Raw genomic sequence first — 119294 nt, 5'->3', positions numbered from 1 at the left:
AAAAAGAGGGCACGACACCAGCCACTGAAGGAGACAACAGTTAGTGGCTGATGTCGGGCCCAATGGCCCCATGTGCTTAGTGACAGATGAGACACCACTTCCCTGGAACGTGCCCTTCATTCATTTCCCACACAGTCATGAGTCCCAGTCTGCTGGAGGGACAAGCCCTGCCTGACCACAAGGCAGAGTCTGGAGAGTCAACACGGTAAAATCCTGGGAGGGGCCGGGAGCTGGAACAGCAGGGCCAGATCCAGTCTGGGGAGGCGCCTCAGGGTAGGGCTTCGTGGAGGAGGGGACACAACACCCACCAGGGTGGGCCATGATTTATGGGGACCCAGGAAGTTCTCCCGGTATAATGACATGTGGGAAAGAGAAAATGTCATAAAATATAAAGTAGAACGTTTTGATGTGGGGAGAGTGGACGGAAGGACGGAGCTGAACCCTCAAAGCAATCAAGGCGTCAGGCAGTCAGGCGCGGTTTGGGAGGTTTCTGCGGGTGATTCACCTGCCCCCACGCTCGCTGCCCGCCTGCCCCTGGTTCCAAGACTTAGGAAAGAAAGAAGAAGAAAAACACTGAGACCCGGCGCGCGGCCCAGCCTGGCGCCCCGCGGGGGTCGCGAGGATGCTGGGGACCCAGATTCCGCCCGGCGTCCAGGGCCAGAGGGCCCCGCTGCCTCCCACAGCCTCGCATCCCGACCCGGGCCGCTCCTACCTGCGCGGCCGCCGGGCGGTGCTGGGGCTTCGGGCTCCGGCCGCATTGTCGCCGCAGCGCCAGCCCCGCCCCGCCTGCCCCGCCCGCCCCGCCGCAGCCCCGGCGGCTCCAGAGCGGAGGTCCGCGCCGAGCGCAGGTGAGCCCGCGGGTCCGGGCCGACTCGTCGGGGATTGGGGGCCTCACCGGGGAGGGGGCAGGCCAGGCAGAGCTCCCTCGCTCTCCTGACGTGCCGCCCGCTCGCCGCCTCGGGGCCCCGCTGTGTGCGGATCCCCTTCCTGGGCTGCCGGTCCGGTGGGGGGACCCGGCCCGAGGGAGCGGGAAGGCAGCTGGAAGGACTTCCCAGGGAGACGGGCTGCACATGCAAAGCAGGAGGTTTGCCTCTAGCCCCGTTGGGGAGGAGGTGCGGGCCACAGCCCCCCACCCCCACCCCGAACTTGAGGGCCGGCTGTGGAGCTCAGATGCTGTCCCAGGAAACTGGAAGCCACTGGGGGCCGAGCTGAGCAGGAGTCCCTCGGGTGGGTGTGGGAAGGGCCCACGGGATCCCTGGCGGAGCGTGGGACCCGGAGGAGTGGGGAGCCTGCACCAGAAGGGGCCCTAGGGCTGGTCCCGGGGGACAGGACGCAGGCTCCTGTAGGTGGTCAGCACTCGGGGACTGTTACAACTTTTTGCATTGGGCAGTTTGTGGACAAGGGACAGCACTCTGCCAAAACTTGGGGTGCCCTCTCGCCATGCCCCTGGTGAGGACCTTTGCCTTGGGTGGGGGCGTCTGGGCCTGCAGGAGGTAGGAGGGCTACACGCCAGCCTGGCACACAGTAGACCTGGAGAAGGTTCCGTGCCCAGCAAATCTCTTTCCACGCCCAAGGCCCTGGAAGGTCTGAACACCTGGGCACCTGGGAAGGGAGGGAACAGCCTCGACAGGCACCTGGTGGCAAGTTGAGGTCCCACCTTTTCTGGGATCTGTGGCCCAGTAGGTGAGGCCTGAGGCCAGGCAGGAAGGAGGTGGGCAGAGCTGAGCCAGAGGGAAAGCCAGGATCTGTGGAGGGGCCTTGTGCCCAGGTAGGGGGCAGGTGGGCAGGTGGTGGCCCAGTTTTACGGACCTGCCTTGGCAATGAGTGGGGGAAAGAGCATGGGTATACCCAAGTGGCCTTCAGGTGCCACTTCCTCCTCACCTGTGACGGCCCTCTAGGGCAGGCGAGACCAGGTGCTGGGCAGTAGACAGTCCCTCCCCAACCTTTTCATCTGGTTCTCAGCCCCCTTGCTCTTAAGCACCCACCCAGGGCCCTTGCTGGGATCTGGGCAAAACCGAGTGGGCCTCATCCACTTAAACTCCAGGAAAAACTTCTGGAGGAAGCCGCAGGGATAACAGTGGGGTGGACTGTGGGGAGGTCAGTGTAAACAAGGCAGCTACACCTTTGTCCTGGGCCTTCCAAAGTCCAGTCTGTAAGCTGCATGTTAAGGAAGGCTCACGCTGTGGCCTTGAGGGCTCCTTGGCTGCAGGGACCTCTTTGTTGATGGGGTGACCCCTCCCCCAGCCCCATGGCTTGCAGGGTGATACAGGGGCTTCTGGGTCCCTGTCTGTCTTGGAAGTAACTAAGGTGGGAGGGAGGTGGGACACCACCTGGTTGCCCCTACCTGCTGCTTGATCTTGGCAATCCCTTGGCCCCTCAGTTTCTCCATCTACTGTTGGGCATGACCTCAACATCAGGGGCTTTGGGGAAGAGCAGGGGAGGGGGAGGGAGCCGGATCTGTGTGCCTGGCCTCCCTTTCCTCCAACCCCACCAGGCCCAGGCTGGCCGCCCACTTCTGTTCACATGGAGCTGGGTTTCCCTGGGGACCAATGGACTGGCCCAGCCCCGCCCCCATCCCCTCCTGGCCACAGCTCACACTGGGGGGAGGGGGGGAGGCTGGGCCGCCTCCTGGACCCCTGCCCCCTTGCCCTGCCTTCCAGGGCCGGGCAGCCTCGGTCCACTGCTGGGCTGGGAGCAAGAAGCAGTGGCTGCCCTTGGAGAGGTGGGTATCCAGGGCTGCCCACCAGGGTGGGAGCAGGGGGGAGAACTAAATGTTGCCCCATTGAGGAGGGAGAAACCCCCGAGTACCAGGAAGGCTCTGGTCTGCCAAGGTGACCTGGGTCTGACCCCAGGCATGGTGGCCTCCCTGGAGAATGGAGGGTCCCAGGGCTCCAGGCTTCAGGATTTTGAGGGGGCAGCAGAAATCGGGGAGGATTTCCTGGGCCTAAAATGTGGCTGAGGTTGGGGCAGAGGGGCCCAGGCAAAGGGGGAGGAGAGTGAGGGTGCTGAGCCTCGGGGCCTGGAAGGGAGGTGCCGTCCATGGTGCCAGGTGCCATTCCTCTGGGCTCCCCTACGCATGAGGGTTCCCAGCTCCAACGCAGCCTCTTTGAGAAGCGCCCCCACTCGTGTCTCTCTGTGTCTCTACCCACAGCCCTCATCAAAGCCCTGGTCCCCATAGATGCTCCTGTCTCCCTGCAGGCAGCTCCAGCTGGGATGGCAGCTCCAGCATCTCTAAGGGTCTTGGGGGGTCCAGCCCCCCAGGGGGCACCCTAGGCCTTCCACAGCCAGCCGCCTGTGTGCCTGCCCCCCACCCATCTTCGGGCCACTCACCATGGGTGGCTGCTTCTCCAAGCCCAAGCCAGGTACCTCCTCTCTTCTCACCCTTTCCCTTCCCCCTCCCTCTGTCGCTGGCTCCCTCCCTCCCTCTTCCTGCCACCTTCCTCCTGCCCCTCCCCCTGCCTCCGAAGTAGGTCAGGCTGGGCTGCAGCCGAATGTTAACGCTGTGGGCAGGAGTGGGGGGGGCTGGAGCCCTCTTTATTTGGGGCTTAGGGTGCTGGTGGTGGGAATAACAGCGGAATCTTTCTCGGAAAGGGGAAGGGAGGGTTCCTCCTGCTGCTGGGTCGGAAAGAGGAGCATCTCCCTCAGCGCTGGGGAAGGGGGCTCCGGGGACATCCTCAGCCACTGCATGACCAAAGGCATGCAAGATACCCCTCTGAGCCTCACCTTCTACCCCTAAAAAATAAGCCTGACCTCTCAAAATTGCTATGAGGTGGAGTGGACATGTCCTAGCCCTTTTCACCTCTTCTGACCCCATGTGACCTTGGGCCGCCTCCTGGGCCTCTCTGGACACACTTCCCCATTTGTAGAGGAAATCCCCACCCTGGCTGGCCCAAGCAGTCCCAGCCCAGGGCTGGGGGGCGGGCAGGGTGCTGGGGGATGCCTAGGTCTGCTCTCCACGGAGACCCTTGTGTGCTGGCTCTCCCTCCAGCCCCCACTTTCCCTCTTCCCTCCTCACGACACCCGGAAGGCAGGGGTGTGCAGGCCTGACCCAGATGAAGAAACCAAGGCTGAGAGAGGCCTCTGTAGTGCACCCAGGGATCGCTGGCCAGCTCGCCCCAGCTCCCCTTACCTGATACCCATCAGCTCCATTACCTTGGAGCCCATGAGCCTTTTCTCCTTTTCCTGGGTCTGAGGGAGAACTTGCGGGCAACAGGAGACCTGCGATGCCCTGCCAGGCAGAGGGACCCACCTGCGCCTGCCCCATGACTCCCATGCTGCGGACACCCAGCCCTAGGGCAAATGATGTCCCTTGTCTTGACCCCAACTCTCTCCCATCAGAAGCAGACAGGAGGATGCTGGCTGCCCCATATCAGGCTCCTGTAGGACTGCAGAGCTGACAGGAGGTCCTGGCAGAAGATGCCACCTGTAGGTTCCTTTAAAGGACCCCAAAGGGCTGGTCTGCCTCAGACCCCAAGCCCCAGGACCCCCGGCCCCAGGACCCCTGGTATAGGGCTGGTCACTCCTACCACACCAGGGACAGTGCTAAGAATTTGGGCTCTTGAGCCCAAATCCAGCCCTGCCTGTTCCTGGCTATTTGGCCTTGGGCAGGTGACTTCACCTCTCTGAGCCTCTGTGTACTCATATGTGAAATGGGACTAACAGTTGTGCCCCTGTGCAGGCTAGTGTGCTTGGCATGGGCCTGGCACGTAGGAGGCACTTACAGGGTGTTATCCCCTCTCTGGGGGGCTGGGCTTCCTGTGGGCTGTGGCAGGAGAGCAGGAGCTTGGGCCCCCGGTGCCCATGGTGGCAGGTCTGGGGTGAGGCTTGGGGAATATCATCGTGTGGGAGTGAGAGCATTCTGGCCATGACAGTTCAGTGAGAGTCAGGAGGGACCACAGGGAGACCAGAACGAGCAGAAGAGGCTTCTGCAAATTCCTCACTTTCCACCTCACTGGCTCCTGTGGCTTAGAGCATGTTAGAACAGTCTTCCTGAGCCCCCTCTGTGTGCCCTGTGCTCCAGGGGCCCCATGTTCCTCAGGAAGTGTTCCAGGCCAGTCCTTTGTAAGCTCAGAACTAGGAGGTAGTGCAGGTCTCTTGGCATCTGGTCACCTGCCTTTTATTAGGCCACTGGTGCTACCTAAAGGCTTTCCCTCTTTGTCATGGCAGCCAGGAGGCTCGGAGCTAACCAATAAAACACAGCTACCCAACTTCACCTATTGAGCATCTACTCTGAGTTACATTTATTATTTCCTTCAGTATCCACTGTCCCAGAAGAGGTAGGCACTGTTCTCTCCATTTTATAATGAAGGTGTCTGCCGAAAGGGTCTAAAGGATCCACCACAGCTCCTGAGGCTCCTGACCTGACGTCTTCCCCCATTAGACTACACCAGCGAGCACCTCAGGGCCTTCTGGAAGGAGGTAGAGGATGAAAACAGCCTGGCTTGGCTGTCCTCTGGGCCCCTGCCAGGCTGCTCCTGTGAGCTGTCTCTCTAATTCTTCTGAAAACATTCTAACACCATTACATAAAGTGTGGAAAATGAAGGAAAAAACCCACCCCACCCATAACCCCCCACCTGACACAACAGCCTCAGCGTGATGTGTTCCTGGGCCCTTCCTGCCCAGCTGGAATCAGGGAGCCACCTTCAGCCCTGTCTCTTGCTGCCTGAGCCTTAGGGGAGGCGGCGGTGGGGGGAGGGGGGCTAGGACAGGAAGGATGAGGGGCCAGACCAGGCTGGGGGAGAGGATGGGCAGGCGTGAGCCCAGCCCCAGCCGGGAAGGGCAGGACAGCAGCCCAGGCCAAGGGAACTGCAGGGGCTAAGGCCCGGAGCTGTGAGCCGGGTTCTTTGTTTCTGGAGGGTCAGGTCTGTGGGGGAGGGGCCTGGAGGCTCAGGGGCCTCGGGAGTTGGGAGGGGGTCTCCTGCCCAGGCCTCGGCCCTGGCCCACGCTGTGCCCCCGGCTCAGCTTCCACGCTCCTTGCAGCAGCAGCCCAGGAGGCCGGATTATCACTGCTAAAAATTCTGTTTATTGTTCCCTTCTAATTAGAAAAATACCCCAGGCACGTGGTAGGGAATTTGGAAAATGCGGAGAAGTATAAAGAAGAAAATGATAATCTCACTAACTCCCCCCAGAGGAGGCCCCACTGGTGAGGGTGGCCCTGTGCCCTCTGCATGCACCACCCAGTTGGGGTTCACCCCCAAGGCCCCTGCCCCCAGCGCCTGGCAAATAATGAAGGATTCTCAAACTGGCGAGAGCAGCTATCTAAAGTTGCAATTATGCTGCATACACTTTTTTTGTTTTAATTTTGAAAAAATTTCAAATCTCTGGAACCCTCGATTCCCCCGTTACCCAGATTCACAGGCCATGCACTGGGCTGCGTCCAGCTTTGGACACACTGTTTCTCAGGCCCCAAACGTGCCCCTGAGTCCTCAGGGATGACGCAGTCCTCTATGGGGGCCACTCCCTCAAGGTCAGCAAGGCTCCAGCACTGAGTTCTCACCTCCACATGGATTCCTGGAGAAAGGGTCGCTTCAGGGTTGAATAAACTTTGTTGTGCCCCCTCACTAATTCTGGTAGGGGAAAAGAGAACACGCAGAAATCAATTTAAGCTCGCCCAGGGCCCCCCTCACCCCCCACCCCCCCGCACCCTGGCTCTGCCTTTTGCTGGTGGTGCAGATAGATGGCTTTCTGGAGGCCCGGGGAGAACCCGCACTCAGAGCTCATGGGGTGGGCCGGGCTAGGGGCTCACCGCCATCCCCCCTGCTCACCCACAGTGGAGCTCAAGATCGAGGTGGTGCTGCCAGAGAAGGACCGGGGCAAGGAGGAGCTGTCCGCCGGCGGGAAGGGCAGCCCCCGGGCCTACCAGGGCAACGGCACAGCCCGCCATTTCCATGCAGAGGAACGCCTTCCCGCCCCCCACCCCTACCCTGGTGCCCAGGACTGCCTGGAGGCTGCTGTCTGCCACATCAAAGACCTGGAGAACGGCCAGTGGGTGCTGGGCCTGGGAGGGGGTGGGAGGCTGAGGTGGGAAGACAGCTGGGAGGCCTGGAAGGGACCCATGACTGGCTCCATCCGGGGCCACCACCTCTGTGGCTCCTGCTGGTCTGGGGCTGCTCTCCGACCTCTGACCTCTGAGGGCAGGCCCTCCCCTCCCAGGATGCGGGAAGTGGAGCTGGGCTGGGGGAAGGTGTTGCTGGTGAAAGACAACGGGGAGTTCCATGCCCTGGGCCACAAGTGTCCGCACTATGGTGCGCCCCTGGTGAAAGGTGAGCTGTCGGTGCCCACGGGGGCAGGGTGGGACCTCCCCGACAGGGGCTTGGCGGCTCCCCCATCACAAGGGAAGCTCAGCCCCCGCTCCACTGGGCCCCAGGCCCCCGTCTATTAGTGGCGTGTCCTGGGCCGTGGGGAAGGGCCAGTGGTGCTGGATACAGGGGTCCTTGGAGAGGAGCTCTTGCTGGTGGCCCAGCCCAGCACTGCCCCCTCCCAGGAGTGCTGTCCCGTGGACGGGTGCGCTGCCCCTGGCATGGCGCCTGCTTCAACATCAGCACCGGAGACCTGGAGGACTTCCCTGGCCTGGACAGTCTGCACAAGTTCCAGGTGGGGCCAGGCATGCAATGGGGTGGGAGCCTGGGGGTGCAGGGTCTGGAGCACCCCAAAGCCCAGCCCTGAACAACACAGCCCTTGCAGGTGAAGATTGAGAAGGAGAAGGTGTACGTCCGGGCCAGCAAGCAGGTGAGGGGGGGGCTTGGGGCTCAGGCAAAAGAGAGAGGTGAGAAGGGCCTCTGGGCCCAGAAAACAGCATGTGCATGGACCCTGTGGTGGGAGGGAGCCTAGCGGGTGTGGCTGGGGAGCAGAGTGAAGGGCTGTGGTGGGGATGAGGTGGCACTGGAGCAGCAGGACCTGGCCTGCTGGGATGGGCACAGGGAACCTGGCAATGACCCCAGCTTCCAGCTGCCCCCAACTCGCTGGCCACCCCCAGGCCCTGCAGCTACAGCGAAGGACCAAGGTGATGGCCACGTGCATCTCTCCAAGCGCCGGCCACAGCAGCAGCACCAACGTGCTCATCGTGGGCGCAGGTTGGTGGTGGGTTGTGAGGTGCAGGGTGGGGTGGGGGATGGGGGGCTCCTGACCCACTGTCCCCTCCACTCAGGCGCAGCTGGTCTGGTGTGTGCAGAGACGCTGCGGCAGGAGGGCTTCTCAGACAGGATCGTCCTGTGCACTCTGGACCGGCACCTTCCCTACGACCGGCCCAAGCTTAGCAAGGTGGGTGAGCGTGAGCGGGGCCAGGCAGGGCCAGAGCCATGTCCCACTGGGCACAGTTAGGTCCACTGGGACCCTTGCTTGCCGCCCCTTGGGGGTCTGGCCAGCTGCCCTCTCTGTTCGTGCCAGGCCCATCTTCAGTGCCCCTGAAAGATCTGGTTTGTCGAGCTCTGTCCTGTAGCTCCTGTGTGACTGAGGCTGCCAGCCCCCAAGACCCCGAGGCCCTGGACCTTGGTTATAATGGGTCAGTGGCCACCTGGTCACTGGCCAGGTGGGGCCGGGCCTGCAGAGGGGTGGGAGCCTGGGGGTGCAGGGTCCTGTCTCAAGCCGGCGTCTCCTGCAGTCTCTGGATGCACAGCTGGAGCAGCTGGCCCTGAGGCCCAAGGAGTTCTTCCGAGCCCATGGCATCGAGGTGCTCACTGAGGCCCAGGTATGGACAATGCTGGGGAACAGGCCTGGGGAAGGCTTCATGGGCACCGTGAAGGGCGTGAGGCCCCTGGAAGTATGGGTATGCTCTGCCCTCCTGGCCCTGCTGCCCAGGCACCAGGGGTGTTCCAGGCCTAGGGGGTCATGGGCCCCAGTGTGTGGGGCCACGGACCGTCTGCTCAGGGCTGGGACTTGGGAGCATTAGGAGGGCTTTGAGGGGGAGGTGGTGCCTGAAACTTAAAGGGTCAGGAGAGGTTGCCAGGAAAGGGAGGAAGGTTCATCCAGGTGGCAGAGCCTCGCAGAGGGCCTCGTGGGAGCTGGGCGTGGGGCGGGACCCGGAGGCCTCGCTCTGCCCGGCGGGGTCACAGGTGGTCACGGTGGACGTGAGGAACAAGAAGGCCGTGTTCAAGGATGGCTTCAAGCTGGAGTACAGCAAGCTGCTGCTGGCACCCGGGAGCAGGTGGGAGGGGTCCCCACGCCCCTGCCGGTATGCGGAGGGCTCGGGGTGCCGGGAGCCCCGCCCCGACTCTTGCCGTGTCTCAGCCCTAAGACCCTGAGCTGCAAAGGCAAAGACGTGGAGAATGTGTTCACCATCCGGACGCCCGAGGACGCCAACCGCGTGGTGAGGTTGGCCCGGGGCCGCAACGCTGTGGTCGTGGGAGCCGGCTTCTTGGGTGAGCAGCTGGGGGTGCGGGCTGGGCCTGGGGCAGCAATGGCCCTGGGAAGTGCAGGGTGCCAGCCCTCCCCGCCTGGCCCCAGGGATGGAGGTGGCCGCCTACCTGACTGAGAAGGCCCACTCAGTGTCCGTGGTGGAGCTGGAGGAGACGCCCTTCAGGAGGTTTCTGGGGGAGCGCGTTGGTCGTGCCCTCATGAAGGTGAGACCCCACTCAGAACCCACTGCCCCGGGCACCCGCCCTGCCCCCCCCCGGCTCTCACCCCTGCCTACCCACCCATCCACCTGGCAGATGTTTGAGAGCAACCGGGTCAAGTTCTACATGCAGACGGAGGTGTCCGAGCTGCGGGCCCAGGATGGAAAGGTGGGCCCTTCTCCAACCCCCGCCGCTTTCTGTCCCTTTCCCTGTGCCCGGGAGCTGCTCACTCCTGCTCTCTGCAGCTGAAGGAGGTCGTGCTGAAGAGCAGCAAGGTCTTGCGGGCTGACGTCTGCGTGGTGGGCATTGGTGAGTGGGGGGCAGGCGGTGGCAGTGAGCATAGTCACCCGCACACGCTCGACAGTGAACTTGGGCCAGTCCCTTCTCCTCCCCCAGCCTGTTTGCACTTCTGTAAAATGGGGACCACAACCGTACCCCCTTGGCAGGGTTGTTGGGGGGTGATGGTACCAGCTTAGCCTGGCCTGGCATGGAGGACACTCCCAATGACCCCTGTCCAGTAACCCTGCGCAGCTGCAGGACACAGAAAAGCCTCTAATTAGTCCCTGCTCCAGCTGAGGTGCCAGTCCTGGGAGGGACAAAGCTGGGAGGTGGCAGCATGGGCTGGGGAGGCTTGGCATGCCAACCCCTACCAGGGGCTTCATGGAGAGCTTCTCAGAGGAGGCTATACCTGAGGCCTGATGAGAAGCCCCGAGGTCTGTGGGGCTCCAGGCAACGAAGACAGGACATGAAGGCACAGGGTGTGCCACCTGCTGGGTGATCGGTCTGGGCTGGACTGTGGGAGTGAAGGGCGTGGTGGTGCAGAGCAGTGAGGCAGGAGGAGGGAGAGGCTGGGGAGTGGACACGGTGGCCCCTGTCCTGCCAGGTGCAGTGCCCGCCACGGGCTTCCTGAGGCAGAGCGGCATAGGTCTGGATTCCCGAGGCTTCATCCCTGTCAACAAGGTGGGGCTGGGTGGGGAGGGCGGGCAGTGTGCTGGGGCTGGAGGTGGTGGGAGGTCCCGCTCAGGGTGCCAGTCCTACCTACGAGTCCCGGTCCCCTCCCCACAGATGATGCAGACCAATGTCCCGGGTGTGTTTGCAGCTGGCGACGCTGTGACCTTCCCCCTGGCCTGGAGGAACAATCGGAAAGTGAACATCCCACACTGGCAGATGGCTCATGCCCAGGGTACCACCAGCCCTGCAGCAGCTTGGGGTGGGAGGCTGTCCCAGAGTCTCAGCCTTCCCCAGGCCAACCCCCTCAGTTGCTGGCCTTGGGTCCTGCTCACTGGGTCAGCCATTCAAGGCTCTGTGGCAGCCTGTCCAGCCAGCCCCATGCAGGTGGTCAAGGCGGCTCACAGAGACCTCCCATCTCAGACCTCTGTCCAGTGCCCTCTCGACATCCCATTTCACCAGCCACAGTGCCCCACCTCGCTGGTCCCTCCACCAGCCAGCCTCTCCTTTCCTTTTGTCCTCAGAGACACATGTTCTGCAGAATTCCTCACCAACCTGTGCAGTCACCCAGGGAGGGAGAGAGGGGTTTAGTAGAACCCGGGCCAGCTCCCTACTCTACCCTTTGGGCCACTTGACTGGCTCTGTGAACCCAGCTGCCTCGTGCAGGCCCCTGGGATGTGGCCGTCTGGGCCTGGAAACCTGGGCTCAGTGGGGACCTGCTGTGGTCTCTGAGGAACAACCTTCCCCCTCCCCTTGGGCGGTCCCTGTGCACACCTGGTCTGGGCCCCTCAGCCGCAGTTACAGCCAGTTAGCTGCCTCGGAGAGAGGACGGCCAGACCCGCTGCACCCTCCTCCCTTCTCTCGGCCTTCACGTTATCTGAGCATCTGTGCCTGAAACCCCACTCCTGGTACCAATTTCTGCTCGGGTCCAAGGTCTAAAGTTGGTGCTAGGTTTGAAGGAACCAAAAGCTACTCATCAGCTGAGTATAATTAAGGTTTAACTGGGAGGGTCCAAGGACTGTCACAGACCTCCAAATACAGGGGTCCAGTGGGGCCTTGTCCAAACTGGGGAGCCACCCACCCTATTCTGTCTTGGGCTCTGAGTGAGGCTGTCAGCTCTGCTTCCCTGGACACTGGTGCCCCATTCGCCCGCCTCCCTCCTCAGACCTGACCTGTCCGGTTAGTTGCCTGTGTCACATCTGAAATGGTCCCGGGAAGCCAAGCCCTTCCAGACCCAGTCCAGGCATTTCATCTTAGTGGCCAGCTTTGGGCCTGGTGTCCCTCTCTGCACCCATTATCTGCGAGCAGCGGTGGACAGTGGGTTGGGCAGTGATTTACCTCTGGGGTGGGGGGGAATAGCCCCACCTGTCAGGCGTCCCCAGAGAGCCGGGGCAGGCAGTGGAGGGGTGGTGAGGGCTCGGGGCGGGGCTCTCACGACCCCGGGACCCTCAGGGCGCGTGGCGGCCCAGAACATGCTGGCGCAGGAGGCGGAGATCAGCACGGTACCCTACCTATGGACCGCCATGTTCAGCAAGAGCCTGCGCTACGCAGGTAACAAGGGGCCCCGGACGCGGGCAGGGCCCAGGTGTGGCAGAGTGAGGAGGCGGGGCTTGGACGTCAGGGCGGGGTTAGAAGCATCCAGGGGGCGGGGCCATGACGGCCGCAGGTGGAAGCAGGGAACTCCCTGCGGGCGGGGCCAGGACCCCCTAAAAGGACGCGGGGGCGGGGCCTGGGGTCCAGGGCAGAGTTGGAAGGGCACTGGGCGCGGACCCCGTGAAGCCCAGTCCCTTCCTCCCGGCCCGCAGGGTACGGAGAAGGCTTCGACGACGTCATTATCCAGGGGGATCTGGACGAGCTGAAGTTCGTGGCTTTTTACACCAAGTGAGAGCAACGGGGTGGGGCGGGGGCGGGAAGCAGCGGGTACGCAGTCGGGAAGGGGGCTCGTCCCGGAGAAGCTCTGCTCCGGAGGAGGGGGCTTCCCTGGATGGTGGACCGAGTGGCACTGGAGGCAGCAAGGCAGGGGCCGGCCAGGAAAGGGGAGGAGGTGGGGACAGCTCTTGGAGGGGGGTGTTGACACCCTACTTTTACACCGAGAAAAGTGACACAGGTAGAGAGTGGGGATCTCAGAACAGGTTCCAGCCCTGAACCCCACTGGGCAGGAAGGCTGGAGCCTCTATGGGGTCCTGCAGGAGCAGAAGCCATGCTGGGCGCTCAGGACATTCCTGAGCGAGAGCCTCCCTGGGCCCCAGCTGGACTCGGGTCTCCAAGGACAGGGGCTGCTGCTGGGCAGTCCTCAGGCTCGGCCACCTCTCCCTGCAGAGGCGACGAGGTGATCTCCGTGGCCAGCATGAACTACGATCCCATCGTGTCTAAGGTGGCGGAGGTGCTGGCCTCCGGCCGCACCATCCGGAAGCGGGAGGTGGAGTGAGTGTGGGCACTGGGTGCCTTGGGGAGGGGGGAGAAGTCCCCCGAGGTGCTGGTTCTAGCTGCCCCCACAGTCCTCCAGTGTTCTCCCCGGCCCCGCCCCCCATCAATCAGCCTGAGGCTCCCAGGGCTATGGTGTGGTGTGGGGCAAGGGTTGTGGTTTGGGAGAGGGGTGGTTATTTATGCTCTTGGTGGGTAGAAGGGAAAGAGGCCGTGTCCAGGGCAGGACCAGTGCTGTGGGGAAGGGTTAAGACCCACTGCTTGGGCAGTCACTGAGCCCGGGACACCCCACTGCACATGGTTGAACACAACCATGGGGAAATGCAGCTAGTGTTGCCCCTGGGGACATCCTGACAGAGTTGTGGGGTGTTGTTCAGGGTCTGAAGAACACCGGACACCAGCCATTACCCTCATCCTGGCATGGTGCTCCTTGGAGTCACCCTGTGGACTCAGTGGCCTACAGAACCCCCACCACCACCACCAAGGGCTGAGGAAAGCCTGGAGGCCACAGGATGGGGGCGGGGGGGCTCAGACTGGAAACGGAGAACCAAGGGGGGACAGGAATGACACACTCTCTCTCCGGCCTTCTCTGTCTCTTCCTCTTGCCTTCGCAAAGGCTGTTTGTGCTGCACAGCAAGTACGTGTGTTCTCTCCTTCTTCCGAGCCTTTCCCATCTCAGCCCAGAGCCTATGCCTGGTGGTCTCCCCCCTCTGCCCAAGTGCACATCCCTGCTGGGCACCAGGGCCTCGCACAGCTCCCTGCTGTCTTCAAGGGCTAGCTGCTCTTGGTGTCCAGAGGGGAACCTGCTCCCTTCTACCCTCACTCCTCCTCCCTCATTCCTGCAGGACTGGCGACATGTCCTGGCTCACAGGGAAAGGATCCTGAGCTTGCACGCAGCGGACTCGGGCAAGCATGTTGGGGCATCAGGGACAGAGGCCAAGCCTGGGGGGCAGGTGCCAACCTCCAGTTCCCCAGGAGCCCCCAGGGCAGAACCTGAGCCCTCTCAGTGCTTGCCTTCGGCTGCCTGGCTCACCTCCCGAGAGGCCTCAGCGGCCTCCAGGAGATGCTCAGCCCCCAAGACGTCCAGTGCCACTGATGGCTTGCAGTGGAGGCGGGACAGACCCTGCCTCTTCTTCCTCTATTGGGACTGGTCCCCTGTAGGACCCTGCAACATATTAGACATTATCTTAAAATTAAAACTCACACATTTGCAGATCTGTGTGACTTCCACTGTAATTGGGCAAACTCTCATGAGGGAGAAAGATGATGAGACAGGCACGACCACAGACCACAGAACGCTCAGTGTCACACCAAGGAAGTTCGGTCTGTGAGCGCCCAGAGGAGGGAGCAACCCCTTTGCTGTCCCCGGGGTTAGGGAAGGCTCCTCAGACCAATGTCTTGGATCTGGATTTTGAAGGAAGGGCACTCCAGTTAGAGGGGACAGCGCACGCAAAGGTTTTGAGGTAGGAAGTGCTTCTTCAGAGGTCAGAGGCAGCTCGGGTTTGGCAGTTTGGCGGCGTTGGCCCAATCAGTACTGAGGAGCAGGTCCCAAGACAGACCCACGCTTCTCATGGCAGCCTGAGCTTCCTGAATGCCCATTTCGCAGGTGAAGTAGCTGAGGCTCTGCTAGAGTAGGACTGAGAATCCAGAGCCTCTGCGCCACGCTGCCTCACAGCCAAAAGGAACGCCGAGGGGAGACGCGGGGACCGGGTCGGGGACACAGCAGGAAGGGGATGGTGGGGCGGCACGCGGGGGCCAATACGAGGCCGGAACCCTCCGTCCGGGATCCCAGGCGCGGCGGACGATCGAGGCCGAGCCACGCGCACAGGGCATGCCGGGAGCCGCGCCGGGGAAGTGCGGGCCGGGAGGGGCTGCGGCCGGGGACCCGCGCGCGCTGGAGCGGGGTACAGCGCGCCCGCACTTCGCGGGGAATGCTTCTCGAAAGACTAGGAGCTCGCTGCACAGTCGGGCCCTCAGAGTCACTAGGACTCCAAAGCTCGCCCAGAAGTGAGGGCGCTCTGGAGTGCGCCACCGTCCGGAAGTGCGGCGCCGTCGGTGTAGGGCTCGCCGGGAAATGTAGTCCCTCGGGGGCGGCCCGGGGCGGTGGCCGCACGTCCCGCGGACCCGGTGGCCCATCGGGCGTGGACCCGGCATGGCGGGGCCGGGTGGCTCGGGCGGCCCGATCGGGACCGGGGCCCTGGCCGGTGGCGCGCGGTCCAAGGTGGCCCCGAGCGTGGACTTTGACCACAGCTGCTCGGACAGTGTCGAGTACCTGACGCTCAACTTCGGGCCCTTTGAGACAGTGCATCGTTGGCGGCGCCTCCCGCCTTGCGACGAGTTCGTGGGGGCCCGGTACGGCGGGGCGTGGGGGTCCTGGGGAGGGGCTGTCTGAGGAGGTCCCAGGCGGGGTGCTGGGGCGAGGCCGGGCCGCCGTGTCCCGGAGCGGGACCCGGTAATGGCGGGGTAGGGGGGTTGTCCACGGCAGGGGAGGGGCTTCCGAGGGAGTCCCGGAGCGGGGTGGCCCCGGGCAGGGTACTAGAGTTAAGTTGTGTTTGTGGGTCTCGAGCTGGGGCCCCAGGTGCTCGGTAGTGGGGTGGGAGTGTAAGGGGTCCCCACATGCAGAGTCCTTTGGGGGTACTGGTGGAATTCAGGAGTCTCCATCGATCTTGGCAGTTGAGAGGTGTTATCCGACTTCTGTGGCAGCCTCAGTGCCAAGTCTCATTCCTTGGGTGCCCCCAGGAGGGTCCTGGCCTGACCGCCACCCACCCCTCTTTTTCCAGGCGCAGCAAGCACACAGTGGTGGCCTATAAAGATGCCATCTATGTATTTGGTGGAGACAACGGGTGAGTCTGGATTGAGGAGGGAGAAGCACAGTGGTGGGGACTGGGTCTCTGCAGCTCCACTGCCATCTCTCCAGATATTAGCTAAGCACTCGGCCTCAGCTTCCAAATCAGTGAGGCTCCCTCAGCACTGCAGCACACTCAGGACACGGAAATGTCCCTCTTGTTCTGAGTGAGTGGACACAGCCTTGAAAGAAACACATTTGCCATGGCTGCCACCCCTGCCAGGCACTTCTTCCCTGCACCTCCCTCTGGGCCTCATCCACATGCTCACATGGCAGTTGAGAAGGTTTGGAGGATACAGATTTATTTCCTTCCCCCATTTTTCACTTTTGTAAGGGTTTTCCCACATTTTGCTGTACATTCCCAGCAAACAGCTTTTCCTGACAGCACATCTCCATCCCACGAACAGTTCCCAGTGGCTGGTTTCCTTTGGTGAAATAATGGCCGAGGTGAACCCTTGGATTGTGCAGCCGCATCCTTCTCCTGGAGTGTTTTTCCCAGGAGCTGGACCACCCCAGAGGGAAAGAGCTGTCTTAGCGAGGGCGGGACCACATCAAGTGCAGGGTGTGGGCACAGCAGGCAGGCTTGTTCTGCACCAGGAGGCAGGGTCTGGTCTGGTCCGGTCTGGTCAGGGAAGCCTTCCTGGGGGGCTGATGACCTGAAAGATGAGTAGGAGTGAGCCAGGCAAAAGAGGAAGAGTGTCCCGAGCAGAGGGGTCAGTGTGGGCAACCACCCAGCAGTAGGAGAGTGTAGAACTGTGCTGCCCGGCATCCACTGGGCTTCTGTCCCTCATCCACCCCTTCATGTGCTCAGGAGAGGCTAGGGATGCCCACCAGGGCTCTGGAAGGTTGGGAGCCTGCTTGATGTGGGGCTGAAGTTGGGCTCCTGGACAGACAGGGCTCAGTTCAGGTTACAGCTTTGTGGTTTGGGGCAGGTGGCTTAAAGCCACCAACTGCACCCTGGTCTCCTCTGTAGAAGGGGGTGGGCCTCTGCCCTGCTTTTGCAGGGTGCTCCTGAGGGTCAGTGAGCATAGGGCTGTGAGAGGCTGAGGACAGAGGTGTCCCTGTGCTGAGGGTGTGGTGTTGGCACACAACTCATCCTGCCCTTGAGTCCTGTCCCTGCCTCTCAACCATAGGCTCTGGCTTGTAGCCCAGGCAGGGCTGGCCTCTGATTGGTGCTGCAGCCATGGTCCTGCAGGATTCCCTGGAGGAGCTGACCTGGGGCTGACAGAGTGGGCAAGCCCCCACGGGGACCTTCAGACTGGGTAGAAGGGTCTCTTGGGCGTGGCCCCTGGCTTCCAGCCTGTCTTCCTCAGTCTCTCTCCCCATGTGCAGCCAGCTAGTGTGTTCCTTCTTGAGTCATAACCCTGGGATGGTTCCCTCTGAGTAAAAATGCAAGCCCTCCTGGCAGTTTGTGAGGCCCTGCCCGCGTCTGCACCCACGGCTCCCCTGCCTCTGTCTGTGCTGCACTGGGTGACACCTCTGCCTTGCGGTGTTCTGATTGCACCAAGCATCCTCCTGGTTAGCCCCTTTCGCTGGCTGTTCCCTGCTTCCCACCCTTCCTGCCCCTCCTCTAAATCTCCTGTGAGTGAGGCATTCCCCCACCCCTTGGACTAACCGGACCAGCCAGCAGCGCCCCCTCCCCTTCGGCACCTCTTACTGGCTCCATTGGCCCCCAGGCACACAGATGTTTCATGTCTGTCTCCTCGGCCAGGGCTGGACCTGTATTCCAGCACCCAGACAATTCAATAAATGTTTGTCACTTGAAGGAATAAAATGAGGAAGAGGCATCTGCCCACAGATGTTTACTGCAGCCTTAATGAGAATCCCCTGAACCAGAAAAGGCCTGGTGTCCAGCGCAGGGCAGCGGGTGGGGACATCCCCCTGGAGTGTTCTGTAGCAGGTGGAGTTTGAGTGACAACTGTGTAGCGAGAAGCAGAAACATTTTCTGTACAATGTGACACTAAGAAACAGGATAGGAATTTGTCTCATTCTAGTTGCAACTTTGTACAGACTGGCTACAAAGGTGCTAATGTAGCTGGGGTGGGGGGTACAAATGAGAAAGGGGAGGGACTACAGTCATGCCTGTGCTTCCCAGCCCCAGCCCCCTGGCTCCGTGGCCTCAGGCAGGCCCTTTGGTCTCCCAGGCTGTTTCCTGGAGGCGGAGGCTAAATGAGGAGGCTGGGGTGCTGGGCTCCTGTTGGTTGGACGCCCTTCTCCCTCTTACTGATAAGGGCTGGGTGGTAATGTGCGGGTCTTTTTTTTTTAAATTAATTTATTTTTGGATGCGTTGGGTCTTCGTTGCTGTGTGTGGATTTTCTCTAATTGTGGCTAGCAGGGGCTACTCTTCGTTGTGGTGCACGGGCTTCTCATTGCAGTGGCTTCTCTTGTTGTGGAGCACGGACTCTAGGCACGCAGGTTCAGTAGTTGTGGTGCACGGGCTTAGTTGCTCCGCGGCATGTGGGATCTTCCTGGCCCAGGGCTCAAACCCGTGCCCCCTGCATTGGCAGGCGGATTCTTAACCACTGCACCACCAGGGACGCCCCAACGTGCGGGTCTTGTTAGGTGGTGGGATGGCCAGTGGATTTGCTTTCTGCTTTATTGTATCTTTTTTTTTAAACTTATTTTTATTTTTGGCTGCGTTGGGTCTTGGTTGCTGTGCGTGGACTTCTCTCTAGTTGCGGCAAGTGGAGGCTACTCTTCGGTGCAGTGCACGGGCTTCTCGTTGGGTGGCTTCTCTTGTTGCAGAGCACGGGCTTTAGGTGCATGGGCTTCAGTAGTTGTGGCAGTTGGGCTCAGTAGTTGTGGCTCGTAGGCTCTAGAGCGCAGGCTCAGTAGTTGTGGCACACGGGCTTAGTTGCTTCACGGCATGTGGGATCTTCCCGGACCAGGGCTTGAACCCGTGTCCCCTGCATTGGCAGGAGGATTCTTACCCACTGTGCCACCAGGGAAGCCCTGCTTTATTGTATCTTTAATGTAGTTATTACATTAGCTTTGCAATAAAGAGGTGGCAGGAAGAGAGAGAAGGCAAGGGACCTCCTCTGACATGTGAGCCAGCGTCTGCATCGTATGGCGCAGCCTCGGAGAAGGGGTGCTGCAGCCCACAAGTGGGCGTGTGGGTGGGGATTCTGGAACAGGGGGTGAGGCGTGAGGAGCCTGGGATCATGCTTGAGTCCTGACCCCAGGCAGGCTGGTTCTGCACCAGCTGGGGAGCTTCCTTTGGGGTCACCTCTCTGGTCCCTCTGGCATCAGCTGGTTGCCTGGCCCTGGCTGAGTCCCCCAAACAGCTGCCCCCACCCCCGGGCACAGTGTCCATCTCCCGGGTCCCTGGCTGTCTTTCAGGAAGACGATGCTCAACGACCTCCTTCGTTTCGACGTGAAGGACTGCTCCTGGTGCAGGTGGGTGTCCCCAGTTCCAGCCCTGTTTTTCTCTAGACACGGAGCACCACTGGGGCCTGACTGCCAGCCAGGTCCTGCTCATGGAGAGCTAGAGAAGCTTCGAGGAGGAGATGACAGCGCCCAGGACTGCTCTTAGTGATCCCCTCTATTTCCTGGCTTTCTTTTCTGGTCTGTAGCTGAGATTGGTTTTTCTGGATCCTGTTATTTAAGGGGATCTATTTGATCCAGCTGTGGGTCCTTCGATTCTGCCTCAGGAGAGCTCTTCAGTCACCAGGCCTGTCTCCTGGAGCCGACAGGGGGACCATGAGCTGATGGGGCGTTCCAGGATGGTCTCTGCTGCTGCAGGGTGCCGCCCAGAGGCTGGCAGCAGTGGCTCCCCTGCCCTCCCTGCCCTGTGGGGCCCATCCTCTGGCAGGAGACCCCACACAGGCAGTGGGCAGCCTGTAGGTCCTGGCTTCCCTTCCCAGCTGTGTGGCCTTGGGCATGACACCTGTCATCTCTGAGCACTGCACATTTGTGCCCATCTGCTCCAGTCCAGCCCCCACTGGGAGCAGCTCACAGCTGAGGAGAGAAAAAGATCCCAGGATTAGGAGGTGCTGGGCTTCCTCCTGAGCTGTGCCAGCTCCTTGTGCAGGAGCCCCTCGGCACCAGGCTCTGCGGCAGCTCTGGGCGCTGCTCTCTGGGTTGGGGTGTCTCACTGCCCCGCTTTGACAGAGGAGGATGTCCATGCCCAGTACTCACAGTTGCTGAATGTGGCCCAACAGGTGGCATCACCCCTTGCCCAGACACCGGGTGGTGCTGGATTGCTTTGGAAGTTTGTGTGTTGTTTCTCTCACACTTGATTGTAAAATGTGTCCAAGAGTTACAGATTAATTTAAAAATCACTCTCAAGACTTTATAATTCTTTGTTAAAAATTGCTTAAGTATAACACTCTGAAAAGGAGCAGCCCCAGGAAAGCAGTATAAACCGGTTTTTAATTCAATAAATAAGATGTGTGGACCACCCATGCTGCCGGATATGGTGCAGTTGTGGGGATGCAGGTGTGGATGGTTCCAGAGTAGCAAGGACATCTACCACATGATCCATTTAAAACAATTACTCAGACGCATAAATATGCCTGGGAAAGGTGGTGGGGAGGCACGCTCAAGGTGTGGATGGTGGTTTCTGGCAAAGGAATTATACATATGTTTCAGTGCTGTTTTTTGGGGTTTTCTTTATTGGCAATATTTTAAGGTTTCTATAACGAGACAGGTATTACCCTCAAAATACAAAAGCAAAAAGAAGTTTGGGGGTGGGGGGGCTGCCCCCTGCCGACACCCACTGCCCCTTCTTTCCCACCAGGGCCTTCACCACTGGGACCCCTCCTGCTCCCCGCTACCACCACTCGGCCGTCGTCTATGGCAGCAGCATGTTCGTCTTTGGTGAGCGGCCCTCCTCCCATCAAGCCTCGACCATGTGCTGTGCTTGGCCAGCCTCTCTGTGTACTGTCCTCTGAGTTCCTGGGCTGGGTTGAGGCCCTCTCATGGGCCCCTTTCCCTGACCGTCCTGATCTCCTGGGGGTGGAACCGTCTGCCTCTGTGGCCAGGCTGGTGTCCCCCAACCAGGGGCAGGACACGGGATTCTGCTCCTCTGTCACCAGAGCCTCGAGCAGGGGCAGGCAGGCAGGAGGTGCCCCCAAGGGTCAGAGGGGTCCCAGAGTACATTTTAACTGAGGCTAGATCCTGCCCCAACCCCCTGGGTTTGATGACTGAGTTGCTGCCTTTGGATGTGATGGCTTCTCACTCCCTTTACAGGGGGCTACACTGGGGACATTTATTCCAATTCCAACTTGAAGAATAAAAATGACCTGTTTGAGTACAAGTTTGCAACTGGCCAGTGGACGGAGTGGAAAATTGAAGGACGGTGAGAGACTTTGCTGAGACCTTTGGGGTTGTGCAGGCTGCCGTGCTGGGTCTCGGGGGGCAGCAGGCCTGGATCAGCTCTGTAGAATTACAGATGATGGGCATTAACTGCCAGTCGCTCCTGTTTGCGCCTCCCCCGGCTCTTAGATACCCTCCTTCCAGAGGGTAGAAGGGATAAGTGTACTGTGGATGGCACTTCTCTGGCCCTGTTTTGCACACACCCCTTTGATATTGGGTGGGAGCTGGGAAGGGGCTCTGTGCCCTTGAACATGTGAATCCTTGTCCAGCTGCCCCAGCCTCATGAGTTCAGCCTCTGCCACGGTCCCTTATTCCCAGTGGCCCAGCTGGAGTCCCCAGAGCTCCGGTCACCAGGTGTGGGCACAGCAGCCCCAGGGCCCAGCAGCGGCGGCACTCGTAGGCTGTGGCCCTGGCCTCATGGGGCCATGAGGCTCAGATCTGCATGGGGTGGCTTCCCTGCTCACCCCCTCCTCCTGCCCCAGGTTGCCAGTCGCTAGGTCAGCCCATGGCGCCACAGTGTACAGTGACAAGCTGTGGATCTTTGCCGGCTATGACGGCAACGCCAGGTAGGTGGCAGCCCGGAAGTGCACCAAGGTACAGAGCAGCCTTCCTGCGCTGGGGAGGGGGGATTCGAGCTGGGGGTTCTCAGGAGGGTGGGTGTGTAGACAGGGCTGGGAGAACAGGAAGATGGGCAGGACAGGGGCCACTGAGTGGAGCCCCTGCCCAACCCTCACAGGGGACAGAAGTTATGGCATCCCTGAAGCCCCCTGGGGCGACTGAGGGGGTGGCGAGCCCACCCATGTCTGTGCAGCTGGTCGAGGATGTGCTGGCTCCACAGCCCCGAGGCCATAGCTGGGTGTCATCAGAGCCAGGGGTCGGGTGGTGGCCCCTCGAATGGCTGGGGTGAGGATACTCGGTCCCACGGTGAGCAGTGACCTGAGTGAGCAGGAGGGTGGCAGCGGCAGGGCTCAGACCCGGCCCGCCGCCCCATGGAGGGCAGCAGAGGTGCCTGCCTGTGTCATGGGCCCTTTCCTCCTTGTTGTAGAACATTGGCTTTGCTGTATTTTTCTGATTACAAAAACAGCACACGATCATTCCCCAGGAATTCAGCATTACCGAAGCCCCAAGTGCTGCAGGGTTAGTGGTGGCTTCTGTGAGGGCCTCTCCTGGCTCCAGGGGGCCCGGCCCAGCAGGGATTCAGTGCAGCCGAAGCCCCTACCCCGAGGCCGCTCCACAGTCCCCTGGTCAGAAGCCCCCTTGGTGCGTTGTCCTCCTGGAGCCTTCCCTCCTGGCTGGGCCCAGGCCCACGCTGACCGCCAGCCCAGCTGTGGGGTCCCGACCCCTCTGTCCTAATGCAGGTTGAACGACATGTGGACCATCGGCCTCCAGGACCGGGATCTAACGTGCTGGGAGGAGGTGAGGGGCTGGGGCCAGGGAGGCCGCTTTGTTCCTGGCCTCGCCAGGCCCTCCTGACATCCGGCCCAGCCCTCTCACAGTCCCCGCGGTGGTTACCCAATGACTACGGGCTCCGAGCCTGTGACTGGTGCAGTTTGGGGCTGATCCACCCTTCTCTGAACACAGTGGGGGCGGCTACTGTCGGGGTCCTGGGCAGTGTGTCTAACCACTGCCCTGTCTCACCTGTAGTGAAGACTTCAGCCCCAACTGTTCAAAACTGGGCCCATTCATATGGGGGCTTTAAGCTGTTCCACAGAAATGGACCCATGACCCCTCACTCACGGAAGGTTCAGGAGTGAATGTAGCCCTAGCTCAGCGGGTCGGCCCCGCACCAGGAGAAGGGCTCATGGCTTCCCCAACCACGCAGGTGGCCCAGAGCGGCGAGATCCCGCCCTCCTGCTGCAACTTCCCAGCGGCCGTCTGCAGGGACAGGATGTTTGTCTTCTCAGGCCAGAGCGGGGCCAAGATAACCAACAATCTCTTCCAGTTCGAGTTCAAGAACAAGACGTGAGTGCCCTGCTGGTGGGGCCCCCGTTAGCACACCACACCAGTGCCCAGGGCTGCCTGTGTGGGCTCCACACACAGCCAGCACCTTGGGAGCGGGGCCGTGAGGGCCCTTACGCAGCCTGGACCTGAGACCCCGCAGGCCCGTTGGGGGGTGGCTGCAGCCCAGCATCCTGGGGCCTAGGTGGCCTCCCTCCTTGTCCCAGTGTGAAGACAGCCAGCTACCCCTTCCAGCAGCTGCCTCGCCGGGCAGGTGCCACCCTCCTGCCCTGCCCCTGCTGCCTGCTCTATGTTGGGGGACGAGGGTGAGACAGGACCCCATGATGGGCTGCGAGGAGCCAGGCAGTGCTGGTGCCAGGATGAAATGGGGTGGGGGGCTCAGAGCCCGGGTGGAGGCTGCAGGGGAGCACGAACCCCCACCCCATCGCTGGTTCACATGCAGCGTGAACACACATCACAGGTGGACACGCATCCCCACCGAGCACCTGCTCCGGGGCTCTCCGCCGCCCCCGCAGCGGCGCTACGGGCACACCATGGTGGCCTTTGACCGCCACCTTTACGTGTTTGGGGGCGCAGCTGACAACACACTCCCCAACGAGCTGCACTGCTACGACGTGGACTTCCAGACCTGGGAGGTCATTCAGCCCAGCTCGGACAGTGAGGTGAGTGCTGCTGGTCCACAGGTGGGCGGGCCCAGGGCCAGGGCTCCAGACAGCCAGCAGGAGCAAGGCTGGGACACCTGGGGCCCTCAGTCCTGGACATTGCCCTGGCCCGACCCCGGCCTGGGCCCCTCTGGCCTGTTCTCCATCTTACCACCTATGGGCTAACACTTCATGGCCCAGCATTGGCGCTGTGCTGGGGATGTTCTCCCGGGATGCATGCCTTGACCGCAGCCAGGCTCCCATCTTGGCTGTGCTGGGAGCACCCTCATCCTGTCACTTTCCCCCCACACTGTCCCCACAGCACCCATCCCCACCCCAGGCGGGGACAGCAGTGGTCTCTGGCCACCTGTCCGGCCCTTGCTGAGGGGCCGTGCACCTGCCTGTCTCTCCCAGGTCAGTGGAGCCGAAATGCCCGAGCGAGCATCTGCTTCCGAGGAGGCACCTGCCCTGGGCTCCGAGGAGCGGGGCAGCTGCAAGAAGTCCCGGGATGTGTTCGGCCTGGACTTTGGCAGTAGCACCACCAGGCAGCCCACCCTGCCAGCCTCAGAGGTGAGGGCCGGCACCCTCATGCCTACCCCTCACGCCCTGAAGCTGGTCCTGTGCTGAAGAGGCCAAGGCTCAGGGCTTACACAGCACGTGAGGCGAGGCCGGGAGCCCATGCCCTGGTGGACGGGCCACATGGGTGCAGCACATGACACCCAGCACCCTCTGCCACCTGGCGGGGCCACAGGGCCTGTCCTGTCTGTGGGCCCACACAGGCCCCGCCTCCCCCCGCCCCCCCGCATGGTTGTGCGGGGTGGGGGGGTTGGGGGTCCTGCCCTGTGGCCCCTCCTTCCAGGCCACCGGTGCCCTCCTTGCTTAGAGCCTGGCCGCGGCCAGGCCTCAGCCAGCCCTGCTGCTGGAGACCCCGCCCTGTCCTTTCCCCTCCAGCTGCCCAGCGGAAGGCTCTTCCACGCGGCTGCCGTGATCTCCGACGCCATGTACATCTTCGGGGGCACCGTGGACAACAATATCCGCAGCGGGGAGATGTACAGGTTCCAGGTGGGGCAGCCCACGCTGCCGGCCTGAGGCGGAAACTGGAAACCTAGCCCCTGGGGGCGGGGCTTTGCGGGGGCGGGGCTTGTCTGGCGCTAGAGCCGAGGCTGCACCTGGTGGGCCGGCAACCCCTCTGAGGGGTCGGGCGGTTGGGCCCGGGTACTCTGGAACCTGAGTGCGGGAGGGGCCGGGGGGGGGGCCGGGTGGCCCCCCGCAGAGCCTGTGGGGGGCTGGCTGGGCGGACCTGTCCAGCAGCGTGGTCTCTGCCTGCAGTTCTCCTGTTACCCCAAGTGCACGCTGCACGAGGACTATGGGCGGCTGTGGGAGAGCCGTCAGTTCTGCGACGTGGAGTTCGTGCTGGGTGAGGTGGGTTGCCCTTCTGTGCCCGCTGGCGGCCCCCGCCCCCAGGGTGAGGGTCCCGCGCCCTCCACCAAGGTGTCCGTCTTCCGGCAGAAGGAAGAATGCGTGCAGGGCCACGTGGCCATCGTCACGGCACGCAGCCGCTGGCTCCGCAGGAAGATCGTGCAGGCGCGGGAGCGGCTGACCCAGGTGAGGGCCGCCCGCCGCCTGGGCAGAGGCTTCCGTGGGGTGTTCTTGAGCGCCCCTTCCTCTGCCCACAGAAGCTGGAGGAGGAGGCGGCCCCGGCACTCAGGGAGGGCCCCGCTGGGGCCGCGGGTGGGGCCCGGCCACCCCTGCTGCGTGTGGCTATCCGCGAGGCCGAGGCACGGCCCTTCGAGGTGCTCATGCAGTTCCTCTACACAGACAAGATCAAGTACCCGCGGAAAGGTCGGCCTGCGCCGTGGGCGGGAGGGAACGGGATGGGGTGTGGCCACCCTGGCAGGGGGTGGCCGGGGTCTCCGAGGCTTCACCCCACCTGTGGCTGAGCCACCTCGTTGCGGAGGGAGCCCGGGCACCCCCCCAAACCCCCCCCAGAGGCTCAGGGGTTCTTGGGCGCAGGCCACGTGGAGGACGTGCTGCTCATCATGGACGTGTACAAGTTGGCACTGGGCTTCCAGCTGTGCCGCCTAGAGCAGTTGTGTCGTCAGTACATCGAGGCCTCCGTGGACCTGCAGAACGTGCTGGTCGTGTGTGAGAGCGCTGCCCGGCTGCAACTGGGCCAGCTCAAGGTGCGGGGTGGGGGCCGTGGCAGCCTGTGCCCCCTCCCCACCTGCTGTGGTAGGCCCGGTGAGGCCTGACCCAGTGGCCTGCGGCCTGTCTGTCCAGGAGCACTGCCTGAACTTCGTGGTGAAGGAGTCCCACTTCAACCAGGTGATCATGATGAAGGAGTTCGAGCGCCTCTCATCTCCTCTGATCGTGGAGATTGTGCGGCGGAAGCAGCAGCCGCCTCCCCGCGCCCCCTCGGACCAGCCCGTGGACATCGGTAGGGACCCACCTGGTCCCCGAGAGTGGTGGACAGGGCACAGCCACCTTGGGCACAGGGTCCTACCGCAGGTGGCTCAGGCTCGGGCAAGGCAGAGACCTGCTCAGCGGGCTGGGTGCCAGGGTGGCATCTCCCAGGACTATTCCTGGGGGAACATGGGCCCTGTCCAGCGAGTGCTGCCCTGACTGGGACGCCAGGCATGAGGGTCTGCAGCGAGCAACGAGCTGAGGGTCCCACAATTAGTTGCCCAGCTTCTCTTCTAGGTGGGCCCACATCTGGGCCTGGTGAGGGGTGGGCACAGCCCTCAGACGCTTGGTGCCTCCCTGTCCCATCCCTACCCAGCCAGGAAGGGACCTCACAGACTCTTTCACCCTCTGGCCCTGGGGCCTGTGCTGCCTCGGCCATGGGCTCCAGGTGACACAGCTGAGGGGGCGCCAGCACTGGGGCAGGAGAGAGCGCAGGGGGCCGAGTCCGGGAGAAGGTCAGACTCTGGGGGGACAGAGCCTCAAGGGCCAGAGTAAGGCCTCTGATCTGGGAGTTTCGTTCAGGGGGGCAACACGGGCAGATGCACAGGAGGCAGTGCCCTGGGGTCCTGCATCCTGAGTCAGAAGCCGCCCTCTGGCTCAGGCCCCCTCTACACCCCCAGGCACGTCTCTGATCCAGGACATGAAGGCATACCTGGAGGGGGCGGGCGCAGAGTTCTGTGACATCACGCTGCTGCTGGATGGGCACCCGCGGCCAGCCCACAAGGCCATTCTGGCAGCCCGCTCCAGGTGGGTGGGCTGTGTCTCGTGGGCGGATGGGTGGGTGGGCAGCTGGGCCACTGGCTGACTTGCTAAGGGCCGGCCCACCGTTTGCAGCTACTTTGAGGCCATGTTCCGGTCCTTCATGCCCGAGGACGGCCAGGTGAACATCTCCATTGGGGAGATGGTGCCCAGCAGGCAGGCCTTCGAGTCCATGCTGCGCTACATCTACTACGGCGAGGTCAACATGCCGCCCGAGGACTCGCTGCATCCTCACCTCTGGGGCTCCCGGGTCATTCCCAGGACAGCTTTGGGCCCTGCTGGCTTGGCCTGGCCAAGCGATTTCCTGAGGACTTCTTAGTGTCCAGTCCCTTCCGGGTTCTCTGGAACAGTCGGTTGGCTGGCTCAGAGAGGTTTGCAGTCAGGAGAGACGGGTGGGTTCAGAGGAAGGGGTCATGGCTCCGTGTGGGGTGATTCCTGGCCAGGTCATGTCTGTGGGGGTCTGAACATGGGAGGCCAGGATGCCCTTCAGGGCTCTGTGAGGCCGTGGATGTTTCAGCAGATGGGCATGTGGGTACTTTCCTGGGGAGAGGAACCTGTGGTTTTCTTTGGATCCTGAATGGAACTTTGGACACCTGAGTGGTTCAAAGCCCATGTAGAGGCTCTGCCTGGATGGGAGCCTGGCTGTTGTGGTGGGTGGGCCCCCCTTGACCTGAGCAAGAGGCAGCAGCCCTGGTTCAGGGCTTCTCCGTCCCTGGTGGCTCCCCAGCGGGAAGAGGGCAGCTGGGTGGGAGGAAGGCTTTCTTGGCCCACAGCTCCTTAACCAGCCCTCAGCTACCTGTTCGCGGCGCCCTACTACTACGGCTTTTACAACAACCGGCTGCAGGCGTACTGCAAGCAGAACCTGGAGATGAATGTGACGGTGCAGAACGTGCTGCAGGTAGCTGCCCTGGCCCTGGGCCTCTGTGCCTGCGCGGTGTACGGGGCAGGGGCAGTGCCTCAGGGAACCTGCCGTTCCAGATTCTGGAGGCAGCAGACAAGACGCAGGCGCTGGACATGAAGCGGCACTGCCTCCACATCATCGTGCACCAGTTCACCAAGGTCAGGGCCCTCCCACCCAGTGCGCTGCCTGCCCCGTCTGCAGGACATACTCCCCTTGGCGGTGGCCTGGGCCAGGTGGGAGGGGCCCTGGCCGCCTTGTGCACCAGTGGGTTCTGGGGATAACCGGGCAGAGCTGTCCACCCACTGGCTGATCCTCATCCCGTACTCGTTGGTCAAGTCCCCAGAAGACTCCTCGGCCACCTGGCCCTGGCAAGAACACGGCTCCATCCTTCTGGCCTTTGGTTGCCTCCGCAGGTCTCCAAGCTGCCCACGCTGCGCTCGCTGAGCCAGCAGCTACTGCTGGACATCATCGACTCCCTGGCCTCCCACATCTCAGACAAGCAGTGCGCAGAGCTGGGTGCCGACATATGAGGGCCCACGTGGTGCTGCCCACCCTGCCTCGCCCACTGCAAAGACTGTGCTGGCCACGTTCGGGCCTGCGGCTGAGGGGTCGTGTACCCAGGGCCTCCGAAGGGAGCTGAGTGGGGGACTCCAAATGCCCCATCTCACTGCTGAGGACACAGGTCCCACAGGAAGCAGACGGTGAAGCGGGATCCTGGCCGGCACCCTCTCCCAGGGTGGAGGTGTGGGTGGGAAGCCAGGGCTTAGTGGTGAGGACACTGCAGGAGGAGGCAGGGGCCTGGCCAGGGCCCAGTGAGGGAGATGAGCCCACCAGGGAGCTGGCTTTGGGCCCCCTACACAGCAGGGACCCAGCATGGCTTGTGCATCCAGCCACTGGGTCATGTTGCCAAGACCCCTCAACGTGGGGGCCACACAGCACCCCCAGACCCTCATCAAGGTTGGTGTAAGGGTTTCCTCCTGCCACCCAGAACTTGGGTAGATGGAGTCCAACTCCAGGTGAATTTTGAGGTGTGAAGGGCCCTAAGGTCAGCTCCCAGCCTGCAGGGTCAGCTACTGCGGACTGGGCCAGACATCCAGAGGGGCTGTGGGATCCCACCCACCTGTGTGTGCGTGGGGGCCCTGGGCTGCTCCAGAGAGAAGTCAGAGATGCCCCAGGCCTGCATCTGTCTCTAAGTATTTATTGTCATAGGCTTGCCTCCATTAAAGCCACAGCAGTCCCACCTGCACCAAACCTCACTGTGCAGTCCCCACTGGTGGCTCCAGCCCTCCGTCCTCCTGGAGCTGAAGCTGGGCCATGTGGCCCGATGGCTCAGGATAAGCCAGTCTTACCTGGTTCTGTTCATGCCAGCAGCTCTCCACCCCCACCCAGGGTGCCCCAGTCACGTAGTGGGAGGGCTGGTGGGAGGAATGCAGGCCAGCCTCTGGCCTCTCCCCACCTGAGGGGAGCCCTGGGGGCCCGGAGCTGGCTCTCCTGGCTCCTGGGCTGCCCTGTAGGCTCCGAGAAACTGAGGACAGGCCACTGAGTCCTTCCCTGTCCCGACAGAAGGTGCCAAGTCCACCCCAGTGGGGAAGGCACCATTCTGCCCCTCTTCTGGGAACAAGAACCCTTCTGCCTTGGTTGCCAGGAAGCCACTTTGGGGGAAACACAGTCTCTCTCTTCTGAGCCTTAGAGCTCGTTTCCTGCCTCTAGTTGTGCCCCACGTAATCGCAGCATCTGCCACTCCTCAGGCCTTGCTGAGAAGCCCCAGGTGGACATTCTTGGGCAAGGGGTGCTCACCTGTAGGCCCAGCAAGCTAGGAAATGGCCTGTGCAAGGTGCACCTCGGCCGGCCCGCAGGCTTGGGAACCACCTGTGACCCTGCTCTCTGCGTCTGCCTCCTGTAATGGCCATTTGACTGTGCGTAACGTGAATAAACGAAGTTTCACTCCAAGGGCCCCACAAAGCAAACCACACAACACAGTGTGGCCTTTTCCAGGACTAGAAAGGATTCAGCGGTGCTCTTGGGGCTGCTGTAGCTGAGGCCCAGCAGGGAGATCAAGTGTGTGGTTAAGTGCCTCACACACGGAGCTGCTGATCACAGATGCAGGGAGGCCTGCCACGTTCCAGCTGAACTGAAGGAAAATGAAGACAGGCGACACCAGGACTGATGCCCAAGTGCCTGGCCCTCTGCTCCCCACATGCCTCATCCCAGACCTCTGGGGATCAGAATGGTCACTGTGGGGCCCTCACTACTTGCCAAGCATAGCAACCCCAGGTCAGTAATCGCCTTTCTTGTCCGTTTTTCAGATGGGACAGGCCTGGTGGTGAGTGGGGGCCTGACCAGCAGCTGGAGCTCATGCCAGGTCTGACTGCTGGGCAGATTGGATCTGGGGACGGAAGCCTGTTGTTTCCCTGAAAAAGAACTGAGCCTGGCCTGGGTTTCATGGGTGTCTTCAGAGACCAGCTGGCTAAGTCAAGGCTGTTTCAGGTACCAAGGAAAGGGTGCCCAGTATTGCCCCCGAACCTCTACTCACACGACCCCTCAGAGAGCCCTGTACAGTACACGGACACAGAGCTGTACAGTGAGGGCTTTCTGCTCTCCACAGCCAAGGGCTTGGACTACAGGGCCTGAGCCCTCTGGGCGCTACAGCCAATCTGGGGAAACGGGCCTGGTACCCAGGGGAAGGGCCCCAGCCCCCAGCTGAGCCAGAGAGCAGCGCTTCTTTCTAGAATCCACTTTATTATGGCACCTGGCAGGGCTGGTGGACGCAGCTAAGATCAGATCCTCTCAAGGTGGATACTGAGGGAGAAAGAGGCTGAAGCCCTGCTGGGCGGCCCTCACTCAGGCCATGCTGCTGCTCAGCTGCATGGCAAAGTCCTGCACGTGCTCCTTCAGAGTCTGGCGGGCATCGGCCTGTGCCCGCTTCTCCCGTGCCCGCTCCTGCTGCAGCTTGGTCAGCCGCAGCCGCAGCCGCTGCTCCCGCCGCTTGCAGGCCTGCAGCTGGCGCTGGGCCTTGTCCAGGGCATCGAGTGCAGCCTCAGCCCGCCGCTTCCAGAGCAGGGCGCTGCCCACCTGGTAGCTGTGCTCATTCTGGATGTAGGCTCCGGCGGGTGGCGGGAGGCGCAGCATGTAGGCTGAGGGTGAGATGGGCCTCGGCTCCAGTGGAGACGGCTGTCGCTCTGGCTCCTGCTCAGGTGAAGGCTGGGTGCTGCAGCCTGCTTCATCTGCCTGGGCACCCAGGGGCCCCAGGAGGTCTGAGAAGGGGCTGCTGAGGCCAGGCTCCAGCCTCCCGGTGGGGGAGGCAGGCAAGGCAGCAGGTGCTGAGGCCTCTTCCACAGGAAAGCAGGTGATGTCAGCAGGTGGAGGTGGGCAAAATGGAGTTGTGGGCCCTTGGCCCTCAGAGCAGCTGGGGGGAAGAGAGAGAGACTGACAGGCCAGGCTCAGGGCTCGCCGACCCCATTTCACCAGGTCATCTAACCCCCATCCCTGAACCCACTCCATGGGCTCAGAACCCTGTCCAGCAAGGCTGCTGTCAGGCACCCTAAAGCCCAGTCCCTCAGACCTGGGGTGCAGTGGGGCACCTCCCCCTCCGCTGCAGCACGTACCGCTTCCTGCATCGCCGGAGTCGGCTGACGTCAGGGGGGCTAGGGGGGTAACTGTGCCCCTTGGTCTTGGTTGTTCGACGCAACTTGGAAAAAGACTCAAATATCGTCGGAACTGCTCCCTCCTTCAGCCTGTGATACCCACTGCGAGGGAGAGCGGTCTGGATGAGGTGGAACAAATCCCTGCCGCCCAAGCCGACCCGCAGGGCATGGAGCCAGCAGGCCCTCCAGCACTCCAGCAAGCTGCTGGGTTAGCTCTGTGGGAGGTGGGAGGCACCCTGCCAACAATGAGTCTGGGGAATGCCAAGTTAAGGCCCCCACCAATCTCTTCCGTGCAAAACTCCTCAGAGTTAAAGAGTGTGGAAAGGCTCCACCAGAACAGGGTAGCCCAGCCAAAAGAACTGATTCCGTTTGTGCACTTGTAGGGAGGGCTGGGGTTGCAGGGAGTGCGCTCTGGCACAGTGATCCCTAGGGGGTGGGTCTCACTGCCCTGGTCTGTCGGGAGAGGAAGCTGAGGTTCCCAGCTGGAGAAACCAGGGCTGCTGCTCCGGGGACCCCCCCACCGGCCGGCTGCCACCCCACTGCCCAGGCCCTGTCCACTGCCAGCTGCCAGGAGGCTCACCTGATTCCCACCAGTTCAAAGCAATTCTCCTCGAAGTGCTTGGAGCAGAAGTAGATGTACTCGGACGCCGGGTCCCACAGGCCCTGGCCGCTGGGGTCCAGCCGCTGGCAGTTGGCCAGCCACAAGCCCCGCCTTGGATTGTCCTTCTTGGGGAGCCTGCGGGGCCACAAGCCCGTGAGCCCGACGGGAAAGGCCGGCCCCGCTCATGCCGCCCCCAGACCTCGCGCTGACACTGCCTGCGCACAGACAAGGAAGCTGAGGCCTCCAGAAGAAAAGAGACTCGCTGAACATCATCACGTAGGTGAGACTCGAAGCACCAGGCCCGGGCTGGCGGACCGCCCCTCCTCCCCCACCCAGCCTCCCACTCAAGCCCCGCCCCGACCACAGAAGCGCGTGCGCAGTGGCTCCGCGAGGCGGCAGGACGGGCGCATGCGTAGGGGACCCTCCGCGCGCCGGCGCGCACGCGCGCTGACCTGTGGAAAGAGATGCCGCGGTTGCGCGTCTCGCGCGTGTCCCGTGTGCAGCAGCCGGCGGCGGAGCAGTGACGCGGCATCTGGGGAAGAGGCGGGAGCTCGGTCGCGGGCGGCTGTCGGGGCCGGGAGGGGCTTCGCGCCCCTGGCTGCCACCCCGCTGCAAGCGGCCCCCGAGTGGCGGGTCTTCCCCGGCTCGATCTCGCCCGAACCCCGTCCCAGCCTGTTCTCCAGACTCCCGCTTGCGGCACTCACGGTCTCGCCATTGCTGCGCCGCCGAAGTATCGCGAGGTTTGGCTCGCGGCGGAAGTCAGTACCATAGAAACGCGGAAGTGCGCGGCGTTCGCCGAGGGGCGGGTCCCGGAAACTGCAGAGTGAGCCCAGGGAGTGGTCGCGGGGATCTCGCACACCGCCCGGGTCGGGAACCGCCTACGACGGGAACGAGCCTGGCGGAGCTGGCGCGCACGCTTCCTGCGGGAGAGGTTCCTCTTCTGGGCCGGGCGGGAGGTTCCAGGTCCCTCCGGGGCTGGGGCGCGGGAGTGTGTTCGTGCGGGGCGGGGCAAACGCGTCTGGCCCGCGACTCCGACGACCAGAACCGGCCCACTTCCGGCCCACGAGGAGCGCCTTGGCCGGCGCGAAGGACTCCAGTTGTTTAGGCGGAGAGCGCTTCCCGGTTCTCCGCCCGTCACTCTGAAGCCTTTTTCCGGGGGTAACGCGGCAATTGACTGCTCTGTGTAGCGAGACAGACGTACGGACCTGCTGCATCTTTTCTGTTCGGGAGTAACATAGTTTCCCTAGAAATTCACTTGGAAAAGGAAAGTATCTGGCGTGGGAATTTGGTCGAAGTGCAGCACAGGGCAGACTGTGCTCAATACAGAAACTTTAATAGGTAAACACATCTGTAATGTGACAGTCGGGCGACAGGGGGCCTATAGCCGCGCCCTCGCATTCAGTACTCTTCCCCTTCCTCGGCCTCTGCTTCCACCGAGTCCACGCCCACCTCTTCGTAATCTTTCTCCAGCGCTGCCAGGTCCTCCCGGGCCTCCGAGAACTCGCCCTCCTCCATGCCCTCCCCCACGTACCAGTGCACAAAGGCGCGCTTGGCGTACATGAGGTCGAACTTGTGGTCCAGGCGGGCCCAGGCCTCGGCGATGGCCGTGGTGTTGCTCAGCATGCACACGGCCCGCTGCACCTTGGCCAGGTCTCCCCCTGGGACCACCGTGGGGGGCTGGTAGTTGATGCCCACCTGCCAGAGAAGGGGAACATGGTGAAGTTTATTTTATTTATTTATTTTTCATGGTGAAGTTTATACTGTGGCCTCAGAAATTGTAGGTAGGTTGTTTTTTGTGGGGTTTTTTTGCGGTACGCGGGCCTCTCACTGCTGTGGCCTCTCCCGTTGCGGAGCATAGACTCCGGACGCGCAGGCTCAGCGGCCATGGCTCACGGGCCCAGCCGCTCCGCGGCATGTGGGATCTTCCCGGACCGGGGCACGAACCCGTGTCCCCTGCATCGGCAGGTGGACTCTCAACCACTGCGCCACCAGGGAAGCCCTGTAGGTTATTTTTAAAAACGGGGGCCGTGGACCCAGTTTAAATTATGCCCTGTAGGAATTGGTACTTTGTTTTGTACCAATATATGCCAACATCTAATATCCGTTGACTTCATATTTTCACTTTGTGAAGCGCCATCTGAAATGGCAAAACTGGAAACAAATGTCCTTTGTGGAAACTAGTTAAATTATCATACACTCCCTACAGTAGAACACTGTATGATCATAGAAAAGAATGAGAAATCTGTCCCGGCATATAAATATGTCCAAGGTATACTGTATACTTGCTAAAAAGAAAAGCAACTTTAATTCGATTTATGCTTAAAAATACCTGTAGAGTATTAAACACCAGCTAGAGTCTTTGACAGCTCAGGGAATATCATGCTGGAGGAGGACAAACAACGGGGAGAGGGCTGACGCTGTGACCCCTCCCTGCCCTAGTGAGCAGCTAGCAGTCAGCAGCAGCTGGACACAGCCAGTCTCCAGAAGAGCTGGGATGAGCAGGGGGAAGGGCACAGGGGGTTCTGACTTGATAGCGGGGTGCTCTCACACAGCACTAAGGTCAGGCCAGCCAGCCCCTCCAAGTGGGAGTGCTGCCAGCTTCCGTTTCTCTTCGGCATGAGTGGAGTCTGTCACCTACCTTTAAAGAATGTTCTTTGCCCATGTCGCTGGCCCCTTTCTGTCAACGTCACCCGTATAACAAGAGGTGTAATGTGAATATGCACAGACTATCTCTTGAGGGACAAAGCTCTGGAAGGGGAAGAGGACTTCAGCTTTTCAGCCTTCTGCGTCATTTTAATATTTTGCCACATACACACATTTATAATGAAAAAACTAAAACATGGGAAAGACTTCTTGACAATAGTGCGCCCCTGAGCAAATCGTTATTAAAGAACATATGGTGAAATCACACTCAGACTGACAAAAAGGAACTTAGAGCAATGAGAATTCAACATGCTCCATCTGAGGGAGAACTATCCTCTGTGGGGACAGAAGCTGTGACTTCCTGTACCTCCCCACAAGACCGGCCTCCCCACTGGCTCACAGAGACTCAGCCAGGAGGGAAAGCCTGGGCAGAGGGCACAGCACCCCCCAAAGTGCTACCCAGCTGCGGCTGCCTTGGATGTCCTTGCCTTCTGAAGATCATGGTGAGGTGACTGAAAGGAGAAGTCAAGAATGGAAGGTTTCAACCCCCACCTATAACCTCTGAGGTCTGCAAACCTCTTACGGAAGGTGTAATTAATATTTCCAGATTGGTGAAACCTGTTATAGACTTTACTCTTTTCTGTGAGTCACTTTGCATCTGTCGGTCTTACACCCTCGGAGATGGTCTGTGCCAGGGTGTCTTGAAGTGGGGCTGACAGAGGCCAGGTGGGTGCAACAACTTGTCTGTAGTCAGAGACAAGCTCTGGCCTTTCCAAATGACAATAGGATGACACACATATTGCTTCTACTTCTCTTCATTTTCAATCTGCAATGACCCTGGAACGTGCAACTCCCCAAACACCTCAGGAACTCATCAGGGCTCACGAGTGCAGGATCTAGCACTTTTTCTAATGTGGAAGATCAATTGTGAACAAGGACTTTTAATGAAGAAGAGGGGGCAGAGTTAAGGATCCCAGGCGTGGCGAGGCACTTAGCCTGGTGATCACAATAGGTCTAACATGTTACTTGGCTTCCAGATACATGTTGCTTTTCTCTGGGTAGACGTTTCATCGTGACACTAAACACGGTTGAAGGAGCCACCTAATTATCAGTGTGATTTTGTGTGCGAGGCAGTGTTCCGAGTCTGGTTTGGAGTAACAGCAGTGAACCACCCTTGGCCCCACAGAAAACACTGCATAATGAATTTAAAATTCTGTCTACAAAAACATAAATGTTACCTAAAATGCAGTGACAACTGGTGACTGAAGTAATGTGAAATCTAAAAACCATGATTTCTAACACAAAATGATACCATAGACCCTGACAGGCTTCTTGAGCAAGAGTGGGAAAATGTGGAGGACAGACATGCTGCAGTCAGACGTCCCTGAAAGCTCCCTCCATTGCTCGCTGCCCCTGAGGCTGTTAGATACTAAAAGCTGTCTCAGCCTCAGTCTCTAAACTGTAAGATAGTAGTAGTAGTAGCCCATGAGTGTTACAGGTTGGTTGTAAGAAATAAGGGTACATAAAGTCCTTGCTAAAGATCAAGGCACCTAGCAAATTAATTACTAAACTTGTTCTCCCTGCTGTGCAGGTGCCCTGGAACAGGGTACCCTTCACAAAGGGGCAGCACCCGTCCCAGGATCTGCAGTGGGCGGGAAGGTGAACACGCGTTACTGCCCAGCCTACCTTGAACCCAGTCGGGCACCAATCCACAAACTGGATGGTGCGCTTGGTCTTGATGGTGGCGATGGCCGCATTGACGTCTTTGGGGACCACGTCCCCCCTATACAGCATGCAGCAGGCCATGTACTTGCCGTGACGAGGGTCACACTTGACCATCTGGTTGGCCGGCTCGAAGCAGGCGTTGGTGATCTCGGCCACGGACAGCTGCTCATGGTAGGCCTTCTCGGCCGAGATGACTGGGGCGTACGTGGCCAGGGGGAAGTGGATGCGGGGGTAGGGCACCAGGTTGGTCTGGAACTCCGTCAGGTCCACGTTGAGGGCACCGTCAAAGCGCAGGGAGGCCGTGATGGAGGACACGATCTGCCCGATCAGACGGTTAAGGTTGGTGTACGTGGGCCGCTCGATGTCCAGGTTGCGCCGGCAGATGTCATAGATGGCCTCGTTGTCCACCATGAAGGCACAGTCCGAGTGCTCCAGGGTCGTGTGCGTGGTCAGGATGGAGTTGTAGGGCTCCACCACAGCTGTAGACACCTGGGGGGCCGGGTAGATGGCGAACTCCAGCTTGGACTTCTTGCCGTAGTCCACCGAGAGCCGCTCCATGAGCAGAGACGCAAAGCCCGAGCCGGTGCCGCCCCCGAAGCTGTGGAAGATGAGGAAGCCCTGCAGGCCCGTGCACAGGTCCGCCTGCGGGAGAGCAGAGGCCGTGAGGCCACGCCCGCATGAGCCGTGCCACCACCCCCACGGGCCCCCACAGGCCCCGGTCACGGCACACTCTTCCTCTGCAGGTTCACTATACGGGTTCAACCCATCCACAGGGAACACGCATCACGCTTAGCAGTTACAGACGTGGACGCACTGCGGCCACACCGGAAAGGAAGACCCTGCACTCATGGTTCTGCTGGGTTTTGCCAAAGTGATGTCCCGGGGAGATCCCGGGCCTCCCCTCCTGTCCCGGAGGCCTTCCCAGGGCCCTTCTCACCAGTTTGCGGATCCGGTCCAGGACCAGATCGACGATCTCCTTGCCGATGGTGTAATGGCCTCTGGCGTAGTTATTGGCCGCGTCCTCCTTCCCGGTGATCAGCTGCTCCGGGTGGAAGAGCTGCCTGTAGGTCCCCGTGCGCACTTCATCTGCAGAGAGGACAGCGTGCCCGAGACTCTAAGGACGGTCGCTGACTCACCGGGATGGCCAGGTCCGGGGAAACCTTCAATTCTACAGGCACGTGCTGCGCCTCGCAGGCCAGCAGCGTCAGCGTCTCACAGAAAAGGTCTCCGTGTGATACACATGCCTCATCTGCTGTTTATGGCTCCGGGAAGGTCCAGTCAACCCGAGGAACAAATGCCAGTGTGGCCAGTTCCCAAAGGCGAGGGAATGCTCACACCGCACAGGCGGTTCTGCGCGTGCATGTTTTGTTCACACCCACAGCTACACCCGGGGTGTTGCTGAAATGGCCCTGACATACTAGACATCAGCGTGACTTTTGCCGGGCGCCCTCTGTGGCCTGGGTCTCACGGGCTCTAAGGTGACATTCTGTTCTCTCCTGGGTGGCCGCCACTGAAAGGTGCTCTCTCCTGGCAGCTCCCCTTGGAAACTACCTCAGGCTTCTGATCTGGAGGAACCCAGCAAAGGTTCTGTGCTTCCCCTTCTAAGGTTACCTACCGACCACGGTGGGCTCCAGGTCCACGAACACGGCTCTGGGCACATGCTTGCCAGCCCCGGTCTCACTGAAGAACGTGTTGAACGAGTCATCCCCACCGCCGATGGTTTTGTCGCTTGGCATCTGGCCGTCGGGCTGAATTCCATGTTCAAGGCAGTAGAGCTCCCAGCAGGCATTGCCGATCTGGACCCCCGCCTGTCCCACGTGGATAGAGATGCACTCACGCTGGGAACCAGAATATACATGTGAGGCCCCTTGTCTTGAAGGCAGCCATTACTGTGTGGCAGGCAAAATATAATTAAATGTTTGTATGTGCTTCAGAGTGTCTGGGGCTTTCTCATACCTTATTTTCTTTTCCAGAGGCTTATGTGACCCTTTTATCCCTGTGAAAACTGGCTTGCCCTGAACCATCTAGCTGATAGTGAATGCCAGAATTAGCCCCAGAACCTAAGTGTTTGCTACTATACAAAAATTCGGTTATTTAAAATTTTGCAAGCTGTATAATGTCAATAATAAACTCCATGTTATGGCTAGTCACGGTAATTCTCTGAAGAATATAGCAGTTTTTATTGTGTTCTGACCAAATGATAAGGTTAAGTGGTAATTGAGTTGGGAAAGGAAAAGTGGACTGGGACAGAGGCCACCGTGGCCCAAGCATGGGTGGTCACTGTGTGTGTTTCATCTGCCCCTCTAGGTCTAGCCTCTGTTCTCTGTCCAGCTCTGTGCTCAAGGAGACTGACCCTGTGGACTGTGCCCCCTGGGTTTTGGTTGCTTTAGCCAATGTCAGGCACCAGCAAGAGCTGGAGGTTAGAGGAAGGAGTGGTCGGGGTGCTTGACCCTGGCTCCCTCCCTGCCGGGCTGCCTTGGGTCGCTTGAGTTCCTTTACAAGGGCACAGAGTGTCAGCAGTCAGCGCTTGTCATAAACCTACCCTCTGAGCTTCTCATAAGCACTCCATCCCCTCACCTCTTCCAGCCTAGGAGTTAATGGCTCCCAGATGGCACAAGTGCTGGGATACTGCACTATCCTTTGGTGGTTTCCTTAAACCCTGCCCGTATCTTTATAAATAGTATCTTCTTAAAGATTGTCCTGTGAGTATCTATTTTGAATGTACCGTTTCTTTCCTGCCGGGAATTTAACTCTAGTCCCTAATCACATGTCTGATTTTAGACACATCATCCTTACAAATACACAGACGTGATCACATGAAATTTGAGGTGTGCCACCCACACTAAATTCTGACTTACATACAGTCCTCAGAACTTGAAGTCCTGTTTTCTATTATACAAGCACCAAATCTCAGAGCAGGAGAGACCAGCTTGATGCAGCAATCCCCGAACATCATCCCAGAGGGAAGCATTCGGTTTGGGAAAGATCTCCAATGACAACGAAATCACTTCCCCAGAGGAGGACTCCATCGGCACCCCGGAAGTCCTTTGAAATCCACCCAACCGCACCATTTTCTGGTTTTTTTTTTTTTCTCCGTACGCAGGCCTCTCATCGCCGTGGCCTCTCCCGTTGCGGAGCACAGGCTCCGGACGCGCAGGCGCAGCGGCCACGGCCCACGGGCCCAGCCGCCCCGCTGCATGCGGGATCCTCCCGGACCGGGGCACGAACCTGCGTCCCCTGCATCGGCAGGCGGACTCTCAACCACTGCGCCAACAGGGAAGCCCAACCGCACCATTTTCAAATGCACACTATTCGCTTTGAATTCAGATCCACTGTATTTCACAGGATGCCTGTTGTGTCCTTCTACTCTCTCAGCCCCAGTGTGATCAGAGCCAGCTCTGTGATCCGAAGAAATACCCCAATGTCTTCATTTACAAAATGCGGCTGGGGAGCTCCGTGGTTTGTAAGGCCACGTCCATCTGAGTGTCTAACAGTGAAAGAAATTGCAGTGCTCGGGGATGTCATTCCTCGCTGTCAACAGAAAGCGAGCGCACTGCCGACCTTGCCTGGATTGCTGAAGTTTGTTTACATTTCTATACTCGGCTCTATTTCCTCTCTGAAAGTTCCTCCAGACCAAGTCCTGTGTCCCCTTCTCAGCAGATGACCTCCTTCCCCAGCACGGCCCCCCGCCACCCCCGGAGGCCGGCCCTGCCCGCTGTGCCCACAGTCCATGCACCGGGCAGCCCGACCACTGCAGCCTGGACTGCCCGCCTCCCCTAAGCCCAGAGACAACGTGCCGAGGCAAGCTGACTGCTGTGGCTCTCGGACTCGGACGTTGTTACTCGTGGGAACTGTGGCTCCACGGCCGAGAACGCCGCCTTCGCAGTTTCTCCTTTTCAGCCTCTGCTCTGGCCGCGCGATCGGGGAGCGGACGCCCACACGAGGCTCTTCTGGCATCCTTTCAGACCCGGCCCCCACCCATCTGCCCGGGACACGGCCTCCAGGCCTCCCGCCCGCCCGGCTGTACCATGGTGAGCGCCACCACCGCACTCCGACCTCAACAGCTGCAGCCGCCCAACTGATGCTGCCGCGCCGCGCGCTCCTAGGACGCGCCGCCGCCAACGCCCATTGGTCTGGAGCACCATGGGGCGGGCCAAGGTCTGGAATCCCGCTCCCTATTGGTCAGCACGCGACCCCCAGAGTGTGGCGCGTTCTGATTGGACGTGGATTTGGCGGGAAGGCTGCGAGGACGCCGAAGGATGAGCGCAGGTGGGTGTTCCCGCGAGATCTTGGCCTTCAGGTGGGAGTGGTGTTCGGTTTTCTGTTCTGTCTACGCCAGCTAGGCGGCTTCGAGGAGGCCTGACCTTGTCTACGCAGCCGAACCTGGCTGTTGTCCGCTGGCGGGGGTGGGTGTGGGGGGCCGCCGCTAGGGGGGCCGCCGCAGGGAGCCCGCAGGGCGGAGCGGGGAGGGGAGGGAGGTGCCGGGCTGGGCAGCGCTCGGTGTCCTATCTTGAGGGCGCGGGCAGTCGCGTAACGACAGGCTGGAGTAAGGCAGAGTCTTCTGGGGAAGCAGGAGAGGGTCCTCCCGCCTCTGGTCCGGTCCCGGCGACCCCGCGCTCAAACCGCGAGATTGTGTCACCGCTCTGGAGGCCTGAGGGTCGCTGTCCGGAGCGGCCCCGCGTGGGGCGGGGAGAGCAGGCTTCAGGGGCGCTTATCCCGCGGGATCGGGGGCCTTTACCTTCAGTCACCTCCCGGCTCCGAACACAGTCTCAGGGCGTTAGGGCCTCGTCCTGGGGATGGGGGTGCCCTCCTTCAGGCCGTAGCGCGCGCAGCTGACTTGTAGCTTGTGCCACCCGCCATTTCTTAAGTACAATTAATTTTTCTGATTGTAAAAGTAACACACATTTATAGAGTAGAAAGTGTGGAACATGCAGAAAAACAGAAAGGAAATAAAATCTATAAAGCCACAACCTAGAGACAAACATTGTTAATATACCAGGGTTGTTTTGTTTGTTTTTCCTGCTAGTATGTTTATACATGTATACATTTGTTATCCATACAATTTGGGCCAAACAACATGATTTTATGTATTTATTTATTTACTAATAGCTTTCCTGAGATATAATCCACATATCAGACATCACCCATTTAAGGTGGTACACAATTCAGTGGTTTTTTTGTATATTCACAGAGTTGTGCAACCACCACCACCATTAGTTTTAGAACATTTTTATCCCCCAAAGAAACCCATACCCTTTAGCTGTCAATCCCCAATTCCTCCCCTCTCCCAGCCCTAGGCAACCTGTCATTTTCTTTCTGTCTCTGTATATTTGTCTATTCTGGACGTTTCATATGAATGAAGTACAGTATGTGGTCTTTTATGATTAACTTCTTTCACTTAGCATAATGTTTCCAAGGTTCATCCATGTTGTCACATGTGTCAGGACTTCATTACTTTTTCTCTCTCTTTTTATTTTTTTCAGGTGGCACCATGCGGCATGTAGGATCTTAGTTCCCCAACCAGGGATCGAACCTGGGCCCCCTACATTGGGAGCTTGGAGTCTTAACTGCTGGACTGCCAGGGAAGTCCCTCATTCCTTTTTCTCTTAAACAACTTTATGAGCCACAGTTCATATACCATACCATTCACGTGTTTAAAGTATACAATTCAAATACTTTTAGTATGTCAATGGAGTTGTGCAACCATTACCTTAATCAATTTTAGAACATTTCCATCACCCCAGATTTCATCCCTTTTTATTGCCAAGTAATACTCCATTGTATAGGTATACCACATTTTGTTTATCCACTCATCAGTTGGTGGGTATTTGCATTTTGTGAATATTATGAACAATGCTGCTATGAACATCTGTGTTCAGATGGTTCAGATGTTTTGTGTGTTTTCATTTCTCTAGAAGTGGAATTGCTGGGTCATATGGTCAACTCTATGTTTAACCTTTTGAGGAGCTGCCAGACAAACCATGTGATTTTTTTATCCTGATTTTCTCACTTAACATCAATCATGTGCATTTTCACAAACTGTTAAATGTTCTTCGAACACTTGACTTTTAATGTTTACAGAATTCCAAATTGTAGTAAACCAATCCCCTGTTATTGGGCATTTAGATTATTTTCAATTTTCATATCATAAACAGCATTTGCATGTGCATCTTTGGGCATCCGGTTTTCCATGCATCTCTGGTGATTTCTGTGGAGCAGATTAGTCAGAACTTTGGATCGCAGGACAGGCAGTTTTAAGGCTCTTGGTGCATGATGATGAATTGCCTTCCAAAAAAGCTGTGTCCATTTGCCTTCTCCCAAGTTGACTTTGAGAATGCCAGTTGCAGACCACCTTATATTTTAATTTTGTCCAAAGGTCTCCAGGGCAGGGTCTTGTTTGGGCATCTTTGACCCCATGCCCAGCTCAGTGTGCAACATATAATACAAGTTCGTGTTACACGAATGAGTGAGAGCAAAGGAAGGCCCCGATTAGTACCAGTGTCTGAGTCACTATGAAGGCCGGCTCCATAGGACTTGCCACCCAGTTGACATGGGGACTCGGTGCAGACTCATGTGTTGAAAGGCATCTCAAAGTTGAAGTGGCCAATGGGAGAGATGAGGAAACCATACAACATAGTCATTGAGATGGTCTGAAGACGGGCAGGAATTCTTTTTTGTACTCCACTTTGTGGGCAGCTTTATGTAAAGCCCTGGAAGAATGACCTTCACTGAGCTGGTGAGGTCATCAAACTCTCTGTTCACATGGATATCCTGAGGAGAAACCCATTACAAGGCTGTGCGTTATCACTTTCTGAGAACTTGACTGTTTTACTTATGTACCCAAGGTATCAAAGAAGCTTATTAGGGCATTAGTTGTCCCAAGCCTGAAGGATTGAAGCTGTAAACACATCTCTGGAAAGGCTTTGACTCAGGCCTGGGTTGAAAAAAATCAGAGGTAGAATAAGCAGTGATTTGTGACTAGACGCTTTTCATAATTTGTATTTGGGGATTCTCTCCTTAATGTTTAACCACCTTAGAAAAGAGTGACATTTTTTCTATATTAAAAAGGCAAAATTGAGTGAAAAGGGGTTCTCATCTCCTGTGCAGTTCCCCAAGTGAATCTTCCAGCACCTGCAGCCAGTACTGGACAGGGAGAGGGGCCACCTTGCAAGAGCTGAACCTGCAAATCCAAACATTGGTGAGCAGTGAGCATTGTGCCCCTAAGCCACCTATTCTCTCTCGGCCAATGAAGAACCCAGGCAGGGGTCTGAGGTGAGACCACCGTGATACCCCACACGGGAGTGGGAGGCGAGTCCGAGTGGCATCATGACCCAGGTTGAACTTGGATGTGGCCACACCATGTATCTGCACTGGGCACTCTTTCTCTAATCTCCACTTTTTTTCCTCTAAAATGGGGGAAATTATACCTCCTAGGGCTGTTGGGAGGATCAGAGATGAGTTTTATGAGAAGTTCTTACAGAAAAATCCAGCAGCTCTAGGGCAGACAGTGGATTAGCCTGGACAGACCTGAGAACACCAAAGCAGCCTTCACTTCGCATGGGATTCCTGGACACCTGAGAAATACACACACAGGTGAGAGACGATGAGCCCAGGGAGGCGGGAGGGGTCCCTCATCTTTGTTGATGTGGCTCTGGGTGGCCCCGCTCCCTCAGCTCAGAAGGCACCTCCCTCAGACATGATGCCCATGGTGAGACTGGAGTCGGGGAAGAAAGGAAGGGAGTGGACACTGACTGAGTCCCCACCCTTCACCCACTCTGTGCTGGGAGCCAAAGACATAGATACACAAGACACACCCTGCCCTTAAAGAGCTCACCGGTACAAGGAGGAGAGGAAAGGAAACATAAAAGTATAATGTGAAGAGTGCCATGAGACCGGGTGCACCAACCCTCCCTGGGAGGTAAAGGGTGGGCGGGGATAAAACCCCTGAGCTGAGCTTTACAGGTGTGGTGGGTGGAGCTGGGCATTTCAGTAAGAAGAGCCTCAGGATCAAAGCAGGGCTGAGAAATTGCACTGTGTGGTAGGAGAATTGCAAGCAGCTTGGGCTGAGAATGATGTGCCTCAAGGCGGGGGGTGGGGGGTCTGCTGGCAGAGCCCAGAGCCCACATGCTGTGAATGACACGCTAAGCTTGGATTTGTCCAGAGGGGAGTGCCCAACAGATTTAAAGCAGGGGCATGTTTCTGGTGTAGAAAGATCACCTGGAAGCAGGTGGGAAGGAAGGGCCAAGACAGTGAACAGGAGGAGGTGAGAAGGAGAAGCAGGCAGCCCCGTTCCCCCCTCCTCCCCACACTGTTCTTCAGGAGGTGAGATGGAGGGAAGATGTGGAAAGGGAGGGTTCAGCACTGGACCCCAGGCAGGTCTGTGCCGAGCCCCCAGCTTCTGACTCAGTGGGAAGGAACCCCCACCTAGAGGCAGCCCTTCAGGGGGACGACACGTTCAGGTTCGACTCCCAGAATCCAACGTGCCTATTCCCATCTGGGGGATGGTCCAGCAGGTGGCTGGAAATGGGGACCCAGAGCTTAGAGAGAGGTCTGGGTTTCAGCCGGAGCTAGGAGAGGAGTGAGCCTCAGGCTGGGGAAGGGGGTGCTGCTGGGGGCTCCTGTGCCAGCAGAGGGCCACGCAGGGCTGGATGCCCCCAGAGCTGCTGGTACAGTGGTCTTTGTGGGCCTACTCCTCCCTCCCTTCTCTGTTCTCTGCTCTCAGTGATCAGCCACACCCTCCCCACTGGAGACAGAATACCTGGATGGCCCCTGGGTTCCAGCAAAGCCAGGGGAAGAGCAGGGTAAGGTGAGGGGAAGCCAGGTGGCCCTGGCCATCTTCAGCAGAGCACAACTCCAGTGGGCTGAGGGGGAGGGGCAGCTGAGAGGGAAGGATGGAGGGGGAGGAGTCTGAAGGAGTTCTTGGGTCAAGCCAGAGATGGGTGAGTGAATGACAAGGGGAAGAAGTGGTCACATGAGGAAGCCAGGGGGCCCCCTACCCCACCTGGGCTCTGGGACCCATGTACCCACTGCCACTGGGCTGAGGAGATGTAGTGGGGGAAGGGTCTGTGTGGACAGGCACAGGCAGGTCTGTGCCGGGGCCTTCCCCATCAGGCTAGCACTCACAGCAGGAATCCTCAGTGTCTGGTTGACGTGCAGGCCCAGGTCAGGGCTCCCACTGCAGAGATGCGGTTGTTGCTGCAACAGAAAGGCGTGTGCATGGTACTGCCTTGCAAACAACTGTGCAGAGCCAGGTTGCCCCCAGGGTCTTGGCTGGAGCTGCTGGTGCAGCCCCCAGGTCCAGCTTCACGCACACGCCAGGGGCCCTGGGCAGGTCAGTGTGTAAAAGCTTCATCAGAGGCTTTGGTGTTCAAGACTGCCCAGCAAACACACCTAGAGTGTTATTCCCCCCACCTCCTGCACCAGCTGCTGCTCCCTGGCCCTCAGCACTCAGCAGGTACTCCCACGCATCCTGCCCCAGCTGGCACCCCGTTTCTATCCCCATGACAGCCACCCAGCTCCCTCCCCACCTCTTCCTACTCCTGATGGGCACAAACTCCAGGCTTCAGCACTGCTCTCGGCCACTCTGTTTCCACAGTCAGCCCCATGTCCCTCTAACTTAGACCCCAGCTTGACCTTGAATTTCAGCATCTCTCCTCTGGCCATGGCTCCTTCCATAAGGAGGAAAAGTGGGCAGGATGGAGCACATGTCCCTGCCAATGGCAGGCAGGCCCAGCTCATTCCAGCAGCCCTGGTGTGAGACTCAGCCGCAGTAGCCCATGACCTGTCTGGCATCTTCCGTTCCCTCTGGGCTGTGGCTCCCGCTCTGGTTTTCCCAAGAGGCCTGGGACCCTGCCAGGGCCTGGAGGAGCAGCCCACCCATGGCAGGCCCCTTCAGCAGCCGTGTGCTGGGCAAAGAAGACCACTCCTCCTGAAATGGAGGAAAACTCGTGTGGAGCACACACGCCACCCACCCCCGCACCAGGCTCTGCTGAAGATGCCTTAGTTTGTACTTCCCAGCCCCTGGCCTCACAGTACACGTTAGGAGTCCCAATTACAAAGGAGGAACTTGAGTGAGAAGGATGGAGCTGGGCTGTGGCTGCAGCCCCACCATGAGTGCGTGTGGCAGGTTTGGGCACGAAGTGGTAAACAGCAGCAAGATAAGCCCCAGTCCCTGGGTGGTAGCGGGCCTGGAGGCAGGGGCGGGGCACCCCGTGCTCTCACCTCATGTAGACCTCCTCCAACATGTTGTTGGTCTTGAGCCCTCCCCCAGCGCGGAGGCTCCCGGATCCCCACAGCCATTATACGAGATGTCCAAGACCTTCGGGAAGATGTTTGACGGACGCAAAGCAGCAACCCCATGGGACCACATGTGAAGGTGGAGGAAGCCAGTCCCCAGCCTCCGAGCCCAGGAGGCCCGAGGAGCAAAGAGCGTGGACAGAGAACAGAAGACCACAGAGGTTCCAGAAGAGAGCCCTGGGGCTTGGACGATGGTGACTGGCAGAGTGGAAAGACCAGAAGCAAGCACAGAGGGTGGGTGTGGATGCGAGTGAGCCTCAGGACTGGGCCATCTTCCTTGGGCAGCAGGCCCCAGAGACACAGTGATCAAGCTCCCCCCGCCCCGAGTGGGGACCTCTCAAGGGCAGGGCCCCCAAGGCACAGCGCAGCCCAGGGCCCAGAGGGCACCCCAGTGAAGGGCTATTGGATGAAACATACCCAGGAAAATGTGATGGGGAGGAGGGTGGGAGCTCGTGGGTGCCCTGGGGACACAAAGCCTGATCTGTCACCTTGTGGGGCAGGACCCCAGGTCAGCCCTGTCAGAGGGCAAGGCAGTGGCTGCTGTTCCCTGAGGAGGATCCCACAGAGGCAGCCGCCACCAGAAGCATCACAGGCGCCTGTGCTGCCCACTCCCAAGGCCTACGAACCACAAGACCCAAGGGAGCAGGCAGGGTGTTTGAGAGTGTGTGCTGGGATCCCAGGGCGCAAGGCTGTCATCTCAGGGAAGCATCTGCATCTGCCCAGCGGTGAGCATGTGTCACTGGACTGCATAGTGTCCCCACCGGCCGCCTGTATGTGATGTCTCAGAAGGTGTGTGACATTCAGCTGTGGACGCCTCACTTAGTGACATGAGAGTGGGCACAGGGAGACCACATGTTGTCGTCCTTAAGTAGAGCCAGGAAAATGAAAATCACCTGAAAAAACATTCTTTGAGAGCTTCCCTGGTGGCGCAGTGGTTGAGAGTCTGCCTGCCGATGCAGGGGACACGGGTTCGTGCCCCGGTCCAGGAGGATCCCACATGCCGCGGAGCGGCTAGGCCCGTGAGCCATGGCCGCTGGGCCTGCGTGTCCGGAGCCTGTGCTCTGCAACGGGAGAGACCTGCGTACCACAAAACACAAAACAAAACAAAACACATTCTTTGAGCTCTGCTGAAAAGATCCAAGACTCATTTCTGAAGAGCTGCAAAAGATGGGGGGCTGGCGTCTGGGAGACCTGCCCCCAAAGGACAGGCCGGAGGGGCTTACTGGGCGAGGCCTCATACCTCTAGTCCCCTGGCGAAGGCTACAGTTCCTGGGCCTCGCAGGTGATTCCAGCTTATGTTAAGCTCAGTGAGTCCTGTTTTCTGCCAGGGCTGGTCCAAGCATCTCCCCTTCAGAAACACCAAGACAGACTTTTTATTCACTCTGTTCATTCCTTCAAAAAGTGATACCGATGCCCGCTGTGGGCTGGGGTCTCTGCTGCGCACCAGCGTCAGGGCGTTGAACCCCACGTGGGCCTGCCCTGCCCTCAAGGAATTCACATTTATTGGAGAAGCTATAAATATAAGTTAATGGGATGTTAGCTATTACAGACCACAACAGGGAGGTGTGGGGACAGAGTGGGGGCCAACCCTGCCTAGGGGGTCAAGAAAGCAGAGAGAACCTTGAAGATTGAGGGACACACTGTGCACGTGGGCAGGCACCGTGGAGAGTGGATCTGGGGAGGAGCGGATGTGCTTGTGGAAATGCACACAGGCCTGGCGCTGGGCTGGCCAGGTAAGCCAGTGGAGGAAGGTGGGAGTGACGGGCACTCGAGAGATGCGTTAAGAAGTGAGAAGGTGGGTGGGAGGGGGCGGAGACAAGAGGCCAGGGGACCAGTTGGATGGCTTGTGCCACTGTCTACACAAGAGGTGACAGGGCCAGCACAGCTGTGGCAGTGAGGAGGCAGTGGTGTAGAAAAGGAAAGAGCAGGGCTGGGTGGGTAAGAAAGCTGAGAGATATTTTACACATAAAATGGGCAGAAGTCCTACCCACCCACCCCGCTTTCCACTCTGTCAACACTTAGCTGGTCTGACCTGGTCCCAGTTCTCAGCCTCCAGCTGCCCCCCCGTGTGGACCTGCTGATCCCTTTCTTCACCTGGATAAGAGCTCCTCATCCTCACCCAGGAAGCCTTGCCTGTTCCGCTGGGCCGGGCCACTGTGGACCCCATGTCCACTGTGCTTCCATCCTTCCAGGCTCTGGCTGTTAGACCTCTCTGCCTGGCCTGTCTCTCCCACACACCTGGGAGCCCCTGGAGGGCTCTGAATCTGACCCCTGTCCATGGTGCCGGCACCCAGCACAGGCTGGTTTGAAGAAATGCCCAGAGCAGAGGGCTCAGCCACCAGTTCCACAGAAGTGTTAGCACCTAGGAGAGCTCCCTGCAGGACAGTGAGGACTCCCTGGGCTGCCTCCCAGGGAACCTCCCAGAGAAGGGGGCTCACACCCTGCACCCAGCCCTGGATATGACACCCGCAGGTTCTCAGACATGTACATTGCTCTTCCTCAGACACTCCAGGGCTGGGAGAGGAGGGCAGTGGTCCACCACATTGCTGAACAGCTGGAGGGTGAGAAAGTTCTATACGCATGAATCGGCCTCCTGTAGTTCCAATGCTTGTTCTTCATGACCCCTGCAGCCAACCCATGAGGTAGGTGCCACCCTTGCCTTGGGTCAGGTGGGGAGACTGAGACCCCTAAGGGAGTCTGTCCCACCCACAGATCCCCATTTGGGGAAACAGCCCATCTCTGCCATGCAGTCTTCGTGGGGCCTTGCCTTCCAGCCCCTCCATCCTCACTGCCTCTCCTGTGCTAACGCTCTGACCGTGCAGGCCCAGAGGGACGCCTACCCTTAGTTTGTTGAAAGTCTTAAATAAGCTTCTCTCTTTTTTTTTTTTTTTGAACTAATGTTTTTATAGTTACCTTTTTTAAAATTTTTTTGTGGCTGTGTTGGGTCTTCGTTGCTGCATGCAGACTTTCTGTAGTTGTGGCAAGTGGGGGCTACTCTTCCTTGCAGTGCGCAGGCTTCTCATTGCGGTGGCTTCTCTTGTTGCAGAGCATGGGCTCTAGGCACATGGGCTTCAGTAGTTGTGGCAAGTGGGCTCAGTAGTTGTGGCTCACAGGCTCCAGAGCACAGGCTCAGTAGTTGTGGCACACGGGCTTAGTTGCTCCGCGGCATGTGGGATCTTCCTGGACCAGGGCTCAAACCCGTGTCCCCTGCATTGGCATGCGGATTCTTAACCACTGAACCACCAAGGAGAGTTTCTCTTTTTTTTTTTTTGCGGTACGCGGGCCTCTCACTGCTATGGCCTCTCCCATTGCAGAGCACAGGCTCCGGACGTGCAGGCTCAGCGGCCATGGCTCACAGGCCCAGCTGCTCCGCGGCATGTGGGATCCTCCCAGACCGGGGCACGAACCCGTGTCTCCTGCATCGGCAGGCGGACTCTCAACCACTGCGCCACCAGGGAAGCCCGAGAGTTTCTCTTTTAATTTCACTGATTTCACAACAGTTTTCTTAGAAGGCAGACTGTCTCTCTGGCGGTTAAAATCTAGGGCTGATTCGCCCAAGCCAAGGCTGGTGCCACCCCCACTCATACTAAGCAGTCAGAACAGTGATCCCCGAACTTTCTGGATCAGACAAATCTCCTGGGTCTCTTTTTAAAATGCAGATGCACCCATATCTCCCCCAAGAGGATACAGAGGTTCAGGAGGCCCAGGCCCACGGAATCTGTATTCCTAACCCAGGGTCCCAGGTGATTCTTAAAATCAATTGGGGTGGTTGAGGACAGGCAGGTAGAACTGCATGTTCCTGGCAAAGCAGCCAGCCCATGCAAAGGCCCTGGGGCATGAACAAAAGTGGTAAGATCAAGGAATTCCACTGATGTCTTCCACAGCACTCAGAATGAAATCCTCATGCCTTTTGCCATGATTTGTAGTTCTGTGGCCCTGCTGTCTCTCCATCCCACAGCTGGACCCTCTCTCCTGGCATAGTAGCCCAGTCACACTGGTGTCTGTGTGCCTGGGAAATAGTTCCTCATCTTGAAATGCTCTCCCTCTGGTCTTGCCATGTCTGATTCCTCCCCCATTGCACATTTCAGCTTAAACATCTCCTCCTTACAGAGTCCTCCGGAGTGGTCACCTCTCTAAAGCGGGGAGGGGCTCCACATTCGTTTCTAGAATCAAGCCCTGTTTGTTTCTTTTGTAACACAATAATTATGGAGAGTTATCTTGTTAATGTGTGTTCCTTGAGGGCAGGGACTTAATATACTTCATGGCTGGATCCCTAGTGGCTGTCAGCACCCAGCATATGCAGTGGTGGGCAGTAAGACATTCGGGGAATGGGCCGAGAGTTCTGTACGGGGATGGGTGGGGAGCAGGATCCACAGCATGGATGCTCAGAGTGGTCCTGCCTACTCCACCCACCCTGCCCCAGGAAGATGGACATGAGTGCCACCATGGTCTCCCTGGCCAGTGGCCGGATGTTACCTGCTTGGTCATTCAGCTGGTTATAGCTCAGGTCCAGGGGTTTCAGGCCTGTGTGGGCCAGCAGGAGTTCAGCAAGGTACTGGGCCACCTGCTCCTCCAGGCCATTCCCTGCCAGCTGTGCCTTCTGCACAGCCGGGTTCACCGCCAGGGAGGCACAGACAACCCAGGCTCCCACCGCTCCCAGCTGGTTCTCCGACAGGTCCACATCTGGGGGCCAGCACCACTCCTTAGTGGTGGGATCCAAAGCCAGGCATCACCCTCCTCACTCCCGCACACCTTCCAGGCCTGACACAGCAGGAGGGGCCTTGCAGTCAGACTGTCCAGGGGTGGATGGTGAGTCTGCCACCCATCAGCTGGGTCCCCTCCGGCCCCAGGCAGCTTCCCAGACCTCAACCCCCACTCCATGTCTCCACGAGTTTTGTCAAGAGGCTAAAACCACCTACTTTGTGGGGCTGTGGAGGACGTCTGCGATGTAGATGCAGCCACCCCGCTGATGATTTGTGCGTGGCATAACACAGCCCACCCACAGAAGCCCCCACTGCTATATTTCCGGGGACTGGCAGTGACAGCCCAGGTGGCTGTGTGTGGAGCTCATATGTGAGCAGACACTCCACTGAGCATATGTTTCCCACATACCCAAGGTCTAAGTGGCATTGTTGGGCCCACTTCACAGATTGGAAACAGGCTCAGCAAGGTTGGCTCCTTGACCAGGGTCACCCTGCCGCAGAGGCGGCATTTGAATCCAGCCCTGACAAACTCCAGCACCCTGCCTCCCACACTGCCCGGCCCCTGACCCTCTGTGCCGCACTCTCCCACCTGCCTTCAGGCACTGGGAGGATGACGTATGCAGGGGTGCTGGCTAGCAGAAGAGGGTAGAGGAGGGGTCCAGCACTGGGTGCACCACAGAGGGTCTAACTCCACCCCACCCTCCCCACCCTGTGATGAGGCTCTGCCCCCAGCAACACCGGCAGGTCGGGGGGTGACAAGGCCCGGTGTGGGGGTAGCCTGCCCCCCTGTCCCAGGCACGGCACCTACCACAGATACTGCTTTTGCTCAGAGCACCTGCCAGGGCCTCCGTGCCGGCCCCACAGAGCCCACTGTCCCGAAGTTCCAGCCGCTGGATGTAGGGATTGGAGGTCAACACAGAAGCCAGAGCCTGGGCAGTCTGGGGCAGAGAAGGGCCTGAGCCCTTCCCAGAGCTGAGGGCCCCAGGCTCTGTTTGCAGGGCTCAGCCCATTCAGTGCCCTCCAGCTGGAAGGACCTCCCCTTCCCACAGGCCCAGGGACACCTGCTTCTCCTTATAGGCTCCACCCAGGAGCTTCGCTGACTCTCCAGCAAGTTATGGGCCGCTTGCAGGCTCCCCAGCCCTTCTACTGAACTTTGTCATAGCCCCGATCCCATCTGTCACCCGTTGTGGGGGATGGGACATGCCTGGTACAGAGCAAGGCCGAGGAGTGTGTGGATGGGCTCAGGAAGGGACCACACCCATGGCTGCTGCTCCCAGGTCCTTGCCCTCCAAGCCTGGCCCCAGGATCCCTCCAGGGGTAGCTGGGGCCCCAGGCCACGGTGCTGCAGGTTGAGCTCTGGGGTGCTCCCTTGGTGCAGAAAGCAGGAAGCAGGCAGGACGCTGTGGGCCCAGCAAGACCTCAGGTAGAGGGTGTCCTTGCCCAGTTCTCCAAGCTTATGGGTGCCTGATAGGAGACAGGGATGGATGTGGACCCCTCCCCTGCCTCCATCACTACGCAGCCTTGTTTTCCTTCTAGAGGCATTTCCTCCTGCTAGTAGGGACTGTTGCCCCCACATACAGACAAGGACATTGAGGCTCAGAGAATGCAAATCCTTTCCCCAAAGTCATGCAGCTTATAGCAGCTGATCCTGGCCCTACCCTGCCTGTCTGACACCAAAGTGCATGCTGTGTCTTCCGCTGGATTGCAGACCACATACGCTTTATGAACATTTTATGGGGAAGGAAGCTGAAGCAATTCTAAGTTCTATACATCCATTACTTTAGTTTCTCCTGAGGGTTGGGAAAACCCAGCCCTGATCCCATGTCAGGGTGGGACAGCCCTTCTTAGACTGTTTGGCAGGATTTTTGCATCTTAACATCATTCTGGAAGCCTGTTCTAATCGTGGAACTCCTGATGCCTCCAGGAACATTACGGAGATGGCACAGGGCTGGAGCGGCCGCCGGCTGCCCCGAAGGTGTCCACGGAGGGATGCGCTCCTGCTGGACAGGGTCCCCTGCCTACTTGGCCCCAGCCTGCCCCCCGACCCGTAGGCACCTTCTTTCTCCTGGTCGGAGTTCGAATCCGCGTCCGAACCCTTCTGGGCCTCCGGGACCCCTGCAGGACGCCCAGCGGCCGCCGCCGCCCCTTCCTCCACCTCTTCCTTCCCCTCATGGTTACTTCCACTCTGCACTCGCGGACACCGAGGCCGGGACTGCGAGGGCTGCATCGGGAGCGCAGCCAGGGGATGTGGGCGGACCCTCCGGTGCATCGACCTATCGGATGCGACGCATGGCGAACAGGCGTCCGCTGCAGCCAATAGAGAGCCTCCCGGGCGGCAGTTGCCCAGGCGACCCCGAGTTGTTGGTTGCTGCGGACAACGCTGCAGCCCCGGGCTGACCTTGACCCGCTCGCAGCCAGGACCGATTGGCGCGTGGCGGGCTTGTCTTCCCGTCGCCCTAGGCGGCTCCAGCATCGCCTCCTTTCCACTCCAGAGACTGGGGGAGGAGCAGCTCCTCGGGGGCGTCGCAGAGGAGGCTGGGGGACCTTGCAGGGCCTGGCCACTCCTCTCTGGAGCCAGGGTCTCGCTCCCATTCTGAGTCCCAGCTCTCACACGCTTTAGCGTCGCATATGTTGCTCCCTCCACCGAGAACATTCCTCCCCAATGCTTCTTGTTGAACTTAAGATCTGCAAGTGTCAGTTCAGAGGTTGCTTCTTCCGCAAGCTTTCCTTGTCCTCCTCTGGGCTCCTGCTGGCCCTCTCACAATACCTATCCCACCTGTCATGACCCCAAGGAGGTGAGGCCAGAGGGCAGTGGACAGAGACTGCTCCTCTCTGTGTGTCTGGGGCCCAGCAGAGGGAGTCTGAAGCGGATGGGAGGCCCAGGGCAACTGGGGGTTGGGCCTGGGAGGTGGAGGCTGAATCCTGTCCTGAGTGTCCCTTTAATAGCTGCTGGCCTGGCCCGGCTTGGTGCCTGCTTCTTGCTTTACCTCCCGTTCAGCTGTGGCTGCAGCTGCTGTGCTGACTCACGCGCCCCAGCCGCCGGCAGGATCTGGGAGCATGGGCTCCCCAGGGGCCGTGGTAGGCTGGGGGCTTCTGGATTACAAAACGGAAAAGTATGTGAGGACCCGGAACTGGCGGGTGGGCGCCTTGCAGAGGTTGCTGCAGCTGGGGGTCATGGTCTACGTGGTGGGGTAAGAGAACGGCTCCTGGGCGTGCTAGCCGGAGGGATCACGACTGGTCCTGCTGGGCTGAGGGGTGAAGGTCTGACTCTTCAGGGGCTGGGCTGGTGGTTGTGGAGCAGGTCAGGAGGTGGGCAGAAGGAAGGCTCTCCATCTGTCTAGAGGCCAGTGGGGTGTAAGAGCAGGTTGTGTGCTTGGGTGCCCACCTGCATTCTTTCCTGTGCCTTGTTCCCAGACCCATATTGGGCTTGGGCACAGAGCAGGATGGGCCCCCATCCCTGCACAGGAGGCCCCCGGCCGGCAGGAGGTAGTCCCTGACACTTGTGAGAGCTGAAGCACTAAGGCCTCCAGTAGAGACCACCAGTTTAAGCTGGGTCAGGGTAGTCTTTAAAGAGGAAGCTGGATCTAGGCCGGGCAGGAGGAGGGGATTGGTTGGTGAAGGAGGTGGTGGTGGGCATCTCCAAGCCCATGGGTGCCTGGTGAGGGTACTGGCTCTCCTATGCATGGCCAGAGCCTCTGGCCTATGCAGGGTGTTTGGTGTGGGAAATGAGGTGGGGAGGAGGTGGGGCCCCTGAATGCTGGCGTGGGAGCCTGGAGGGTATCGGGGGAGAGACTGAGCAGGTGGTCCCAGATCTGCCGTGTGCCAGGGACATACCATACCACCTGTTGCCTCCTCCTCAGGTGGGCCCTCCTCGCCAAAAAAGGCTACCAGGAGCAGGACCTGGACCCCCAGATTTCTGTCATCACCAAACTCAAAGGGGTTTCCGTAACCCAGATCAAGGAGCTGGGGAACCGGCTGTGGGATGTGGCTGACTTCATGAAGCCACCACAGGTGGGTGACTTGGTGCTGCTGCCAGGTACTGGCACCTCTGATACCACCCCTGCACCGAGTGTGTGTGAGAGAGGGATGTGATGCCAGAGGGGGTGCTGGTGCTGTCACAGGGCCACGCTCGAGAAGGGCCTTACAGAGGAGTGGTGTCTGGACAGGGCTTTCAGGGATGTGTAAGAGGTTTCCGTGCAGAGGAGGTGATGTGTTGGGAAGCCAGACCAGAGGGATGCATTTACAAAGTCTGCATCTGGAGTAGATAAAGAAGATGTGGTACATGTATACAGTGGGATATTTCTCAGCCATAAAAAAGAATGATATAATGCCATTTGCAGGTACATGGATGGACCTAAAGAGGATCATACTAAGTGAAGTAAGTCAGGCAGAGACAGACAAATGCCATATGATACCACTTATATATGGAATCTAAAATATGACACAGATGAACTTATCTATGAAACAGAAACAGATTCACAGACATAGAGAACAGACTTGTGGTTGCCAAGGGGGAGGGTAGTGGGGGAGGGATGGATTGGGAGTTTGGAATTAGCAGATGCAAACTTCTATATACAGGATGGATAAACAACAAGGTTCTACTGTATAGCACAGGGAGCTATATTCAGTATGCTGTAGTAAACCATAATGGAAAAGAAATAAATTAAAAGTCTGCATCTGAAAAGGAGAGGAGTGTCTAGGAGCTCAAGGCTTGAGCTTGAGGGTGGGGTGAGAGGCGTGCAGGGTGCCGAGACCTGGAGCTTCCTGGACGCCTCCTCTCTGACCTGGAACACTACTGTCGAGTGCTCCTCCTCTGCCCCTCCCATGCTGCATTTCCGGCAACTTCTCCTTCCACCCGATTGTCCACAACCTTAGTTTCCTCCTCTGTCCTGCCGGTGCCCAAATTCTAACCCCGGTGACCACCTGCCCTGAGCACAGCTGCCTCCTGGGTGCACACCCGCCACATCCAAAGAGAAATCATCTCCCTCTCCCAGTGTGGCCTTTTGTCATCCAATGACATCCACCAGTGCCGAGGCTGGACCTGCTGGATGCCTTACCGTCCCTCCCTCCTGTTCATGCCATTTCCTAACAGCTTTCACAACTGCTCACACCATCCCTGAATGGCTGAGGTCTCTGGTGGGTCCCCATGCGGCATCCAGGCTGAGCCTGCCAGCCCTTACCTTTGACCCTTAGGAGGCTTCCTTTCATGATGGTGGCCACGAAGCCCCTCTAGATCCTGACTATCACCATACCGCTGCCTCTGCCTCTGCCCAGCCCTCGCCTCCCCTTCCTGGGTATGCATCCCCCACACCCACTGAGCTCTCGTGTGCAGCACAGAGGCTCCAGTCATCTTTTGTCCAAACAGAGCTTACCTCCGGCTCCCCTGGCCCCTGGCCATGCCTGCAGTGAGGGGCACACCTCCCCACTAGCCTGGATCTTCAGTGCCTGGAAGCAGGAGGCTCTTGGAAAATTCTGGTTGAGCAACTAAATGAATGTGGGAGGCACACATGGGCTCAGAAATGGCCAGCAGCCCAGCCAACCTCCTGTCTCTGCCTCCCTTGCCTCACTGGAGAGCGTTTTCCTGGGGCTCAGGGCTGATGACCCTATGGGGCCAGGGCCCCTTCCCGCACAAGCCAAGCTGCCGGCTTCTGGCATCTCCCGATGGGAGCGGGGAGCAGAGACCAACCCTGACACTTGTCTTCTAGGGAGAGAACGTGTTCTTCTTGGTGACCAATTTCCTTGTGACGCCAGAACAAGTTCAGGGCAGATGCCCAGAGGTAAGGCTGCCTGAGGGCTTCCCAGCGGGTTCCTAGTTCCAGAATCTCCTGCTGCTGTCCCCCATGAGGTGTCCAGGCCCCTCCACATCCTGGTCCCACCTCTGGGCATTCTGGAGGTTGTCAGGGTAACACCCAGAATGGGGCACAGTGCTCAGGTGGGCTCTTATAATAGCAAGAGGCAAGCTGGGGGACTTCCCTCATGGTGCAGTGGTTAAGTATCCGCCTGCCAATGCAGGGGACACGGGTTCGATCCCTGGTCTCACAAGCTGCAGAGCAACTAAGTCCCTGCACCACAACTACTGAGACCACGCACCACAACTGCTGGAGCCCATGTGCTTAGAACCCATGCTCTGCTACAAGAGAAGCCACCACAATGAGAAGCCCGCGCCCCACAATGAAGAGTAGCCCTCGCGCGACACAACTAGAGAAAGCCCGCACGCAGCAACGAAGACCCAGTGGAAACAAAAAAAACCAGGCAAGCCCTTTTCTACGCACAGCCTCTATTAATGTGTGCTGGGGCAGCTTCCATTTTTGTGCGCAAACAGCACACTCCTGCTTATGCTGCACTCAGGGTCCCTTATGGTCTCTGGGTACTTTTCACTACAACTGTGGTCAAGCCCGTCTCCTGCCATCTTCAGATCCATTTCTTATCCAGAAATGCAGATCCTCCCCCTGAAATCTCACCTTTTCCCCTTGCCTAGGGATGTCCCAGGGATCCAGCCTCTGTCACAGAGCCCACTGACTCTTCTCTCCAGCTGTGGATTTTTTTCCAATTTTTAAAATTGTGATAACATACATGTAACATAAAATTTACAATCTTAACCATTTTTAAGTGTACAGTTTCCTAGCTGTGGATTTTGTTTGAACAGTCAGGAACCAGGACATAGCCTTGGAAGCCTACCTCCATGGTGACATCTTTCTTTAATCGAGGCTAAAAGTTAATTGCTTGCTGGACTGGAGAGTAACTGTGTGGTCCCTGCCCCTAAGTCCTGGTCGTTGGTCCCACCACAGTTGCTGGGGATGTCACATGCCCCTGGTCGGCCCCATCCTCAGAGGAGGTGATGTGTGTGCACTGGGCAAACGCATGATGTCCTTCCCTTTCCAAATGCTCAGATGACGCCTATTTATTGTTCAGTGTGTGGACTGTCCTGAAATTTTTCTGGGGCCATGGTTCTGCATTTTCTGGAATCCATGGGATTCCTCTTTGCCCTGTGTCCCAGCTTCTGGCTTGTCCCATGAAACTGACCACCAGATCTGACCACCCGGCTTCCTGAGAGCAGCTCCTCTGAGGGTCCTGGTCGTCTGGTCCCTCCCAGCACACCGCGCTCCCTGTAGTGTTACAGCTTCAGAAACCTGCTGAGCCTCCCCCGGGGCTGCAGAAGTCCAGCCCGCATACGCCAAGGAGCTTCTGCACAGACAGCCCAGCCACGATGCCAGGTCCTGCGACAGGGGCAGAGGCTGCAGCTGGGAGCCCCAGGGAGGCGCCTCCTCTGCCAGCTCAGGGCCTCAGGAAGGGTTTCCCACTGGACTCAGAGACTCAGTCAGGATCTTGAGGCTATCTAGGCAGAGGGGGCTGCGTGGGCAAAGGCCCCTGCTGTATGGGGTGAGGCATCTCTGGGGTCACCTGCTGCTCAGTGGGGTTGGAGCCTGTTTGGACTGGAGTGGGAAGGGTGGAGCCCAAGATATCAGGGCCCCAAGAGCCCTGCTGTGGAGCTGAGCTTGATCACAGGAGCATGGGGGGCGCAGAGGGGCTCAGGGGAGGGGCGCTTCATCTTCTGTGCCTTGGGAAGGATGATTCAGGCTGCTGGATGGAGGAGAATGAGGCCGAGATGGGGACCCATGTTGGTCACCATGGGGTCTGGACAAAGGAGATGGTGGCCCAGCCAGGGTGGAGAAGAGGGGCAGATTCAGGACACAGGTAGGGACAGCAAGGCAGAGCAGGTGGCTCCACACTGTCCTCTGCCCTCTAATCACATTTGGCTCAGAGCCCCTGAGCCCTTTTTACCACCAGATGCTGTGTCCCCCCTGCTGCCCCTGAACTGGGTGCCCTGGGCAGCAGCGTCAAGCCTCAGCCGGGACAGAACTACAGAACTGCGTCCGTGGGCTGTGCCTTTCTTTCGAGGCCTGGGACCCCCGGAAAGCTCACCACCTTCCCCTCTTGGCTGATCCCCAGAATTCTGTCGCTGTGTGCAGGCACCTATGTCCCTGTTTTACAGAAGAACCAGCAGGGAAGGGAGGAGCCTGTGTACTTCCTAGGCCCCTCCCACCAGGGCTGCCCCCTTGGTCAGCCCCCAGCACCTCCGCCCTGGCATGAACTCACCTTCCCCACCATCCTGCCATCTTCCCTGTTCTGTCCTCTGAATTGGACCAGAGGAGCTAGGCCTGGATGAACCACTTCTTTTTTAAAAAATATTTATTTATTTGGTTGTGTGGGGTCTTAGTTGCTGCAGGCGGTCTCCTTAGTTGTGGCTCGCCAGCTCCTTAGTTGCGGCATTCCAACTCTTAGTTGCGGCATATGGGATCTAGTTCCCTGACCAGGGATCAAACCTGGGCCCCCTGCATTGGGAGCGCAGAGTCTTATCCACTGCACCACCAGGGCAGTCCCCCTGGATGAACCACTTCTGCCCGCACAGAAGTAGCAGGGCAGGAGTCTTGCTCAGCCTTGGAATACAGCAATTGCACCCCTACCCAGCCAGGGCTGTTCGCACCCCCCTTTCATTTGCACCCTCCAGCTTTCTCTTGGGCCCCCAAACTCAGGGATCCCTGAGAGGCTAAGGCAGGGAGGGGCGTGTCCCTGTGGACTGCAGGGCAGGTCACGGAGGAGGCATCCCTCGGCCCTTGACAAGTCTGTTCTCTCACCCCTAGCACCCCTCCATCCCGCTGGCTAGCTGCTGGGCCGACCAGGACTGTCCTGAAGGGGAGACAGGGACCCACAGCCACGGTAACCGGCCCCCCCAACCCCCACCTTGCAGTGCTTCCACTGGAGTGGGGGCTCCGGGGGCCTGGTGGGACCCTGGGTGGCTCACCAGTGCACATGGTGCCTCTGCGTCTCTCTGTCAACGGCCCCCTCCCCACCCCTCCCCAGGCCCCATGGAGATTTGAGGGCCTGGAGTTTGTCTTGCATTTTCAAGGCATAAAAACGGGCCAGTGCGTAGTGTTCAATGGGACCCACAGGACCTGTGAGATCCGGGGCTGGTGCCCAGTGGAGAGTGGTGCTGTGCCTGTGTAAGTCTCCCCCGCATCCTCCATCCCTGCCCCAGGACCACAGAGGCTGCCACTCACCGCCGCACCCCCCCCCCCCCCCCCCCGCCCTGTCCCCTGCCCCACAGGAAGCCCCTGCTGGTCCAGGCCGAGAACTTCACGCTGTTCATCAAAAACACCGTCACCTTCAGCAAGTTTAACTTCTCCAAGTAAGGTGGGAGGGTCCTGGCTGGTCGAAGACCCTCTGTGTCCCCTGCCTGGCCTGACCCTCGCCCACCCCTTTCAGGTCCAATGCCTTGGACACCCAGGACCCAACATATTTCAAGCGCTGCCGCTATGACCCGCGCTCCAGCCCCTCCTGCCCTGTGTTCCGCATCAGGGACCTCATGGCCGCAGCTGGAGGGGTCTTTGAGGACCTGGCGCTGCTGGTGCGTCTGTGGAGGGGGCAGGGTTCCGGGAGGGCTGGGAGAGGGCCCCGGGCCCCAAGCCGGTGGAGCAGTGCTGTGCCGTGTGCAGGGCGGTGCCATGGGCATCCACGTCCACTGGAACTGCGACCTGGACACCAGGGCCTCTGACTGCTGGCCCCACTACTCCTTCCAGCTGCAGGAGCGGAGCTACAACTTCAGGTGCGGCCCCCACTGCCCACCTGCTCCGAGCCAGGTTCTTCTCTGCCTGTCCTCCTGTGGTGGCCGGGACAGACCACCCCTCCCAGAACTCTGGATGCCCACTGTATGTGGGAGGGCGGCCCAGGGGAAGGAGGAGGTGGTCTCAGCTCCACGACCCCCAACACAGGCTCCATCCAGCCTCCCTCCTGAGCCCTATCTCCTCCACCCCGCACCCCTGCTGCTGCTGGGACCCCTCCCCCAGCCCCTCCTCCCCCATCCTGCCTCTAGCACCTCCCTCCACTGCACGGGGTGCTTTCTTTTTTACTTTTCCCTTAAGGTTTTATCCAAAAAATTACAAAAATCTATAGAAAAGTTCAAAGATTAGTACCGTGAACACCCATATAGCTGTCATCTGGGCTCACCAGGGTTTTTTTTGTTTTTACCATTTTGACACGTTTGCTTTCTCTCTCCTCTCTAGACTGATCTGGATATATTTAGATAGATTTCAGACCAAACCATTTGAAAGTAAGGAGATGTCCGGCAGACACTCACCCCTCCACAGGCTGTCCTGAGAATAAGGACCTTTCCCAAGTGACCGCTGTCCTGTTGTCACATTCAAGAAATTTAACACTGGCAGAATGAATCTAATATTTAAATTTCCCCAATTGTGCCAATAATAGTCCGAAATCTTTTTATTTTCCAGTCCAGGGTGTACTCAAGGAACTTGCATTGCATTTATTCTCATGCCTTTGAGTCTCCCAAGCAGACCTTCCCCTGCTGCTGCCCAGTGGGATCCTATGTTTCTGCCACCTCATGTCACCTCGTCACTTGCGTGCACACACACACAAGCGGACCTTGCCTGGACTGGTTTCACTGACCTCCCCTGCCCTTTGCAGCTATGTGGAGCTGGCCCCCACCTGTGCTCTGCTCCCCTTAGTTCTGTGCTCTCGCTGGTACTGCTTTGTCTAGAACTCCTTCCTGATCCCTGGAAAACCAACCTGCATGTCCCTGCTGCAGAAAGCCTTCCCTGGTTCCTAGGGGAGAGTGAGCTACCCCCTCTGGACCCTCACAGCCCTGGGCCTGCCCCCCAGCTCCCCCTGCCCCCACTGCAGGCGTCTATTTAGAGACCCCTCTACCCCATCCCCTCAGCAGGCAGGGAGCTCCTGAGAGGCGGGTCCTGCTTGCTCTTTCCCTGTATCCTCAACAAAAAACCCAGGACTCAGGGTAGGGCTGGGGGTTTGTGGAGTCAGTGGGTGAGTAAGATGGAGGCCTGGGAGGGCCAGCCTGGCCGGGAAGCGGGCAGAACAGGCCACCAGACTCTCTCCTGCCCCCAGGACGGCCACTCACTGGTGGGAGGCCTCGGGTGTGGAGGTCCGGAGTCTGCTAAAGCTCTACGGGATCCGTTTTGACATCCTCGTCACTGGGCGGGTAGGTGGGCAGGGGCGGGTGGGTGGGGGGTGAAAGGCACGGCTTAGAGGCTTACCCAGGTCTCTCAGGCAGGGAAGTTCGGGCTCATCCCCACACTCATCACTCTGGGCACAGGAGCAGCTTGGCTGGGCGTGGTGAGTCTGGCTAAAGTGTGCTCCCTCTGGCTTTGGTGAATGTGGGCCCAGGCCCATCCGATGGCACAGCCGAGCCCCCTGACGTTAGGTCTAGTTGGGGGGAGGTCTGGGGAGGTGGCAGGAGGGCGGGTTGGGGGCCGGGACACAGGTCAGTCCTGCCTCTCCCAGATCACCTTCCTGTGTGACCTGCTGCTGTTGTACGTGGATGGAGAAGCTCATTTCTACTGGAGGACCAAGTATGAGGAGGTAAGCTGCTGGCCTGCCTGGCGCCTGGGCTCTGCTACACTTCTGGGGAATGTCGGCCTGAGCCCCGACCTGCTGTCCTTATCTGCAGGCAAAAGCTCCAAAGGTGACCGCCAGCCCTGAGCAGACAAAACTGGCATCTGCACCCCTGCATCTGGCTGCCCAGGCTCCTTAGAGGGGCCCCAGCGCCTGTCCCAACAGCCAGGGCTGCTACCAGGAGCTGGACACCAAAGCCTTGGCCCTGGCGCCTGCTTGCTGGCCCATTCCTGAGGCCTGTTCCCTGCTGTCAGGGGTCGGGGCTGGGAAGGGAGGGGCCTCGCCTTGGGAGCCTCATGGATGGAGCCCCAGCAGGACCAGGGCAGGGAGTGGGAGAATTCCATCCTTCAACTCCCAGGCACACTGTCCCTACCCTGACTCTGGCCTCGGCAGGGTACTGCCCAAGGAGCAGCAGAAGCTACTATTGCACAGACACCTGCAGCGGAACATGTCCCAGGGCGCTGGTCACAAGGGCTCCAGCTGTGTCTGGAGAACTCTCTCCTAGCTCTGTCACCAGGGCTTCCAGCAGCGGCTCACTCACCAGTGGTCAGCACAGACCCTCCACTGGCTGTGCAGGCTCTAGCCCTCTCCCCTGGCAGCACCCCCATTGTAGGTAGAGCCCCCACCCTCTCAGCGCCGTTCCAGGGTCTGTGCTGCTGTAGTCTAGGGCAGGGTAGAAAGAGGTCTGACAAGAGGGCTGGCTGTCTCTGCTGCTCTGGTGCTGGGTACCTGGGGCTCGTCCCCACCCAGTTTGGGGGGGTCATCCATGGAATTCAGACTGGGGCAGGCAGATGACCCAACCCACTAGGACCTGGCAATGGCGCATGCACCAGCCCTTCCTGGTGGCAGCCCTCAGACTGTGGAGGGCTGGGATTGGGAGAAGAGAATGGAGAAGCTGAGTTAGTGGTCATTGGGTCCTTTGGGACCATCTGTGTGCTCCTTGGTGACACCCAGCTCAACCTTCTGGAACTGTGGGGGTGGGGAGAATGTATATCTGGAATTCACTGCTACCCAAGGTCACACACCTAAGAACCAGCCCGAGGCAACTGCTCGAAGGAGGCCCTGTCCTTCGCTTCGGGTGGAGCCCAGTGGCCAGAAGGAATGCCCCAAACAAATTCCAGAGGCCCCGGCAGGCTGGCCTGGATCTGGCTGTGACGTCCTCACAGGGTGTAAGTCCTGCCCACTGGAGAACTCCCCATGCGCCAGGGAGCCTACAGCTGGGAGGGAGGAACTGGCTGCAGGGGTCTGACCCTGTCTTGGCCCCAGGAGAGCGGCAGGGGTTTGGGAGTGCACACTTGGGAGGCGAGGGGCTGCTTTCTCATGGGGCCCGGTGACTAGGCATGCTGGCCGCTTGCCGGGGCAGTGACATGGGCCAGCTGGGGAGGGCAGGGTTGGGGTTCAGGCTGGGCTAGCATCTGGAACCATCTGGCATCTGGAGCCTCAGCAAAGCCTTGGGGTCCCTGCTGCCTCGCAATCCCCAGAGCAGTGTCTCTGGGGAGGCAGGCCACAAAGGTCAGGGTGAGAGAACATGGCCCTGAGGTCTTTACCGGGGTGGGGTCCCATGTACGGGGCCCAAAGAAAGCTGATGTATGGCTTCAGGGTCCAGGAGTAAAGCCTGTTGACAGCAGCTTCCTGCGTGCTCCTTACAGGCAGAGACGGGAGCTAGTGGTGCCTGTGGTGGGCACAGCATCACCTGGGAGACGAGTGGGCAGTGCAGGGTGGGCCTGGGGACCCCACCCCAAGGACCAGGGGGGCTGGAAGGCACTTGGGGCAGGTTCAGGCTCTTGCGCACGCATCCCCTGGGGCAGCTGGAGAGCAGCACCAGGGTCTGAGATTGGAAACAGCTGCTGCCTCAGTCTGTACACAGTGCGCACCCCAGGGTAGTCGCGCGGGCACGTGGATATATGCTTGAAGCTGTGTGTGTGCCTGTGTGCGTGTGCCTCTGCCTCCCTAGGCAGGCCTCAGGCACATGCCATGCTCTGGAGAAACCAAGGGGACCCCGAACTCTGCTGCCCTTTCTAGGTGGCCTCCTTGGGGCCCGGGCACTTCTGTCTGGACCCATCCCCCAGAGGAGGGGAGCCTGACACTGCCCCTCTTGTACCTAGTGCATATGGGTGTATGTATAGTGCCTTCTGAGCAGGGCAGAGGGCACTGGCCTGAGTGTCCTCGACTAAGGGCTGTCCCAGGGCTGGCATCTCCCCCTTGCAGAACTTCTGCACCTTTGCTTTGCACTGGGGACAATCGCGTGTGGTTCCTGGGGGCAGGTGAGGACTCAGTGCCGCAAAGAACAATGGACACAACACAGGCCACATGGCTGGCTAAGCAGTTATTATCATGGATTCCTGAGGCTGGGGCTTCTTCCCCACCCGCCCTACCCCAGCTGCCCAGGTTGCTGGAGTTGGACATAAACTGGAAGGCACTGCACAAAGAGTCCACCACACCAGCGCTGGCCACACCGGCTCCAAAGACTCAAAGCTCGGCCCCTGAACTACAGTCCAAAGGACCCCCCTAGCGTGGGCAGGCCCGCAAACCGGAGCTGCCTTGGATGGAGGGCAGGCAGCTCTCATGGACTGCTGGGGTCCTGGGCTGGCACCTGGCTGGGGGGCTGCACAACCTGCACTGTCTCCTCCAGGCTGCCGCTAGAGAAAACCACATAGTGTGTGATGGTCAGCCCCGGCAGCTCCCGCTGGTTCTCCTTGCTGTGCCAGATGCCATAGCCGAAATATACCAAGAGTCCTGCAGGGGTGGCGCGAGCATGAATGGCAGGTCTCAGCCCTGCTCGCCCTCCTCACCCTCCTCCTGCAGCCGGCCCAGGACACCAGCCTGGCCCCCCACTCACCGACCAGCAGCCAGATGGAGAAGCGCACCCAGGTCAGGTAGCTCAGCTTCAGCATGAGACAGATGTTGAGAAGAATGCTCAGGGCTGGAATCAGGGGCACCATGGGGATCTGAAGGGGCAAGGGTAGGGCTGGGCTGGGCTGCAGGGGAGGCTGCTGGCCCAGGGCCCAACTGCTCTAGAGGCCTCAGAGCCTTTCTCTGCCTCTGGAGATTCTGGAGACCAGGGCCCACTCACAGACACAGGTGGATGTGCATGCTGCCTCCCCAGCCTGTGAGCCGTGGTCATCCCGCTGCAGCAGAGGATGCGGGGGAGAAGGGAGCTGGTGGGCTGACAGCAAGTGGGTGTTGGGAGTGGAAAGAGGTACCTGGAAGGTGTCCTGCTGGCGTTGCTGCTGGTGGGCCCCCAGGACGAGGAGACTGAGCAGAAACATGATGCTGCAGAGCAGAAGCAGCAGGATGTAGCCCCAGCGAGGGAGGTGCAGGGCTGAGTCCCCGAAGATCAGCACACAGCCCAGGGTGATGGCTGAGGCCACCAGGACGCAGATCGCTGAAGCCACGGCCACTCCAGGGCTGCACCTATCCAGGAAGCCCAAGTAGGGCCTCAGGGCTGGCCGCAGCTGCCCAGGCTCGGGGGCTGGGACCTGCTCGGTGCCCACCAGCTCTATGTGGTCTGAGAAGGAATTGTACTCCTTGGCCGCAGGGCGGGGGCTGGCTGGGCTTGGGGAACTGGACAGAGGGGCCTTCTGGAATCGCAGCACGATAATGCTGATGGCCACGAAGGTGTAGGCCAGCAGTGTGCCAATGGACAGGAACTGGACCAATGCCTCGAGGTCCAGCAGCAGCGCCACCAAAACCGTGAGAACCCCGAACACCAGGATGCCTACCAGAGGCACCTGTGTCCGGGGGTGCACGTAGGCAAATGCCTGGAAGAATAGCCCGTCGGCGGCCATGGCGTAGATGATGCGGGGAAGGCAGAAGAGACCGTTGAGCAGGACAGTGGTCATGGCTGCAGCAGAGGGCGGGGGCTGGTCAGCATGGCACATAGACACCCCACGGGCCACAGCTGGGGCACCTCGGGAGCATGCGCACGAGTCTGTCTGGGTTCTCAGAGTGAGCCTGAGTGCCTACAGGGTGCAGGATTGTCCCTACCCCAACCCAGGAGTGGGACACCTCAGTTTAGGTCACAGGCCACTGGGGAATCTGGTGAAGGCTGAGTACCTCTGTCCAGGAAAGGACACAGAAGCACACGCCCAGACCGACATACCATGTACAACGGGGAGTAGGTTGAGTAGGTCTCTGCCAACAAGCCTGGGTGGAGTCTAATAAGTAGCCCATTCCCGGGTCCATTATACAACTGGTAAAACTGAGGCCCAGCTGGAGATGTGTTCCCCGGGAGGCCAGGGCAGGACCCCACTTACCGCAGATGGAGCCAGTTGCCACGAGGTAGCCAGCCCAGCTGTAGCCCCGCTGGTAGAAGGCATCAGCGAGCGCTGAATTAGGGTCCAGGCTGTGCCAGGGCACCATGAGGGTGAGCACCGTGGAGACCAGGATGTAGGCGCTGGCTGCGAGGCCTAGCGAGATGGCAATGGCCAGGGGCACGGCTTGCTTCGGGTTCCGGGCCTCCTCACTAGAGGCGGCAATGACGTCAAAGCCCACGAAGGCATAGAAGCAGGTCGCAGTGCCGGCCATGATACCGGAGAAGCCGAAGGGTGCAAAGCCGCCCTCCTCCTTGCTCCAGTTGTGTGAGCGGGCGAGGACAAACCCCAGGATGATGATGAAGAGGATGACGACCATGCTGATGGCAGATAAGGTGTGGTTGAGCCAGGAGGAGACACGGGCTCCGCAGGAGACGAAGGTGGAGGCCAAAAGTAGGATGCCGGCAGCCAGGAAGTCAGGATATCTGGCCAGGAGGGGCACCTGCCAGATGCCCACATGGGCCTCGGTGAAGTTGCGGATGTGGTGGTCAAACATGGCGTCCAGGTAGCCGCTCCAGGCGCGGGCCACAGCAGCACCAGCTATGACGTACTCGAGCACCAGGTTCCAGCCGATGAGGAAGGCCCACAGCTCGCCCATGGACACATAGGTGAACAGGTAGGCAGAGCCTGTGCGGGGCACGCGTGCCCCAAACTCAGCGTAACACAGGGCCGCCAGCAGGGAGGCCACCGCGGCCACAGTGAAGGACACGATCACGGCCGGGCCGGTTATCTCCTTGGCCACGGTACCAGTGAGCACATAGAGGCCCGAGCCCACCATGGACCCCACTCCCAGCAGGGTCAGGTCTAGCGCGGACAGGCAGCGCTGCAGCGATGTCTCCATGGTGGCCTCCTCCAGCGGCTTCAGCCGTTTCAGCTTCTGGCAGAAGCGCGCCAGGCCAGCAGTGCTGGGCAGTCCTGAAGCCATTGCAGGCAGCTGAGAGGAGCACCAAGCCAGTTGCTGGCACCTACCAGGGCCAGAGGGGAGTCACCGGCTGCCCAGCCTTCCGTCCTCCCTCTGATCCCACCCAGGGGTAGTGAGCCGCTTAACACTGGCCTGCCAGAGGGCAGGGCTGGGACAGGGGTGGGTGGGAGGCCCTCTCTGCCTCAGGGGCTCCATGGTGGAGCCGAATCTGGGCCTGTTGGTGGGGGTGGGGGTGGACCCTGAGGGTGAGAAGGGGGCAGCCCCAGGGAGCATGGCTGGGAACCAAGCCCCTGTGATCTGGGATCCCAGAGCGAGGTGGAAACCCGAGGCTTTCCGGGAGCTGGGCCAGGCCTCCAGGATGCGGAACGGGAGCGGAGCTGCAGCCCCGGGCGTAGCCCAGGCGGCCACCTGGCCCCAGACATCGCTGTTCCCCCCTTCCCCGCCCCGCTGGACTGGAGGAACAGCGCACCTGACGCGAGCCGGGGCGCCCTGGGCGTGGCGCCGGATCCCCGGGCTCGACGCTGCACTGCCGGCCCCAACATGCCGCCGCCGCCCCTGGAGCCAGTTTCGCCTCACCCTGTCCCCAGGTACCTGAGCCTTCGCCTCCTCCTGGGCCTGAATCTGTTTCCGCTGGACTCTGCGACCCACCTACTCTTGCCACCGCCGCTGCCGTCGCTGCCGCTCTGCACGCTGAGCCTGCCCCGCCTGCGGGTGAGGTCCGTGCGCAGAGCCCGCCCCAACCCCCAGGGCGCCAGACCCAGCACCGGGCCCCACCTCGCTGTCACAAACACCCAGGTAGCCCACCCCCTCTTAACTCACCAGGTCCTAGGGATGCCCTATCATTGTGTCTGCTTCTCAGATAAGGAAGCCCAAGCCACCAGAGTGGCCTCGCAGCCAGGTGCAGGTTAAGGTCCAGGTCTGGGGGTGGGGCTCTGGAGCCCACCCGCGTTCCACTGGGGCAGACACCCTCTTTGATCCCTCCTCCCCACATGTGCATTCCACCCCGCTGGGCACCATCCAGCCACCCCCAACTCCGGGGGTGTGGGGGTGCAGAAGTCAGGCAGGCCCTGGTAAGCTGAGGGTAGAGGTCTGGCTGAGTGGCCCTGGACAGTCCTGACCTCCCCTGCACAGTGGGATGGCAGGAAGCCACCTCACACATTGACGAAGGAGTGCCTGGCTTCAGGAACGTCCTGTGAATTGGCAGAATGCACACTGGCTGTTCTGAGCTTCTTGTTACAGACAATGTCCCCAAAGGAGGCAGCAGTCTCCTGGAGACAACGCACAGCCCTCTAGCCCAGGATGCCCCTCAGGCCCCTCCTAGCCAAGGAGCACCTGCGTCAGGCCAGGAGGACCCTGGGGGACCCCACAGAAGCCCCCCACTCATGGATGTCAGTGAGAGGCACAATGTACTGAGCATCTACACCATGCTTAGCCCTACATCATGGACAGTCCCCGCGTCCCATCACGTGACATGTTTATGACAAGGCATGTTTATTCCTGGGACTGAGGGGTCTTTGTCCTGCTCTTGCCACTTTTTGAAAATGAAAAGGTGGGTGTGACAGGGTGTTTACTTGTTCACAGCAGAATGATGACAATCCATCCAAGCAAACCAAAACCAAAATGGATAGCCTTTTCTCCCAGAACTTTGTATGTGTTTTCAGGTTTATATGTGGTTTGTGGAATAGGATTTTAAGGGCACCTGCCACCTGTCTGCTTCAGTGGGCTCGTGACAGGATGGTGGACTCCCTGTTAAGATGGTGCCACTTGGAGCACTCTGCCTTAGCCAGCCCCCTTGCTCCCTTCTGTTATTTGGCTGATAATGTCTTGAGGAACTTCTCAGATGGGGTCCCACTTCCTGCAGGGAAGATGTCCCCCTTGCTTTTCTCCCATGTGGCCTCAACAGAACTGAGCAGGTGTTCCTTGTTCTGAAATGCCTCCACAAAAATCCAGAAAAATGCATTTCAGACCAAGAGGGTTGGGCAGTTTTGTAACAGGAGGTCCTGAGACACCTTACTGATGACCCCTTGAGAGGTGGTGTGCGGTGCTTCATGGCCCTGACTTTGTATCTACCCAGAGAAACACTCTTACCATAGGCACTAACACCCAATGGATATTTGAGGCCAAGCACAATTGACGCAGTGAACTAAACTTCCAAGGGTATGGCTGGGACCCCTGTGAGCAAGGCGGTTACACAGAGGAGCACCAGAAGGATGCAGAGAAAATAAAGCACCAAAAAATAAAGGAAGAAGAAGGAGGGAACACTTCCCAACTCGTTCTACAAGACCAGGATTATCCTGACACCAAACCCAACAAAGACATCACAAGAAAAGTACAGATCAATATCCCTTAAGAATATAGATGAGGGGCTTCCCTGGTGGCACGGTGGTTAAGAATCTGCCTGCCAATGCAGGGGACATGGGTTTGATCCCTGGCCCGGGAAGATCCCACATGCTGCGGAGCAGATAAGCCCGTACGCCATAACTACTGAGCGTGTGCTCTAGAGCCCATGTTCTGCAACAAGAGAAGCCATGACAATGAGAAGCCCGCGCACCGCATGAAGAGTAGCCCCCACTTGCCTCAACTAGAGAAAGCCCATGAGCAGCAACGAAGACCCAACACAGCCAAAAATAAAAATAAACTTATTAAAAAGAATATAGATGGGAATTCCCTGGCCATCCAGTGGTTAGGACTTTGTGCTTCCTGCAGGGGGCATGTGTTCGATCCCTGGTCGGGGAACTAAGGTTTTGCATGCTGTGGGCTTGGTCAAAAAACAAAGAGAGAGAGAGAATATAGATGCAGAATTTATCAACAAAATACTAGCAAATCGAATCCAGGAAAGTATAAAAAGGAGCAAGTGAGATTTATCCCAGGAATGCAAAATTGATTTAACATATGAAAATCAATCAATGTAGGGACTTCCCTGGTGGCACAGTGGACAAGATTCCGTGCTCCCAATGCAGGGAGCCTGGGTTCAATCCCTGGTCAGGGAACTAGATCCCACATGCATGCCGCAACTAAGAGTTCACATGCCACAACTAGGGAGCCTGGGAGGTTCAACTAAGACCTGGTGCAACTAAATAAATAAATTAAATAAAATAAAATAAATCAATGTAATACACCATACTAATAAAGGACGAAAACCACATGATCATCTCAACAGACAGAAAAAATATTCACCAAACTAGGAATCGAAGGACTGTCCTCAACCTGATAAAGACCATCTACGAAAAACCTTCAGCTGCTATACTTAATGGTGAAAGACTGAAAGCGTCCCCTTCCCATCAGGAACATAAGGATGCCCGCTCTCACTTGTATTGAATGTTGAATACCACTTGTATTCAACATTTTACTGGAGGTTCTAGCCATGGCAATTCGGTGAGAAAATGAAATAAAAGGAATCCAGATAGGAAGAAGGAAAACTGTCTCTAGTCACAGATGACATGACCCTATGTATAGAAAATCCTAAAGAATTCACACACACAAATATTACGACTAATAATCAAGTTTAGCAAAGGTACAGGATTGAAGATTGATATAAAAGAATCAATTATAGGGACTTCCCTGGTGGTACAGTGGTTAAGAATCTGCCTGCCAATACAGGAGACGCAGGTTCGATCCCTGGTCTGGGAAGATCCCACATGCCACAGAGCAACTAAGTCTGTGCGCCACAACTACTGAGCCTGCGCTATAGAGCCTGCGAGCTACAACTACTGAGCCCATGTGCCACAATTACTGAAGGCTGCGTGCCTAGAGCCCATGCTCTGCAATGAGAGAAGCCACCACAATGAGAAGCCGCGCGCTGCAACGAAGAGTAGCCCCCGCTCACCGCAACCAGAGAAAGCCCGTGCACAGCAACGAAGACCCGACACAGCCATAAATAAATAAATAAATAAATAAAAATCATTTACATTTCTATACATTAGCAATGAACTATTCAGAAATGAAATTAAGAAAACAATTCTGCTTACATAGCATCAAAAAGAATAAATTTATTTTTAAACATACTTAGAATAAATTTAACAAAAGAAATGCAAGACTTGTACATGGAAATGTACTAAACATCATTGAAAAAAATTAAGACCTAAACAAGTGGAAACACAACCCATGTTCATGGACTAGAAGACTTCATATGGTTAAGATGGCAGTATATTCCCCAGATTGGTCTGCATATTCAGTGAAATCCCTATCAAGATCCCAACTGCCTATTTTGCAGAAGTTATCAAGCTGATCCTAAAGATGATATGGAGATGCAAGGGACCCAGAATAGCCAAAACAATTTTGAAAATGAACAAAGTTGGAGGACTCACACTTCTTTATTTCTAAACTGACTACAAAGCTACAGTCATCAAGACAGTGTGTTACAGGGACTTCCCTGGTGGCCCAGTGGCTAAGACTCTGCATTCCCAATGAAGGCGGCCTCGGTTCAATGCCTGGTCACGGAACTAGATCCCACATGCCACAACTAAAGATTCTGCATGCTGGGACCAAAAGATCCCGCATGCCACAACGAAGATCCTGCACGCGGCAATGGAGATCCCGTGTGTTGCAACTAAGACCCGGTGCAGCCAAATAAGTAAATATTAAAACAAAAAAAGTGTGTTATTGAAATAAGGATAGACACATAGGTCAGTGAAATAGAATTGAGAGTCCAAAAATATGTCCAGTTAACTTTTTTTTAAATAAATTTATTTATTTTATTTATTTATTTTTGGCTGCACTGGGTCTTCATTGTGGTGCATGGGCTTCTCATTGCGGTGGCTTCTCATTGCAGAGCACGGGCTCTAGGCACACAGGCTTCAGTAATTGTGGCACCCGGGCTCAGTAGTTGTGGCTTGTGGGCTCTAGAGCACAGGCTCAGTAGTTGTGGCGCACGGACTCAGTTGCTCTGTGGCATGTGGGATCTTCCCGGACCAGGGCTCGAACCCGTGTCCCCTGCACTGGCAGGTGGATTTTTTTTTTTTTTTTTTGCAGTACGTGGGCCTCCCACTGCTGTGGCCTCTCCCATTGCAGAGCACAGGCTCCGGACACGCAGGCTCAGCGGCCATGGCTCACGGGCCCAGCCGCTCCACGGCATGTGGGATCTTCCCGGACCAGGGCACGAACCCGTGTTCCCTGCATCGGCAGGCGGACCCTCAACCACTGCACCACCAGGAAAGCCCTGGCAGGTGAATTCTTAACCACTGAGCCACCAGGGAAGCCCTGTCCAGTTAACTTTTTTTTTTTTTTTTTTTCCAGTTAACTTTTAAAATTTTATAGCCAATTTAAATTTATGGCCAGTTTATGGCCTTTTGATTTAAAAAATATACTTTATTTTTTAGAGCTGTTTTAAGTTTGCAGGAAAATTAAACAAAAGGTAGAGTTCCCACATACCCCCGCCCCTACACATGCACAGCCTTCTCCACTATCAACATCCTCCACCAGATTGGTACACTGGGTGTAATTGATGAACCTACATTGACACATTATTATCACCTCCAGTCCACAGTTTACTTCAGGGTTCACTCTCGGTCATGTACATGCTATGGGTTTTGAAGAATGTATAATGAAACATATACACCATTACAGTATCGTGGAGAATTGTTTCTGCACTGTAAAAACCCTCCGTACGTCACCTATTCATCCCTCCTTCCCCACTAACCTCTGGCAACCACTGATCTTTTTATTGGCTCCACGGTTTTGCCTTTTCCAGAATGTCATGCAGTTGGAATTATATAGTATGTAACCTTTTCAGATTGGCTTTTTTCACTTGGTAATATGAGTTTAAGGTTGTCTTATGTCCTTTGTTTTTTTTTTTTTTTTGGTCATATGTCTTTTCATGGCTTGATAGCTCATTTCTTTTTAGTGCTGAGTAATATTCCTTGTCTGGATGTACAACAGTTTATTTACCCATTCACCTACTGAAGGACATTTTTTTTTTTTTTTTGGCTGTGCTGAGCAGCTTGTGGGATTTTAGTTCCCCAACCAGGGATTGAACTGAGGCCCTCGGCAGTGAGAGTGTGGAGTCCTAACCACTGGACCACCAGGGAATTCCCCAAAGGACATTTTGGTTGCTTCCAAGTTTGGTAAGTATGAATAAAGCTGCTGTAAACATCCATGTGCAGGTTTTTGTGTGGAAGTAAGTTTTCAACTCTTTTGGGTGAATACCAAGGAGTGTGATTACTGAATCATATGATAAAAATATGTTTAGTTTTGTGAAAAATCACCAAACTGTCTTCCAAAGTAGCCCACCAGAATGTTCTGTGTTCCCACCAGCACTGACTGAGAGTTCCTCTTGCTCCACACCCTCACCAGCATTTGTTGTTGTCAATGTATTGGATTTTGGCCATTCTAATAGGTGTGCTGTGGTATCTCACTGTTGTTTTAATTTGCAATTCTCTAAGGACATATGATGTTGAACATCTTTTGATATTCTTATTTGCCATTTGTGTATCTTCTTTGGTGAGGTGTCTGTTCAGATCTTTTGCCCATTTTTAATTGGGTTGTTGGTTTTCTTTTTTTTTAACTTATTTATTTTAATTTTGGCTGTGTTGGGTCTTTGTTGCTGCGCACGGGCTTTTCTCTGGTTGCAGCGAATGGGGCTACTCTTCGTTGTGGTGCACAGTCTTCTCATTGTGGTGGTTTCTCTTGTTGTGGAGCACAGGCTCTAGACGCGAGGGCTTCAGTAGTTGTGGCACACAGGCTCTAGAGTGCAGGCTCAGTAGTTTTGGCACATGGGCTTAGTTGCTCTGTGGAATGTGGGATCTTCCCAGACCAGGGCTTGAACCCGTGTCCCCTGCATTGGCAGGCGGATTCTTTTTTTTCTTTTTGCGGTACGCGGGCTTCTCACTGTTGTGGCCTCTCCCGTCGCGGAGCACAGGCTCTGGACGCGCAGGGTCAGCGGCCACGGCTCACGGGCCCAGCCGCTCTGCGGCATGTGGGATCTACCCAGACCAGGGCACGAACCCATGTCCCCTGCATCGGCAGGCAGACTCTCAACCACTGCACCACCAGGGAAGCCCATGGCAGGCGGATTCTTAACCACTGTGCCACCAAGGAAGCCCTGGTTTTCTTATTGTTGAGTTTTAAGTGTTCTTTGTATATTTTGGGTAACAGTCGTTTATCAGATGTGTCTTTTGCAGATATTTTCTCCTAGTCTGTGGCTTGTCTTCTTATTCTCCTGATGGCCAGTCAATTTTTGAAAAGAGTGCCAAAACGACTCAATGGGGCAAAGAATAGTCTGGAACAACAGGGTATCCTCATGCAAATAAATGAAGTTGGACCCCTACCTCACATGACATACAAAAATTAACTCAAAATTGACCAAAGACCTAAATGTAAGAGCAGAAACTATAAAAATGCTGTTGTGACTTTGTTAAATTAACATTTGTTAAGTGGAGCCCTGAGGGTGTTGGGTGAGGAATCTCTGATCAACAAAAGACCAGGAAGGAATTGAGAGAGAAGTTTGTTACAGGTTCTGGAAGAAGTACACCATACACTGTGAGGGGCCACACCAGGAGGCTAAGGCATAGTGCAGGCAGAAAGCATGGCAGGACCTGGGGGACAGGCTTTTATTAGGGTCTGCAGGTAGAGTGCTTTGGGGTTTCCAGGCTGAGTCTGGATTGGTCAGTTCAAAGCAAAAAGAGTGGGGTTCTGGCAAGCTTATCTGAGAATCACACAAGGGGCCATTCCTGGGAGGTGGGAGAGAATGCTTATCAGGAGGACAATTGAGGAATTCATATCAGGAACTTACATTATTTACCTGTGAGTCTGTTATCTAGGGCATGCACTCTTCGGAGGGGTTAATAGCAGTTCAAGACCCCAGCAGGCTGTGTGGCCACACAAAATGGGTCCCGAGACAACAATGTTATCTAGTAGTTTAGCTAAACTCTAAACAAACTCTTACAAGAAAACATAGGAGTAACTCTTTATGACTGTAGATTAGGCAATGGTTTTGTAGGCAGGTAGGGTAGGAGGTCCCTGAAGGAAGAGAACCAGACATAATTTGACATAACCAGATTAACTGGAACCTAAGGAATGACGGTGTTGACTTTTTCTGACCCTCGTGATCCAATGAGCTAGAGCCTGGACTCTGTCAACCTTTGCCACAATTCTAGGCTGAATTCTCCTCTGCTCAAGCCCCTTCACGAACATGTATGCACCCTCAGCTTAAGTCATCCTCAATTTTCCTGGTCAGAGAGACTCTGCTTTGGGAAATAACCCTGGTGTTCTCCTTACTTGCTGCAAGTAATAAATCCTTCCTTCTCCAGCTCTTTGACTTGGTGTTGTCTTTTGTTAGATACCCACCAAGGGGCGAATGCAGTTTTCAGGTAACAGTTTCACAAACATGACACCCAAAGTTCAAGCAACCTAAGAAAAATATAGATGAGTTGGAATTCATCAAAATTAAAAACTGGGGACTTCCCTGGGGTCCAGCTAAGACTCAGTGCTTCCACTGCAGGGGGCGCAGGTTTGATCCCTGGTTGGGGAACTAAGACCCCACATGCTGCACGGTGCAGCCCAAAAAATAAATAAATAAAAACAAAATAAAAAACTTTTGTGTTCAATGGATACCACCAAGAAAGTTAAAAGAGGGAATTCCCTGGTGGTCCAGTGGTTAGGACTCGGCGCTTTCACTGCTGTGGCCACGGTTCAATCCCTGGTCAGGGAACTAAGATCCTGCAATCTGCATGGCTCAGCCAAAAAAAAAGAAAAAAAAAAAAAAAAAAGGAAAAGATTAAAATCCACAGAACAGGAAAAATTTTGCAAATCATATATCTGATAAGGGGATTGTATCTAGAATATATAAAGAACTCTCACAACTCAACAACAAAATGATAAATAGCCCAATTTAAAAATGCACAAAGGATCTGAATAGACATTTCTTCAAAGAAGACATACAAATGTCCAATAAGCACATGGAAAGATTCTTAACATCATTAGTCTTTAGGGAAATGAAAACCAAAACCACAGTGCGATGCATCCCCTAGGATGGCTGTTGTCAAAAAGTCAGATAATAATAAGTGTTGAAGATAATGTGGAATAATTGGAACCCTCGTACACTGCTGCTACGGTAAGTTGGTGCAGCTGCTTTGGAAAACCACTGGCCAGTGGTTAAGACTCCGCGTTTCCAATGCAGGTGGCACAGGTCAGGATCCCACGTGTCCCGCAGTGCAGCCAAAAAAAAAAAAAAAAAAAAAGAATAAAGTGGTGATACCACCCAAATAAATCTTGAAAACATTATGCTAAGTGAAAGAAGCCAGTTACAAAAGACCACATGTTGTCTGATTTTATTTGTATTAATAGGCAAATCTATAGAGACAAAGAGTAGATTAATGGTTTCCAGAGGGTTGGGGGGTGGGGTATGGGAAGTGACTGCTAACAGGTACAGGGTTTCTTTCTAGGGTGATTAAATGTTCTGAAATTAGATAGTGGTGATGGTTGCACAATTACGTGGATACCAAAAAAACCCACGGAACTGTACATTTTAAGTTGGTGAGTATTATGGTATGTGAATCAAGTTGTCATAAAAATAAAAGATTAAGGGACTTCCCTGGTGGTCCAGTGGTTAAGACTCTGCACTCCCAATGCAGGGGGCCTGGGTTCAATCCCTGGTCAGGAAACTAGATCCCGCATGCCGCAGCTAAAGATCCTGCATGCCGCAATGAAGATCCCACGTGCCACAACCAAGACCTGGTGCAGCCAAATAAATAAATAAAAATAATAAATATTTTAAAACTAAATAAATAAAAGATAAAGCACCAAACTGTTTGCAAGAAAGAATTCCAGGGACAAGAAGGGCTGAGTGGCCAGAGAGAGATGAAGCCTCTGGTTGGTACACAGAGGAACAGACTAAGAAGTTGGGAGACCATTGTTTTCCCCTAAACTGGCCCCTTCTGCATTGCTTGACTCAGGTAAAGGCCATTACTCTCCCAACTACTCTTAGTCACTGAGACTATGTACCTACCACATGTGACCCAGATGTCCCTACGTCCTTTTGCCTCCTGGAGCTCCCCTTTCTGTTAGCATCCGAACAACGTGGCTCAAATAGCTCCTTTATCTCAGGTATCCAGGCCCTCCCCAGCTTCCAGGAGCTTTTTTGGGGCGAAGCGGTTGAGGCAAAAGAAATCTTACATTTTTCCCATGTCATCGCTATCTTTTCCTCCACTCTTGTCTGTCTCCTGCAGCTTTTGTCCTCTCTTGTCTACATGCTAGCAGCCCCCTCCCCCCGTCTGCTATTCTCCCCAGGGCCAAATTTAGCCCAAATTCCACCGTTCAAAGTCCACCAGCATGTTGTTGCATATTACCTTTCCAAAATGACCCCCATTACTCCTCACGATGAGCTGGTTTCCCAGCTCTTCCTTCTTTTTTTTTCTTTTTTCTTTTTGGCTGAACCTCTTAGCTTGCGGATCTTAGTTCCCAGACCAGGGATAGAACCCATGTCCCCTGCAATGGAAGCATGGAGTCCTAGCCACTGGACCACCAGGTGGTGGTCTCTCTTCCTTCTTTATGTCCCCCGTCCCTGGCAATGACAGTCATGTCTGTCCCCACCTGTTCCAGTCCTTACCAGGGGTGCATTCTCTCCCCCATTTCCTGTCGGCCCCTCTGCCCAAGGCTGGCCCCGGTTCCTTGCACCGATCCTGTTGGACCTCCCTGGGAAGAGGAGGGCTTCTGGTTTTCCCTAGCTAGCTGTCCAACCCTTCTAACCCCCTGACTGCACTCTGAAATCTGCCAGAGCAAGGGAGGAGTGGAGCTGAAGTTAGTCCCACTGAATCCATGGTGGTGGTGTGTGTTGCTCAAACCCAGACCGTTTGATCTGCTACTATGAACATTACCCCAGGCCTCTGTTGACCTAGCAGTGGTAGGCAGAGTAAGAAATCTGCATTTTGCATCTACATTTTAAAATTTGTTTACTTTAAATTAGCATATAATGTATGTTTATAAATTATTATAAGTAATTTGTATTTATTTATATTCTCTTTATTTAACCCCTTTTTGGTCCTCCCTTCTCCACGAAGATTCTAGCTCATTCAGGTTGTGCTTAGAAGAGCCAAGAAGGGGCTCTTCTCTGTGGTGTAAACACAGATTCTCTCATGAACCAGCAGCAGGAGTTGGGGGATCTTGGGAAGGTGGTGAACTGAGGATATCAGTCCCCCTTCCGGGAACCTGGGAATTTCTGTGTCCTTTCGCCAAGGTCTGTGGGTGGGTAGTTCTCTGGCCTCCTGCAATAACCACCTGTGGAGTCTCCTGCCCCATCCTCCCCCTAAAAATGGCCAAGCCAACCCGCCTCTGCTGCCAGCTGGCTCGCCACCCGCCCAAAGGCCAGGCCCCCTCGTCTAGCTGAGGTCAGCCATCTTCTCTACTGCCATTCTCGGACCTCCCTGTCCCCCGCCTGCCTTGCCCACCCACCCTGCTTGGCTGCTTGTAAAACTCACGATACTTTGAGACCCACGCATTAGTCCCATTTCCTGAAGGCGGAACTACCCTCCTCAGCTTCACAGCACCTCCTTCCGGGAGTCTATCATGTGGTTGCCACAACGTGCTCTGGCGCGAGTCGGGGGTACTGAGGTCTGCACCAGTAACAGGCTGCTAACCGAATAGTCTTTCCAGGTATCTGCCAAGTCCGCAAAGCCCTTTCAGTTACCAGCCCTGTCCCTTCTCACACCCCGGGCAGCTCTGCAGGAAGACCGCATTTTACAGACAAACTATGGAGCCTCCCTCACCCGCAGCGACCAGGTGTCAGCCCGCAGCCTCCAGCCAATGCAGCATGAGACCTTCCGGTCGCCATTTCCCGCCCAAAGTGACGACCAATCAAAAGCGAGTTCGCCCGTTAAGGAAACGGCCAATCGCCATTGGGGTCCTGGCCTGGGGTCCGCCCCCAAAGTGGTCGGAGCCAATGGCAGTTGCGCGGCTGGCAAGCCAATCAGGACACAGCGTGTGGTGCGGCGGGTCGGCAGTTGGGCGCGTGGCGTCGGACTGAGAGGAAGTTGGATTGTAGTGAAGCCAGGTGGTGACCGCCATGGTACGGAGCGGAGGGGCCTAGGGGACGGGCCAGGACGGGCGGCAGGACCGTGGGGGACGGGCCTGGATGGGCAGCAGGACCTTGGGGGACGGCCCTGGACCGACGGTGGGGCCTTGGGGAACGGGCCTGAACTGGCGGTGGGGCCTTGGGGGATGGGCCTGGACCTGCTGAGGGGCCCCGGGGACAGGCCTCGACGGGCGGAGGGGCCTGGGGGATGGGCCCAGGTGGCACGGTAGTGTCCGGAATGTGCATGTCAGGGGCAGGCGCGGGGCTCACTCTGCAGATGCAGTAAGCAGCCCCTGCCCTCGCTCTTCCAGACTCTTCCTTCTCGAGGCAATGGTCCAGGGTTGCTCTTGAGCTCTGTCATTTGTCTCAGCTGTGCTGTGAGCTCACGAGGGCACTTACAGAAATAGGCCTTTAAATAAGAGTGAGAGAAGACTGTATATGCTGAAAAAGTTGCTTTCTCCATTAGATAGGGTTGTGAGTTGTTTGGCCGCCCCACGTGGCATGCAGCATCTTGGTTCCCCCACCAGGGATCGAACCCGTGACCCTTGCATTGAGAACTCAAGAGTCTTAACCACTGGACTGGCAGGGAATTCCCCCTCCCTTCCCCCCCCTTTTTTTAAGCAAAACTAAGCAAACAGGAATAGGTAGGCTTATATCCCCCCTTTCTCGCGCCTTGTTTTTTCATTGTGCAAACAGTCCGGCTCCCTCCATGTCAGCATGCAAAGACCTGCGTCCTTGTTTACTGCCATGTAGTATTCCAGTGTGTTGTTCTGCGTCTTCAGCCTGTTCTGAGTCGCTGGGCATGTGGATGTTTTCCAGTCTTTTATGCATGGAGTTGCAATGAGGAATCTGTGCCTGCAGTTTCCAGTGGTGTAGGTGTATATGGGATACCACAAGTGAATGGTATATAGTTTCAGATTCCGTTCCATCAGCAACACATATATGAGAATTCCTGTTTTCCCACATCAGGGTAGGCTTCTGCCTTTAATTTGTTCAGTTTTATGTCCTCAGGTCATAGGGATCTAGTTAATTGTTGAATTAATTACATTAATATTTTGCACACCAATGGAACTCAACCAACACCTCTGTCATTGTGCACATCTAAAACCTTTATGTGGAGAGAGGCTGGAATGACCCCTGACAGGGCTTTACCTGGCCTGGTTCACGTCTTGCTTGTTCCCAGTTAATTGAGGCTGATGTCATCCCAGCCTCTGTGTTCTCTTCTCATCACTGCGGTAGCTTCCAAACTCTATTAAGAGTACTAGATAATAACTCACACTAACATCTGCATTATCTCTTTGCAAAAGTTGGTTTTGAGGCTTCTCTTATTGGTTATTGAACAGTATGACATCAAGCTGCTCAAATTTTTTTTTTTTTGGTAGAGGTGATATATTACAAGTATAAAGAAAAGGTATCTGCTGTTACCTGACAGGTAAAAGGAAGCTTCAGGATTAGAAGAAATTTGTGCATTTCATCATTTTTTAGGAGCTGTTATTTTTAGCAAAGCCTTTGTCTTAAATAAGAAAAATACCGTGGTTAATACTTTTAGAAGAGCTGTTCAGCCCTTGTTTGTTGGTATAACAGGGTCTTCTCAAGTTGAAATGCCTAAGTTCACAGTACTTAGTTTAACCAACTAAATTAGGAAACGTCTAGTGAGGGGGAGGTGGTGATGAATTGGTGTGAAGATAACCTAAACGAAATTACACTGATCTCTGGGAAAATGTTGTCCATTACAGATATGCCTTCCCTTTGTGTTAGAACGGTTTGTGTCTCAAGATGGATTTAATGGGAATTCCAGCAGTAGAAATTTTGTTTTAAATCCTACTTTATGCATCCTAGAGCCTCACCACAAAGTTGAGTACCTTTTGGAGAATCTACCCAGCCTCATAAGGGTAAATTTTTTCTGGCTCAGTATTGCAGTTTGGTTGGAATCAGACTATCAGCTATGATTTGGCCCCTTGTCTTTCAAGGATAAGACTAGAAGCTGAATTTCTAGGCTTCCAGACCATCACTCTTAAGGGCTAGGAGATTATAAATCTGGGATGTGATCGTAATTGTATGATGAGAAGATAATACCCGTGTTTAGAATTATCTGTCTCATTTTGATGGCCTATTTTCTCTTCCTTCAGGTTATCCCCCTTTTTTTTTTTTTGACCGCACCCCACACGGCTTGCGGGATCTTAGTTCCCCAACCAGGGATTGAACCTGTGTCCCCTGCAGTGGAAGTGCCGGGTCCTAACCTCTGGACCACCAGGGAATTCCCCAAGTTATCTCCTTTTGAATGAGCTTCAGTAGTGTGTGTAAGGAGTTTGTCCATTTCATCAGTGTTGTTGAATTCATAATATTCCTTTATCCCTTTAATATCCTAGTAGTTATAGCCTTTTTTTGTTCCTGATACTGGTAATTTGTGTCTTCTCTTTTTCTGGGTCAGTTTGGCCAGGGGCTTATCAATTTGATTGTTCAGCTCAAAGAACCAGGTTTTGGTTTCACTGACTTTTCTCTCTTTTTATTTTCCTGTTTTCTGTTTAGTTTATTTATGCTAGTTATTATTTGCTTTTTTCTGCATAATTTGGATATTTGCTCTTTTTCTAGTTTCTTAAGGTGGAAGCTTAGGTCATTTAATTTGAAATTTTTGAACAAACTTTTGTGTCTAAGTTCATGAGGGATATTGGTCTGTAGTTTCCTTACAGTGAATATCTTTGTGTTTTTTAAATTTATTTTTATTATTTGTTTATTTATTTATTTTTGACTGCGTTGGGTCTTGCTGCACAAGGACTTTCTCTAGAAGCGGTGAGCGTGGGCTACTCTTTGTTGTGGTGCACGGGCTTCTCATTGCGGTGGCTTCTCTTGTGGAGCACGCGCTCTAGGTATGCAGGCTTCAGTAGTTGTAGCATGGGGGCTCAGTAGTTGTGGCTCACGGGTTTACTTGCTCCGAGGCATGTGGGATCTTCCCAGACCAGGGCTTGAACCTGTGTCCCCTACATTGGTAGGCAGATTATTAACCACTGTGCCACCAGGGAAGTCCAGTGTCTTTGGTTTTTGTATCAGGGTAATGCTGGCCTCAGGGAATGAGTTGGGAAGTGTTTCTTTCTCTTCCATTTGCGAGAACAGTTTGCAGCGGGGGAAGAAATTTTCCTCTTCTGGGTTCTTCTCGTTGGTCTAATAATCTGATGACAGAAGACAGATTAACGTGAGAAAAACAAATTTAATTTTGTACATATGGAAGTCCTATAAGTATAGGATCTAAGAATTGACCAAAGCAGGCTGTTTATATACCTTTTTAGACAAAGAATCAGTAATTTATGAAGATTTGAGGAAAGAAAGGGGTTTTTGCTTGGGCTAGCAAGTTAATGAAGAAGTAACAAAGTTTGTTTATGCAGCTTTCTCAGCCTTAAATTCCCTATCACCAGGGATCATGATGCCTCCCCATGGGAGCTTTGTTTCCTGCTTTCAGGGGAACAAAGGGTCAGAGTGTTCTTCTTGTACCAGCTGATTCTCAAGTAACTTTTTTTTTTTGTAAAATTTTGTTTATTCATTTATTTTTGGCTGCATTGGGTCTTCGTTGCTGCTCACAGGCTTTCTCTAGTTGCAGTGAGCAGGGCTACTCTTCGTTGCGGTGCGCGGGCTTCTCATTGCGGTGGCTTCTCTTGTTGCGGAGCACGGGCTCTAGGCGCATGACTTCAGTAGTTGTGGCATGTGGGCTCAGTAGTTGTGGCTCGTGGGCTCTAGAGCGCAGGCTCAGTAGTTGTGGCACACGGGCTTAGTTGCTCTGCGGCATGTGGGATCTTCCCATACCGGGGCTTGAACCCGTGCTCCCTGCATTGGCAGGCAGATTCTTAACCACTGCACCACCAGGGAGGTCCCTCAAGTAACTTTAATTCAAAGTAATCAATATGCCACCAGCATATTTTGGGGTGGCCTGCCCTTAGTTCCATCAAGTTTTATAGGTCATTGATTTTATGCCTTTATACACATACATGTTACCCTCTGAGTACTATTTTAGCTGCATCCCACAAATTTTGGTATGTCATGTTTTCATTTTTATTCCATTCAAAATACTTTCTAATTTCCCTTGTTATTCATTTCCAAATATTTGGGGATTTTTCAGATACCTTTGTGTTACTGGATTTGTAATTTAGTTCCAATATTTAGAAAACATATTTTGTATTATTTGAATATGTTGTGTTAATCAAGACCTTTATTAAGAAGTGCCTGGGGGAAAAGAAGAAAAAAAAGTGCGTGGGGAATTCTCTGGCAGTCCAGTGATTAGTACTCCACACTTCCACTGCAGGGGCACAGGTTTGATCCCTGGTCAGGAAACTAAGATTCTGCGTGCGGAGTAGCATGGCCAAAAAAAGTGTTTGCAAGTTGTAAACTTTTAATACAAATTAAAAATGAGGTTCCTAAAAACTCAAGTTGCCAGATATGAAACAATTTAAGAACCTTTAAATATATATTGAGAAAAGCCAGGCTTTAAGAAAAACCAGGTTTGTCATTATCCAAAAGAGAAGTCTTTAAGTAAAAGCCCATGCTGCATAGATAATGCAGATGGTGCTAGTGATCTGGTCAAGCACTTAAGGTCTTCAGCTTCCATCTTTTGTTCATTTCTTTTTATTTATTTATTTATTTATTTATGGCTGTGTTGGGTCTTGGTTGCTCCGCGTGGACTTTCTCTAGTTGTGGCGAGCAGTGGCTGCTCTTCATTGAGGTGTGCAGGCTTCTCATTGCGGTGTCTTCTCTTGTGGAGCACAGGCTCTAGGCATGCAGACTTCAGTAGTTGTGGCACATGGGCTTCAGCAGTTGTGGCTCGCGGGCTCTAGAGCGCAGGCTTAGTAGTTTTGGCACATGAGCTTAGTTGCTCCGCAGCATGTGGGATCTTCCTGGATCAGGGATCGAACCCGTGTCCCCTGCATTGGCAGGCGGATTCTTAACCACAGCGCCACCAGGGAAGTCCCGTTTCATTTCTTATTGCTGCAATTTCATGTTCATTCTTGTTGGATGACTAAACCAGATGTCGGTAGAGATGGTTAGTGGGCTTTTACCCAGCCCGCCCTGCTCACTCAGTTTATCCCAGTCTGCCTTCAAGTGCTGCTACACCACTTCACAACAATATATCAATACCTCCATTTCCCCCTCCTTGGCCTTTATGCTATTGAGTTGTTTTTTTAAAAATAAACTTATTTATGTATTTTTGGCTGTGTTGGGTCTTCGTTGCTGCGCGCAGGCTCTCTAGTTGTGACGAGTGGGGGCTTCTCTTTGTTGTGGTGCATGGGCTTCTCATTGCAGTAGCTTCTCTTGTTTCGGGGCTCGGGCTCTAGGGGCATGGGCTTCAGTAGTTGTGGCATGTGGGCTCAGTAGTTGTGGCTTGCGGGCTCTAGAGCGCAGGCTCAGTAGTTGTGGCGCACGGGCTTAGTTGCTCTGCGGCGTGTGGGATCCTCCTGGACCAGGGCTTGAACCCGTGTCCCCTGCATTGGCAGGTGGATTCTTTTTTTTTTTTTTTTTTTGCGGTATGCGGGCCTCTCACTGTTGTGGCCTCTCCCGTTGTGGAGCACAGGCTCCGGACGCGCAGGCTCAGCGGCCACAGGCTCCGGACGCACAGGCTTAGCGGCCGTGGCCCATGGGCCCAGCCGCTCCGCGGCATGTGGGATCTTCCTGGACTGGGGCACAAACCTGTGTCCCCTGCATCGGCTGGCGGACTCTCAACCACTGCGCCACCAGGGAAGTCCTATGCTATTGTTTGTTGTATGTTACTTCTATATGAGTTGTAAACCCCACAATAATAAATCTTTATTTTTGCTTTATCATTCAATTTTTTTTTCAGTTTTTAACTTTATAGCATTACCTTAAACGTGTAAAGAGTTAACCTTATCACACTACACATGGCTGAATTTATTAAAGATAAAAATCACAAATGAGGGCTTCCCTGGTGGCGCAGTGGTTGAGAGTCCGCCTGCCGATGCAGGGGACACGGGTTTGTGCCCCAGTCCGGGAAGATCCCACGTGCCGCGGAGCGTCTGGGCCCCGTGAGCCATGGCCGCTGAGCCTGTGCATCCGGAGCCTGTGCTCCGCAACGGGAGAGGCCACAACAGTAAGAGGCCCGCGTACCACAAAAAGAAAAAAAAATCACAAATGAGTGACACAGTTACTTGCTACATATTCTTCCCATTACAACGGACAGGTTCATTAATCATACAGTGTATTTTATTATTAGAAGCTATAAAGGAGATCAAATCTCTAGTAATTTTTCTCCTTCTCTTTGATTAGTGTGTTGTTTCAGTGTGCAGATAAAATACAGTGTTAGTCACCAAGAGTCTCATGAGACTTTCGTTTTTCCAGTAAGAATATCTTTGTTTATTTGCAATGTAAAAATTCCCTATATCATTCTCTAGATCATGCATCATTTTCCATTAATTTGGTCATCAGATCAGGTAAAAGGTCTGTGTGCACCAATTTGCAGAAGTGGTCATCCAGAAGTAAGTGCTGGGCTCAATTATATTTTTTAAATATGGTATAAAGTCTTTTATATTTGCCCACATATTTAGCAGTTTTGTCATTCTTCAGTCCAATTTTGCAGTTACAATTTTCCATCTAGTATGATTTTCCTTCTTCCTGGAGAAATTCCTTTACCATTTTTTTTTGTAGTGGTGACTACTACTCTCAGCTAATGATTAATTCTCTCAGCTTTTGAATGCCTGAAAACGTCTTCATTTTGCCTTTTATTTTAGTTCTGTTGAGGTATAATTGACAAAGTATTCACTGAAAGTGTATAATTTGACAAGGTTTAATATTTATTAACATCTTGATTATCCATGAAATCATCACCTCAATCAAGATAATGAACATATCCATCACCCCCCAAACTTACCTGGTACCCATTTGTAAATCCTCCCTTCTGCCTCACCCCCTTTCCCTCCCCCACTAATCCACATTTCTGTATTTTCTAGGATTTTATATGAATGGGATCATTGAGTTAATTTGTTGTTGTTTGGATTCTTTCACTCACTATAATTATTTTGAGATTCACCCATGTTGTTGCAACACAGTTCATTTTTATTGCTGAGTATCTCCTTTTTTGTGTGTGGTAAACTACACATGACAAAAGTTACCATTTTAACCATTTTTAAGTGTATAATTCAGTAGCATTAAGTACATTTACATGCTGTATAACCATCAGCACTATTTCCAGAACTTTTTCATCATTCTCAAATGGTCTTAGTATATAATCTGCTGGGGAGTTTTTTAGTTTTTATACAATTTTTAAAAAATAAATTTATTGATTTATTTATGGCTGTGTTGGGTCTTCCTTGCTGTGCACAGGCTTTCTGTCATTGGGGTGAGCCGGGGCTACTCTTCGTTGAGGTGCGCGGGCTTCTCATTGTCATGGCTTCTCTTGTTGCGGAGCATGGGCTCTAGGCACATGGACTCAGTAGTTGTGGCTCGCGGGCTCTAGAGCGCAGGCTCAGTGGTTGTAGTGCACCGGGCTTAGTTGTTCCGCGGCATGTGGGATCTTCCCAGACCAGGGCTTGAACCCATGTCCCCTGCATTGGCAGGCGGATTCTTAACCACTGTGCCACCAGGGAAAGCCCTTTTACACAATTTTTAAAGTACACTTTTCATTTATAGTTACTACAAACTATTTATAATCTGTTGTTAATCTCATCCAGTGTGTTTTTCATTTCAGACATTGTCTTTTTTTATCATTAGCAATTTGAGTTAGGTCTTTTTTATATCAAACATGTCTCTCCTTATCATGCTCATTTTTTCCTGTACTTTCCTGAGCATGTAGATATATGATAGTTATTTTAATGTCCTTGTTTACTAATTCTATCATCTGTCATCTCTGGGTCTGTTTTTATTGATTGCTTTTTCTCTTCATATGGTAATATTGTTTGACTTTTCTAGGTTTTATTTTTTAATTTTCTGGTGTATATGGTAAGTTTAGATTGGATACCAGACATGAATTTTACATTATTGGATGTTAGATTTTTTTGGCTGTTCTTTCAACTGTTTCTAGGCTTTTGCGAGGTTGCTATTAGTATACCTGGGAACAATTTGATCCTTTTCAGGCTTGCTTTTCAGCTTTCTTAAGTGGGTTCAGACCAGCCTTTAGGGTTGGCCTCACTTGGCCCCACTACTGAGGACTCCACCCAGTGCTCTGTGAGTTAGGATGTCTTTCTGCCATGGCAGGTTTGAGCTCAGGGGTCCCTCCCCACCTGTGCTGAGCAGCCCACAGTGGGGACTCGGGGCCCCCCTGCTGATCTTCCTGAGCTCTCTCCATGCAGCTGTCTCTCCTCCAAATAGAAAGCCAGCACCAGGCTTTCTAGCTGCCTTGACCTCTCTCAACACAGGATTCTCTCTGCTCACCTCAGGGAGATCCCTGGGTTTCTCCTCTCTCAGCTGCAGCCTGGACAGTCCCCAGCAGCCTTCTGGGGCATCTGTAGGGCTTGCCTTGTTTCCGTGCTCTAAGGAATCACTTGCTGTCTTCTGCTGCCTATTGTCTAATGACTGAAAAGTGTTACTTGATGTTTTTTTTCTAAGCCATTGCTAATATCAGGTTGGTAAATACAGCCTTAGGTGGAAATAAAATGGCTTGACTGCTTATTTGTATAAATTTTAAAAAATTTATTTATTTTATTTTTGGCTGCATTGTGTCTTTGTTGCTGCATGCAGGCTTTTCTCTAGTTGCGGTGAGCGGGGGCTGCTCTTCGTTGCGGTGTGTGGGCTTCTCATTGCAGTGGCCTCTCTTGTTGCGGAGCACGGGCTCTAGGCGCACAGGCTTCAGTAGTTGTGGCACATGGGCTCAGTAGTTCTGGCTCGCGGTCTCTAGAGCACAGGCTCAGTAGTTGTGGCGCATGGGCTTAGTTGCTCCGCGGCATGTGGGATCTTCCCAGACCAGGGCTTGAACCCGTGTCCCCTGCATTGGCAGGTGGATTCTTAACCACTGTGCCACCAGGGAAGGCCTTGTAAAAATTTTTAACCTTTTTTTATTGATTGCTGGGAAGATGTTTTATTTACTTGTTTATTTATTTATTTGGTTGTGCTGGGTCTTAGTTGCGGCCTTTGGGAACTCCTTAGTGGCGGCTCGCCGGCTCCTTAGTTGTGGCAGGCGGGCTCCTTAGGTGTGGTATGCGAACTCTTAGTTGTGGCATGCATGTGGGTTCTAGTTCCCTGGCCAGGGATCAAACCCGGGCCCCCTGCATTGGGAGTGTGGAGTCTTAACTGCTGTGCCACCAGGGAAGTCTCACTGGGAAGATGTTTATAATGGCTGTATTCCTATTCACAGTTCAAGTGTGTCTCCATCCATGCTCAGACATAAAATGACCATTGGAAGCTCATGGGACAATAATGTCTGATAAGACGTTAAGAAACCAAAAGATTTTAGAGATATTAGTTTAAGACGTTGGGTCTCATTTGTGTGCCACATAGTGACAACTGCCTTGAAGCTGAGGGGGCCTCACGTGTATATTCTCGTTCCCAGCGCGAATGCATCTCTATCCACGTGGGGCAGGCGGGGGTCCAGATCGGCAATGCCTGCTGGGAGCTCTACTGCCTTGAACATGGAATTCAGCCCGATGGCCAGATGCCAAGCGACAAAACCATCGGCGGTGGGGATGACTCGTTCAACACGTTCTTCAGTGAGACCGGGGCTGGCAAGCATGTGCCCAGAGCCGTGTTCGTGGACCTGGAGCCCACCGTGGTCGGTAGGTAACCTTAGAAGGGGGAAGCACAGAACCTTTGCTGGGTTCCTCCAGATCAGAAGCCTGAGGTAGTTTCCAAGGGGAGCTGCCAGGAGAGAGCACCTTTCAGTGGCGGCCACCCAGGAGAGAACAGAATGTCACCTTAGAGCCCGTGAGACCCAGGCCACAGAGGGCGCCCGGCAAAAGTCACGCTGATGTCTAGTATGTCAGGGCCATTTCAGCAACACCCCGGGTGTAGCTGTGGGTGTGAACAAAACATGCACGCGCAGAACCGCCTGTGCGGTGTGAGCATTCCCTCGCCTTTGGGAACTGGCCACACTGGCATTTGTTCCTCGGGTTGACTGGACCTTCCCGGAGCCATAAACAGCAGATGAGGCATGTGTATCACACGGAGACCTTTTCTGTGAGACGCTGACGCTGCTGGCCTGCGAGGCGCAGCACGTGCCTGTAGAATTGAAGGTTTCCCCGGACCTGGCCATCCCGGTGAGTCAGCGACCGTCCTTAGAGTCTCGGGCACGCTGTCCTCTCTGCAGATGAAGTGCGCACGGGGACCTACAGGCAGCTCTTCCACCCGGAGCAGCTGATCACCGGGAAGGAGGACGCGGCCAATAACTACGCCAGAGGCCATTACACCATCGGCAAGGAGATCGTCGATCTGGTCCTGGACCGGATCCGCAAACTGGTGAGAAGGGCCCTGGGAAGGCCTCCGGGACAGGAGGGGAGGCCCGGGATCTCCCCGGGACATCACTTTGGCAAAACCCAGCAGAACCATGAGTGCAGGGTCTTCCTTTCCGGTGTGGCCGCAGTGCGTCCACGTCTGTAACTGCTAAGCGTGATGCGTGTTCCCTGTGGATGGGTTGAACCCGTATAGTGAACCTGCAGAGGAAGAGTGTGCCGTGACCGGGGCCTGTGGGGGCCCGTGGGGGTGGTGGCACGGCTCATGCGGGCGTGGCCTCACGGCCTCTGCTCTCCCGCAGGCGGACCTGTGCACGGGCCTGCAGGGCTTCCTCATCTTCCACAGCTTCGGGGGCGGCACTGGCTCGGGCTTTGCGTCTCTGCTCATGGAGCGGCTCTCGGTGGACTACGGCAAGAAGTCCAAGCTGGAGTTCGCCATCTACCCGGCCCCCCAGGTGTCTACAGCTGTGGTGGAGCCCTACAACTCCATCCTGACCACGCACACGACCCTGGAGCACTCGGACTGTGCCTTCATGGTGGACAACGAGGCCATCTATGACATCTGCCGGCGCAACCTGGACATCGAGCGGCCCACGTACACCAACCTTAACCGTCTGATCGGGCAGATCGTGTCCTCCATCACGGCCTCCCTGCGCTTTGACGGTGCCCTCAACGTGGACCTGACGGAGTTCCAGACCAACCTGGTGCCCTACCCCCGCATCCACTTCCCCCTGGCCACGTACGCCCCAGTCATCTCGGCCGAGAAGGCCTACCATGAGCAGCTGTCCGTGGCCGAGATCACCAACGCCTGCTTCGAGCCGGCCAACCAGATGGTCAAGTGTGACCCTCGTCACGGCAAGTACATGGCCTGCTGCATGCTGTATAGGGGGGACGTGGTCCCCAAAGACGTCAATGCGGCCATCGCCACCATCAAGACCAAGCGCACCATCCAGTTTGTGGACTGGTGCCCAACTGGGTTCAAGGTAGGCTGGGCGGTAGCGCGTGTTTACCTTCCGCCTGTGGCAGATCCTGGGACGGGGTGCTGCCCCTTTGTGGAGGGTACCCTGATACAGGGAAGCCAGGCTGGGTCATGGATTAGTAAGTTGGGGGACAGTTCTCATTCCTTCACTGGTGTCTCTAGAACTTCCTTCCTGAGTCATCACGTGATACAGCTCTGTGAGTGTATTCTTTACAGAAATTATCTGGAGGAGTCCTTGGGTGGAAAACATAGATTGATTTAGAAATAAGATGTTTTTTCTTATAGTAATTTTTCTTAGAATATAAATGTAGGAATTTTCTGGGCGTTTTGGTAATTTATGGGGATATTTGAACTTGGGGCACTACTGTAAACTGACTTGTCTCTGAATTCCACTTGATTCCATCGGCATGTAAAAATTACATCCAATTTAAGTGTCGTATGGAACGTTTGATTTACAGCACTGTCATGAATCCTTCTGTGGAGAAGTGGAGATTGGGGAGCCTATGCAGTGTGTCTTGGGTTGTCCTTAGACCCAGCTTGCTCTGACCATCCACTGGACACAGGACAGAAACCTTGCTCCTTACTTGATTCCCAGCCTTCCCTCTGGGAATGGAACTGTGCTTCCCTGAGCCCTGCTCTTAGGGCCTCCGCTGGCTCAGACCTTCGCTGCTGCGGTGGGTTCTTACCTAGGAGTCTGGGTTTCTTCCTCTGGTCCAGGGCTCAGCACAGCTGGCCGACCCATCACCTGGTTTTGTTAATGGTTTCATGTGAGCACAGCCGTCCCCACTCATTGGCTCATTGCTGTGGCAGCTCTCGTGCTGCAAAGACAGGGTTGAGTATCTGTGACAGAGCCCCTGTGGCTCAGCAGCCTAGAACGTGTGCTGTAGCCCCCTTGACAGACCCTGTATCTCCTGCCAAAACCTCTGGTCATGTGATCCCTGGTCTGAAGCTTGGACTGCCTCTCCCTTGGTCCCAGTGCTGGGATCTCGTTCCCTCCCTCTTACTAAGCGTTCATGTGGGCCACGTCCATGGCAGTGGTCACACAACGTCAGGGACCTCTGACAGTGTGCTTGTCACTCTGCTATGTGTACACTGTTTGTTGGGAAAGCAGGGGGTGTGACCTGCCCTCGTGATTCTGCCACAGTTGTGTTCTCTGAATCTGCCTGGGTGGAAAAGGCTCAGCTACAGACATTAATCCCTATCTTGTTGAACCCTCTGTAGAAAATAACATATGAAGAATCCCAAGCAGTGTCCCTTCTTAGAGGGAAGATAGTTCTATCACCTGGGTACCTATCACCTCACAGTTGCTGGGACACAGCCCCTCCAGCAGCTTGGGTGTGAGCCAGGGTGGCAGGCTCTGGGGCTCCTCTTTCCGTTTTCCTTGTCTGGAAACCAGAACCCTGCTTTCCTGGCACCTTGCCTGGCACACAGCTGGGCCCAGAGTACAGGGTGGCCCCAGCCTCCCCGGGTCGCCAGTGGGCACCTCCATGCCTTCTGTTTCCACAAACGCAGCCACCATTTCTGGATTGACGGAAGCTTCACGCAGTGCCTTCTCCCCTTCTTTGGCAGGTGGGCATCAACTACCAGCCCCCCACGGTGGTCCCAGGGGGAGACCTGGCCAAGGTGCAGCGGGCCGTGTGCATGCTGAGCAACACCACAGCCATTGCCGAGGCCTGGGCCCGCCTGGACCACAAGTTCGACCTCATGTATGCCAAGCGCGCCTTTGTGCACTGGTATGTGGGGGAGGGCATGGAGGAGGGCGAGTTCTCGGAGGCCCGGGAGGACCTGGCAGCGCTGGAGAAAGATTACGAAGAGGTGGGCGTGGACTCGGTGGAAGCGGAGGCCGAGGAAGGGGAAGAGTACTGAACGGGAGGGAGCGGCTAGTGGCCCCCTGTACCCCGCCAACTGTCATGTTACAGATGTTTATCTACAGTTTCTGAATTAAACCTCTGTCTCTTGTGCTCACCTGGAACACGCTCATCTGTCCACAGGAGCAGGGAGGACCCCTCTGCTGGGCCATGTGGACGGCTGTCCAGCTGCTTGAGCTGCGCTGCTGGGGTGGGTGGACCTACATCTGTAAGGAGCCTCTGCTTGTGTGACGTGACCCAAGGGCAAAAAGTCAGTGTTTCCAATCCAAGGTTTTAAAACAAATAGTTCTAGGAAAACTGAGTTAGGTTTTTCAATTGAATTTGTCATTTTTCAGGCTTCTTTATTGACGGGACGAGTGGACTCAGGTGTAAAAGCTTAGAATTGGAGTTTGAAAACCTGAGGTCCATGTAAACCTGTAAAACTGGGGCAAATGTGGAAGGTCAAGACATTTTGGGGGTAGGGGTTTTACTGGATTCTCTGTGGCATGCGTGACCCACAGAGGGTTAAAAGCTCTAGGTCACAGCCCTTCTGTGCTCAAACCCCTGCTGCACCTGAGCGCCCTGGGAGGGCCTCAGTGAAAAGGCAGAAGACCTGGTAATATGCACATTTTCTCACAGGCTCAAAAATGAGGTCTGGGAGGTGGGGTCACTGGTTGAAGTCACTTGGTTGGTTCAGCTGAAGCATGACGAGGACCAGCACACAGAACTAATTCTAAATCTCTGTGCCTTAATATATTCAAAAGGTAACAGAAGACATCTTGATCAGACCCTCAGGTTTTCAAAGAGGTTTATTACCAACAGGAGGAGCAGCCTGTCTGAGAGTCTGGCGGCCTGCGGTGGGCCCGTGCAAATCCTCTTGCTCAGGTGTTGCTCTGCGTGGGGCTCTTCCCGGGCCCGCCCACCTTGGGCAGCCTGGTGGCGCTGGGCTGGCGGGGCATCCTCTGGCTGGATCCTTCCCGGACACCGCGTTCTGGCAGTGTCGGGCCTCCGCCAAGGGCACCGCTGCCTTTGTTTCTCCCTGAGCAGACACAGAACACAGGTGTTAGCAACCGGGCAGAGGCCACCTCGCAACACCTATTGTCTGTGTCCCGAGAGCAGTGCCAGGGGCAGCTTGGCGTGTCGACCCCCAGCAACTGCCCTCCCCGCCAGACATGGTGACGCAGGAAGCGTGTTAGTCAGGCTTCTGGATTTGGATCTTGGAAGCTCTTCCTCATACATTTTCCTCCCTCTCCCCTCAGTGTTCTACAAATATTCAGGTTCACTGGGTCCTATGACTGGGCTCCTGCTGAGGACACGCCCTGTCCATGGGGCGGTCACGCCCAGGTGCAGAGCACAGCTCTGGCTGCTCCCCCACTGGTAACCTGCCAGATTTAGCCTGTCTTCTGCTGACAGCCAGGAAGGTCTGCAGTCATGCCTGGGCCAGTGCCTGTGGCATCAGCAACAGAGAGGACCCCGGGGGACAAGCGTGCCTGGGCCACAGTCCCTCCCCGTTGGGCCTGCCTCAACCTGGGCTCTCCTTCGGCCCGCAGCTCTGACCCCCAGCCTCCATCCCGGTTTAGTCCAACAGCCTGCAGTGGGGAACCGGGGGCTCTTGGACAGAAGACATGACAGTTTCCTAGGGGCTTGTTAAGTTGTTTCTGCTCACCGGCTGTCACTTGGGCAAGGGGAGGGACCTGCATTTGAGACTCAAGTCCGTGCTCTAATCCTCACACCTAGCTTCTCCGCAGGACTCCTGCAGGGATAGGATGGCCCTTCTCAAGACACTTTCTGGGAAAATTCTTCCTCAGAGAGCAGGAGGTCTGTGCTGCCTGGCATGGGGGGTGGGTTGCAGTGGCATCAGCTTGGAACCCTGAAAGCTTGGGTTTTCCTGGCGTTGCTTCTCCCCAAGAGCCCACGTGTACTCTATTTGACAGAAGTGTAGTAGTAATGGGTTCCTCAGTGCCGGGTGGAGTAGACAGGAGCATGTGGTAGGGTGAAGCTGGGCCAACTCTGTCCCAGTGACTTCCGGAGACAGAAGCAAAGAGAAACATCACCCCTCATCTCTGGTACAAATGCTAATCTTCTGGTCCCCACTGATTGACCCTGTGAGTACATGGGCCCCACCACTCTGCAGGGTCTCCCAATGTGCCAGTGCCCTGCTCAGGCCATGCTTCCCCCTCCCCACCAAGGCTGAGCCAGGCCAAATCAGGTCCATGGAGCCCGTGGCTTAGCCCCCGGTGCCGGGTTCTCCCAAAGCACAGCTCAGGCGCAGCTCCACCGCAAGCAGCAGGGCGGGTCCCAGCTGCAGGCCTCACTTTGAAGCCAGCTTTGCTTTGGCTTGCACATGTGTGAGTTTCCTCTCCCCCTCAGTGTAATGACCAGGGCCCCTCTGGACACTCAAGGATGAGAGGAAACCAGAAAAGAGCAAGTAATGTTCATCTTTAAATCTGACGAGGCCGATAAACCCTGGAAGTAAGAAACCAATGTAACTTTGAGTCATAGAAGGTGTCAAAGAAAACTATTTTAAGGATGAAAATAGCCCATTTATCCAGCTCAGTGTGATTCTTAGAACCCTAAAGGAATCACATGCTTTGGGCATTCGTGGGGAGACCCACTCAGGCCTCATTTTACACACGGCTGTGGAGGTCAAGAAGGTTTGCAGAGCCCAGTGGACCCAGCAAGGGGCATCTGGGAGCTCGTCAGGCCTGCTCCAGCTCCCTCCTGACAGGGTTATTAGGGTCCGATGGAATGCAGTGAGGACTGGGGCTGAGCCAAGGCTGACCACAAGCTGCGGTGGGGGTGGTGGGGACATGCTCCCAGGCCTGGTTCCTGTGGGGCCCTCTTAAGGGTCAAAGACAGATAAGGGTGTCTGTTAAAAACAGTCCGGTTTACCCTCCTACCCCTGAAACCAGCTGTGGCCACTCAGTGTTGGATGCCCCCTAATGAAGCAAATGCCCCAAATTCACCAGCCCATTGCCACCCGTGACTCAGGGTGGGGGACCTGAAGCTGGGGAACCACCCAGACCAGGTAGGACCCACTCTGCCATTGACCTTTGGAGTGGCCCCCGGGATCCCTGATCACCCACCCTGAGAGCTCTGCCACAGAGCTGGGCAGGAACGAGAATTATAGAAAGCCCCAGAGCGCTTTCTCCTGGGTGGTGGGCGCACCCCCTTATGGAGTCACAGACCAGATGGCTGCTGAGGCCCAATGTCAGGGACCGGCTGTGAGCCAACACTGAAGGCATGTTGTGTGCGGAGGGGTGGGGGGGCGGGTGGGTGAGAAATGAGAGGGAAAGAATACACCACAGCCCTGCTATCTGCAAGGCCAGCTGGCGGGGTCTGGTGGCCAGGATGAGCGGGCGGCCAGGGGTGTGCAGAGCACACAGCAGGGGCTTGATCGGTGCTTCCAGGACAGATACAGACAGAACAATGCACAACACGGACTGCAGGTGTGCGCTTTAACCCTTAGCCCACACTTCTGGGGAGGTGATCCCCACATGGACATGCCTGTGACTCCTCCAGGCACACAGCCCGATGCCGTGTTGGGGAGAAGCTCAATGTGAGTGCTCTGCAGCTGTGCTGCCCCCAGAGATGGGCTGCGAGCCACCTGCGTGGTCTTTAGCTTTTTTAAGAGCCATGTTAAAAAGTAAAAGAAACAGGAAATTGACTTAAATGTTTCAATTAACCCAAACATCCAGTATGTCGTTTTAGTGGGTAATCAGTATAAAAGTTATCCGTGAGGTGTCCATTCCTTCTGGTGCCAACGCTCAGGTACCTGTCCTCATGGCTCCACACACCAGACTCCACCTTATGCTTTCTGGGGGGGACATCTTTTTAGAATGTGTGGTTTCCCTAAACTTCAACAGCACACAACTGAACCTAACTCCACGTCCTTACGAAGACAAGCCTAACCCCCGTGAGCTCTCAGGACAGAAATGGTGAGCCTGACAGGTCCCACAGGGCACCTGGATGGCCAGGAACCCAGAGAGTGAAGCCCTTGAGTGGGGCTCCAGCCCTTGGTCTGGGTCAATCTCACTCTGATTCTGAGGGAAACCTAAGGCCAGCTGGCTCCAACGTTCCCAAACCCCCACCACCAGCCTAGACCACCAAGGTCCCCCATTGCTTACTCTGTGACAATGCTCCTTATTTTCTCTACCCAGATCCTGCCATTAACCAGGTGACCAGAGATCTGTGTGGAGAGATGCTTTGACATGCAGCCTCAGAGATCTATCTCATTGGTGACCTCTGCCTCTCGGCCTCAGTGTACTCCTGGCACGGCCCCTTATCTGCCCTCTGCCTCCACTGGGCATCTCCCCAGGGCCTCAGTGCCCTTGTACCCTGGCTGGTGGCCACCCAGCCCAGCAGGACCTATGGCCTGAGCACTCAAGGGGAAACGACCCTGTGGGGCCCAGTGCCCCATGCCTCTCCATTCCCTGGCCCGGGGCCTCCTCCCCACCTCCCATCCCTCTATGCAGTGCTCCCAGCCCCGCACCCCAACACACCCTTGACTGCACCCTCTCCCTCCCTCCCCACACACCCTAGCTCAGCCCCCTCCCAGGGGATGCAGCAGCGCACAGGACTCTGCAGCTGGTGCAAGGGCCCTGCCCCCAGCTTGTTTAACTCCTGCTACTCCAGCAAGGCCAGTGCTGTTCTTCGAGACTGGATGCCCGTCACTGTCGGTATGTCTAGCCACTGGACAGACAGCGTGTCCACCCTGCAGCCCCACTGTGCCCTCAGCACTGAGAGCAGGCCTGGCACTGAGCAAGGGAGGGAGTGGCAAACCCCTGAGTGAGGAGATCTCTCTCCTTTAGTCCCCACGCTCCTCAGGCCCCCTGTCCAAGCTCCAGGCACTCCTGGAACAGCAAGGTGGGTGATGCAGTGAGGGGCACGTGGGAGGGTGCAGCTAGAGCTCCCATGGGATTTCACACTCTTAACACACCAGCCTCATCGTGCCTGGCAGTGCCTGGAAGGCACCCCCAGCTCAGAAACCAGGCAGTTGAGGGGACCCATGGTCTGATCCTCCAGGCAACCAGTCCAGGTGGGTGATGGCATCTAAGAGGCCCAGGTGCCTGTCACACCTCAGGCTTTGCTCTCCACAGCACACCACGCTGTCCCTTCCCCGCCCCTTGGGTGTCCTCCTTTGGGCTGGGGGCAGCTATACAGAGCGCAAGTCTCACCAGCAGAGTTAGCCTTTGGGGACGGGGTGTGGGCCTGTCCTGTGAGCACTGCACTTGTCTCTAGTGAGCGGAGCTGTGAAATCACGCCGTCAGTCCCTAAGCTGCGGGGCAGGGATGGCTCACTGGGTCCTGCCCTTGCAGCTCAAAGCTGCTCTGGCTTTCTGGGGGCCACAGCAGTTTCCACGGAAACAGGAGAGAGTACCAACCCCCAGAGATAAACCAATAAACGCAACCTGCAAAAGGAGAGAACAGGCAGCAAGAGAACCGGAGGGAACCGGGGGGCCCCGGAGAAAGAGGCGAGTGCGAGGCAGCTGGGCCGTGGAGCAGAACTGGAGAGGCCGCAGGCTGCAGGGCCGAGGAAAAGGAGGGCCTTGCGGGGGGGGTACAGTTCTCGGCAGAGAGAAAGGAGGCTGCTGGAGGTCAGAGAGAGACACAAAGAGAGCAGACAGCGTGCATCAGTGAGGAGGCCTGCACTCCAGTGCCCAGGGCCTCTCAGGACGGGGTCACGGGCGCCCAGGGCCCAGGCACGCCCACCCACAGGGCCCAGCTGCCCTCCGCCCCAACGTCAGCCCCTTCTCAGGATGTTTCTGGCTAAGGAGCCAGCCTGGAGGTTCTGCTGCATTTCAGAGGGTTTCTGGGATGGGAAGCAGAAATTAACACCCGAAGCGGATTAGAGCTCCATCATGACACCCTGGTCACCAGCACCTGCTCATCCCCCAGCCATGACCCTCCAGACTGAGGAGGCCCCTCGGGCCTCTGTACCCTGCCAGCCATGGCTTCCAGGCTGCGCCCACTCACAGCCCAAGGATGGAAGCTTCACTGTCCAGATTCCTGGGTAGGACCTGGGCCGGGTGGGGTGCCAACAAGGGCACGCAGGAAAGCCTCTGCCCGCCCTGCTCCCTGAGGACTTCCGCAGAGGCTATACAGGCCATGAGGACAGGAACCAAAGCTGCCTTGTTCCCACGTTTGCGGGATAAAAACGTTCAGAGCAGAGGTGGGGAGGAACTGGGGTCGCAAAAGTCCCAGACGAGGTCTAGCCTGCCTGGGTCTCCCACCCTGTGTCCTCCCGATATGGAAGTGCACCCTCAAAAGGTGGCAGCAAAGCTAGGGACGAAGCTAGGGACGAGAGCCCAAGGGGCCAGACCTTGGATGGGCCCAGCCTGTCCTGGGACAAGAGGAACAGAAAGGCCTGCACTCACGGCCAAGCCCGCGCGGTGCCAGGCGCTGCTCCCCTTCCGCCCCCGTCCCCCTCCCCGCCGCCCAGGCCCGGCTCTGACCTCGGGTCTCAGGCACGCTGGGCGTGGGCAGGGGCGCCGCCGCGGGGTCCTGGGGCTCGCTTGCCAGCCTCTGCCCGGCGCACATGGACTTGAGCATCTGGAAGACTGCGAGGGGCGCCACGTTTAGCTTCAGCAAGTCCACCAGGATCCTGGCGAGAACACACGCTGCGGCAGTGAGCCCTACTCGCCCGGTCCGGCCGTCCCCGGGGACCCCGACTCCCCCGGGACCCCGCCTCCGCCGGGCGCTCACTTGAACACGTCGGGGTCCATGGCGCCGCCCGCCGCCTGCGCCAGCTCGAACAGCTCCATCTCCTCGGCGCTCAGCACCTTCTTCCGCCTCAGCGCCAGCTTCTGCAGGGCCGCCTCCAGCCCCGGTGGCGGCCCCGGCCCGGGCCCCGCGCCCGGCGCCGCCATCTGCGGACCGCAGAGGGCGTGCGCCGCTGGGTCCGGTCCCCGCTCCGCCCGGCCCCGCCCGGTCCGGCCCGCCGCGCCCCCTACCGGCCCGCTGCGCGCCCCTCTCCCCGCAGCGCCCACGCCATCCGGCGCTCAGACCCGGGCCCGGGCGGCTGCAGGCGTGTGTAAGTCCGGGCCCTTGGAGACGGAGCTTCCCCGCGCGCTAGCCGAGGTGGCGGCACCCAGTACAGCGCGGGCATTCTGTGGGCGCTCAATAAATGCCCATCGGGCCCAGAGCGTAACTGTTCCGTGCCGACTCCCCGGTAGGGGGCGCGCCTCGAAGCCCTAACGCACCGACACGTCTTTGCGCACGCGCGCTCCTTACGGCGGATTTCCCCGCTGCGCACGCGCGTTCCGAGGCGGTCCTTCGCTTTGCGCACGCGCCTTTTACTGTGTCAGCCAGAGGAGGTGGCGGCACATTTCCTGCTAGGCCGGGGGAACGTGACGCCACGCGCAGCTTGATGACGACATTTCGGCGCCGGGTCGCTGAATGGCGGCCTCGGTCCTTAAAGCCGGAGACGCTGTGGTTCCTTCAGGTGAATGGTGGGAATCGCGCGCGGTCCGGCCTCGCGTCCCGGCGGCCACCCCGAACTTCCGCCGAAACCAGCTCTGTTCCCACGCGAGCCCCGGGCCTCGGGCTGGGCCGGCAGGGCGCCGAGGGCCGGACTGCGCCTTCCCGCGCACCTCGCACGCCCCACCCCGGTGGGCCCGCGGTTAACGTTCGCTGCGTGCGGTGGAGGAGGGAGAGTCTGGGACTCAGCGAGAGGTGTGGAGGGAGCGGGGTGGGTCTCGGCCCCCGCCCGACCCGATCCTTCCTCGCCTCCCCCCGGTGTGGGCCGTCTTTGCAGAGCCTCAGTTTCCGCGTCTGTGACACGGGGGCCCCGGTGCTCCCTTCACGGGGCAGTAGTGAGCGGCAGGCGGAAGCACGCCCCGCTCGCAGCGCGGCCAGAGGGAGGCCCTGGCGAGATTGGCGTTGACGGGGCTGCAGCTCACGGGAGGGACCCCGAAAGCGGATCGGAAGCCGCTCCTGAAGGCAGCGGGTGTGGAGGTGGCGGGATGAAGCGGAGGCTGGGCACACAGCGCAGGCGGCGTGGCGGGGAGACGCTGCCCTCTCCCCAAGGAGAGGCGCTTGGGCGCCTCGGGCTCATTCCTTCAGCCGCTACCTCTGCAAATTTGCTCTAGGCAAGGAGCAGTATTTAATTCATCATCTCTAAAGCTCTGCCCTTAGCAAACAGTTCAGGGTTTTATGTCGCTTTGATCGTTTTGGAGTAGTGCAGTGTTCCCTGGACCACTTGGTTAAGGACTGAAACGTTTTATTTAAGTCATCCTTAAAACTGAAACCCATAGCTAGTTTAATTAGGAGTTGAACAGTCTCAGTGTTACTGAACTCAGACTCGGCTCCTCCCAGCTCAAAAGCCAATACTCCAGAGACAAGTGTTGGTACAAAGGAAAGGTTGCTTTACTCAGAAGGCTAGCAACCGGGTAGAAGGTGGAATGGTGTCCCAGAACGCACTCCAAAGATTCTGCTCAGCCGTGACAGTTTTTAAAGGGAAGAAGGGAAAGAATCTCAGAATCGAGGCAGAAGGTCAAGCTCTGCGTCATTTTCCATTGGGTGTGGACTGGCTGACTCTTCATGAGCTTTCTTCAGATGTTATCTTGCCTGCGTGATCTCCTGCCGGATTGCACAGGGAGAAGCTGGGGGTAGAGAGCTAGTCATTCTTTAACTACTTAATTTTTCATTCCTACTTCTTTTAATCTAGGGAAGGAATCAATAGGTTAAGCAAGGTATTATGTGCATTCAGTAGAGCATATGTCAGGAGTTAGGTTAAGTGTTGCCTGGTGACCTCATTTCTATAAGGTTTGAGGCGAACAGAAATGGGCAAACAGGAACGGGGCAAAGGAGCTGCTTACAGATCCCCACTGTCTGACATCATTCCATTTCTGTGGGATTAGGGGCAAAGGCTCATCTTCTGTAACTTCTTCATGCTGACATAGCACGCAGTATTCTTAGAGTGGAAGATGTCAACATGAGTCTGTGGCATCTCTTTGCTGACAATTTTAGTTGCCTGCTTACTAAAAATTGGGCAGAGCAAGCTACAATTATTTTGATGCCCACAAAGATATAGATTATTATGAGCAATAACGTTAATCTCATTGTCTTGAGGCCAGTTTTTGGAATCGTGCTAGCCACAGATGGAGCAGCTTATGTCATGGCTACTGTCTGGTCATCATGCATTTGGCTTTTTCCCTCTGGTGGCAGTTATAGTATCTGTAAAACAACTCAGGAGTGTACATCAGACACTGAAAGATTCTGTGACTCTCTTGTCCTAATCGTTAGCTGCTTGAGCCTGCTCTTTTGTGACTCAGGGAGACCAGGGAAACTTCAGCTTTTCTACAAACAAGAGGCAGGGGACTTGGAGGGGCCTTTGTACAGGGGTGGGGAGTGTGCAGGTTTCTGCTTGGTTTCATGGGAAGGTGTTCATAATGCCTCAGCTGCCCACCCAGCCTCTCCATCCACATACACTGCCAGTTGTTGCATCAGCACCGTTCCTTAGGCCATGGGCAGAGCTGTGCCAGGAAAGCCATCAGCAGCTCATCAGTGGGACTTGCATACTTCCTCTCTGCTCAGTCCGAGTCTGGATATTTTCAGTTTCTGATTGGGGGCACAGAGAGGTAGGATTCTGGAGAGCTACCCCTGATTTTCTGGTGGCTGTTCAAAGCCTCCATTGGCAAAGCTGGCTCGTCCCCTCCCTTCCTTTTCAGAGAGCACAAGTAAGACAGAGGAGATATGTCCACCTGTCTCTATGGGGGAGTAGTGAGGAGGTCTGTGGGTTTGAGTCTTGGCTCTGCCATTCCCCAGCTGGCGGAGGGCAAGTGATTTTTCTCTCTGCCTCCATTTCCTTATCTGTACTGACCTCGTAGGGTTGTTATGAGGATGTATTTTCTCTTCTTGCTTAACAAACTTCGCAGCTTAAAGCTGCATCTGTTGGTTGTCATGGTTATGTGTCAGAAATGTAGGCTCAGCTGGGTTCTCTGCTCATGGTCTCTCAAAGCTGAGATCGACCTGTTGGCCAGCTTTGCTCTTATCTGGAGGCTCTTGGGAAGAATCTGCTTTCAAGCTTATTCAGGTTGCTGGCAGGATCCAGCTCTTTGCAGTGGTAGAACTAAGGTCCCCATTTCGTTGCTGGCTATGAGTCAGGACTGCCCTGTATCTTACGTTCTCACACTTGAGACTTTAATTGTATCTGCAAAACCCCTTTACCGCAGCACCTAGAAGAGCGTTTGAATGACCAGAGACAGGAATCTTGGATGGCTGTCTAGAATCCTGCCTGCCTGCCACCGAGGATTAAATAAGAAATGTATGGAGAACCCTCAGAACCAGGCCTGGCATGTGGCAAGTGCCACACAAGCTTAACCAAGTGTTCCCAAGGGCTCCCTGCCACAGACCTGGCTCCGGGGCTGGACCCTGTGGACGGCAGGCACGTAAGCAGCATTTCTGTAAAGCGTGGGCCTTGGCAGTGCAGTGGTGCTGGGCTGCGCAGATATTCTCCTGGCCTTGTGTGTCTTGTGTGGCAGAGGTTGAGGTTTTTGTCTTTGTCTCTCTGCAGTGGTCCTCTAAGACGGCCCGTCTGGACCCTGCCCAGGAGGCTGCCATGGCATTCCCCCACCTGCAGCAGCCCAGCTTCCTGCTGGTAAGTGTCAGCTGCCCGCCCGCGTGCCAGGGTGATGGTTGCTCTGCAGCGGAGGGACTTGAGGGTTTTGCCACTGACTTGAAGAACTGTCCAGTGGTGATGTTTTGGGGGGATGTGCTGGAAATAACACTGGACTCGGGTGAGAACCCTCAGGCTCGACTCTGCCCTCTGTTGGTGCAGGACCTTGGGTTTATGCAGCTGCTGAGCCCTGGTTTTCTCATCTACAAGAGGAGTTGATTGAAATGCCGTTTCCTCAGTCTCCTGGGGTGTGGGGAGGAGCAAGGGAGAAGGATGTACACCCACATTTTCACATCTTGTAAATCCTTACACGAAAGCGAGGTGTTTTAATGACCGTAACTGTCATTGGTGAAAAACGGAAGGAGGCTGCTGTGCTGGGGCACTAGGCCTGCACTTTTTATAAACCTGTATTTGGAAGGATGTTCTTCTTCAGTGCCCCTCTAGAGCCAGCAGATCCGACCCAGGCCTGCACAGCCGGGTGTCTGCCTCTGACCGAGACCCTGTGGACCCCATCCTCGTGTGGAGGTGGCCAGGGCCTTGGATACCCTGGGCAAAGCCTTTGTGGTTAGAAACCTGGCCTTTCCTCCTGATGTTCATCCATGTGCACAGGGCCTTCTTCCCTTTGTGGTCAGAAAAGACGAGAGCTTTCCCTCACCCCTGATCTGGGGTACATTTCCTTCTTGTCCTGAATGTTTTCTGGCTTCTCTGTCACCAGAGTGCTGGCATTTGGCTGAAGCTGTCTGTGGTTTTTGGCCTGCTGCGTCTCTGAAGGTAACAGATAAAGGACGTCTTGGGTCAGAGGGCCAGTGACAACAAATGGTAGCTCACAATCACAGGGCTATAAATGGTGGGTGGTTAGCCCCGGGGGAAACTTCCCATTCACGTGCACACACTCAGTGAGTGCTCTGATCTGTGTGGGGTCCCCCCCTGGCTGCGGGGCTGACCCAGGAGCCAACCCCCTGCTTGTGGATTGGATCCGGGTGGATTTTGTTCTCATGATGTGCAGCTCTCTGAGGTAGCTGGGGTGCCTGACAGAGGGAGCTGGGAGCCAGCCTGGAAAGTCCTGGCCTAGAGAGCACGGGACCCTGGCCTCGCCTAGGGGTGTCCTGTAGGCCCTGGACACACGCACGACCTGATGTGTGAGGTGCTGGGCAGTCAGGCCAGTGCTATGTCTGATTCCTGCCCGTCACTTGGATTACTGTTTGTTTAGTTGTTTTTAAAGATTTATTTATCATTTATTTATTTAATTTATTTTTGGCTGTGTCAGGTCTTAGTTGCAGCGTGCAGGATCTTCGTTGAGGCATGCGGGATCTTCTGTTGCAGTGTGTGGGCTTCTCTCTAATTGTGGCTTGCAGGTTTTCTCTTCTCTAGTTGTGGCGCACAGGCTCCAGGGCGCGTGGTCTCTCTAGCTGAGGCGCACAAGCTCAGTAGTTGTGGAGCGCCGGCTTAGTTGCCCCACAGCATGTGGGATCTTAGTTCCCTGACCAGGGATCAAACCCGCGTCCCCTGCATTGTACGGCAGATTCTTTACCACTGGACCACCAGGGAAGTCCCTGGATTTCTGTTTTGACTCGCACCAGAATATCAGCAAAAGCTGCAAAGCAAATGTGCTCGCTTTATTTTGGTTTTTTGTGTCTCCTAGGCTAGCCTGAAAGCCGACTCTATAAGTAAACCCTTTGCACAGCGGTGCCAAGACTTGGTTAAAGTCATCGAGGACTTTCCGGCAAAGGTACAGTTCTGCAGCGTCTCTTGGGGGCGTGTCTCACACACTCCTGGAAAAGCATTCCCGCAGCTCCTGCTTCCCACCTCTGAGCGCTGCTCTGCGGAGGCCTGACTCTGTATTGCAACTCTCACGTTTGTGACACATGTAAACATGTGACCACGACCACGTAGACCAGGCTTTCTCAGCCGTGGGCCTTCTGTCCCACATGGGACACTTAGCAGTGTCTGGAGGCATTTTTAGTTGCCACATGGGGTGGTGCTGCCAGCCCCGAGTGAGTGGAGGCCAGGTGTGCTGGCATCCGTCCCCCAGGGCACAGCACAGCCTCCAGGACAAAGACGCGTCCACCCCCAAATGTCAGCAGTGCCAAGGTTGAGCCCTGCTGTAAGTACTGAAAGTATGTGTTTACGCCACACCCTGAATTGGCAGAGTAAGTGCGGGTCAGTTCAGAAGGCCTGCCTGGACCAGGAGTTGCCAGCAGATGACAGGAAGGGCTTGCCCTGAGGAAGAACGGATGGTTTCACCCTTTTTAGTAAAGCTCTCTTCGGGTCAGAAGTTTCTGGCATTTTTATTTTTATTTATTTAATATATTGATTGATTTATTGGCTGCGTTGGGTTTTCATTTTGTGCCTGGGCTTTCTCTGGTTGCGGTGAGCGGGGGCTACTCTTTCTTTTGGTGCGCAGGCTTCTCATTGTGGTGGCTTCTCTTGTTGTGGAGCACAGGCTCTAGGCGTGCGGGCTTCACTAGTTGTGGCTCGCAGACTCTAGAGCGCAGTCTCAGTAGTTGTGGCGCATGGGTTTAGTTGCTCTGCGGCGTGTGGGATCTTCCCGGACCAGGGCTCGAACCTGTGTCCCCTGCATTGGCAGGCGATTCTTAACCACTGCGCCACCAGGGACATCCCCACTGTGGGGTCTTATCCTCCTCTCTCCCTGCCCGACCCTTCTGCTTGCTCCCTGCGGTAGTTGGGGGTGAGGGCGGGTGGAGGCCTAGACGCAAGTGGCAAGAATCACCCAGATCATTTTGAACCTAGTGGATCTGGAAATTTGAACTGCCCCCCCACCACCCCCAGAATTTTTAAATAAACCTTTTAATCATACGCTGGCTTATGTGACGGGGTCAGACATGAAGCAGCCACGCAAGCACAACAAAAGGATCCACAGCTGCTCCTGTGGGTGCCACTGGTCCTGCTGGTCTCCGGGCCAGGGAGTGACGTCCTTGGCCCAGAGCCAGCAAGGGAGGCAGGCAGTGGTCCCCAGGAACTTGCCCAAAATCTCCCTGTGCTGTTGCAGGAGCTGCATGCCATCTTCCCATGGCTGGTTGAGAGCATTTTTGGCAGCTTGGATGGCGTCCTGGCTGGGTGGAACCTCCGCTGCTTGCAGGGCCGCGTGAGCCCTGTGGAGTACAGTATCGCCATGGAATTCCTAGACCCCGGGTAGGTTGGTCTGTTACCCCAGAGGGACTGGACTTTCTCTCACAGTGATCTTGTTTGCAGTCACTTTTAAGGAACCGTCAAAGCAAGATGGTTCACGGTTCATTTGCCCTGTTTTTGTTGTTCGTGTTCAGGGGCCCAATGATGAAGTTGGTTTATAAACTTCAAGCTGAAGACTATAAATTTGACTTTCCTGTCTCTTACCTGCCTGTAAGTAAGCTATGGTGGTGAGAGCCAGGCTTGGGGCCGGTGCCCCACGCAGTGGCTGCAGTGCTGGTGGGTGGGCAGGGGCCTGCAGGGCTGTGACAGTGGCCAGAACGTCATGGTATCTTTTCAGGGCCCAGGAGCCATCACAGATTGGAACTTCAATGTTTTGTTTTTTTTTTTTCAAAGGTCATCTGAACTCTGCCAGTGGGAGGGCCTGGTTGGCTCCTGGCTGAGTGGCAGGGCCACGTGACTGGTAGCTTTGTCTTTCTGAGTTTCCAGTCCTGTGGGGGCGAATTAAGGGGTGGCTCACTCATGGGTATGAGAAACAAAGCAGACAGGATCCATCGAGTGCCTGGCTGGGTCAGAGATGCACACAGCTGCAGCCCCGCTGTGGTGGGTCTGTGTGAGGACGAAGGGACAGAGTCTGCGTGAAGCTTTTTTTTTTTTTTTTTTGCGATACGTGGGCCTCTCACTGCTGTGGCCTCTCCCATTGTGGAGCACAGGCTCCGGACGCGCAGGCTTAGCAGCCATGGCTCACGGGCCCAGCCGCTGCCATGGCATGTGGGATCTTCCCGGACCGGGGCACGAACCCATGTCCCCTGCATCGGCAGGCGGACTCTCAACCACTGTGCCACCAGGGAAGCCCCGTGAAGCTTTTTTGCACAAGCACCGTGCAGAGGACAGCACTGTTCCCCAGGGGGGTCTGTGTGTTGGGCTCCTCGGCAGCCTTCCCAAGGGCCACCTCTGTCTGTCCACAGGACCCTGTGAAGGCGTCCATCCAGGAGTGTGTGCTCCCCGACAGCCCTCTGTACCACAACAAGGTCCAGCTCCCTGCAACCGGGGTCCTTGGCCTGCACCTGGCCCTCAGTATCCTTTGTCGGCCCCGCGGTGGGGGAGGCTGGGCGGCCAACACACAGCTGGGTGGGGGGCCCCGACAGCCCTGTCATTTGTCCCCTGACATGGCCCTCAGATCCATTCGAGTATTACATGTTCTTCTTTGCTTTGAGCCTCATCACTCAAAAGGTACAGAAGGGGTGCTCTGAGCTGGGTTTGCTTTACTGAAGCCCCCGTGCAGGGAGGGGCTGAGGCCCAGGGCTTGTGTCCACACAAAGAAGGGCTGGGCCAGCCGTTGGCCTGCCTTCCTCCATTTCTCCTCCCTTTCCTACCTCCTTTCCCCGGGTCCCCCTCCCTCCAGCCTTTGCCCCTCAGGCCACCCTCACTTAGTGAGGATGACAGGCTGGAGGCAGGCTTGATGGGCCATGTGGGGTGGGCTGGTGCCCTGAGTGGTGGTCAGGGAGGCTTCCTGTAGGAGGTGGCTACTGGTGTGGGCAGGGTGGGGGGATGGGGGTGTGTGTGGGCTGGTCAGGACTGAGGGGTCTAGTCAGGCCCTTCGTGGTGGGGGCTTTTCTCCTGGCACCGCCCTGTGATTGCTGGGTCAGCAGCCTGGGGCGGTGCCCACAGCCATGCGCTCACAGGAGCTTTGCTTTCCAGCCGCCCCCCGGGGCCCTCCACGTCCGCACTTCAGATTGCGCCTACTTCATCCTGGTGGACAGGTACCTGGCGTGGTTCCTGCCCACAGAAGGCAGCGTGCTCCCCCCTCTCTCCTCCAGCCCGGGGGGGCCCAGCCCCTCACCGGCTCCCAGGTGAGTGGCTGAGATGGCCTGAGCCCACCACTAGGTAAGGCCTGGCCCTTCCTGGTTGGAGGGCTTTGCTCATGGGGACAGTGGTGCCACTCCTTGTCTGGAGCACTTGCTTTTTTTAGGCCTGAGATTCTGCAGCCCCAGCTGAGCACAGGCTGGAGGGTGGGGTGAGGGGGACGTCTCTGAAGCAGGCAGGTTCTGTGGCCCTGTGGACGGGGCCTGGCTCTGGTATGGGAATGGGCCGTGTTCTGCTTGTGGCCGCCCTCTCCACACGCAGCACCCAAGCCCCATGCCCAGCGGTGAGCAGGGTGGTGAGGGACTCAAAGCTGAGAGCTGATTGGCAGCGCTGGGTGATTGGTCCTGGAGAGGAGGGGCTTGTGGGCAGCGCTGAGCTGTGGCCAAGTGAGACTAGCAGGGACCTGTGGACTCGGGGACCAGGCCTTTGCTGAGCCGGGGCCTGTGGTAAAGAGCCGCTGGCACGGGCAGAGCAGGAGGGGAGCGTGAGGCCGGCCTGTCCAGGGGTGAGGAGCCTGTGCTCCTCTGGCCCTTGCCTCACTATCCCCCGCTCCTTCCCTGGAGGCTGCAGCTCTTTCCTGTAGGTGCTGTCCCCCCACATCTGCTGGCACGTGCTGTGCCGTTACCCCAAACTCACAGAAGCTCCCAAGGAAAGGGGATGGCGAGGAGGAGTGCGGGGGGGGGGGGGCTGCACAGGTGTTGCTGATGCTGCGGCCTGGGGAGTGGGGGCCAGGGATCTGGGGTCGGGGGAGGACCCAAGTGTGGCCTGGATTCACACCCCCTCAAAGGCAGACTTCAGCTGCTAGGCAGTTTTCTGGGCTGGATTTGATTTGTTTTCACAAAATAATTTCAGATTTTGCACATTGCTACATATAACAAAGAACTTTCACAGGCCCTTCATGCCTGTTGATTTCCGAGTTGTTTTATTCTGTTTAATCTGTGTGTGTGTTTTTCCTGGGCCATTTGAGTAAGTTATAGACACGACGCCGTTACCTCTTAACATTTCAGGGTGTGTTTTCTGACAGTGTGTGCATCTCTGTAACTGCGGCCATTCCATTCAAATCAGGAGGCAGTGTTGCTGCCAGGCCACCATCTCATCCCCAGACCCCACTTGGGTTTCACCAGCTGCCCCACTCATGGCTGTCATGCAGCTGGGTTCCGTGCAGGGTCATTTCCCGCACGCGGCTGTCTCTCTGTTGTCCAGAAGGTCCCACAGCCTTTCCTGACCTTGACAGCTGGTGTGTGCACAGTGGGTTCTTGGGTGTTTCCCATGATTAGGCCCAGGTTGGGCATCGTTGGCGGGGGCACCGCAGTGGCGGCCGTGGTGCCCATGAGCCCGCTTGCTGGGCTGAGGGTGATGCCAGGTTTTCCTCCTGTAAAGTTAACGAAGGTCTTTGGGCCTCAATTAGTGAACGGGGGACTTAGTGGGAAGATCCACTGAGCCCCCGCTCTTGTCAGCAGTGTCGGCATCCCTCATGGTCTTCACTTCAGCCAGATCCACTGTGAATAGGGTGGTTGGCAAACAACGCTTTTCTGATCTCACCCGTCCTGCATTTATCAGTGGGCAGATGTGGATGGAAAATTCACTCTTCTGTTTGTTTATTCACACATAGCAACGTGGACTTGAGGGTCGTTGGACACTTCCACGGGTTGTACTTGTCGCTGCTGTCCTGGGTTTGAGGCCCAGATTGCTGTGGCCACACCCGTGGGAGCCTGCCGACAGAGATCTTCTTCTGTGTCTCCCTCAGGACGCCAGCCGTGCCTTTTGCGTCCTATGGCCTGCACCACACCAGCCTCCTGAAGCGACACATCTCTCATCAGACGTCTGTGAATGCAGACCCCACCTCCCACGAGATCTGGAGGTCGGAGACGCTGCTCCAGGTGAGAGCCTGGGTGCCTTCTCTGCTTCTGTTTCAGATAAACTGCTCAGCACTGCCCACCCCAGGGTGCAAGGGCCTAAAGACTGCCCCTTGGTCTGGGGGTGGCTGTCAATTGTTAGTGTCTCTGCTGTGACTGATGAGAAAGAATTTGCCCACCTGTCTCACCTCTGTGATACTGGCAGTGTTTTCACCCTGGGACCCCCTGTCCACAGAGTCCTATTTTATTGTGGTGACACGATGGCTGCCCAGCCTTTCAGTTTCCAGTGGCTTGGGTCACCCTCTCTGACCGCTACCGTGGTTTGGGAGGGGTGGATAGTAAGCCCTGCTGCAGCAGCGTGTTTAGGGCACTGAATGGGGGGGCCTCCCCTTGCTCAGCAGGACCCCATCCTCTCCATGCCAGGGGGCCCCAGTGGGGACGGTAGTCCTGTGTGTGACCTTATGCGGCACCAGCAGACCCCAGGCCTGTCTCTTCAGCGCCACCTTGGAGATATTCTGCTATTCTGATGCTGGATTCCAGGGCTGGGTGGGTCACCACAAGCATGGCTTGTTGAGAGCCTGGAGTGTGGATGAGATGGGGTTCTGATTTTATTTGGGAACTGAGGTAAAATACACATAATGTAAAATCTAAGTCTTAACCATTTTAAAGCATATAGTTGAGTAGCACTAAGTATGTTTACATTGTTGTAATGGGTTTCCAGAACCTTCCTATCCTGTAAGACTGAAGGTCTATACCTGTCAAACAGCAGCTCCTCAGTCCCCCTCCCACCAGCTCCCACACCCACCACCCTGCTTTGTTTCTGTGAATCTGACTCTTCTCGTTGCCTCTGTCAGTGGAGTCACACAGTATTTTTCGTTTTAATGACTCACTGGCTTCACTCAGCATAATGTCTTCAAGGCTCATCCACGTTGTAGTATGTGTCAGAATTTCCTTTTTAAAGCTGAGTTAAATTCTGCTGTGTGTGTTTAACTATGTTTTGTTTATCTGTCCATCTGATGGACACTTGGGCTGCTTCCACCTCTTGGCTGTGGTGAACATGAATGTGCAGTTCTCTCTTTAAGACCCTGCTTTCCGTCCTCTTGATTATCTGTTCTGAAGTGGGATTACTGGGCTGTATGGTAATTCTGTTTAGTTTTTTGAGGACCTGCCATGCTGTTTTCCATGGTGGCTGCACCATTTTTCATCCCCACCAGCAGTGCACAAGGGGTCCAGTTTCCCCACACCCTCGGAACACTTGTTGTTTTCTGGGTTTCTGACTGTGGCCACCCTAATCGTCGTGACTGGTCTGCTCTGCCCTGGTGATGTGGTGCTAAGCAGCGTTTCACGTCCTTGTTGGCCACGTGTGTATCTTATTTGGAGAAACGTCTATTCAGGTCTTTTGCCCATTTCTGAATTGGGATCTACTTTGTTGTTGACTTCTAGGCATTCTCTATATAGTCTGGATGTTAATCCTTTTTCAGATACATGATTTGCAAATATTTTCCCCCATTCTGTGGGCTACTTTTTTACTACGTATGTTGTGTCTTTTGATGCACTAAAGCTTTTAATTTTCATGAAGTCCAGTTTTTTCCTTTGTTGCCCATGGTTTTGGACTTACATCTAAGAAATTACTGTCAAATCCATTGTTGTGAAGCATTCCCCCACGCTTTCTTTTAAGGCTCTACAGTTTTAGCTCTTATATTCTAGGTCTTTGATGCATTTTGAGTTGTTTCTTGTTTACGATGTAGAGTGAGGGTCTGACTGTGCTCATTTGCATGTGAGCACCCTGTTTTCTCAGCAGCACATGTTGAAGAGGCTGTTCCTTCCCTCATTGAATGGTCTTGACGGCCTTGTCAAAGACCTTTTGACCAGCTATGCTCTTTTGCAGGTTTTTGTTGAAATGTGGCTTCATCATTATTCTTTGGAGATGTACCAAAAAATGCAGTCCCCTCACGCCAAGGTATGTTGCTGCCACGGTTTATCTTCCCACCTCCCGCGCTGGCCCTCGTCAGCCTGCTGCTGCTTGTCCTTGATTTCAGTTAGTTTCAAGGACTGGCTAGTGGGACCCAGCAACCTGACATCTCACCTCCCTCAAGTGCTGAGCAGCAGGCAGGTTGTCTTCTGTGCTGGGCTTGCACCCTGGCGGCTGAGGCCCGTCGTCTCTGGGCCTCCCCATGCTACTTGCAGAGCCCTCTCCGTGGTAGCAGGAACAGATGTGGTTGTGGTGCTCGTGTTCTGGGGCGTGGGAGCCGTGGGTGCCTTTGGGAGTCATTGCGCCTCCTGCTGTCCTGCTGCGGTGGCGCCCAGCAGACTCTGCCCACCTTGGTGGCCCTGCGGCCCTCCACGTCCTCCAGAGCAGCGGCAGCAGCCCTCCTGGCGGTGGGTGGGGTCTGACGCCCTCCTGGCAGTGGGTGGGGTCTGACACCCTCCTGCCTGTGGCCTGGGCTGTCTCCTCCTCCTCCTCTCCTTTTCCTTCTTCCCTTGCTAGGCAGCTCACAAGTGTGCAGAGGCCTGGAATCCCTGGCCCCCTCCCGGGGTTGTGGCCACAGGGCTGGTCGGGGTAGAACAGTTCTGTTGAGTTAGGGAGAGGTGCTCAGGTCCACAGCCTGCGCGCAGGACTGCAGTGTGCCGCTTCCGTGCAGCAGTTTGCTCCTTAGACTTTGCTTTTGCCACTGCCAGTCAGACTCCTCAAGGGCTTCCTTAGGAATTAAGAATCTGTGGGTCACATTGGAACAGTGGCCTGTGCCCTTCCCTCGGTGGTCCTGCTCCCCAGCCCAGGGTTCTGCCGCACGGAGGACTGGGACGCAGACCCAACACTCCTCTTAGAGCGCAGGGTGTCCCAGCCTCCGTCCTTGGCCCCGCACAGGAGGAGGAGGAGGAGAGCGGGGGTGGGGCCGGGAATCCATCCTGGGCCTCTCGCGTCGCAAAGTGCCCTCCATGCCCCCGTCTGCTTCCAGAGTGCACTTGCTGCTGCACGTTCCTGCCGCTGCCCGGCGGGCAGGGCTGGCTCCCCTGCAGGGCGCGCGGGGCTTGGTCTCGCAGAGGCTGCTTCGCGGTGTCACCTTCCTGTCTGCACGTCTGTGTCGGGAGCCCGGGGTAGCCCACCCGCTTCAAGTCTTAGCCGTAGCTCTGCCAGCCAGAGGGCCCTTCCGAGCTGCTGGTCACCTGGGGGAACACCGAGTCCATATGGGGAGGGGTCTTCCCGCTCCTCCCCATGGTCACAGGAGGGTGAGGGCTGCTCAGGTTGACTTGGGTTGGTGCCGGGGGGGGGCACCATGAAGGCCCCACCAGGCGCCAAGAAACCTTCTGCCGTTTGCCACCTGTTGAGGCCGAAAAACAAAACCTGAGGAGGCGGGGTGTGTGGGAAACTGCGGGGTCTGCTTCATCCAAGGCCCCTGCCGTCTGTCCAGGCCTGCCCCACACCACGTGGAAGTCCTTGCTGGCCCCACGTAACCCTGGCGTCAGTTTGCCGGGTTTTCTGGGTGCAGGAAGTGCAGCTCCTGGAGATCCCTTCGTGTGGCTGTGGCCGGGCTGGGTGCAGGCGCATGCACGCTCCCTGCAGGGTGCTCTGGGCCCGGGCTGGGGCCGGAAGGGGGACTGTGGGCTCCCCATTTCCTTGCTGAGTGCGGCTGTGCCCCTTCCTGCCCCAGCCCTGCGTGTCTCTGGCTGTGCCTGTCTCCCCAGCGTCTGGCACGTTCCTTCAGGCCTCTTCTGTGTGAAGCATGGCGCTGGGGCAGGAGGCGGGCCCTCATGAGGCAGGACGTGTGCTGGGCCGGCTCTGGCTGTGCTTAGCTGCAGGGAGATAGGGTGGAGGTTCTGGTGTTGGGGGCAGATGGTGTGCCAGCTCAGCTGTTACCCCTGGCCTCAGGGTTCCAGCTGCCTCTGGGTGTGTGTGGCTTAGTGTCTGGGGGCTCCTGGTGAGGTAGAGGGAGGTAGAGGTTGGTCTTCCCAGAATTAGAACCAGTAAGTGTTAGCACCACGTTAACCATTTCCAGGATGTGGGGCCTGGTGGGCTGGGAACCAGCCCCGTGCACAAAACCTTTCAGGATGGGACTCTGATTGGGTCTTTAACACCTGGGAATTGATTCCATCATGTGCTGATAAATTTCTTTTCCGGACAACCCAGGAAGTCCAATAAATTACATATTTTTCTCTTCTGGGCAGAGGCCTCCATCTAGAACTGGCTTCTCAAGTTTCTTTACTGAGCCTGGGTCTTCGGGCCTTGGTGACCAGCAGCGTGTCCCAGGGAGGTGGCTGGGCTGCTGACATGTGCTGCACCCAGTGCAATGGGGTCGGGCTGACCTCGGGGGCTGGAGGGGCCTCCCAGGTGACCTTGCGGTTCTGTCCTCCTTCTGCCTGGCAGCTGGAGGATCACGCCTGGAGGGGGTGGTTGGCGTCTCATTGGCCTGATGCTGCTGGGCTGTGATTGTTTGGATTGTCACTGACTTGTGATTTTGTTTTTTGTTTTTCTTGTCCTTACTTCTGGGCTCTTTCTCACTATTTCTTTCTCTCCCCTCCTCCTCCCCCCGCCCTCTCCTCTCGGCTTCTCTGCTGTTGTCTCTCAGCTGGAGGTCCTGCACTACCGACTCAGTGTCTGCAGCGCCCTCCACAGCCCTGCCCAACCCAGCCTCCAGGCCCTCCACGCCCACCAAGTACTGGCCGCTTTCGTTTTGTTCCCTTTCACCCCCGCCCCATGGTTTAACCCCAGAGCTCATGTCCTGCGCAGTAGCCAGGGTCTGGCTGGGGGCTGGCTGGGGTGACCAGAGACCAGTTCCAAGCACAGCCAGGCCCTTCGGCCTGGACCTGGGTTCAGGGTGTGCGGCCACATGGCTGGGAGTGATGCACAGGATCCCACTGGCTGTGGGGGAGGTCACCGAACCCACCTGGCCAAGCCCCAGGCCAACCATGGTGTCGAGTCCTCGGGTATCTTAGGGCTCTGTGCTTAGCCCTGTTCGTGGGGGCAAAGTAGTGTGGCCTTTGCAGTACAGGCCTGGTGCTGGGGACTGACCAAGGATGTGGAGGCCCTGGGGCTCATGGGCGGTGACCTTGTGGGGACTGCCGTCTGCTTAGGCAGGAGTGACCAGGGATGGACTGTGGTCAGTGAGCTGGGTGTTTGGGGCCAACGGCATTGTGAAGTTTGCTGCTCCACGACACGACCGCTGGGAAGTCTGGTCAGAGACGTGTGTCTGGAGCTGTGCTCACGGCCAGGGATCTGTTCCCCTCACCCTAGGTGGGGCCACACACCACTGAACTTGAATTTGAGCAGGTGCGGCAGCTGCACTGAGGAGGGAGAGAATGTTCCAGGAGGGGTGCCGAGGGCGGGCCACATGCAGAAGTGGGTGCCACTCAGGCCTGGGCTGGGGAGGGCCTCACCTGGCAAAGAGCAGGGCCCCTGCCTTCACCTCCACAGCGGGAGGCCTGGCCCCGTAAGTGTCCACATGCAGCTGTGACCGGGGGCTCCTGTGGGCATTTGGCTCAGGGAAGGGAGGCACTGGAAGAAAGCACTTTGACAAATGTAGAGAGAAAGTAGCCCAGTGGTGTCCAGTGTGGTTGCTGGGCGTGGGGCAGGGAGTTGCCCCTGCAAACGTGGAGGGCGGGGGTGAGATGCGGTGGGGGTTTCAGTTCTTGGGAACGATAAAGGGGATAGCTCCCTAGGCAGAGTCACGGCCTGGCACAGAGGATGCTCTGTGGTTTTTTATTACTGTTAAAGTATCCTTTTTTTTTTTTTTCCAAAACGCTGGAAATCCACCATATAATCTAAAAATAGACACATGCAGAAGGACATTACCCCCCGCCTCCCACCCCAGGCGTAGCGGCCTTGGGGTGTGTTGCATGGGCCTGTGGAGGCATTTCCGTGCCAGGGAGGCCTGTGCAGACCGTGCACTGGGCAGCGGGGGGGCGAGGTGGGGGGCTGCCGGTCAGTGCCCAGCTTCCTGCACGTAGGGCCGGGAGCCGCCTTCACCCCACTTGGCGTTGCTCACCTTGGGGTGAAGCTGCCAAGAGCACTTCCAACAAGTCTGTCGAGGCCCGAGGGCTGGGGGTGGGCGTGGGGAGCAGGCGGCCGGCCCCCAGGCTTCCCCCGTGTATGGGGGGTCTCAGAGACCCTCCTGGCCTTTGTGAACCGAAAGCTGAGCTCGCAGGACTGAGGGCGTTTGTCTCAGAGGCTCCATGAAGGGGGTTGAAGTGCAGGGAAGCACATGGCAGAGCTTTTGCCCCGGTGGCTGTCCCAGGGTGCCATGTGTGGTGCATCCATGAGGGGAGAGGTGGGCACAGCCCAGCACGAGGTACTGACGAGGGCCCTCCCCCCAGGAGTCCTTCATGCCCACCGAGGAGCATGTGCTGGTGGTGCGGCTGCTGCTGAAGCACCTGCACGCCTTCGCCAACAGCCTGCGGCCCGAGCAGGCCTCGCCCTCTGCCCACTCCCACGCCGCCAGCCCCCTGGAGGAGTTCAAACGGTGGGTATGGGCTGTGGGCAGGGGGGCAGTCACCTCGAGCCCTCCTGGGACTGTCTCCTCACTGCCACCCTGGCCCAGAGGTGGGTGGGGTCCGCCTGGCTGCTTCTCAGGCTGGCCTAGGAGAGGCCCCATCTTGCTTCCCCCTCTTCCCCCTTCTTCCCCTGTGGCAGGAGAGCAGCAGGCTGCTCGGTGCTGCACCTCACCCCCACCCCACCCCACCCCGGCAGGGCAAGGGCCGTGGCCTGACTCCCAGGCCAACAGGGCCAGCAGAGCTGAGGCACACACAGGAGCCACACTGGATCGGCCACGTGTGTGTGTGTCCCTGGAATGTTCTCTAGCTTCTCTGAACTTTGGAATTTCCTCTGAGGAATGGGGCTAAAAATAGGAGGCCTTGCCCCCAGGGGGTACCAGGCTCCCGTGTCAGGTGATGCCCCCTCTCCCACAGGGCTGCCGTCCCGAGGTTTGTCCAGCAGAAGCTCTACCTCTTTCTGCAGCACTGCTTTGGCCACTGGCCCCTGGACGCGTCGTTCAGAGCTGTGAGTGTTGTCCTACGGCTTTTGCCCTGCGTGTGTGCATGAGGGAAGGGAGCCTTGGGGGCCTTCTGTGCTGTTCCGCCAGCCGCGACCTTGAACCCAGCTGTCCACGCAGGGTGGGTTCCCAGCTTCACACAGCTGCCCTCCGCTGCACTCGGGGGAAGCCTGCTGGGTGACCTGTTCTGAGGGGCCAGGCATCTTGAGGGGGCACGGGCTCCCCCTGCGCCCCTGCTCACCTGAGCGCCAGCCACCTGCCCCAGCTGCACGTGTTTCCCCAGGTCCTGGAGATGTGGCTGAGCTACCTGCAGCCCTGGAGGTATGCGCCTGAGAAGCAGGCCCCGAGCAGCGACTGCCAGGCCCGGAGTGTGTCAGAGAGATGGTGAGCCCAGACCCGAGGTCCTGCAGGCAGGGGGCCCGGGCCACCCCCTTGTCCCCTGCTGGGACTTGCCCAGGTTCCAGGATTGCTCTCTTGGGGACAACGGGCGGCCTCTGTCCTTCTGTCCCTTTCCCACATTGACTCACATAAACCTCCCCATAGCCCTTCCTAGCCAGCCCTGCAGCGTGGCTGCCCCGCCCCCAGTGGCCTTGTTCCTGGGAATGGGCCTCGTCCGTGGAGGATTCTGTCCTTGGGGCCTCACCTTTGCCCACTTGTCCTGCCTCCTCGTGTCACCCCCGGCCCCTCTGCCACCATTCGTGATACCTGGGGGAGACCGGAAGCTGAGGAGAAGCCCTGATGTCCGTCCGCCCGCAGGGCGCCCTTCGTGCAAGAGAACCTGCTTGTGTACACCAAGCTCTTCCTCGGCTTCCTGAGCCGCGCACTGCGCACGGACCTCGTCAGCCCCAAGAACGCACTCATGGTGTTCCGCGTGGCCAAGGTCTTCGCGCAGCCAAACCTGGCTGAGATGATCCAGCGGGGTGAGGCCCCTGCCAGCCCTGTCACCCGTGAGCTCGCGGGGGTTGCGTGTGTGCCCCACAGGAGGGGAACGGAGCCCTGAGCCGCATCCCCTGGTGGCTCGTAGTGGCTTTGGGAGGCTGTGGGCTGCTGTTGGGCTCTCCTCATAGCTACTCCCCTGTGGAGATGGGTGGGGGTGGAGGGACTTCTGGGAGCTGGGCCTGCGCCGTGCGGTCACTGCCCTCGGGGACCTATGGTGGGACCCGATGTCCGTGCTCTTGGAGCCGCAGCCAGGCTCACATCCTGCCTTCCAGGCGAGCAGCTGTTTCTGGAGCCCGAGCTGGTCATGCCCCACCGCCAGCACCGGCTCTTCACGGTGCCCACGTTCACTGGCAGCTTCCTGTCGTCATGGCCACCAGCCATCACCGACGCCTCCTTCAAGGTGAAGAGCCACGTGTACAGCCTGGAGGGCCAGGACTGCAAGTACACCCCAATGTTCGGGCCCGAGATCCGGGCACTGGTGAGTAGTCGGGGCCCTCTGGGCTCTGGCATTTCACACCCCTTCCCTGTCTTGTTCAGTGGAGTCTAGTTTTTTTCTGATGATAGATGTACCCTCTTGGAAAGTGCACCTTAGTCCTTAAAACTCA

General features: G+C 56.7%; 12 protein-coding genes across 32 annotated transcripts in view; 6 read left to right on the top strand and 6 right to left on the bottom strand.

Moving 5' to 3' along the window:
* The first annotated feature begins 371 nt into the window (after positions 1-371).
* On the top strand, positions 372-14136 carry AIFM3 (apoptosis inducing factor mitochondria associated 3). Of its 9 annotated transcripts, none has more exons than XM_032603695.1 (20): positions 394-848; positions 3199-3362; positions 6771-6984; positions 7153-7262; positions 7484-7593; positions 7684-7728; positions 7976-8072; positions 8147-8259; positions 8600-8686; positions 9051-9142; positions 9226-9356; positions 9442-9557; positions 9648-9719; positions 9797-9860; positions 10435-10511; positions 10617-10761; positions 11952-12050; positions 12305-12380; positions 12819-12923; positions 13769-14136. In XM_032603695.1, exons 2-20 carry the CDS (start codon positions 3332-3334, stop codon positions 13806-13808), a joined length of 1824 nt encoding a protein of 607 aa, XP_032459586.1. In that variant the 5' UTR covers positions 394-848; positions 3199-3331; the 3' UTR covers positions 13809-14136. The 9 variants fall into 9 exon arrangements, 7 of the variants coding, with proteins under 7 accessions (XP_032459587.1, XP_032459585.1, XP_032459582.1 ...); XM_032603697.1 differs by having other exon boundaries at positions 412-848; positions 10617-10734; XR_004345539.1 differs by lacking the exon at positions 10435-10511 and having other exon boundaries at positions 382-848.
* A 642-nt stretch (positions 14137-14778) lies between these two features.
* On the top strand, positions 14779-30400 carry LZTR1 (leucine zipper like transcription regulator 1). Its single transcript, XM_032603690.1, has 21 exons — positions 14779-15275; positions 15704-15766; positions 19108-19164; positions 20507-20586; positions 20959-21067; positions 21567-21650; positions 22443-22500; positions 22907-23046; positions 23504-23705; positions 24099-24254; positions 24636-24746; positions 25014-25106; positions 25194-25289; positions 25361-25526; positions 25698-25867; positions 25965-26121; positions 26768-26894; positions 26982-27131; positions 27699-27804; positions 27885-27965; positions 28221-30400. Exons 1-21 carry the CDS (start codon positions 15076-15078, stop codon positions 28335-28337), a joined length of 2523 nt encoding a protein of 840 aa, XP_032459581.1. The 5' UTR covers positions 14779-15075; the 3' UTR covers positions 28338-30400.
* Positions 30401-30526: 126 nt separating this feature from the next.
* THAP7 (THAP domain containing 7) lies at positions 30527-32891 on the bottom strand. Its single transcript, XM_032603700.1, has 5 exons — positions 32757-32891; positions 32505-32584; positions 32032-32187; positions 31413-31553; positions 30527-31213 (listed from the first exon to the last, which is right to left on the bottom strand). The coding sequence occupies exons 2-5, from the start codon at positions 32582-32584 to the stop codon at positions 30649-30651; spliced, it is 942 nt and encodes a 313-aa protein (XP_032459591.1). The 5' UTR covers positions 32757-32891; the 3' UTR covers positions 30527-30648.
* On the bottom strand, positions 30527-39059 carry LOC116739344 (tubulin alpha-3 chain-like). Its single transcript, XM_032603699.1, has 5 exons — positions 38036-39059; positions 37358-37506; positions 32505-37062; positions 32032-32187; positions 30527-31553 (listed from the first exon to the last, which is right to left on the bottom strand). Exons 1-3 carry the CDS (start codon positions 38154-38156, stop codon positions 36118-36120), a joined length of 1215 nt encoding a protein of 404 aa, XP_032459590.1. The 5' UTR covers positions 38157-39059; the 3' UTR covers positions 30527-31553; positions 32032-32187; positions 32505-36117.
* On the bottom strand, positions 32455-36281 carry LOC116739347 (tubulin alpha chain-like). The gene has a single exon (XM_032603702.1). It carries the CDS (start codon positions 33673-33675, stop codon positions 33451-33453), a length of 225 nt encoding a protein of 74 aa, XP_032459593.1. The 5' UTR covers positions 33676-36281; the 3' UTR covers positions 32455-33450.
* Positions 39060-39205: 146 nt separating the features above from the next.
* On the top strand, positions 39206-42846 carry LOC116739346. Its single transcript, XM_032603701.1, has 2 exons — positions 39206-40689; positions 41904-42846. Exons 1-2 carry the CDS (start codon positions 40151-40153, stop codon positions 42028-42030), a joined length of 666 nt encoding a protein of 221 aa, XP_032459592.1. The 5' UTR covers positions 39206-40150; the 3' UTR covers positions 42031-42846.
* A 211-nt stretch (positions 42847-43057) lies between these two features.
* Positions 43058-54072, bottom strand: LRRC74B (leucine rich repeat containing 74B). The gene is given in 13 exon segments (XM_032654049.1): positions 43058-43116; positions 43119-43191; positions 43899-43994; positions 45544-45584; positions 45587-45615; positions 46642-46681; positions 46684-46755; positions 47956-48032; positions 48034-48064; positions 51193-51399; positions 52228-52355; positions 52727-52883; positions 53475-54072. Coding segments are annotated over 13 exon segments (1608 nt in total).
* Positions 54073-54435: 363 nt separating this feature from the next.
* Positions 54436-62982, top strand: P2RX6 (purinergic receptor P2X 6). The gene is made up of 12 exons (XM_032654048.1): positions 54436-54610; positions 55280-55430; positions 57125-57196; positions 60062-60137; positions 60328-60421; positions 60526-60606; positions 60684-60825; positions 60914-61023; positions 62337-62430; positions 62499-62564; positions 62733-62810; positions 62899-62982. The coding sequence occupies exons 1-12, from the start codon at positions 54477-54479 to the stop codon at positions 62980-62982; spliced, it is 1182 nt and encodes a 393-aa protein (XP_032509939.1). The 5' UTR covers positions 54436-54476.
* A 2424-nt stretch (positions 62983-65406) lies between these two features.
* On the bottom strand, positions 65407-68203 carry SLC7A4 (solute carrier family 7 member 4). The gene is made up of 4 exons (XM_032603087.1): positions 67100-68203; positions 66047-66687; positions 65683-65791; positions 65407-65579 (listed from the first exon to the last, which is right to left on the bottom strand). Exons 1-4 carry the CDS (start codon positions 68079-68081, stop codon positions 65407-65409), a joined length of 1905 nt encoding a protein of 634 aa, XP_032458978.1. The 5' UTR covers positions 68082-68203.
* Positions 68204-89565: 21362 nt separating this feature from the next.
* On the top strand, positions 89566-93382 carry LOC116765082 (tubulin alpha-3 chain). The gene is made up of 4 exons (XM_032654245.1): positions 89566-89783; positions 90314-90462; positions 90758-91438; positions 93004-93382. The coding sequence occupies exons 1-4, from the start codon at positions 89663-89665 to the stop codon at positions 93298-93300; spliced, it is 1248 nt and encodes a 415-aa protein (XP_032510136.1). The 5' UTR covers positions 89566-89662; the 3' UTR covers positions 93301-93382.
* Positions 93383-94072: 690 nt separating this feature from the next.
* MZT2B (mitotic spindle organizing protein 2B) lies at positions 94073-100457 on the bottom strand. Of its 2 annotated transcripts, XM_032654247.1 has the most exons (4): positions 99986-100457; positions 99736-99884; positions 98692-98871; positions 94073-94320 (listed from the first exon to the last, which is right to left on the bottom strand). In XM_032654247.1, the coding sequence occupies exons 1-4, from the start codon at positions 100147-100149 to the stop codon at positions 94163-94165; spliced, it is 651 nt and encodes a 216-aa protein (XP_032510138.1). In that variant the 5' UTR covers positions 100150-100457; the 3' UTR covers positions 94073-94162. The 2 variants fall into 2 exon arrangements, with proteins under 2 accessions (XP_032510138.1, XP_032510137.1); XM_032654246.1 differs by lacking the exon at positions 98692-98871 and having other exon boundaries at positions 99986-100447.
* Positions 100458-100568: 111 nt separating this feature from the next.
* SMPD4 (sphingomyelin phosphodiesterase 4) overlaps positions 100569-119294 on the top strand; it is a 20885-nt gene continuing 2159 nt past the window's right edge. The window contains exons 1-17 of one of the 12 annotated variants that reach the window (XM_032654234.1): positions 100591-100724; positions 103797-103880; positions 104614-104669; positions 105541-105627; positions 106909-107051; positions 107183-107258; positions 108014-108122; positions 108226-108278; positions 108747-108898; positions 110659-110791; positions 112656-112727; positions 115333-115419; positions 117077-117222; positions 117668-117758; positions 118034-118134; positions 118507-118670; positions 118962-119167. In XM_032654234.1, coding sequence (XP_032510125.1) covers positions 107032-107051; positions 107183-107258; positions 108014-108122; positions 108226-108278; positions 108747-108898; positions 110659-110791; positions 112656-112727; positions 115333-115419; positions 117077-117222; positions 117668-117758; positions 118034-118134; positions 118507-118670; positions 118962-119167 — 1410 coding nt within the window. In that variant the 5' untranslated portion in view covers positions 100591-100724; positions 103797-103880; positions 104614-104669; positions 105541-105627; positions 106909-107031. Of the gene's footprint in view, positions 100725-100745; positions 100955-103455; positions 103672-103796; positions 103881-104613; positions 104670-105540; positions 105628-106908; positions 107052-107182; positions 107259-108013; positions 108123-108225; positions 108279-108746; positions 108899-110658; positions 110792-112655; positions 112728-115332; positions 115420-117076; positions 117223-117667; positions 117759-118033; positions 118135-118506; positions 118698-118961; positions 119168-119294 lie in introns of those variants that run through there. The other 11 variants (XM_032654229.1, XM_032654226.1, XM_032654225.1 and 8 more) reach the window with 11 other exon arrangements.

The sequence above is a fragment of the Phocoena sinus genome, chromosome 14 (genome assembly GCF_008692025.1).
Source record: "Phocoena sinus isolate mPhoSin1 chromosome 14, mPhoSin1.pri, whole genome shotgun sequence".
Lineage (NCBI taxonomy): Eukaryota > Metazoa > Chordata > Mammalia > Artiodactyla > Phocoenidae > Phocoena > Phocoena sinus.
The sequence above is the reverse complement of the archived record's forward strand: the minus strand, read 5'-3'. Positions and strand labels throughout refer to the sequence as shown.

Bases quoted from the DNA above. Each gene is read 5' to 3' on its own strand.
- LOC116765082 (XM_032654245.1), top strand. From the start codon at position 89,663: ATGCCAAGCGACAAAACCATCGGCGGTGGGGATGACTCGTTCAACACG. The intron at 89,784-90,313 runs GTAGGTAACCTT...TCCTCTCTGCAG, and splicing joins CCTGGAGCCCACCGTGGTCG to ATGAAGTGCGCACGGGGACC. The intron at 90,463-90,757 runs GTGAGAAGGGCC...GCTCTCCCGCAG, and splicing joins TGGACCGGATCCGCAAACTG to GCGGACCTGTGCACGGGCCT.
- P2RX6 (XM_032654048.1), top strand. From the start codon at position 54,477: ATGGGCTCCCCAGGGGCCGTGGTAGGCTGGGGGCTTCTGGATTACAAA. The intron at 60,826-60,913 runs GTGCGTCTGTGG...TGCCGTGTGCAG, and splicing joins TTGAGGACCTGGCGCTGCTG to GGCGGTGCCATGGGCATCCA. The intron at 61,024-62,336 runs GTGCGGCCCCCA...TCCTGCCCCCAG, and splicing joins GAGCGGAGCTACAACTTCAG to GACGGCCACTCACTGGTGGG.
- LZTR1 (XM_032603690.1), top strand. From the start codon at position 15,076: ATGGCGGGGCCGGGTGGCTCGGGCGGCCCGATCGGGACCGGGGCCCTG. The intron at 22,501-22,906 runs GTGAGGGGCTGG...CCAACCACGCAG, and splicing joins ATCTAACGTGCTGGGAGGAG to GTGGCCCAGAGCGGCGAGAT. The intron at 26,122-26,767 runs GTAGGGACCCAC...CTACACCCCCAG, and splicing joins GGACCAGCCCGTGGACATCG to GCACGTCTCTGATCCAGGAC.
- LOC116739347 (XM_032603702.1), bottom strand. From the start codon at position 33,675: ATGCTGAGCAACACCACGGCCATCGCCGAGGCCTGGGCCCGCCTGGAC.
- AIFM3 (XM_032603691.1), top strand. From the start codon at position 3,332: ATGGGTGGCTGCTTCTCCAAGCCCAAGCCAG. The intron at 8,687-9,050 runs GTATGGACAATG...GCGGGGTCACAG, and splicing joins AGGTGCTCACTGAGGCCCAG to GTGGTCACGGTGGACGTGAG. The intron at 9,720-9,796 runs GTGGGCCCTTCT...TGCTCTCTGCAG, and splicing joins TGCGGGCCCAGGATGGAAAG to CTGAAGGAGGTCGTGCTGAA.
- SLC7A4 (XM_032603087.1), bottom strand. From the start codon at position 68,081: ATGGCTTCAGGACTGCCCAGCACTGCTGGCCTGGCGCGCTTCTGCCAG. The intron at 66,688-67,099 runs GTAAGTGGGGTC...CCTCTGCTGCAG, and splicing joins GGCAACTGGCTCCATCTGCG to CCATGACCACTGTCCTGCTC. The intron at 65,792-66,046 runs GTACCTCTTTCC...TTGCCCCTTCAG, and splicing joins GCCAGCAGGACACCTTCCAG to ATCCCCATGGTGCCCCTGAT.
- LOC116739344 (XM_032603699.1), bottom strand. From the start codon at position 38,156: ATGCCAAGCGACAAAACCATCGGCGGTGGGGATGACTCGTTCAACACG. The intron at 37,507-38,035 runs GTAGGTAACCTT...TCCTCTCTGCAG, and splicing joins CCTGGAGCCCACCGTGGTCG to ATGAAGTGCGCACGGGGACC. The intron at 37,063-37,357 runs GTGAGAAGGGCC...GCTCTCCCGCAG, and splicing joins TGGACCGGATCCGCAAACTG to GCGGACCTGTGCACGGGCCT.
- THAP7 (XM_032603700.1), bottom strand. From the start codon at position 32,584: ATGCCGCGTCACTGCTCCGCCGCCGGCTGCTGCACACGGGACACGCGC. The intron at 32,188-32,504 runs GTCAGCGCGCGT...GTGGCCCCGCAG, and splicing joins CGCGGCATCTCTTTCCACAG to GCTCCCCAAGAAGGACAATC. The intron at 31,554-32,031 runs GTGAGCCTCCTG...TCTCCCTCGCAG, and splicing joins TTTGAACTGGTGGGAATCAG to TGGGTATCACAGGCTGAAGG.
- MZT2B (XM_032654247.1), bottom strand. From the start codon at position 100,149: ATGGCGGCGCCGGGCGCGGGGCCCGGGCCGGGGCCGCCACCGGGGCTG. The intron at 99,885-99,985 runs GTGAGCGCCCGG...TGTTCTCGCCAG, and splicing joins ATGGACCCCGACGTGTTCAA to GATCCTGGTGGACTTGCTGA. The intron at 94,321-98,691 runs GTTGCGTTTATT...GTGTCTGCTCAG, and splicing joins CCTGTTCTCTCCTTTTGCAG to GGAGAAACAAAGGCAGCGGT.
- LOC116739346 (XM_032603701.1), top strand. From the start codon at position 40,151: ATGCACCGGGCAGCCCGACCACTGCAGCCTGGACTGCCCGCCTCCCCT. The intron at 40,690-41,903 runs GTGGGTGTTCCC...TATTTTTTTCAG, and splicing joins ACGCCGAAGGATGAGCGCAG to GTGGCACCATGCGGCATGTA.